The 144179-nt window shown below is 42.3% G+C and overlaps 1 protein-coding gene across 1 annotated transcript; it reads left to right on the forward strand.

The window, feature by feature from the left end:
- Positions 1–31345: 31345 nt before the first annotated feature.
- LOC147693294 (vomeronasal type-2 receptor 26-like) lies at positions 31346–82622 on the forward strand. The gene is made up of 2 exons (XM_086935903.1): positions 31346–31355; positions 81703–82622. Exons 1-2 carry the CDS (start codon positions 31346–31348, stop codon positions 82620–82622), a joined length of 930 nt encoding a protein of 309 aa, XP_086792029.1.
- Positions 82623–144179: the final 61557 nt, after the last annotated feature.

Below are 144179 nucleotides of genomic sequence, written 5' to 3' on the forward strand. Positions count from 1 at the left end.
CGGTGTTCCAATCATTGTGGGAACTGCTGGGAAAAATGCTATGGTGGTGTTTCTGATGCATACGAGAAAATAAAAATAAAAATAATATTGAGAAATACAATGAAAAAACGATCATAGGGGCCACAAACTTGTGGGGTCCTAATACCAGGGTCGACACAGTGAGCGGTTGTGCTATAGGTGGAGGCTAGGGAGAGTGGTGGAAAGTGAGGTATGTGTGTACATATGTCAGGTATTATGGAACCTACAACAGTATACACAAGCAACAGTCTGCAGAGCAAATATTTTAAAGGTAACACGAAAATTCAATTCTTTCATTGAGACCCATTGGTTTTTGGGTAAACAATTTGTAAATCCAGTAATTCTCTCTTCTGAGTAAAAATTTTGTATTGTCTCTTCCCTCAATCTTCTGGATAGTCTCAAGAATGATGTACTTAATTTGGGAAGCATTGTGTTGCGCTTCTACAAAATGTGATGATAGAGCTGATTTGGTGTTCTTCAGACGGATGTTAGATTTGTGTTCAATTAAGCGTGTCTTAATGCGACGCTCTGTTTTGCCCACGTACATTTTCCCACATGGGCATCTGATTCCGTATATCAGGTTGGACGATTCACAGGTGCCATTTACCTTTAATTTGATGGGATAACCTTGTGTGGGATGACATATTTCGTTGCCTCTAATGATATTGTTGCAACTGCCACAATTCAAACAAGGTTTGGTGCCTGAGTATGTGGTGATGTCAGGAAGTTTGTTCCGGAGGATTTCCCCCAAATTCTTAGCTCTGGTGAATGCAAAGATAGGTGTAGAGTTGAAAGATTGTTTAAAATCCGGTTCCATATTCAAAATTGACCAGTGTTTCAGGATGGATTGTTTGTATTTTTTACTTGCAGTGGAGTATTTGGATACAGCTACAATCCGTGTTTGCTCAGTTTTTTCTTTTGGAGTTAAGAGTTTGGATCTGTCCGTGTTGTCGATTCTGATTCTGCTTTCTTCCACTAGGGTTGGTGGATAACCTCTCAAGGTGAATTTCTTGGTCATTTGTTTGAGTCTGATTTTCAATGTTTTTTCATCCGAACTGATTCGCTTAACTCTAGCCATTTGCGAAAATGGTAAGTTCTTGATGAGGTTTGGTTCATGGAAACTTGTGAATAGAAGCATATTATTTCTGTCGGTTGGCTTTGTATATAGATCCGTTTTGAATCCTTCAGGGGAAATTGTTATCTTGACATCTAGAAAATTGACCTCAGTGTCCGATATGTCCCATGTTAATTGGATCCTTTGGTCAATGTCATTGAATTTCTTCAATTGTGTGTCTAGGGCTTCCTTAGTGTTAGTCCAAATTAAGAAAAGGTCGTCAATATACCTCACTATCATCTTGAGATTATCTGTCCATTCGGGTTTAGAGAAGATGTGTTGTTGTTCATACCATTGCATGAATATATTGGCATATACGGGTGCCGCCGAATTGCCCATTGCCATGCCCGTGAGTTGTTGGTACCAAGATTGTTCAACTTTAAAGTAGCTGTGGTAAAGAATAAACTGCATTAGTTCCATGAGAAATGTTTGGAAATCTATATCAAGATCAGAGTTCAAAAGGGCATTCTCCAAGGCTTCTATGCCCATGTCATCGGGTATGCTCATATATAGGCTACGAACATCAGCTGTGCATAAGATTAGTTTGTCCGTTTGGTTGACTGTTATCTTTTGTAATTTCTGTAGAAATTGCGTAGTATCCTTGATATAAGTTTGCATTGATTGTACTGGTTTTTGCAAATACTTATCAATGAGTTGGCCGATAGGTTCATGGAGGCTACCTATAGTGGATACTATCGGTCGCATCGGAGGGTCATAGGTGTTTTTATGAATTTTGGGAACCATCCTTAGTGTTGGACTTTTAGGGTTCAACGTTGTTAAGAACTGTTTTGTTCTGTCCGTGATGGTGCCTTTTTTATGGGCTTCGTCAATGATGATTTTGAGTGTTTTTGAATATTCCAGCGTCGGGTTTTGATTCAAAATTGTATAAGTTTGGGTATCTGAAATATGTTCCATCACTTTTGAATTGTACATCTCTGTGTTCATGATAACGATGGCTCCCCCTTTGTCGGCTTTGGTGAAGATGATACTGTCGTCGTTGGCCATTCTGTGTAATGTATCAAGGTCTTTTTGCGTTATGTTTCTTTGTTTGGGTTTGGTATGTTTCAACTTCTGTAGATCTTGTCGTACTAGATTTTCAAATAAGTCTAATGTTTTATGGCTCGTTGGAGCTTGGAAAGAACTTTGGGGTCGTAAGCCCAATAGTTGGTCTTGTTCAGTTTGTGGTCGCTCGGGTACCATGTTATCGAAGAAGTGTCTTAGTCTGAGTTTCCTCATGAATTTAAATAAGCTCACCTCTAATTCCAAGTTGTCTGTGCTGGTAGTAGGAACAAAGGACATCCCCCTTTGTAATATTTGTAATTCGTGTGAGTTGAAATTTTTGTCACTGATGTTAATCACTAGTTGTTCTGGGGTTGGTTCTTTTTCTTCATTTTCTCTTTCTCCTTGATGTTGGCCGATGTGCTTCGTGTGGTCGGTGGATCTCTTTCTTTGTCCTTTTCTGATGCTTCGCCTGGGTCTCCTTTTTGGGCTTGACCCTGTTCTAAAAAAGGATTCGGTTCCATAGGTTTACTTGTGGTGGGTTCTTCCATAGTTGTTTTTTCTTGGGTGGTTCAACTTGGTGGAGGTCTACGTGATTTTTGGGTGGTGTCACTATCCGTGGACGATGTGTCTGTATTCGAATTGTACTGCTTATTTCTTCGTTTCTGCGCATAGATGTCTGCCCATGTGTAGACTTCCCCTAAACGGTAATCCAAAGTGTCCCTCTTAAATTTGCGAATTTTTCTTTCGTTGATCTCTTTTGTGTGACGGTCTATTTGGTTTTTAATATCCTCTAAGGTCGTCTTTAATTCATCTTCCGACATAATTTTAGAAAGTTCTGATGAAGTTTCTTCTATCTCTATGCTCAGTTCCTCCAAAATTGTAGACAATTCTTGTATGATCAGAAGGATCAGGTCTAGGGAGCATTTGTTTAAAATTTCATACCAGCGCTCCTGGAATTTTTTGGAATGTTTGCATAAGGATGGTTTCAAAGCGATTCTTAGGCCTCGTGGTATATGTGAATTTCGATGGTATTTTATGAGAGTACTGGCGTGTAGTTGTTGATTCGTTTTCCTTTTGGAAAGGTACAGCAATTGTTTGATATTTTGCTCTTTAGATCGGCTCGTGGTTTCCTGTGTGAGTTCATCCCTGATTAATGAGTAGATTTGATCAGCATCTTTGGTTTCAAATGCGAAGGTGGAGGCACGGGCCTCTGTACTTTTAGAGATATCCTCGTAGTTGCTCATTCTTGTATTATAGTTATGTTTATGTGTGCGTGCAATCCTTCCTGTGGACACTCACTGGTTAAATTACAATTTAGAAATGGATGGATGCACAGCTGGTTATATGTAACAAAAAGTTCCTTTTGAATTGAAGGGTTGTTAGTAAGTTTTTGTAGGTGCTCCACAAGGTGGCGCCAGGGGTCCAATGGCGTCGAGTAAGTAAATGCTAGAATGATTTCCATTCTTTTGGTTTGTTGTTCATCAGAGTAAATTTATGGATTGTTGACGTATTTTATTAGTTTCCCATGATTTTTCTACTTCAACAATCAATAAATTTACTCTGATGAACAACAAACCAAAAGAATGGAAATCTTTTCTTCTTAGAAAGATAATGGCAAAGTGTGCCCAACAAGGGATGACCCTAGAGATTCTCTAGGTTCACATTCTAGCATTTACTTACTCGACGCCATTGGAATCAGTTCGGATGAACAAACATTGAAAATCAGACTCAAACAAATGACCAAGAAATTCACCTTGAGAGGTTATCCACCAACCCTAGTGGAAGAAAGCAGAATCAGAATCGACAACACGGACAGATCCAAACTCTTAACTCCAAAAGAAAAAACTGAGCAAACACGGATTGTAGCTGTATCCAAATACTCCACTGCAAGTAAAAAATACAAACAATCCATCCTGAAACACTGGTCAATTTTGAATATGGAACCGGATTTTAAACAATCTTTCAACTCTACACCTATCTTTGCATTCACCAGAGCTAAGAATTTGGGGGAAATCCTCCGGAACAAACTTCCTGACATCACCACATACTCAGGCACCAAACCTTGTTTGAATTGTGGCAGTTGCAACAATATCATTAGAGGCAACGAAATATGTCATCCCACACAAGGTTATCCCATCAAATTAAAGGTAAATGGCACCTGTGAATCGTCCAACCTGATATACGGAATCAGATGCCCATGTGGGAAAATGTACGTGGGCAAAACAGAGCGTTGCATTAAGACACACTTAATTGAACACAAATCTAACATCCGTCTGAAGAACACCAAATCAGCTCTATCATCACATTTTGTAGAAGCGCAACACAATGCTTCCCAAATTAAGTACATCATTCTTGAGACTATCCAGAAGATTGAGGGAAGAGACAATACGAAATTTTTACTCAGAAGAGAGAATTACTGGATTTACAAATTGTTTACCCAAAAACCAATGGGTCTCAATGAAAGAATTGAATTTTCGTGTTACCTTTAAAATATTTGCTCTGCAGACTGTTGCTTGTGTATACTGTTGTAGGTTCCATAATACCTGACATATGTACACACATACCTCACTTTCCACCACTCTCCCTAGCCTCCACCTATAGCACAACCGCTCACTGTGTCGACCCTGGTATTAGGACCCCACAAGTTCGTGGCCCCTATGATCGTTTTTTCATTGTATTTCTCAATATTATTTTTATTTTAATTTTCTCGTATGCATCAGAAACACCACCATAGCATTTTTCCCAGCAGTTCCCACAATGATTGGAACACCGATTAATATAATCGTCTGACAAGAGCGCCATAACGCTGTAGTCTTTTTTCATTAACCAGTATCACGTGATACCCCACATGACCGCTATTTTTTCAAAATAAGGAAAGCGCGGACTGACCCTTTGGCAGCCGCTGCTACGTTGAACCGCTACGGCGCAAAGAACAACAAACATCAAACCGGACTTGTTTTCCACCAGGTTAGTTTCGATGAGATACACACGCGGTCTTTTTGACACGCGCACAAATCCCTCGTTTTTCCACGTTTGCGTTAATCTCCGCGATACAGTCTAACAGTATCCTCCCCATTCCTTTCAGATTTGAAACTTACATGGAGAAAGGCATGTAAGTAACTGCGTTCCCGTACCCTTGCACGTATATCCTTGCCTGTATACCACTCCCACACGATCACATTGCACGTTTGACTTGTATGCACCATTTTAACTGTGAGGCACTATTTTTACTGTGATGCAATTTATTTATGTTTTTTTGAGATTAGTAAATGTTACCCCATTTTCGTTTTTACAGTGTCTATTTCCCTGATGAAGGGCTTGACCTCATAATGCCCGAAATGCATTGGATATGATTAGATAGAATGACATTGCCTGTACTTTAAACGTGTCAAGAAGTAGAAAAATCATGGAAAACTAATAAAATACGTCAACAATCAATAAATTTACTCTGATGAACAACAAACCAAAAGAATGGAAATCTTTTCTTCTTAGAAAGATAATGGCAAAGTGTGCCCAACAAGGGATGACCCTAGAGATTCTCTAGGTTCCCATTCTAGCATTTACTCAGGATTTAAAACATACCACCAAGGTTAGGTTTGGCTTTACTAATAAGAATGTATTTCTGCACACATGCAATAAATAGTAATCTGTTATACAGCTCTGGGGATGGAATGCTAGCCTGAAATTCTTAATAAGCTTTAGAACATAACTGAAGCATGCATTTTATTTTAAGACTTGTATAAGGGGGTGAAACATGATTTTATAAATAAATGCTGCAGGCAATAACATGCAGACTATGGGTCAGATGTAACAAGAAATGCATTTTCAATTCTTATTTATCAAATTTTACAGATTCGCTATTTAAGAAAAGCAAAATACAATGCATGTATGATTTGCAAAAATAATTGAGAATCTTACAGATTCCTTAATAGAGAATCGCAAATTGTGATTCGCTATTAAGGAATACCTTCCCATTCATTCCTATGGGCCTCGAGGCCCAAAGGAATCAATAGGATTGCATGCGCAATTTGCGAGTACCAAATAGGTACTCGCAAATTGCACATGCAATTACAAGGATGTAAGGGTGCCAAAAAATCACCCTGTTGCATCCCTGAAATATGCATGTGTGCACATGTGGCACACATACATGCCCTATGGGCATGTATGTGGACCACATGCCACTTAGAAAAATGCCAAAAATGCATTTTTAAAGGAATTTGCAGATTAAAACCTTGGGGTTATTTGTGATTCCTTATAGTCAGGTCGCAATTTTGAATTGCTTCCGGCATTGCATTTAAGGAATCGCAAATTGCGACTCCCTAAATGCATTTGCAATTTAGGTCGCCACCAAAAATTTGCAATTAACTATATTGAGAAAGCAACACGTTATATACATAGCAAAAGGCCCATTTGAGAACGCAATAAGGCTTGATACATCTGGCCTACATGCTCAAAAAAATTGGGATCCTTTTAAACATATTTATAGGCAAGCGGATGGGAGTGAGAATCCTCTGGCACTACCAAGGGGGACTTCCCAAGGTGAGATGACTGACCAAAGGATACATTCTTGCATCCTGAGGTTCGGGGTTTCACAGTACTAATTCCTCTCACCGGGCCTCGTTGGGTGCTGATGCTGGATGTAATGGTACAGGTGGCAAGTGCCATCTCGGACCCTCAGATGCAGCTCCAGGCTTGTCCTACAGTGCCCCATAAAGCCTCCATCAAAGCGCCTGACTCACCTCTGGTTCACAACCTGGCCATCCCTCTGATTTTACTTTCTTTCAATGCCGTCAGCTCCTTTCCAGTGATTGTGCACATTGTTTTAAGGTGCACGAGTATGCAGACTTTCACGACAGAATAGGGCGCTCACACTTCCACTTCACTGTGGCTGCTGGTTTTCAGAAGGAGGACCCCTTACTGCTTTTCTGGTAGCATTGTTCTCTCACGTGAAAGACTTAGACAGGGAAGCTTATATATACGTTGAAGTGCAACAGCATAGGCAGTATGGCTACCATTTCCATCAAGTGGGCGCCCAAAAGACGGTCTCACAGACAGGCCTAGCGCGCACAGGTGGGCAAGGGGATCAAATGTGTGAAACTGCAATGCCTACTGCCACATTAAAATGTGTTGGTTGAACGCCAGTTGCGTGCTAATTGGAAGGGCTGGGTCAGGTCTACAGAATGAGAAAGCACTCCAGCCTCTTAGGCTTCTGTCCCTCAAATATGTTGTCTATGTTTAGGCCGAATTTTTACAGATCTGTTTAATAATTTGACATCATTTCTTCTAAAGTAGCATGGCTAATAGATTGTTTTGGGGGCATACTTATGTTATTAATTTTAATTTCAGTTCATTTTCAGTTTCCATCTCAAATTGAAAGGTCACCTGAAGGTTGTTCACGTCTTTGAGAACTATGACCTATCTTGATCAATGGCACTATCGCAATGGCGTTTTCCGTTGGCTGCAATGACATTCGCAAAGGCGGTGTCACACCACGGGGGACAGGCGGTATCTACCGCAATTGTGTCTAATGCCTGTGACCGCACTGGCAGAGCACGCCTACCACGATGTGCAATTCTGAAAGGCGCTACCATGATGGCAGTTCCCAGTGACATTTTTATAGGCAGTGTCACACCGTGGGGGCCAGGTGGTGTCTACTGCAATGTGGCACGTTTCAATTGTGGCCAATGCCTGTGACCGCACTGACGGAGCATGCCTACCATGCCTAAAAACACATTATACTATAGCATTATCGTTTTGCAAATTGCATCACTGATCACTATGCTTTTACACAAATTCTTGCACCTGGTTGTAAAGTGTAATGAGAGTGTGACATTTAACTGAAGTATGCCCACACATGTCATGTCAATACACATGATTAAATGCATTGGTATGTGCTTACTCACATGTCGAATTTCATCCATGTGGGCAGGTATACAGATTTCAGGTAGAATTACTTGTCATTTTTGTGAACATGCCAATGTGGGAAATGGCCACTCATCCCACAGTCATGATGGAATGACCACATCATGTGCATGTATCACTGCATACAGTGCTGAATTTATATTTATAGTTGTCCAGCATACACTCACTATGCTCATTTTATAATGATGTTGTGCTTAGTGAGACGGCAAGAAGGTTGTGCAGTGACAGCAGCTACGTACAACTCAGCATTGATGCTGTTTGCCACATGTGCTGCATCAGCTACACACAGGGCTGGTGTACCATATACATAGTTCACTAGTCTGATTCTGATTTGACAGTAGTTAGTATGTACATCCTGGCTACATGAATGACTAAAGGAGACCAAGGTGTCCGTGCATGTGACTTGTGCAGTAAGCTGTTTTCAAAGTCCTGCCATTGTTGGAGTTGTGTTAGTCATTATGTAAGATATTTGCCACATCTCATCTTTGACTCATATTTACTTGTGTCCTCTGCCCGAATATGTTAGAGACGAACACCTGTGTATCAGCGTTTTCCAGAGCTGGAGAACATGGAGGTTGAGGACATCATAAACCAATTCCGTCTCAATCGCCTTACTATTCAAGAGCTATGTGCTGAGTTGAGCCCCATTTGAGGCCTCACAGAACATATCCAACAGCTTTGACACCAACAGTTAAGGGGATGGCTGCCCTGCATGTCTTTGCCACTTGTTTGTTTCAGTACACGGTGGCCATCGCAGGTGGGATGTCTCAACCTATGTTCAGCATGGTTGGTGACCTACAAGGACCGCTACATCCATGAGTTGGCAGATGTGGAGGGTGAATTCTATGACCTTGGTCACAAACGTTGGCCTAGCTCCACCACAGGCATGTGAGCACATCTACCGTAACAGGAAGCATTACCATTCAATTAATGTGCACGTGGTATGACAAGCGGATATGATTATATCTCCCATGTATGTGCCAAATATCGGGGTTCTGTCCATGACTCTGACATACTGCTTAACAGCATCATCCTGCAATTGATGGAAAACCTGCAAACGGAGCGTGCGAGCTTGTTGGTGAGTAAGCTGTGTCAAGTAGTCTGCTGTATGTGTGACATGCTGTTCTCCTCGACAATTTCTATTACCAACTTGTTCTGTGTTTCTCACAACTAGGTGACTCTGCATATCCCAACCATACTTTTTTGCTGAGCCCACTGAGATATCCAAGGACCCCAGGACAAATCCACTTCAATGATGCCCATGGGAGGACACGTTGTGTAGTGGAGCTTGCTTTTGGAGTTCTGAAGGCTAGATTTCAGTGTCTGGACAAGAGGGGTGGTGCACTACTCTACTCTCCCCAAAATGTGTGTCAGATCATAGTTGCATGCTGCATGCTCCTCAACATGGCCTTGTGCAAAGAGAACCCCCTATTTGTGGATTATGATGAGCAGCAGATCCCCCCAGCTGCAAATCCACACATGCCCTAGTGACGATGATAGTGGAGAAGAGGAAGGTTTTGACCTGCGTCAACAGCTCATCGACATCTACTTCCCTTGAGTGTAAGTAACATTGTACAATAGTGCCATTGTCTGTTGGTGGTGAAGCATAGATGATGTGTTTGGATGCTGGCTGTTGTTGGCTCACTGCTAAGGGCTGATGTGTGTGGCATAGTGAATTATTTTCCACTTAACTCATGTCTATGTTGATGGTGTTGGTCATTGTTATGTGTGATGAATCTTGTACCGTGTTGACTAGTGGTGTTTTTTAATGCTGACAAGTCAATGTCATTCTCTTTTGTCTTTTTAGGTTCCTCCGCCCCTTCACTGTTTCTTCACAATCAGAGCTTGTGGTACATTGGAATCAGAGTTGACATTGTACGTACTGTGATAAACATGGAACTGACACAAAGGCTTAGGTATCTAAATAGTGTTTATTTTCTATTAGATTGTGCAATTTTTAAAGTGAATGTAAGGTAATTTGTGCATAGTGAGTGTATGAGTTGTCAGTTATGGTAAAGGAGACAAATAGAGTAGTCCCATCATTAATAGAATTACACAGTCCAACAAACTCCTGCCATCACCATGGCCATTTAGGATTGGGTAACCAACAAAGTCACTGTTCAGTGCAACACATGTGCCATCATGGCTGGCTCAGCGGCATGGCTTTGGTTGCTGCTTTGCCACCTGATCCTCCTGTGGTGTTTCTCTGACAGCCCTTATTGCATTTGGCAGGGGGGCCTTTGCTGCTGGCTCAGAAGTGTCTGAGGGATCATTGTCTTGCAGCTCACCCATCTCTGCGGCCGCAGCTGAGGTTGTGGGAGTTTCAGCAGGCTGGCCACTGGAGGGGGGTTGAGCCGCAATTTGAGCGGCATGTATGTCCCTCAGAACACCCACAAGCTGGCCCATGAAATCCACAAGTTGTCCCATGTGTGTGTGTCCATGAACCTCTGCAGCAGGCAGAGCTCATGCAGTTCTTCTACAACCTGGCCCATCTGTCCCTGGTTTTGTTGGTATGCACCAAGGACTTGCATAGGTGGCCATGGCTTCTGCCTCAGTGTCCCCATGTGATTGTCCTCCAGTTGCCCTCCCACCTGCCCTGCTGACACGGACCTGTAGCATTGGCTGTCAACACACCCGCACACTATACCTGCATCCTCAGATTGTTTGGGGGTGATGGTAACCACTGAGCCAGGACAGGGTTGCAGGCAGCAGTGGTGATGTTGGAGGTGGCTGCAGCACAGATTGTTGTAGCAGGGGTCAGCATAGTGGTTGTCGCTAGTGTGTTGATAGTTGTGGTAGTGGTGGGAACAACAATGCCGTGAGACAGACTGCGGCCTGGCAGTCCTGAGGGGCCAGGTTGTTGCTCCTCATCCGAGAAACATAGATAATCAGCATCAGAGAGCTCACGTTCCGGGGGGTGGGGTGACTGGCTCTGCTGGTTGTTGGTGTATTCACCAGCTTTTGCTTGCAAATCTCCTGTTGGACAGAGCTTAGATTGTCAGGTAAGTACACTCCACAACCTTGGTGACACAGCTTTGGATGTTGCAGTTAATAGGCAAAACATTTTACCACGTAATCACCTGGTATTGGTAGAAGATTTTCAGCATCATGACATGATGTCAGGGAACATATATGACTTGTTATTATTGTGACATGTAAATAACAACCATTTGACATGTATAGATAGTGTATTTACAAGGACAAGTGTATTTACAAAGACATGTCACAATCTACCAACTTTGTGCACATCCACTTTTTTTATGCTTGGATATTGTAGACTTTTCAGGAAATCTGTTTCATCTAAGCCAAATCTTAATGATTTCATTATTTAATATTGGTTTCAAATCATGTGGTTTACTTTTTTTGACAGATTGACCATGCATGTGTTCGGTTCATAATAGCCTTCATGCTCCTAAACAATGAGAATTACACATTGCATTATGTGCTTTGCATGATTGGGCCCTGATTGTATTTCTCACATGACTTTGTGATTCAAAGCGTAATTGCTGTGACATTTACATGTACTTAGCTGTGTGTGCCCTGGATGTGACATTTTGATCTGCACAGAGTTGGCTAACAGGTGAGGGATGTGGTGGTCATATGTCTCCATGCATTTTGAGAAGGATGACAAGGTGCAGGCAATGACTACATACCTGTTAAGTGGCACAGTGGAGGGAGATGGATGCCACAAGGCTCTTGGATGGGGTGAGTAGTCCATCCTGCTCGGCCTGGAGTTGTAGTGCTGGCTGTATACATACCTTCCTCCCTGTTGAGAAGACTACCTAACAGTAAGGTGGAGTAGAACGATACGATGACTGCCACATGGCTCTTGTAAATGTAAATGTACATGTAAATGTAATGTAAATGTAAATTGATACTTGTATAGCGCAGCACTCACCCGCAAGGGTCTAAAGGTGCATGTACGAATACCGCTGTGGAACCCATCCTTGCTTTCCCTGTGAGGCGTCTACTCCTGGGCACCCCCAATGTGGAAGCCAGGCATCCTTAGCGTTGTGGGGGCTGTTGTGGAGATTAAGCAAGCTATTGCCCAGAGTTGCAGAGTGGAACTCCATGATTGGAATAGGCACCGAGGCGAGAATTATCAGGTCTGTGGAAATTTTGAGCCCAAGACCCGCCGAGGCGGGGAATTGAACCCTGGTCCCGTGCTAGACCTCTGCATCAGGGTCTGCCGCTCTAACCTTTGAGACACACTTCTCCACCTTGGGTGGGGTAAGTGTTCCATCCCGCTCAGCTGTGAATCAAGGGTTTTCTGGTGGGAGTTGTAGTGTTGTCTGCCTGCGCACATACCCCCTCCCTGTTGAGAAGGCTACCTCCCTGTAAAGTGGAGCAGAGGAAGGGAGTAGGTTACACATTGCTCTTGGGTGGGGGGAGTGTTCCATCCTGCTCAGCTGTGGGGCAGGGGTGCATTGTGGGAGTTGTAGTGTTGGCTGCCTGTACACACACCCCCTCCCTGTGGAGAAGGCTGCCTACCTGTGAAGTGGAGCAGAGGAAGGGGATAGGTTACACATGGCTCTTGGGTGGGGGGATTCTATCTTACTCAGCTGTGGGACAATGGTGCTTGGTGGGAGTTGTAGTGCTGACTGCCTGTACACACACCCCCTCCCTGTTGAGAGGGCTACCTCCCTGTGAAGTGGAGCAGAGGAAGGGAATAGGTTACACGTGACACTGGGTGGGGGAGTGTCCCATCCTGCTCAGCTATGGGGCAAGGTTACCTGGTGGGAGTTGTAGTGCTGGTTGCCTGTACACATACCCACATGGAAATATTGCTACCTACATTTGAAGTGAATCTGAGCCAAGAAATTATAGATATGTTAAGCATGTGTTGGGAATGGAGTGCTGTACATAAGTGCTTTTTGGTCGAGAAAGTGTGGCTTTCTAGTTGTGCAAGACAGTGCATGGCTGTGTAATGAGATACATTTGTCTATGAGACTCTCTAGGTGCAGTAAGGCGAACATCTTCTCTTCCAATTCAGTGAATGTTAGCGGTAGAATGGGAGGGCCACCGCCAGTCCTTAGAGCCACCTCATGGTTCCTGTTGTAACTGTATTTCACCCTGGTCTTTAGGCCATGCCACCTCTTCTTGATGTCACGCAGTGGGCGCAGCGTGGCCCCTACTGCATTGACTATGTTGACTATCCTTTCCCATATTTATTTCTGACCAGTGGTGTCTTTTGGACCATGCTTCCTAACAAATATGGTTCTACTCTAATTATCTCGTCTACCATCACTGACAACTCATTGTCTGTGAATTGGGGCATTTATTTTTGTGCCATGGTGTGTGATGTGCAAAAAGGTGACAAGTGCAGGTGGGAAGGGGGTGGTAGAGATGTGTGAGGTGTGTGTTGGTAGTGTTGCTGTGGGTGGTTGTGTGATGTGTGATGATTTGCCTCTCCTTTCAACTTTGGTGTGTGGACCTTTACTGCTGGAATTGGGCAAAGGATGCTGGTCAGGGAAGGGGTTGGTTTTATACTCAGCTATGTGGGTGTGTCAAAATTAGGTTTTCCTGTCAGGTGTGTTCTCCATGTTGACCTGGGATTTGTTTGTTTTTCAATACGATGGGGGTGTATTATTGGGGTGTGTCAAATGTGTTTGAGGGCGCACTTGGAGGCCTTATTGTGTGGTTTCATTCGACTGCCATTCTTCTTTCTGCGTGACCACAGCGGTCGGAATGCACTGATCGTTTCTATTGTCAGCATCTATTTTTCTCACTTTTAATTAAATAAATGTTGCAGTTTCCTGAAAGCAATGTCTAACATCAAGATATTTCAGATATGTGGGCTCAGATAAACTTCTAGTAATCAATCAATTGTGTGCTTTTGTAGAGGCGGGACATTGCCTCAAGGCATTTGTAATTTAGGTAAGTTAACTAGAATCAGAATGATGAAATCTAAAGAACTGTTTCTTGTCTTTAGGTACCAAATCTGCTGCAGTGCAGTTGGATCCCAGCTGTATGAATGCGCATAGTGACAATATTTGGTGTCTGTCTTTTGTTCTCTGTTTCAATTCCCCTTTCCCTGGGTCACTATCGATTTGCACAAATATCGAGGTAAACATATTGTGGGTCAAAAATATCGACAGGAAAAATATTGTGTGAAGAATATTGATTTTAGGTAAGTAATATCGATCTGAAAAATATCAAAATATTAAATATTGTTTGTAAAAATGTAATTGTTAAAAATATCGATTGAGTATTATTGTTATATATTTTAGTATATATTTTATATGTCTGTGAAGTTTTTTTTGTATGAGAATTATTTGTATTTTTATTATATGTGTTAACATTTTAGTAGATAATAATGAATTTTTAATTGAATTTTGCGTTTTTAGTTCCGTAGCAGGCTGTGATTTTATAGGGGAATAGGGTGGAAAGTAATTTAATTATATTTATGTTATTGATTATTTATAGTTGTTATTATTTTTCTTTAAAATGCATTATCGTTTTTAGTTCCGGAGCGGGTTGTGGGCTTATAGGGGAATAGGCTGGGAAGTAATTTAATTATATACAGTTTATTTAGTAATTTGTATTTATTAATATTTGCATAATTGAGATGTTACAGTGTTAAATGTGTCAATTAATGTATTAATAATTGTTTGATATTTAGTTGTTAAGTAATTTAAATTAATTAATTAGTAATTACTTATGGTAATTGTGTAATTAATTTTAGGATGTAAATGGTGGGAAGGGTGGGAAATAATTACATTTCTTTGATGAATTATTAACTAGTTGTCAATTAATTTAAGTTAATTGATTAGTAATTATTGATGGTAATTGTGTAGTTAATTTTAGGTGTGTGTTGTGGTGTTTATAGGTGTAAATGGTGGGAATGTTGGGAAGTATTTGACATTTTCTTGCTGAATTATCATTTAGTTGTTAATTATTTTGAATACGTTATTAAGTAATTATTCATGGTAACTGGGTAAATATTTTTAGGTGTGTGTTGTAGTGTTTCTAGGTATTAATGGTGGGAAGAGTGGGTAGTCATTTATTTGTTATTGATGAATCATTAAATATCTGTTAATTAATTTAAATTATTAATTCACAATTATGAACAGTAATTGTGTAAATAACTGTAGGTGGATATTATAGTGTTAAAGAATGTGTAATCAATGAATGTATATTATCTTTTTAAAATAATAATATATTTAAAATGTATTATTAATTATGTTAAATATTGAAAAACATTTTAATAAAAATGTGATTTCTTTTTTATTGGTGTAGTGTTAATGGGTAAGACATCAAATATATACATGTATGTTTTAATTATTTGGTTGTTTGTAAATATGTATTTATTTTAAATAAATATTGGTTTAAATGTATTTATTATTATTTTGTTTCATATTTTTAGGTTTTTATTATATGTAATTTACATTATAATATGCGTTATTTTTATATGTTTAATACGTTTAATGGTATATTTTTAAAATAGTGTTAATTTAGGTGGAACCTCAGCACATAGGGTTTTTGAATAGCATTTCTCAGGATGTTAGAAGTGCTTTTGAAGCTCTACAAACATACTATAAGAATCAATTTGTAAATTGTCCTCTTAGTCTGCAACTTCACATATCTTGCTTCTCTGCCTTTTCCCTCTTCCCCCATCTGCGTATACTTGCCACGCTGTAATATCGGCGTAGGCTGGTATAGGCGGAACGGGGCATGGGGGATCCACATCGCGCCCGCAGCACTGCTTGGTATGCTGGTATATGGTCTAAGTTCTGCTGCTAAGATGGTCACCCTCAATAAAGGTGTCACAGAAGACTTCGGGCCACTTCACAGTACTTCTAATCGGATTTCAATTAAATACATTGTGTGATAACATCTGCAATAAAGAGAATATTGACAGGTTGAAATGTTTGTCTTTATTTTACTCTTTAATAATTAACATCTTGATAGAGAATATTTGGGATCCACTTAAGATGTATTTCCTGGAACATCCTATTGAGGCCGACCACAATCCACGTTCTCCCCACACAATGCATTCCACTGCTTGATCCCTGGTTGCTAGCATGTTATGCACATATATTTGACTGCATAGAAGTGTTATGTTCCATGATACCACTGATGAATAAAGTCCCTTGCCGATCTAATCGAATGGACGCTGTACTATATTGCCTTGATTTTTCGATATTGAAGTCGCACATGTATCTATCCGAATCAAGTCAAGTCAAAACAACTTTATTCAGTGAGAATATATCATCATAAACGCATGCTAATCAGAGGGGAGGAAATACAAGCTGCAGGTAATTATCAAATTTAGACAATAAAATGCAATAAAACATATTTTATGAGCATCAATATAAACCAACATAGTACACTTTTATATAGTGAATAAAACAAAATAACTAATGGTTATCTAAAATGCTAAAAGCTAATAAATCAGATAAATGTTTAAGTGCAAAGTGCGGAATCCTGACAGGAAGAAAATAAAATAACCAGTTTCATACAGATAGAGAAAGTGCATGGTGCTATTGTACATAAAAAAACAGGGTATATATCAAGCTACATTTTATCATCGCGGTTTTCATATTGCAGAGCATCCAGGAGTGCATAGGCCTTTCTTTCCCTTTTTACCAATTGTATAAACAGGATAACAACATTCATAACTTTTTCATTGCCCAAGCTACATATAAAGGTAAAAGCATGTTTGTAGTAGAAAAACATGTTAGATAAAAACTGAGGTTTTAAAATAGATTTTCGTATGTCTGTATAAAAATAACGATAAAGAATAAAATGCATCGTGGATTGGGGTGTTTTACCATCACATGGGCAATTTGGGAGTTTATGGCACCACTTTCCCCTTTTTGGGGAAGGCTGTTAAGTATTGGAGCGTGCCTAATCTAAGTCATGTTAGATAGAATCTGTGTTGTATATTTCTGACCTGTATTAAGTACATTAGTGGACCCCTTGCAGGTATAGTTTCACAGTAAGAAATAACACTATGCATTTGACTGACTTCAACGCATTACGCATTCCATAGTATTCATGTATCTTAACTTTAGATCTCTTTTACTAAAATCCTGGATAGCTACAGGGTTCTTTCTATCGTATCTATCTTGCAAAATTTCAAAAGGGTATAAATATGCTCCAACCATTGAAGTTGTTTGCTGTAGTCAAGAGCTATACAGTCCATGATTAAATCCTCGGTGAATTTGGTCTCATCTTTGCACCAAATTACTTGCCAAAAGGTAAGAGCTTGCCTATTCATTAGGTCGCAACGGAAAGGAACAGATAATTCTCTATGAGCGATGTAATTCGCAGTAGAGCTCGGCACTGCCAACAGTCTTTTCAGAAATGTATTTTCTTTTATTTGAAGGGAGGTGATGTTTGCTCTCCCCCATACTGCAGCCCCATAGCAAACGCATGTAACACACTTACTTTAATATAAAGCTAGGATTTCCCGTATAGGTTTATTACCTATTTTCGGAGCAAATCTAAAAATCTCCTCAATAGTTCTTAAAAATTTCAAGTTACACAATTCTATATGAGAGTTCCAGGTACCATTCCTATTAAAAAGCAAACCCAGGTAAGATAAGGTTGCAACTCTGTTTATAACTACCCCTCCCATTTAATGTTGTTTGTTATTAGACCTAATACTCCCGCAAGTCATAATAAAAGTTTTTTTTAAAGTCTATCTGTAGGTCTTTTTCAGACATATGGGGGCCCATTAGGATGTCGGGCGGATCGCCACCACCATGTGGGCGGTGGTGCTCCACCTGACATCCTTGTCCACCCGCCACCCGCCCGCCACCAATTTCCCCGCCATAGTAATATGGTGGGGGGACCAACGCGGACATAAAGACCGTCCGCCACTTTTCAGCCCTGATCGCCTTGCCAGCCTTAATAGTATGGGCTTTGGGGAATGCCTTTCCGTGGCAGCAATGCCGCCATGGAAAGGAAGGCGATCTTCACTTTGGGGGCCCAGGGGGCCCCATGGTGAAGGTGAGGTGGGGGTGCACATGGGGGGTACCTGTGGTACCCCCATGCATTTGCATGCACAATGTGGCAGGCGCCGCACGGTGCCTGCCGCTTTGTGTATGCACATGCATCACATGCATTTTTAGCATTGTGGCGGGCGGTGCTGAGAGCACCGCCTGCCACAATGTTAAAAATGCAGTATGCGCCTGCCACTGTGGCAGGTGCATCCTAATACCCCCACGGAACCCCCGCCCTTATGGTGGGCGGTCCCATAATCCGATAGGATGGCGGTCAGACTAAGTCCGGCCGTCATCCTAATGACCCCCATACAGTGTAAAATGATCAATTAGTTTTTGCAGACCATTTGCTGTCGATGATATCAGGACAGGATTGTCTGCATATAGGAGTATAGGGGTCAGACGCACCCCAACTTTCGGTGCGTCTGAAATGTGATTTTGTAAAAAGGCATCTACGTTATTAATGTGGCGCCAATACGCATCCTTGCTGGATACTTCGTGTTACTTTAAAATCTGGGGTGCATCCCCTAGATGGGCCAAATCGAACTCTGGAGGTTAAAAGAGTGTACATCTGGGATAAATAAACAATTATGTCATTGGGAGCCCCTAGCACCCTCAAAGTCTGCCATAGTTTGGCATGATTAACAAGATCAAAGGCGCTAGGGAGATCAACAAAACATAGGTGTAAAAGCACTTCATTCGCAAAGGTATATTTGTCTATCAATAGCTCCAGGTTAACACATTATTCCACTGTCCCAATACCCCTTCTAAATATGTACTGGACATCAGTTAAGATGTTATTTTCGTTGGCCCATTTTTCTAACCTCCCCAGCATCATTCTCCCCATTAGTTTGGAAGCAGAATCCATAAGGGATATGGGGCGGTAGCAATTGACCTTTCCTCTATCTCCTTTTTTAAATTGGTACAATAATGCTTTCTACCCAGGATGTAGGCAATACTCCCCCTAATGTAGCAGTAAAAACTTTTAATAAAATAGGGATCCAAAAATCCATATATTGTTAAACAACTTCAATTGGGACCCCATCCGGGCCAGCAGCTTTTCCATTAGCACTACTTTGTATGGCGGATGTGATTTCCTCTGGAGCTATAGGCGGCCATTCTACGGGTTCCACTAAAATATTACTGCCATTATTATGCCTATTTACTTTCACAGCATCAGGGTTAAAAATGCTCTCAAAATGGAATATCCAGTCCTCCGGAGGGACTATGGTATCGATTTTGTATGCAGCATTCTCATAAAAAAATGGATAGTTAATTGTTTGCCAGAAGAGGACCGCATCATGTGTTTCAGTGGCCTGAGTTAGTTTCTTCCAAGCCTCCTCGCGGATCTCCATTTTCCTTTCTTTCAAGGCATTTTTATAGGATTTCCGCAAGAAGGTAATCTTTCCGCTATTCCTAGGTCTTACTTTCAAAGGCTTTTTTAGGTCTGTATTTGGCTTTGAGCAGACTTGATTGAACCATCTATGGTTGAAATCAGAATTTTTTTTTCTCTTCTTAGTAGTTAAATCACCTGCTATTTCTGTAGTTATATTACAAAATGCCGTAATAATGGCTGAATTTGTAGAGGAACTTTCTGAACATATATCTAATCTCTCTGACATTTTCTTCCTAACATGTTCCATAAAAGAGGTGGGGTCAACCCCTGACCACCTTATGGAAACTCCATTGTTACCCTGAGTCCCAATATTTGTAGTCTCTACCTTCCCTCTTACTTTAGGTTTCAGACTAAGTCTCAAGGACATAATTAACGGGTGATGATCACTATGAAGACTTGCGCGAATTAAACATTTTTCCACCAGATCTCTACAGTTTGCCAAGACTATAAAATGATCGATATTTGAAGATGACCTAGCCCCCTCATACGTGTGTAAAGTTGTTACCCCAACTGGTGTAGCTCCACAAGTACTATATTGTATTTATGAACCTCGTAATTGATTGCTTTCCTGTAAGAGTCATGAGCAAAGTGGTGGATACGTTCACCAAAATGGTCACAATAACACATGACTCTCCTGCTTCGATAAAACATTTATTGCAATTAAAATCGCCGACCCAAAACAATACATAGTCCTCCCCTAAACCCTCAAAAAAGGGATCCAGGTCCTCTTCTAATGACTTGATGACCCTGCCTCTTGTACTTTAAAAAATGTGATTGTAAAAATTAACTACAATAATAGGCAATTTCCTCTCTAAAGTGACCTATTCTGGAGGGACTAGCATTAGTGCAGACAATTTGAAAAACATTTATATAAAAATAATCGGTAAACCAGGTTTCCTGTATTAAGATTAGAGCACATCCCTCTATTGTTTTTATCCAATCCTCATATTAATTTTGTTTATAATCCCTGCCACGTTCTATGACATATTGCGGAGGGAGTTGTTAGGTTCTGTACAAAGATCGATTACTGATTGATTACCGGCCTCTGACTGCACACCAGGAGACCTCATGAGTTGGGGATTCGAAGTCTCCCCTTGAACTTCATTGCTACTTGTAACAATATTTAAGACATCCTACTGAGGCTGACCACAATCCCTGTTCTCCACACACGATGCATTCCACAACTTGATCCCTGCTTCTTAGCATGTTATGCACATATATTTGACTGCATAGAACTGTTATGTTCCATGATACCACTGATGTATGTCCCTTGCCGATCTTATTGAATGGACTCTGTACTATATTGCCTTTATTTTTCAATATTGATGTCGTACATTTATCTATCCATAGATTGAACTATTCTACTGGCTGCCTGTGTTGCTGTATCCTAGAAACTCAATATACAAATACAAAAAAAACATCTTGCTAGAGACAATCAAAATTATTTGTAACTGTCTATAATACCATCCTCAGAGACAATGTGTTTTTATGTTTGAGCACTCTTCAGACAGCCCTTTCATCAAAAGAAAACCAGTTTATTACCCCTCATCCTGTCCACAAATAGCATAGTCCCTTTTCTGCTTCATTTATAACTCACAATCGGAATTATAATTAGGCTTTCCTGTTTTCAGTTTCTATTTTTGGTAAATTCTGGTGGGGTTTTTTCAGTTTTTTGAATATCTTAAAAAACAGTTGTTCTCAGTGGTTACACATTTTCACGCCACTAAAAACAACAGAAAAAGTGTTTTTCCAGTGTTTATGGAACGTTTTGCTTTTATTATTGCTTGCTTTCTGCACTGAAAGAACATGGTATATAGACAGTGTACTTATAGTTTATATGAGGTCCAAATAGATTTTTGCAAATTAATCTTATTGTAGTACACCATACAATACTTCTTCAGTGAGCCTTTGGGTCATGTGCGCTCGCTCTTTCCTTCTCATGTAAACTTCTGTGAAAAGGCCCTCTCAGCATTCATAGCCCCTTGTGCTGAGAACCTTCAGCTAAGGGACACAGTTGGTATGACTCTTTCTTTGATGCCACATAAAGCACAAAATGATAAATATTTGTGTTTAAGTTCCTGTGCATAAGAAAACAGTGCACCAGAATGGACTAAAAAGGCAATAGCAACCCTCATTAACTCTGAAGATTGTAAAGATGCTTTCAGCATACCATCTAACAAGTGGCAAGGATCTCCTACAGAGAATCACTTCACGTAGCTGAATCACTGCAAGTACAAACAATATCACTCCAATCTTTGTTGAACTTGGAAAGAACCTTTTTTTGCAGAGCATTACAAGTGACACTGCGTTCCATGTTTTCCAAAAGTCTGGTGTCATGTTTTCACCACTATCCCAGATGCTTGGTGATATATATATATACCTGTCACTATACCTTGCATTGAATATTTAAAGTCTGAGGTGTTGGCAATTCACCTACTATCAATACTGACCCACTAGAAACTATGGTCTGGTGTATTAAGGGTTTTTACCAATTCTCAGTGTGTAAATGTGATGACACATATTAGGAAAGATTTTTGTGAAACCAGCCATTTTACCTATCAGTGAAAGAATCAAATGCAGCCAAAATATCAAACATGAGTTTGATATGTCCTGATTCTCTTTAGTTTATAAAATAATTAAACTAGACCTAAAACATGAAACTAAACCCTGCATCTTTAGACCAAAGGCCACAAAACTGAAAAAAGTGAAAGGAAGAAGAAACAATATTTTAGTGGCATCCCTAAAGAACAAAACTCAAGCAGAATAATGTTAGCCAGTCTTTCTTACTGCTAGCTTGTATAACAAAGTTACATGAATGGCATTTAGTTTGTGGTTGTCCAGGTGTTTTTTCAGTGTTTATATGTTTTAACCGGTGAGGGCTATTTTTCTTCCAGTGGGGTTTTATCAGTTATTATAGGTTTAAACCTAAAACCCCACAGCCTAATTATAATTGATTTGATGGTGTAGAGACTAAAAGTTCTAAAAAGGACATTTTTACGATTTGTGGGAGAAATGATACTTGAGCAAACCAGTCTATTATTTGCATGTCATGTTCCAGTCCTTAAATTAAAAGGCTGTTTTTTGCATTCCTGTAAACTGTAGGTTTTGTTGAAGACTAATATTAATTCGAACTGTCTACAGGGCAAACTCTTGAAACAAGAAGAGTTAATTGTAGCAGACATATGCACGACTGCACTCAACAGTGTTAGAGTACCCAACACTGTCCAAAAGCATCTCAGTCAAAAAAACATTAGTAGGTAGTACCAAGTTAAACATATGTGTATATTCAGGGGTGTGACCAATCAATCAATCAATTAATTAATATGGGGTTTATAAAGCGTGCTACTCATCTGTGAGCGTCTCAGGGCGCTGGGGGGAAAGCAGCTCCGGATCAGTCAAAGAGCCAGGTCTTGAGGTCCTTCCTGAATGTGTGCAGCGTCGGGTAGCGTCTGATGTTCAGAGCTTGTTCCAGGTCTTGGCTGCAATGTAGGAGAAGGCTCACCCACAAGTTCTGTCTTTGTGGATGTGGGTACCTCTGCCAGGGCAAGGTCGGTGGAGCGGAGGTTCCTCTTGGGTACCTGGAAGGAGATTTTCTCATTGAGGTATTTGGGTCTGATGTTGTTGAGGGATTTGTTGGCGTGGGTGAGAATTTTGAAGGTGACCCTCGTCTCAACGGGGAGCCAGTGGAGGTCTTGTAGGTGTTGGGTCATGTGTCTATGATGCAGTGTCCCAAGGACGAGTCTGGCTGAAGCATAGTGGATAGTTTGGAGTTTTTGTAGAAGAGTTCTGTTGATTCCAGCGTATAGAGCGTTGTCGTAGTCCAGTCTGCTGATTATTAGTGCATGGGTGACGGTCCTTCTGCAGTCGGGGGAATCCAATTGAAGGTCTTGCGGAGGATGCCCAGGCAGTTCAAACTGGTGGAGGCGACAGCGTTGATCTGGTTCATGGATAGGAGGTAGTCGAGGATGATGCTGAGGTTTTGTGCGTGGTCTGCGTGGTCTGTCAGGGTAGGTGGACTCCCAATGGCAGAGGGCCACCAGGTGTTGTCCCAGGCGGAGGTGCAGGGGCCGAGGATGAGGACCTTCGTTTTCTCTGAGTTCAGCTCCAAACAGCTGTCTTTCATTCAAGCTGCGATGTTCTTCATTTCTTCCTGGAAGCAGAGTCTAGTGTCTTTGGGGTTCTTTGTGAGTGAGAAGATGAGCTGGGTGTCATCGGCATAGGATACAGTCCTGAGCCTATGCTGTCTGACAATGGCGGCGAGGGGGGCCATGTAGATATTAAAGAGCGTGGGGATGAGCGATAATCCGTGGGGAACTCCGCAGTTCCTATCAGTGGGTTCGGAGAAGAAGGGAGGGAGTCTGATCCTCTGGGTTCTACCGGAGAGAAAGTATTGGATACAGTTGAGTTCGGCTCCTTGTATCCCTGTGTCATGAAGCCTGGCTGTGAGCATGCGATGTGAAATGGTGTTGAAGGCTGCAGAGAGGTCTAGAAGGATGAGGGCCGCAGTGTGTCCCTGGTCGAGTAGCATGTGGATGTCGTCAGTGGCGGCAAGGAGGGCAGTCTTGGTGCTGTGGTTGCTGCGGAATCCCGACTGGGAGGCATCCTGGATGAAGTTCTCTTCGATGAAGGCGGTCAGCTGGGCATTTACTAGTCTCTCAGTGACTTTCTCCGCAAAGGGGAGGAGAGAGATGGGCCGGTAGTTTCTCAGGTCCTTTGGAATGGCTGATTGATTCTTGAGGAGGGGTTTAGCCTCGGCCAGCTTCCAATCATCTGGGAAGATGCAGGATCTGAAGGAGGCAGTGATGGTCCATCCTACTTCGTGTGCGATGGCGGCGGTGGCCCTGTGGAATATGTGGAGTGGGCAGGGGTCCATTGGGGCTCCTGAGTGGGTTTTCCTCATGGTCGCGGTGTTGTGTTCAACAGTAGCTGGATTCTAGGTCATGATGGTAGGCTTATCAGCGGTGGTGGGGAGGGCGGTGGTGTCCAGCATCTGTTTGCTGAAGTTGTCATAGAGGGTCTTGATCTTCAGATGGAATTAGGAGATAAGCTTGTCACGATGCTCCTGGGAAAGTGTGACGTTTGTGGCTTTGCTGGGGGGTTTGTCGAACTGCTGTATGACTTTGAACAGTTCCTTGGCGTTGGTCGTGTTGGTCTGGACTTTGTCTCTTATGAAGATTGGTTTGGTGTCTCTTATGTGCTGGTGGTATTCCTTCAGGGCGCTCCTGTGGTTGTTCCATGCTTCTGAGGTTTTCTGGTTTCGCCAGGTTTTCTCTGGACATCTGCAGGAGTACCTGGCTTCTTGTAGTTCTGTGGTGAACCAGGCAGCCTTCAGAGGGCGTTATTTGGCGTGGTGGCGGAGGAGTGCAAGCTTCTCGGCACAGCAGGAGATAAAGCAGTGAAGTTCTTTGACTGCAGAGTTGGTGTTGGTCGTCGCGCTTGGGGAGTCTAGGGGAAGGGTGTTGTTGAGGTGTTCCTCTCTGACCTTGTTCCAGTTCCTTCGTGACGGGCACGGCGGGGGTTTGGGTGAGGTGGTGGTATTGAAGGTGAAATGGGCGCAGTGGTGGCCTGTCCAGAGGGGCTGGGTGGTGTGGCTGAAATGGATGTTTGTTCCTCCTGCGAAGATGGGGTCAAGGGTCTGTCCAGAACTGCAAGATGGCAAATGCATCTTAGGTGAGCTCCGAGCCAGTGATGCACATCCTTCAAAATCCTGTCCCTAATCCGATGCTTGATGGCCAACAGATCGATGAAGGTGCGACTTGTAGTAGCTCTGACAATGTAGCCATGACTCTGCATATCGATGGAGCTGGGATTAGCTCTGCAAAACAAGTGTTAGAGGTAGGTGGCTGAGAAAAAAGGCATGCAACCTGGGCAGAGCTACACCAGCTACAGAGAGAAGCAGCTCCTTGAAAGCATCTGAACTCTGTGGCAAAAATTCAGCTGCAGGAAGCAGTGCACTGAACTTCAGAAGGAGGCAGAGCTGACTCTAAGGCCGGCCTTGGTGGTTGGGGCCAGGATCGGCCTTCCTGCGTAATTTGCCCTCACTGGACAGAGACTTCTCTTTGCCTTGGCCTTACACCACCTGAGTTGTGGCAGACCCCTAATTCACCAGGGAACCAACAGCATAGAGGGATGGATCAGCATCCGATAGAGAAGCTGTCAAAGAGTGTGGAATGAATTTGTGGGTGGGCGGCAGAGATTGGGGTCGTTTGAGGACTCTTTGTGCAACTCACAAGTACTGACTATCAGATTCCCCAAGAGCAGTCGGAGAGGTAATGGAACCTGTGTTTCAGAAACTGCAGCCTGCTCCTCAAACACCAGGTAAGGCAAGGAACCCAGCCTTTATAGCATAAGACCTGTGGGTAGACTCACTGGGGGTATTGAGGAGGCTCTTCCTGTGATTTATCAGGGCTCCTTGAGTGTGACCTCAATATATAAGCCCTTGGACTTTTACCGGGTAAGACTTACCTACCTTTGAGCTGGAATGGAGTTGGGTACGGCTATATTGATGACTAACCCAAATGTGGAAGGCCCCCTCCCTTTGTGACTTAGGCCCATCATAGCATCCTGGAGCCGCCACCATCAAAATCATAGAGGTGGAAGCTGGAGCTGTACATGCCGTCTGCATGTAAGGGCTGGGTGGCCTTGTGACCGGAATGGGGCCATTGTACAGATTTGAATGTGATATTCCTCTGTAACAGGGTTGCAGAGTGAATATGAGGCACTACTCCTATATTTGCTCATATATTGTTTTCATCTTTAATTTTGTTTTCTCCTTTCTGTTTGTCTTATGAGATAGTTAGACAGTTGCTTCCAGGTGGGAAGAGTACTGGGGAGGGGAGTTAGGGGGTAGAAATATTTTCATTGTTGTGTCATTCTTGTTATGTTCTTATTTATTTTGATATACATGAGCTACACTATGCTACCTATTACTAGACATCAGCAATTCCTATCCTCTACATTAATAAACTCCCTTCTATGGGCCTAAAATTTAAAGTGCTGGCCTGGAAAATTAATGACCTTTTGAATAAAATTAAGAGGGATGCAGTTGTTTGATCAGTTAATTGTCTGACCTCCACAATCCATCTCCAAAAGCCAATTTCTTGCACCAGAGTATTTTATGCATGGTTCACAAGAAGGATCAGGTGTGTGGCAATCTTATAACATCATACATGCCCATTAGTAGTTCAAACAACCCACTTAGACACACAACGGGGTGCATATTCCTAGAAGGCACCCTGGGGGTTGACCATGAACCGTTGCCAGTATATACGTGCCCCCCAGCCCTGATTACTACTACAATTGCTGACTTATCTGCAATACTGCTTCAGCCCAGCCATGTATATTGGCACTGTGAGGAGAATTTAATACAATTATGCATATGAATATCTATGAACACCAATTTCATGGCCCCCACCCCATGTACTTTAGCTCTCAGTAGATGGGTGACCTACTTGGGACTGATTGATGTGTGGCAGAGGTGGCATCCTAGCGACAATGCCTTCATACATTCTTCACTGTCACATAAAACACACTTCAGACTGAACTATTTTTTCATGTCAACAGATTTACTATCCCTGGTCTGTGACTCTTGCATTCTCCCTCGGGGCTCTCAGACCATGGGCTATTGGGAATACAGTGGGAGAACTACACACTAAAGGCCAGATGTAGGTGGCTAAATACCGGTTGGTAATGCCGAAATACGTTAAATTTCAGCGTTACCGACCAGTATTTACCCTTGTGCGATGTAGGTTACCGAACGCCATCGCTAATAAGGAATCAGTAAAAATAAGGGGATACCACTTGTCGATTCCTTACTTAGCGATTGGCAGACACCAAATCACTAAAATACCAAATCGGTAAATAATGGCAAATGCGATGTACCAAAAATCGGTAATACCGAATTTGCCAAAAATGGGTATTTAAGAATCGGTAATTACCACTAACTTCAAGCCGGTGGTAATCAGTTGCACTGTATATAAACAGCCACAAAATGCAACAATGTGAACACAATGGCGGCCCTCTACGTTATAGCAAGGCGCTACATTTGCGAGCAGCAGGACTGAGGGTCTGGAGATGGGAGGAGCGTTTGTACAGACTGCATGTCACACTGTTCCAAATGACTGAGGCTGAAATACATGGGAGGTACAGGCTACACCCACAAACTATCCTAGAACTAATACGGGACCTGCACCCATTCCTAGAGCATCAGCCAAAAAGGGCGCACGCCATACCAACACATGTGCAGGTGCTCTGTAACCTGCACCTACTTGCATCAGGAAGTTACCAGGGTGTGATATCTGTGGCAGGGGGTTTGTCACAGAGTTTCCTGTCCTGTTTCTTCAAATCCTTCTTGGATGCCATGATGCAGAGAATGCATCACTACATACGCTTCCCCAGTACACAGAAGACAAAGCTGGATTTCTACCAAAAGGCACAGTTTCCACATGTAATAGGGTGCATTGATAGGACCCCCATATCAATCTGCCCACCTGCTGCAACAGAATACATATACAGCAACCGCAAATCCACGCATTCCATCAATGTGCTGGTGATATGTGATGCAGAAAACATCATCGCTGACATCGTGGCCAAATTTCCAGGGAGTACCCATGACTCCTACATATTCAGGAACAGTGGGATCTACACACATGTGGCTCGTGGTGAATTTGGAGAAGGATACCTACTAGGTAAATAAATGTGACACACCATGATGTATACCATGCATGAATGTATTGTTGACTCCAATTGATGGCACTTCCTTTCCCATTTAGGTGACAGCGCAAATGCCGTGCGCTCATTTCTCCTAACTTTATACCTCAACCCTTCCACCCCAAGTGAGGGATACAATGTGGCATATAAAAGCATGCATAATGTTGTGGAGAGCACCTTTTGACTACTAAAAAGCATGTTCCGTTGCTTCCACAAAAGTGGAGGTGCACGTCAGTACCACCCCATCATCTGCTGAAAAATAATAGCAACATGTGCAATGCTGCATAACCTTGACACAAAGAAAGGAACAGCAGTCAAACTAGCTGACTCTGAGGACGAGGGTGAGGACTGTCCACAGCCAGAGCACAGCGCAGCAGGTGAGATAGCAGCACCGGATGGGAGACACAGACGGGCTGAGATAACACACAACTATGTCTGAGTAAGTAACGAGACATAGCCAGTTACTGTATGTGAGTGATGGTGTTTATTGGCCATAGCACACCACCAAAACTTGAAGTGCATCACATGTTAGGCCGAAATCAAATTCAGTGTCCATACAAAAAATGGGTTGCATCACCCAGTTGAGGAAAATTATGTTATGGCTAGCTCTACTCCCTGCGCCCACGCGCTGCACTGCTGCATTCCTTGGCCCCACTGTCCTCACTGTCCAGTCTGCCCTGTGGCAGCACTGTGGCATGCTCTGTGCCTCCTGGACTCTGTGGGAGGGTGCATGATGCTACTGCGGCTAGTAGCCTCTTCACTTTCAACCAAATCACCAGTAGTGGTTACCTTGTCAGTTTGTAGTACTTGTAGTGCACTGGTCACTTTTACAAGGCCCCTGGCCACCTCACGGCTGCAGTGGGCCATCTCCTCCTGCATGGCCATGGAGCGCCTGCTGAGCAGAGAGGTGGCAGTGGAGAGGCAGTTCACAGCCTTGGTGTAATTGTCAAGTTTCTGCCTCTCCCTGCGCCTTGACAAACGGTCCTCATCTAATTTGCTGTACAGCAGCCTCACTGCCTCGGACACATCCCTCATGCCCTCAGCCACAGTTGTGTTCATGGAACAGATGCCCTTCTCAATATGCTGCATGTGGCCATTCATCTATTTCATCTGCCGCTGCACTGACCTAATGGCTTTTCCTTGCAGGCGTGGACCTTCAACATGTTCCCCTCAGGGTCAGCGAACACACTCTCATCTTCGCCCTGAGAAGGAGGACTGGCTGCCCTAGCCCTACAGTGTCTGGAACGTGTGTGGGCGTGCTCTGTGGGGGACTGAGAGCTTGCCCCGTTGGCATCCTCAGCCACCGTGGACTGTTATCCTCCTGTGCTGTCCTCAACGGACCCATCTGCTGGAGGGTGGCCACTGCATGCCTCCTGCCTCTCGGTGCTGGTGGCGTTAATGGTGGCGGTGGTGATGGGGATGGTGGTGGTGGTGATGATGGTTGTGGTGCTGGGGGCGGGGTGGTGTGCCCTGCTGGTGACTGGACCTCCTCCTATTGGGTCCTCTCTGTCCTGGGTGCCTTTCCTTTGCTTCCCTCTGTTGCCCTGCGAGATGGCTCACCTGTGGAGACAGAATGTACATTTTCTCTCTTATCTGGCAGTATTTTCATTGTAATACATTTCATGCCTGCCAATCAAACTGACTGTCCTCTGCTTGCTAATTGCTAATTGGTGTCACATGCATTTGGGTTCAGTGGACTGACTATTCTGACATGTGTTACTTCTGACTACATCTCCCATAATGCATTGCAGGTTTTCAGTAATACATGTACTGGAGTGGGAGTCCCTATGCCTCTTTGGGGATTGGGGTTAGGGAGTGGTGGGCACAGCATGCTGTGAATGCATCTTACCTTGTTTTTTTGGCAGCACTGGCTGACTTGTCTGCATACCCATTTCCACTCACACTCTCCGGCTGGAGGGTGGACGCGACCGGGGGATCCAGGGCAGTTGGTGCAGGTGCTGTGTTCCTCCCTCCTACTTTACGGTTGGCTTGCTTCTGCTTCTTTGCCAGCCTTGACTTAGCAGCCTTCCTCAAATCATACCATCTTTTTTTTAGGTCCTCTATGGAGCGCTGGGTGACTTCTTGGCATTTATTTTGTCTTAAATCGCAAGCCACAGCTGCCTTTTCTGTGACTCAGGCACGTGCAAGGACGGCTTGCCAAATAATTTGTCGTGGTCCTTGGTCACATCCTCAATAAGGACCCTCAGCTCTTTCACCTGCCTCCGTCTCCCTCTCCTGCTTGTCCATTTTGCGCAGTTTTGTTAGCAAAATTCAGTTGGGTTGCTCCTAGCATCTCTGCTCTGCTCCCTGCCTCACAATCAGCTCCAGGTACAGGGCAGCTGCAGGGGTGTGGCCACTTCCTGTTTGGGAGGTGATGAGGATGGACAGGATAGGCTGATTCAACAATTACCGAATTTTTTAATTACCTAATTGCTAATTACCATATCGGTATTAAGGATTTGGGGATAACGATTCAGTAATGGAGAGTCGGTATTTATTTTTACTGATTTCGAATCGCAATTTTTTTTGCGATTATTACCGAATCTATAAATTTTACCGATTTATTACGTACATCTGGAATACTGAGTTCTTAATACCTAATCGGTAAAATTCGCTATTAAGGACTCGGTATTTCAGGTTTACCTACATCTGGCCCTATGATTTGTAAATGTCTAGATACTTGGCACATGGTGGCCGAGGGAAGCCTGTTTGGTTGATCTCCTTTGAGTAGTCATCAGATAATATTTTGAGATGAGCCAATAGGCAGTAGATTCCCCAGTTACCCTACAGAAGGCATTCAAGATCCTGGTCTGAGGGAGGCCATTTGCAGCAGTGTATGTCAATTAAATAGAAAAAGAAGTCTCACTTATTGAAACTCAGATTTTCACTTTGAAATGCTCAGTAGACACAGCAGACCCAACAGATCTGTTGCAGCTCCTTGATCAGTTGAGGGATAGTCTGCAGCATAAGTTATTAGATTTTGCCCATATTGCAGCATCACTCACCCAATACCCCCTAAATGAAAAAGACAATAAAGCTTGGAAAACATATATACATATATAAATATGTTACCCTGGCACACACATCTGACCTTTGTCGAGACAATGGTCTTTTGCTGCTAGAAATAAAAAAGACTTTTAACCTGGTGCATTGGCCAGGCTTGCATCATGTCTGTTGTCAAATTCACATTGGCCCTGACTTTTGACAGATTGCCAAGACACTATACACCACACCATGGGCACAGGTACGAGTCGATGGATAAAGTCAATGGAACTTTTTCTGACCAATTACCGATTATTAGTGGTACGCACCAAGGGTGCCAGTTCTGTCACTTGTTGTTCACTTAAGGGTATTATTATTGTCATTTGAAATAATACAATAAATTTGGACAAATCATATGGATCAGTGTTTCCCAAACTGTAACTTGCCACCCAAAGGTGGGTTGCAAGCCGATTTTTGGTTGGTCACCACAAAGTTCAAACAATAAATAATGATGCCTTTAAATTCTGTATATATCATTTCACATTTGCTGATCATCAAAGGCAGAGCTCATAAGTCAGGGCATGTCTTCTGCTGCTTATTTTTATCATGGGATTGGTGTTTAAAACTACTCTCACTTTACAGTCAGACAAATAAAAGAAACATGAATTATATGACAATCCTGCTGGAGTACATGATTGTATAGGTGTTAGACTGAAAAATTGTTCACTTTGTGGTAGAACACTGAAAGTTGGTACTGATATTCGTCTTTGTAATAGTACTCGTATAGAAGCAAGACTCCAAGTGGATCTTGCCTATTACGTCATATAGTCTAATCAAAATCCAAGATTACTGACACATATCAGGTTTTTTTTTTTAAATCTTTCAATTTGCGTCAAATTTGCCTCAAAAGTTTATGTGTACACATCAGTGCATGTCATGTTCATACCCATATTGATCTAGACTGTGATGCCCTAAATATAAAATCAAAATGCACACTAATAAGGATGCCAGGAATAAGTAACACACTGTAGCAAAAGTAAACTTATAATTTGCATCATTTGTCTCTTGACAACACATACTATAAACATTTGGATAATATTTCCATTGTAAATAAAATATAAAAGACAATATAACATCCTTATAATATGATGATTCAAGTTTGTATACTGTATTAAGCTTGATAACAGTTTCCACTGCAAAATCAAAGGTTGGTGCATGGGAGGCTCGCCTTTGAGCATTTTCATTGATTTTGGCCCCACAACAAATACGTTCTATGCATGCCTCAGATGCTTCCGGAAAGGTTGTCAAATGTAGTCTCATTACTCCATATATCTGTTTCCAGCCCCAATCATTGAAATTTGGCAATTCTTGCTTTGGTACAAAATTCTGATCCAAAACATCACCCCCTTGGCAGGCAGATCATTTAACATGTTGAAGAAGAGCATCTTGTGAAGGTGGAATGTTTTCAATAGTTGTGTTGCCACATGAAAACATGAATTGGTGAGTATTGTTTATTTCATGCAATGGACAAGTGCAGCTAAACATTATAACAATGAATCTCACGACATTCTTGAAGTGAACAGGACCAAGATAACTTGGTCAATCTGACAGAAATGTGAATGCCCACATGTCTACTCAGTAAACAAGGAACAACAACAGAAGAGTGACATAAGGTGCAAAAACCACAAGAAAATTAAGGAAATAATTACCCTTAACAAAGCCAAAGTCACAAAAGGTGTGAAAGAAAAATCCTCACTCACCACCTGGTGAGGGATGCTTCATCATCGGGTTCCCACTGGAGAGACCGAATGTCCCCCCAGTGTGCTACAACGCCTGTATTTACAGCGGAGCTGATCTTTTGTATTTTATGTGAAAAAGTGGTGATTGGTGATAGTGTAAGTGATTTAAAAAGAAATTAAAAAAGAAACAGTCTGTACCCAATACCAGTTTAATAAGGGGCCAAACTGCTTCAGTTAAAAACAAAGATAACAGACAATGGAGAGTTCTTAATTTTGAAACTCATTGTCCTGTGAAAAGGTCGACATGTTTCTCCTCTCAAGAGTGTTATTCACTCAGCATTCTTCAGGCCCAAACATTTTTTTGTAGTAACCCTTCGGTGGTATGCGCGCACTAAGGCGCACCCTCCCGTGAGGATATATGTGTTAAAAACTATTATAACTCACGGACCATCCATGGGGGCTCACCCAGACTTCACCAGGGCCCACGACTGTAGCAGGTGGATTTTAACGCTCCATGAGCTGATGCGGCAGGGGTATTCTTCACGTCACGCACGATTTGTGAGGCGACAACTCGCCGCATGGAACTTATTAGGTATCACTTCCGCGGCCCGCAAAACCCAGTAAACAAAACAACCCTATCTTCCTTTCATCTCGTCTAAGGAAACTATGCTGGTCTTTAGGTACGGGAGTGTTAGGTTCAACTTGCTTGTGAAGACCCTCAACTCTCTTTTTTCTAACATTTGGCTAGATGCTTCCAGTAATTTCGTTTAAAAAAAAAATATATATATATATATATATTACCTACTGGCGGTCGCCAGTAGGTATATATAGTTAGGATTTTTTCCTATGGGACTTTTGAAAATTCTATGTCTAATAACTTTGGCGTTTGTGGACGGAATCGGCTGAAATTTTCAGGAAAATGGCACATTTTGTTTCTGAGCAGCCCTTGAAAATTTGGGGGGGTTTCGTCAAGGGGGGGCTGAGAAAAAAGGGGGGTCCCAAAACGCATTTTTCCCATGTTAATTTCCATCGGGCGTTTGGCCTCACTTTTAGCTCGAACGGCTGAATGGATTTGCACAAAACTTGGCAAAATTGTAGGGACTGTTAGCCCGATGTGCCTTTGCTGGCTCTCAATATATGTGCTCCAGTGGATTTTGAGAAATTAACGTTTTAAAAAATTTATATATCTGTGACAGCGTCCTGGATAGCGCACCAGTTCGCGTACTTTTCGCGTAACGGAGCTTTGCGAAGCGAAGCTGATTGGCTCTCCGGTGTCTGTCAACATTCTAAACAGTCCGTAGCGGCCGCCATTTTGTCTCTCGGTAGGATCGAGAGACAAGAGGAGGCCAAAACGAAGGGGGAAATAAAGGAAAGGGGGCAGGGTAGACCCCTTCTGACCGCCTAGGATTGATGAGGGGGATATTAAAGTGCCCCGCGGGGCAAAAAAATAATTTTTTTTTTAAATTGGGATTTTTCGCCGTAGAGGCGCGTCCCGGTACGCGAAGCGGGCAGCTAACTGGGCAGCTAACCGGCAGCGTAACGGGAGTCTGAGGAGAAGCTGATTGGCTGTCAACATTGTAAACAGTCCGGAGCGGCCGCCATCTTGTCTCTCGGTAGGATCGAGAGACAAGAGGTGGTGAAAAACGAAGGGGGAAATGAAGGAAAGGGGGCAAGGTAGACCCCTCCTGACCCCCTAGGATTGATGAGGGGGATATTAAAGTGCCCCGCGGGGCAAAAGAAAAAAAAATTGCAATTTTTCACGGTAGAGGCGCTTCCCGGTACGCCAACCGGGCAGCTAACCGGCAGCGTAACGGGAGTCCGACATCTTGTGTTTTTGGAGCGTCCGGTTTGCGTACCGGGTAGCGTTCCGGTAAGCGTAACAAGGGGAAAACCAAGAGAAACAGTAAAATAAAATTTAAAGGAATAGATTTCCACCAAACTTGGCAAAATTGTAGGGACTGTTTGTTTGATGTGCCTTTGCAAGGCCTCAAGATATGTGCACGTGTGGATTTTGTCTAATTAAGGTTAAAAAAAATATATATATCTGTAAGCGTGCTCTGGCGCGCTTATGTTACGGGTTTTGTTTGCGCTGCAGAGACGATACGTCACGTTTATGCAACGTGTCATGAGGCGTCTCACGTGGCTACGTGATACGTCACGTAATAAAGAATATATTTTACAGCTATAGATATTAGCTTTTAAAAAACCAATGAAATTCACTGAAAAAACCATAGGTTATAGACCATATATAGTTAGGAATTAGCATTTACAAAACCTTGAAAATTCACTGAAAAAACCATAGGTTATAGACCATATATAGTTAGGGATTAGCATTTACAAAACCTTATTTTACTCGCATAAAACCATTGAAATTCGCATATATAGTTAGTTGCGCTAACTATATATCGCGCACCCGCAATCCACTGCTGATGATGTCACATATTACATCATTCATGACATGGTCAGTGACATCACTGATGACATCACTGATGACATCTCAAATGACATCACTTATGACATCACTGATGACATCTCAAATGCCCCTTTGTTAAAAAAAAATATATATATTACCTACTGGCGGTCGCCAGTAGGTATATATAGTTAGGATTTTTTCTCTATGGGATTTTTGAAAATTCTATGTCTAATAACTTTGGCGTTTGTGGACGGAATTGGCTGAAATTTTCAGGAAAATGGAACATTTTGTTTCTGAGCAGCCCCTGACAATTTGGGGGGGTTTCATCAAGGGGGGGCCGAGAAAAAAGGGGGGTCCCAAAACGCGTTTTTCCCATGTTAATTTCCATAGGGCGGTTGGCCTCACTTTTAGCTCGAACGGCTGAATGGATTTGCACGAAACTTGGCAAAATTGTAGGGACTGTTAGCCCGATGTGCCTTTGCTAGGTCTCAATATATGTGCTCCAGTGGATTTTGAGTAATTTAGGTTCAAAAAAAGATATATATCTGGGCGGAGCCTAACCACACATCTGATCTGATTGGCTGTCAGCACTTCATCCAAGAAGTGTTGGCAGCCATCCTGGGACCAATATACATGATAGCACCTCATTAAAAAGCATTGTAGTTAATAGAGGGTTTTAGGACTTTAGTTATATTATAAATCATTTGTTGATGGTACCATACTCGTTTTAGGAATTGTGGTGGGTTCTAAGGTGATTTTACCATGTGAAAAAACCTTCTGCTGTGATATCATGAATATTGTTTGAAAGAAAACTAATATCTCATGATTTTCCCACAGTGGTTTGGAAGGGGATCTATAAGCTAAACTGAAAGCATATTTTCTGTAAATTCACATTATCTTTCTCAGTCATGTGAAAATGAAGTCTGACATTCTCAGTAAAACATGTACATCCAACAAGGACAGAGACTGTCAGTTGATTCCTTTGTGTTCTACTGCAGCCTCCTAGAGTGTTCTAAAGAACAACTAGAGCGCTAACAGTCCTACTTATTACAAAGGTATGGCACACCTGAAGCCATCTTGATTGGAATAAAGTGGTAACTCTTAAAAGATTTAATTTAAAAAGAAACAACATGAGGGGGTATATTTTGCCATAGAAAGTATGATTAGTGCTGCAGAATGAAAAATTAGGGCACATTTTGAGTGACTTCTCAAATCCTTTTCTATTTCATTAAAACATTCTGACATGCAGTCTCCCAAAATGGCCACCAGAGACAAAAGAGCCCAAATGTAGCCCAAATATCACCCAGATGTAGCCCAAGTATAGCCCAATGACAGAATGTCCCAGAGTGTTCTAAAGAACAACTAGAGCGCTAACAGTCCTACTTATTACAAAGGTATGGCACACCTGAAGCCATCTTGATTGGAATAAAGTGGTAACTCTTAAAACATTTAATTTAAAAAGAAACAACATGAGGGGGTATATTTTGCCATAGAAAGTATGATTAGTGCTGCAGAATGAAAAATTAGGGCACATTTTGAGTGACTTCTCAAATCCTTTTCTATTTCATTAAAACATTCTGACATGCAGTCTCCCAAAATGGCCACCAGAGACAAAAGAGCCCAAATGTAGCCCAAATATCACCCAGATGCAGCCCAAGTATAGCCCAATGACAGAATGTCCCAGAGTGTTCTAAAGAACAACTAGAGCGCTAACAGTCCTACTTATTACAAAGGTATAGCACACCTGGAGCCATCGTGATGGGAATAAAGTGGTAACTCTTAAAACATTTAATTTGAAAAGGAACAAAATGAGGGGGTATATTATGCAATAGAAGGTATTATTAGTGCTGCAGAAAGAAAAATTAGGGCACATTTTGAGTGACTTCTCAAACCCTCTTCAATTTCATTAAAACATTCTGACATACAGTCTCCCAAGATGGCCACCAGAGACAAAAGAGCCTAAATGTAGCCCAAATATCACCCAGATGTACCCCAAGTATAGCCCAATGACAGAATGTCCCAGAGTGTTCTAAAGAACAACTAGAGCGCTAACAGTCTTACTTATGACAAAAGTATGGCACACCAGAAGCCATCTTGATTGGAATGAAGTGGTAAGTCTGAAAACACTCAATTTAAAAAGGAACAACATGAGGGGGTTAATTTTGCCATAGAAAGTATGATTAGTGCTTCAGAAAGAAAAATTAGGGATCATTTTGAGTGACTTCTCAAATCCTCTTCTATTTCATGAAAAAAATTCTGACATGCAGACTGAAACATGCACTTTGAATACCAGCAGCAGACGTCCCTGGTGAGCAGTAGCTTTACTACAGTGATCTAATGTGCAACTAGAGTGCTAACATTCAGAATTTATGGCAAATGTGTGACACATCTGAATGCCTTCTTGATGGAACCAAAGTAAACAAGCATTGAAAATGCAATAGATCTCGCCCTCGTTTAAGTTAAAGCCATTCTGTTTGTAATGAGGTGGCTTTTTAGCTTTGCTTCTATTAGTGTTTTTTCAACTTTCATGTAAATAACATGCATCTGTATGCATATAAGTATATGTATGCATGCATTTATGTTTGTATTTATATAGATATACAGATGATATATGTTTATATATGTATGTATATATATATATTCACTGAAAAAACCATAGGTTATAGACCATATATAGTTAGGAATTAGCATTTACAAAACCTTGAAAATTCACTGAAAAAACCATAGGTTATAGACCATATATAGTTAGGAATTAGCATTTACAAAACCTTGAAAATTCACTGAAAAAACCATAGGTTATAGACCATATATAGTTAGGAATTCGCATTTACAAAACCTTATTTTACTCACACAAAACCATTGAAATTCCATATATAGTTAGTTGCACTAACTATATATCGCGCACCCGCAATCCACTGCTGATGATGTCACATATTACATCATTCATGACATGGTCAGTGACATCACTGATGACATCACTGATGACATCTCAAATGACATCACTGATGACAACATCCAGTGACTGTATGTTTCTGTAAAGTTAAAATATGTCTTACATATTGAAGAATGAGTGGATGTATAAGTGTCTGGATGAAGGATTTAGTAGGTGTATGACTGACTGTATGAGTGAGTGATTAAATGTGTCTCACTGAGTGCATGGGTTAGTGACTAAACTGTCTTAATTTGTGCATCATTATGTCTGTTGTTCTGTAAACTGCTGCATGTGTTGATAAGTAGCTATATGAGTAACTATATGGGTTATTGATTGGTTGCCCAAGTATTTGTATGGGAGACTGAGTGTGTGTGTGGGTGGCTGGGAGGTGTATGACTCTGTGCATAGATGTGTGAGCAGTTGATTCACTAGATGTATGGTTTCAAAAGTGCATGTGGAAACAGCTGTATGGGCGGTTGACTGTGTGCATGAGTGTATTGGTGAGTGAATGGATATCTCAGTGCTACATGTCAAAGTAAGTACATATGTAAAACACAGTACATGTGAGAGTTGACATATATAAATAACTGTGCATAAGAGCCAGTGAATGTGTGAGTGGCTGTATGGATCATTGTGAACTTGTATCAGGGATTGTATAAGAGAGTAAATATGTGTTAGTATATGTTTGAATAAGTAAAGTTTGTATAACTGTATAGTTGAGGAAATGGAGGTGTGATTGATTCTTTGCATGACTGACTAGGTGTGTGAGTAACTCCATGGATGAGTGACAGTCTGTGAGTGTCTGTTTACACTGATTGTATCTAAGGTTATATTAGAGTCTGAAGAGGTTCATCGTATTATCACATGAATGATATCATCAGTGATGTGATCAGTAATGTCAAATGAGATGTCATCAGTGATGTCATCAGTGATGTCATTTGAGATGTCATCAGTGATGTCATTTGAGATGTCATCAGTGATGTCATCAGTGATGTCACTGACCATGTCATGAATGATGTAATATGTGACATCATCAGCAGTGGATTGCGGGTGCGCGATATATAGTTAGTGCAACTAACTATATATGGAATTTCAATGGTTTTGTGTGAGTAAAATAAGGTTTTGTAAATGCGAATTCCTAACTATATATGGTCTATAACCTATGGTTTTTTCAGTGAATATATATATATATATATATATATATATATATGACCGTGACCGTGAAAAAAGCAGTGAGGCTGAAACGCGTTGGTGGAGTGTTTGTGTGTGAATAAAGCTTCATAAAGTATCCAGTTGTGCCGCCCCCTTTGTTCAAAAATTAATTTTGGGGCTTCGATCCAGCTCTCGGGTTGAGCACACACTGTTGAGCGCTCTCAGGCTTGGAAAGGATCGCCTTGGATTCATATATATATATATATATATATATATATATATATATATATATATATATATATATATATATAAATATATATAAATATATATATATATTCAATGAAAAAAACATTGGTTATAGAACATATATAGTTAGGAATTTGCATTTACAAAACCTTATTTTACTCGCATAAAACCATTGAAATTCCATATATAGTTAGATGTGCTAACTATATATCGCGCACCCGCAATCCACTGCTGATGATGTCACATATTACATCATTCATGACATGGTTAGTGACATCACTGATGACATCACTGATGACATCTCAAATGACATCACTGATGGCATCACTGATGACAAAATCCAGTGACTGTATGTTTCTGTAAAGTTAAAATATGTCTTACATATTGAAGAATGAGTGGATGTATAAGTGTCTGGATGAAGGATTTAGTAGGTGCATGACTGACTGTATGAGTGAGTGATTAAATGTGTCTCACTGAGTGCATGGGTTAGTGACTAGACTGTCTTAATTTGTGCATCATTATGTCTGTTGTTCTGTAAACTGTTGCATGTGTTGATAAGTAGCTATATGAGTAACTATATGGGTTATTGATTGGTTGCCCAAGTATTTGTATGGGAGACTGAGTGTGTGTGTGGGTGGCTGGGAGGTGTATGACTCTGTGCATAGATGTGTGAGCAGTTGATTCACTAGATGTATGGTTTCAAAAGTGCATGTGGAAACAGCTGTATGGGCGGTTGACTGTGTGCATGAGTGTATTGGTGAGTGAATGGATATCTCAGTGCTACATGTCAAAGTAAGTACATATGTAAAACACAATACATGTGAGAGTTGACATATATAAATAACTGTGCATAAGAGCCAGTGAATGTGTGAGTGGCTGTATGGATCATTGTGAACATGTATCAGGGATTGTATAAGAGAGTAAAGTAAATATGTGTTAGTATATGTTTGAATAAGTAAGGTGTGTATAACTGTATAGTTGAGAAAATGGAGGTGTGATTGATTTTTGGCATAACTGACTAGGTGTGTGAGTAACTCCATGGATGAGTGACAGTCTGTGACTGTCTGTTTACACTGATTGTATCTAAGGTTGTATTAGAGTCTGAAGAGGTTCATGGTATTATCACATGAATGATATCATCAGTGATGTGATCAGTCATGTCAAATGAGATGTTATCAGTGATTTTATCAGTGATGTCATTTGAGATGTCATCAGTGATGTCATCAGTGATGTCACTAACCATGTCATGAATGATGTAATATGTGACATCATCAGCAGTGGATTGCGGGTGCGCGATATATAGTTAGCACATCTAACTATATATGGAATTTCAATGGTTTTATGCGAGTAAAATAAGGTTTTGTAAATGCAAATTCCTAACTATATATGTTCTATAACCAATGGTTTTTTCATTGAATTTTCAAGGTTTTGTAAATGCAAATTCCTAACTATATATGGTCTATAACCTATGGTTTTTTCTGTGAATTTCATTGGTTTTTTAAAAGCTAACATCTGTAGCTGTAAAATGTATTCTTCTTTAAAACCCAAAATATATTTTAGATGTTTATTGATAATTTTTTAAAAAATATTTTTTTTCTTCGTTTTCGGTAAGCGAACCGGGAAGCTTTCCGTTAGCTCATCTTGATGCCGCGATCTAGTACGCAAACCGGTAAACGTTTCGTTAGCGGAACTGTGACGCGTCGCGGAAGCGCGACGTATCACGTTGACGCGTAATGCGTCTTATGATGCGCCGCGTTAGCGCTCCAGAAAGTGCTCCGGACCGCGAACCGGAAACGATGCGGGACGCGGCGCGCACCGCATAACGTAAGCGGAACAGGTCATGTGACTTGTTTATGAAACTTTTTATTGGTTCATTTCACTTTTGGTTTCCAAATGATGTATGACTAGGTCATGTGACCTAAAAATAACACTTTTCATTGGTTCAGAACTTTTGCTTTTTCCAAATGATGAAAACCCCTCCTTCTTTCCTCACTCTGACTTTCATCTTGGTGAGAGAAAGACCAATTAACTATAATTGAGCAATGGCTTCTGTACTTGCTTCAGCTGGTGCACCCCCACCACCACCTTCACCTCCTCATGAGAAGAGAGGACCATCATCTCGGTTCATTGCCAACACAGAGGAGGAGGAAGAGGATGAACTTGAAGAAGAGGAGAGAGAAGAACAAGAGTTCATACAGGAGTTGCCCTGTGTTTCCCGTCGGAAAACTAGTTTTATCTGGCAGTTTTTTTCAATCCCTCGAGGGGAGAAGAAAGTCAACGCAAAATATGCCACCTGTCTTATCTGTAAAAAAAGGCTATCAAGAGGCACTGAAAAAAAATATAGCATGGGAAACTATACCATGCATCGCCATATGACCAGGTGGCATCCTCTCAACTACAGCCGTGCAGAGTTGCGTGACCTGCAGGATAATCCCTCAACAACTCCTGTGGCCAGGTCAACCTTGCATATCTCTCTGACTGGAGGAGAGGCACAGGAAGCCGTGCCAAATATTCAAAAGAACTTCAAACACATGAAGCTAACCTGCTTGTATTGTGGGGCATTGCTTTCATGTGGGAACATGAGCGTAAACTTAATGAACATTGCTTACGAGAATCACAATTGCCCTAACCCACCCAAACAGTAATTTTTTTTTTGCTCCTGTTGGGCTTTTTTCAATGCCTGTTTTTTGTTGTTTCCCCTCCATCAAAAACAAAAAAATATATAAAACTGTGCAAAAATACAAAAAAAACAAAAAATGTTCAGAAAAACAAAAAAAAAATAAAACAACAAAAACATAAAAAAAGTTCTTTTCAGAACTACCTCCCCTTTCAAATAAAATTGCTAGAATGTTTAGCACTCTGGCAAGCTCTATTTCTTTTGGTTCGCTTTCCAGTTTGCTGCCCGGTTCGCGAACTTGAAGCGAACCAAAAAAATATTTTTTTAAAAAAAGAAGAGTTAGTATAAGGGAAGTAAACAGAGAGTAATATAAAAAGAAAGACAGCTATAGGGAGTAAACCAGAGATACTGTTTAATAGATCTATTTATTAATTCAGGATGACGATAAGGTGTGATGTCTCCTGAGGTTTGTTTAAGGTGAGACCTACTCAGGGTTACAGATCAATTTTACACTTGTTGAAGAATACAGAGCAGATAAAGCATGTGAAGGCCTACCAATGAAGTAAGTCATGTCCTCTTATTACATCATTCATGACATGGTCAGTGACATCATCAGCAGTGCATTGCGGGTAAAAAGAGTAGAAAACATTTACCTTATAATTCTTGTTACCTTTTTTAAATATTTTTTCATACTTTCAATCTGTAAAAGAGAGAACAAACATTTCCAAAAATATTACAACATGTATTTAAAAATTAGAAAAGAAAAGGGAAAAGGTTCAAGAAGAAACAGTTTTGCAACAACTTTGACATTTACAGAACCCTCTGCTTCTCTACGTCCCCTACACAATCCTAAAGATATATATTTTAAACAAACAGTATCTTCATGCTGATGAACTGAGACCTATTTTTGAACATGGTACTACTTTTGCACTGCTGATGTTTCACAATAGTGATGCAATAGCAGCGCAAAAAAGATGTAAAGCCATCATAAAATTGTGTCTAATATTTTAAATGAGTGTTTCAGGATGCAAATAAGATGTGTGCTTTCAAGAGCTTTCTTTGAGGTGAGGCCTATTCCTTTTTTTAAAAAAAACAGTACCCAGAAGTACAGCACTGTTAGCATTAAAATTGACACTTACAGAAGACTCAGTTTTTCCATATCTACCTCATATTTCTAAATGTATATCATAAGTACAAAAAGCAGAACATTAATTATACATGTTAAATGGTTTATTTTTGCTGTTCTCAGAATGTATCAAATTTCACTTAAATCAGTGACTTCAAGGTATTCATCATGTAACAGCGGGGAAAAAAAAACACAATCAAAATGATTGTGTTTAAAAAACCCATACAACCTAAGAAATCTGAATTCAAAACTCCTTAAAATTAACTTACTTTCAATGACGTCGAAGGATCTCCTATGAACAGCGTCCACTCTGTTGTGCTATAAATATTTTCAGCCCGCCACTTTCTGAAAGAAAACCTCCATTGATTCGAAAAATATGTTACATACAAGAAAAGACTTCTCTCATTCTATCACATGTTTCCACTAGGCCAAATCATGTTGCCGCGATTCGCAACTCTTGTAATTCTTCCAATCAAATCCCGACATTTTCTATTTTCGCAACTTTCAAAAAGAATACATTTAAGATTATTTTCACAATCCTGGACTACTAATATCTTACCCTTCTTTGTCACTCATGTTCTCCTTTTCCTATGACACTGATACTGCTTACTATGAAGCAGACTTACTTGCATTTATTTATTTATTTATTTATGTAGTTTGTAGAGCGCACAGCTACCCCCGAGGGGGTGTCCCGGCGCTAGAACCTGAACCTCAAGGTGACAAGAAAGGGGCAGGGAGGGAAACAGCAGGATAAAAATCAGAGTCCAGAAAAGAGCCAAGTTTTGAGTCTGGCCCGGAAGATGGATTCAGAAGGACAGAATCTAAGATCAATTGGCAGAGCGTTCCACAATTTTGCCGCGATAACACTGAACCCTCTGCCACCCATTCTAGTGAGTCTAAAACGGGGAGAGATCAGAAGGCGGAGGTAATTGGATCTCAGGGATCTGATGGAACGGGATATTGAGACACGTTTTTTCAAGTAGTTGGGTCCGAGGTCGTTGATGGCTCGGTAGGCGAGGGTAAGGATCTTGAACTGGATCCGGCTGGCCACCGGTAGCCAGTAAAGTTCCTTACGATAAGCGGAGACTGATTGACGGTAGGGGATATTCCCAATCAATCTGGCCGCCGCATTCTGGACAATCTGAAGCCGGTCTATCAGATATTGGGGGGCACCAGCATAAAGGCTGTTGGCATAGTCCAGGTGAGACGTGATGAGGGCATGGGTAACTGTACGGCGGGAGTCCAGAGGGAGATAGGGAAGTATCTTTTTGATCATGCGCAACTTCAGGAAGCAGGCAGAGGTCACTTTATTGACCTGAGTTTTGCATGAGAGGGAGTCGTCAAACTGAAATCCCAGGTTACGAGCAGAGTGAACGGGAGAGGGAGCAGGATCAAGTGCCGTGGGCCACCACCAAGAGGAAGGGATGGGATTTTTCTGGTTAAAAAACAGCACCTCTGTCTTGTCTGCATTGAGTCTAAGGTGGTTATCAGTCATCCAGACACTGATGTTGTTGAGGCACTGGCGGAAGTTGGTGAACGCGGAGTCCGAGTGGTCTCTGAAGGAAAACATCAGCTGAGGATCGTCAGCATAAGAGACCACCCTGACTCCGTAGGACTCCACAACGTCGGCCAGTGGGGCAAGATAGATGTTAAAAAATAGAGGGCTGAGGGCAGAGCCCTGTGGCACACCGCATGACAAGGGTTTATCCTCCGATTTGAAAGGCCGCAACAACACCCTCTGACTTCTTCCTGAAAGGAAGGACTCGATCCAGCTAAAGGCAGTGCCGCCAATGCCTATCTGTTTGAGTCGGTCAAGGAGGATGGGGTGGGAGACCGTATCAAATGCAGCGGACAGGTCGAGGAGGACCAGCATAGCCTCCTCGCCCCTGTCCACGCATTCCCGGATCGTTTCCGATACTTCCAGCAATGCCGTCTCTGTGCTGAATCCCGCCCGGAATCCGGATTGTGAGTCGTGCAGTAGAGAGTTGCTTTCCAAATACTCCGTGAGTTGCAGCTGCACGGCTTTCTCCAGGACCTTTGCGGGTTTGGGGAGAAGGGAAATGGGGCGGTAGTTGGCGAAGATAGTGGGATCAGCATCAGCCTTTTTTAGGATGGGAATCACCAAAGCCTCCTTCCAAGTGGTAGGGAAAAAGCCATGGTGGAGGGAGGCGTTCCAGATGGAGAGGAAGGAGCAGGCTAACGAGGGAGCCAACTCTCCCATAAGTTTAGCAGGGACAGGGTCCGAGGGGGCGCCAGATTTGCAGTGGGTGAGTAACCTAATAGCATCGTCCAGGGTGAGTTTATTGAAGGAGAGGAAGGACGGAGAAGCTGGGGGACTTGTGGAGGGAGGCAGGGAGGCTAGCCCTTTAGGGAAGGAGATACAGAGTTTGTTTATTTTTTCAAGGAAGTAGTCAGAGAGTCCCTCGCATAGGGCCTGACTCGCAGAGTTCTGAGTGGCCCTAGCCGGAGGATTAATGAAGTCTTTGACAATGGTGAAGAGGGTTTTTGACGAGTTTTTGGCATTAGCAATTTGAAGAGAGAAATGATCTTTCATAGTGATTTTTTTTTTGTTTGAGGAATTTTTTCAAAGCAGACTTGTAGGTAAGTTTAGCTTCAGGGTCATAGTTTAGTCTCCACTTACGTTCGAGTGCTTTGCATCTGCTTTTTTCCTCACGGAGGGAGGTGGAGAACCAGGGGGCAGAGGGGCGAGATCTAGTGGAGGCAATGATTTTCTGGGGAGCAATGGTGTCAATAGCTTTGATAAGGGCAGTATTTAGCCTAGAGACATTTCCGTCAATATCAGTGGAGAGGTATTCCGTCTGGAAGTGGAATACCGGGTCCAAGGTGGCACATGTGACCTTATGCCACTTTCTTCCCAACTCCTTCCTGGGGGCCAGGGGGACAGATTTCCGGCCTAGGGCAAGAGAGAAGGGGATAAGATAGTGGTCGGACCAAGTAAGGGGGAGGGGGGGGAAGACTGTGATAGTCGAAAAGTTGGCGAAAATAAGGTCCAAGGTGTGACCAGCAACATGAGTGGGACCGGTGACTAATTGTGTGAGGTTCAGACTATCCATGGTTTCCAACAGATTGTTCGCCTTCACGCAGAGAGGGTTGTCTATGTGGAGGTTAAAGTCACCTAGGACTAGAAAATATTGGTGTTTAAGGGATAGGTCAGCCAGCTGGTGGGTAAGTGCAGTAAGAGAAGGGGAGGCGGCAGTTGGGGGGTTGTAGACTGAGGTGCCAGCCAGTATAACTGCCGCGGAGTCAGATACAGAGAAGTACATGGCTTCAATTATACCGATGTTGGTAAGTTTGGTAGTGGTCAGCTGAAGATGGGATTTGAGGATGACGGCTAGTCCGCCTCCAGATTTTCCTCCAGCCCGGTTGATGCATTTTATGTCGTAGCCTGGGGGGATGGCCAGATAGATATCCGGAGAGGAGGAATCAGTGATCCAGGACTCAGTGAGAAATAAAATATCCCACTCGTCAGAGGAAATTGACATCCAGATATCGTTGGCATGGCGGGGGAGTGACCGGCAGTTAACCAGGCCTGCTTTCAGCGTCCGGTGGTGAGACGAAGAGAGCTGCGATGTGGGATAAGAAGGCAAACGAGGTAGGTAGGACGGGAGAGTAAAGTTACATTGGGGGCAACGGAAAGGAACATTTTCCAAATGGTCAGGGTTGCAGAGAATAGTGGCCGAGCAGGGGGAGGAATTTAATAGATGTAGTTGGGTGTTGGTCCAGCACGTGCGGGTAGAATCAGCGGGACTGGCAGGGGGTCTGGCCCTGGGCACGGTCCAGGCGCGGACGGGCGCAGACGGGCTTGCCCTAGGCGCGCCTTTGGCGCGCAAACGGCGCGCCCGCTGCGCCCGTCCGCTGCGCGTACGGAAGTGACACATGATTTATGTAGGAGTGGGGTGGGGCGTGGCCACCAAGGGGGCGTTGTTGCATCAGGTTTATATAGTTGGATTTTTAAAATGACATTATAATTAAAAGTTTTGGACCAATAATCTAGACAGCATTGCAGACTTACATTCCCTCTACTTTATGAACCTTTTGCAATTCTTCACAGGAAATCCCGAGATTCTTTCATTAAAATTTTGGTTTTAAAAACACCAGGTAAGAATTTTTAAGGTCAAACGGCAATTTATTTTTGAAAGTTACAACGGAATCATTGCAGAATGACCAGCCGTTTCGAGACTTTAAATAAGCTGTATAATGTCCTGATGTTGTTGAAGGACCATCGTGATAGATAATTGCTACAGTTACAAAAGTCCTTCCTGATATTGAAAGCTGAGAAGCCACAAAATTTTTTATTAAAGTTGACAATTTTGATCCATCAGGCCTACATCGTTGGATCATTAAAATGACATACTGTCCATATCTACGTATAAGTAATGTTGACATCATTTCAGATTTACATTGGCTACACTCCATGTTGTGATACGCTGCATTTACTAGCTTATTAAAGGAGACTGATTTACTGTCTGGCAAAGTTAAATATATAAATCTTTCTGAGTCTACACTAGTAGTACTTGATACACTACAATTCTCGCAGTCATGCTGCCATTGATAAGAAAGCCCAAACAAGTGATCTACATCTACACCCTCATCTTGCAATACATCAAGCATATACATTAAAAACTCCTGACAATCTTGCTGATTATTTTCAGAGAAGTCTGTTTGACCTGAACATTCATCTAACAGATAACGAACTTCAGACACACTTTCTACTTTTGTTCGATCAGTGCTACATTTCTCGAAAACAGAATTCAACAAACAGCATAAAATTTGTTCTGAATTCAACAGAATCTGTTCTTTTAAACTCTCTAGTGAAAAGAGAACATTAACCACTACATTTGCATAGCAGTTGACACCAGAACTGTTTTCAAATTGAAAACCGACAACATCTTCAACAGAATCCACTTTCTTTCTGCTAACAATTTTCGGTTCATTGACTTTTAGTCTTTTTGCAACAACCTCCCTACTATTACTGATATTTCTACGTTTCCGGCCTACCACACGTTTCTCAAACAAAGGATATTGAGGCAAATGTGGCGCATACTCTCTTCTTAACCTATTGTATTCCTTAACACAATCTAGATCCGCACAAATGTTTGTGACATCACAGTCAATCAAGTACAATCCTGATAAAGTTCTAACTCGTGACAATGCCACATATGCCATACCCTCCTTGAACACAGAACTGCCAATATTCACCAATTCACTATCTACACTTAAACCTTGCGATTTATGGATTGTTACTGCATATGCCAAGCAAACAGGAAACTGTTTACGGCGAACATATAAGTCTTTAACAAGCAAAAACCTAGCAGAACAACGACCAATTAGCTGTACTTCCTCAATGCCATCAAATTTAATTTTTAAAAATTCTATTCCATCTCTATTTCTGTACTTCTCAAAATCAACAACATTACCCATTGATCCATTTACCAGACCTCTTTCAACATGTAAATTCCTTCTCAAAATGATTCGGCAATTTAAACACACATTCAAAGTCTTTTCAAAACCCGCTGTTTTAGATATAGTCTTCTCTAATGAATCCAATTTTGATTTCAAATTCTCAGACAAAATAATTGTTGATCCCATATGCTCTATTTTGTCAATAGCTTCAAGTTTCACAATCTCTTGCTTTTCTAAATTCAACATTTTGTTGTTGAAGATGGCACATTCTGCAAGAGTTGGCATCAAACATATTCCGGATTTCTTCTCAGTAATTTTCTGAAAAATATTCTCAGCCACAATCTCTTGTTCGGGATATAAATTTGAAAGTAATCGTGCATTTAAAGCTTCTTTTCCATGCTCGGTCACTTTTCCAATTCTAATATCTTGTAGAATATTCTTGTAATCTTCATCTTTTGCCTGACGCATATTTTCATGCAGTTCAGCATAATTGAAGTTTAACCATATATTGACGTTGCCAATGCTCCCTAGGCACTTCCTGGTATCTTCATGCGTGAGTATTTTGAACACAGGTTGTCCTTTTACTGGTGTCAGCTGCAGAAGATCTCCGAAAACAATTATGTGTTTGCCACCAAATAACACATCATATTCAGTTTTAAGTACTTCTTGCATTCTCAAATGCACAAAGGCAAGCATGACATTGGAAACCATGCTTACTTCGTCAATGATAAGTAGTTTCATTTTCCTCAAGACTCTTGAAACTTCACAGCAAGCATCCCCAGATAACTTGTGGTATTGTAATTTGTTGTCATGCTCCACCGGCAGCATCAGTAGACGATGCAAAGTAATACCTTTAATGTTATGTGCTGCAAGTCCAGTAGGAGCGGTGACAACACAAAACAGCGATGACTCAGTCCTTTCCTGCAGATAGCATGAAATTGCTTTAATGAGGAAACTTTTTCCAGTTCCCGCTTCTCCACTCACATACAGTCGGACAGGCTTCAACGATGTACATGAGCACTCTTTCTTCTCATGACTTAATCCATGCTCAATTTGCTTGGTAACTTCATCATATATTTTCCTCTGCTCAACGTTGAGTTGTTTTTCCAAGTCTTCTAAGTTAACTGAATCCTCATGAGCATGTGCCATGGCTCTTTCCACTTCATTCATAGCAGTGGCAGCTTCATTTTCGATAATAGGTCCTCCAAGTGGATCTTGACTCAATGAAACAGAACTCTGACTGTCCTGAGAACTGTCTCTGGCAATCTCGGCTGCAATCGTTGCTTCCTGCTCAATTTCCAAAGTTAGCATTTCTTGATATTTGGGAAAAGCAGGACATTCTATGGTCTCCTTAGCAGCAGTGAAAGAGTCTTCGTAACAGAGGAAATCTCCAAGCAGTTCCTCTTCTGCACGCCAAGGCTTGAAAAGTTGCAAAAGTGCTAAATAGAAAAACTCCTTTTTTTCTGGAGATTCGCCACTCAATTTTCGATGGTTTACTAATTGGCATTTTCTTTGCTTGACCAGGCATCCCTCACTTCCAATTACAGCATACACTCCTTTCTCAATATCTTCTTTGATGTTCCTCTTGAATATATAATTTTGTAAAACCTCATATAGACAAACATTCTCAAGGTGACTGCTTCGATTTGGATAATATGTATCCAACATGTTGGTCTTCAAAATGTCGGTACTGTTTGGTTCCTTTTCTGCCAAATATTCAATTTCCCGGACAGGTTTTAGAACCCGATTTCGCGTTGCAGCAAGACCAAGACTCGCCCAAACAATACTCCTGGATTTGGCATAGAGACTTGCTGAAGACAATCGATCTGAACATTCGTAAGCTCCGATTTCTCGATGCGACAACATCTTCAGACTGAAACTGTACAACTTCTTGCTGAGGCTCTTTTCATGGGAAATATCCTCCCACATATCCTTCAGTTCTGTCTTTTCTTTTTTGGTGATGTAAGATGTCACATACCGAGCCACAGCCATACAGTTGTCACCCACAAACTGTATATCCATGTTAGCATTCCACATGGACAAAATCACTGGGTTGTAGTCGTTGATGTACTTGGACTCTTCGTTCCTTTTCAAATTGTATGTATTTTTGGGTGATTTCCTTGTCACATTATGTCGCAGTGAAGACATCAAACTGTTCACTTTTCCTTTAGAAATCACCGGTCGTGGAAAGTTGAAACGACATTTGGTGTAGAACTTGTCCTTGTTTCTGAATTTCCGACGACAGTACTTTCCACAACGATGGCTTTGGAAACGTAGAACTTGTTCTCTTAGGCTTTTCTTCTCCGCTGCGTTTGGAACAGCACACGTAGAATACTGTTCTATGAAATTCATCACTAAGTCATCCGGATCTGTTCCAAATTTAGGTGCATCCTTGATCCACAACAACATATGTATATGAGGAGCACCTCTTGCTTGGTACTCCTTTCTCCAGAAGAAATCCAACACCTCTCCAAGAGGTGGATTCTTCTTATTTGTGATGAAAGACATCATAGCTTCAAATCTATGATTGAAGTACCTGCATACATTCACAGGATCCAAAGAACACAGTTCTCCAGGTGTCTTGAATTCACTGTTTTCAATATTTCCATTTGCCTCTCGTAGAAATTCAAGTAAGTCTTCCCAGCCATACTCGGCACAGCTCAGAGTGAGGAACCATGTCGGAGTTCCTAAGTTCCTCAGCATACATTTTAAATCACCATGACGACGGTACCAGTACTCATTAGTACCACGCTGACACGCCATGAGATTAATTAAGTGAGAATCCAAAATACTGTCTTGGACATTGACTTTATGCATAAAGTCCCTTGCCGAGATATTTCGCATCTGTATACCACTTTTTAAGATGTGGTTCACTGCATATGACAGTCCAGACAGATCGCTTTCAAACAGGAGATTAAACAAATAGGGAATGCATTGTCGAAACCTAGCATCTTCTGCATACAATCGTAAAGTCCGGTATTCTGAAGCAGGAATTTGAACAGGTCGCTCATCATATCGTCCTCCACGACCTGTAGGAAATAGCTGTGGGAAACACCGAGCTTCCAAACTTTCCTCCCAAACACTAATGGGACTCCCTTTGGCTTGTTTCATCTGAAACACCTCAATAGCATTCCCCATGACTTCCTTGGAATGCAAAGGATGAACACTATAATGTTCATATATTTCTTCACTTTTAGAGGCCTCTACTTTCTCAATTTGGCCAGCACACAAATCGCTGTCCTCTTCTTCACTTACTTCCTCTTCTGCAACATATACATTCTTATAGTACTTATTATTTTTCTTCAAATACACTGTTGCCTTTTTGACTTTCCTAACATCCACTAAATCTTGCCATATTTTCTTATTCTTTGTCGGAACACCATTAACCAAGATAACCAGAGGTTCCTCTTCCACTTTTTCTACTCCAATTGTGTTAATGTTTTTGTTCAAATCTAGAGGCAAATAAACAACTCTTCCCTTTAATCCTCTCTGTAAATCTGCTGGAGGCAACTTCCCTGTCTTTGGCTCCATTCTTACAATAGCCTGAAAGGGATGGATACTTTGAATCAAAATAGATTCATAAGTATTTAAATCCTTCAATTCAGAAGGAATCTCAACCAATTCCAGATTATTATGAACTGCCCTAGCAGGCATCTGGTTTTGGTTTAATTTATTACAACAATAAGTACACACACGTTGATCCGATCCCAAATCAAAATAATTTTCTACCATCAAGTATGTGGCAAAATCCTTCCATTCACTATTATTTTCCCTTTCACTTTTTGCATATAAATCCACTACCTTAGTCTGATTCTTATAATAAGTGCGTCGACAACATACACAAGTGAAATTAGGCCTCTCACTTGATTTGATCTGAAACGTGGCAATTTCCTTCTGAAAATTATCTGTACTGGAAACCTGTACATTATCTTCAACATTACCCTCTACTTCAGGGTCAATTTGAACATTCTCATCTTTACTACTAAAGTAACAAAACTCAATTTCTTCACAAATATTCTTCACATCTATTTCAGAACCATGCAAAAGAGCAGCACATAATTGTTTAAGCATAATTGCTGGACTCTTAGCAAAATACAACATCCTCACTAATTTTCTCACTTTATTATGATGCACTGCTAGCATCCTGAAATGATGAAAAACACTCTGGCATACTCTCCTGGAAAGACAAGCCAGTGAATGACCACGCAAACCTGTCATTTGTCTCACTCTGCAAGGATCTAAATCTTGCAACAACTTCATTTTCTGCTTCAAACTTTTCTTATTAAATGTCCGTATAAAATCACAAAGCAAATTGATGGAAACCTGTCGCACACTGCAAATAGAACTACACTTCCAAATGTACACAGGACCCTTAGGACGTCTTCCTAAAACCTCATCACTTACCGCCTCTTCTGTCTCTGTTGTCACAAGTTTTTCTTTTTCAACTGGACAACCATCCTTCACTTCATAAGCTCGACCACTTGTGTCAACTGCAAACACCAAATCATTATCCTGAAAATAACTCTCCTCATTAAAAAATGCCTCACAACTTGAACTATGCATCCATTCTCCGGAAAAAACTTCACAAAAGTTACTACGATTTACTACTCTCTTCCATCTACTGTTTGTTTTGAAATCAGAAATGACCTTGCTTAGTTTCCTAATTCTATTGATTACCAAAATAAACAACTTTCGCTTAATTTCAAAAGCATGATCAATAATTTTCTCTACATTTTTCTTCTTCTTATAAAATGCCACTTTCTGTTTGCATTTCTTAATATTTTTTAATAAATTAACTATTATCCTGTTATGGAACATTCGTTTTCGAATGTCCCTAAACTGTTCTTTCCTTCTACTATCATGCACAGAGTAATCTCTTCCTCTACCAGTAACATTTTTGATGGGTCTTTCCTTTCCATTTAAATTACTCTTCTTTTTCTGAACTGAAACATTTTTGCGATAAATACTTTTTTTACTAAAAATATTTTTTAAGAATGATTTTGTGCTCTTACCCGGAGCTTTCTTGGTGTTTTGAAAAGTATTTGGGGAAGAGGACTGCTGCAATGAAAAATCATCCTGCTGTCTTTGACGTTTTCTAGCCTTTCTAATTCTATTTTTCGTAGGCATTTTTCAAAATAGGAAAAAATCTGCAGTTGAATCTGTGGAAAAATATAATAAAAAATGTTAATAACCACTATTACCAAACAGTAAATGAATAACAGTCATCAAAAACTTAATGCCCTACTTATTATTTAACATAGCAAATCTTTTGCACCAGCATTGCATCACAAAAATGACACACAGTGCTACAAAACATGCATAAAACAATCATAAATCTCTCCCTAATATTTTAAATGATAAATTCAGGATGACGATAAGGTGTGGCCTATCTAAAGGTTTGTTTAGGCCCAGATCTTTGGACTGGGGTGAATGTGTCATTGATCCTCATTCAGTCCATCACCTGTTTTGTTTATTTAAGGTGAGGCCAACACATGGTTGCAGATAAGATTTTCACTTAACAAAACAAAGGAGATAATACATGTGAAGGCCTACCAATGAAGTAAGTCATTATTTGAAATCAATTACATTTCTGGATATGTACTGCTAAAGCTTCTTAGGTTGTTTTGGGTCATATTTATAAGGCATATGAGTGTGTATGATGTTATTTTTCCTTTTTAAATGGAAAGCGTTCTTCATGGTGCAAGTTTCTTGTAAATACGCTCCCACCTGCGAAACGGAACTTTGCGATGCGAAGCTGATTGGCTCCCCGGTGTCTGTCAACATTGTAAACAGTCCGGAGCGGCCGCCATCTTATCTCTCGGTATGATCGAGAGAGAAGAAGAGGTGAAAAACGAAGGGGGAATTTAATGAAAGGGGGCAAGGTATACCCCTGTTGACCCCCTAGGAATGTTGTTGGGGTTTTTAAAGGGTCCCGTGGGGAAAATAAAAAAAATATATTTTTCACGGTAGAAGCGCTTCCCAAACACCGAACTGGGCCGCAAACTGCTGGCGAAACGGGAATTCGCCATTTTGTGCTTCGTTTTAATTAAATTACTAGGTATAAGCGGGTGCGGGAGACGTATCCTAATCCCTTATATTTTCTGAGGGTGGCTGAGGAGGCTCATATATTTTGATACATGTGTTCCAGCGGCTGTGCGTGAGCTTTTTTTTTTTTTTGCTGCGTGACGTCTGTTAACGTTCGATTCGAAGGAAATCAGGAAGTGTTGACCACCAATTTGTCAGTGCGATAAAATATTTTGTTATAAATGAATCCTTATTGATAAACATTGTCTGCGCCATCTTGCCTTTTTTACAATGCCACAATTTTGTTGTGCACGGCAGCCATTTTACATGCCAGGCCGGTCCCAGGCTATCACCTAGCCCTGCGGATGTAGTTTATGGCCCCAGCTGTAGAGAATCCAGACATGCCAACCCACCCGATTCAGGCGTGAGACTACTGATTTCAGTGCTACTCTCCCGCCTCCCGATTCCTGCAAACAAAAACCCGGGGGCATATTACCAACAACTAGCGATAACTTGTTTAGAGACAAAAATTATCGCCGCACATCGGCGATTTTTATCGCAGATAAACCTTGCTATTAGCAAGGTTTATCGCAAATGCGATAAAAAACGGCCGCAATGCATGAATATCGCTGAAAAGTCAGCGATATTCATGCATTATCCAGCAAATGCTCTTAGCCATGTTATCCACCTCCCATTGGATAACATGGCTAAGAACTGCTCAGGGCCCCATGAGGAACGCTTTCCATTTAAAAAGGAAAAAATAACATCATAGAAAAGAATCGTTTTTAAACACAACATATAAATCAATTGTATACCTGCATTCAAGAGGAAATGACTGAAAATGTCCTTGAGACACATGAAAGCGTTTTCTGGAATGCCCTAGCACCATTTTTTGGACATTATTAACATGGCTATGTAACTCCCATAATCAAAATCTAAATTTGCCAAGCGCAGGTGGGAGCGTATTTACAAGACACTTGCCCCATGAGGAACGCTTTCCATTTAAAAAGGAAAAAATAACATCAAAGACACTCAAATGCCTTATAAATATGACCCAAAACAACCTATGAAGCTCTACCAGTACATATCCAGAAATGTAATTGATTTCAAAAATGGTTTTTAAAAACAACATATCTGTTTCAGCTTACATAAGAGACCATGGAATGGGCTTCATATACAACAATAACTTGTGTTACTGCATGCCAGAATGCTACACCGAATATGCAATTACAATTTTTCAAAGTAACAAAATCTATTTCTATATCACTACAGACGAAGCCACAGTTTAAAAACACAGCTTTCTTCATCATTTTCTCCTTAGCAAGGTTTATCGCAAATGCCATAAAAAACGGCCGCAATGCATGAATATCATATCGCTGAAAAGTCAGCGATATTCATGCATTATCCAGCAAATGCTCTTAGCCATATTATCCACCTCCCATTGGATAACATGGCTAAGAACTGCTCGCAAATGCGAAAAAAAACGGCCGCAATGCATGAATATCGCTGAAAAGTCAGCGATATTCATGCATTATCCTGCAAATGCTCTTAGCCATGTTATCCACCTCCCATTAAATAACATGACTAAGAAGTGCTCAGGGCCCCATGAGGAACGCTTTCCATTTAAAAAGGAAAAAAGAACATCATAGAAAAGAATCGTTTTTAAACACAGCATATAAATCAATTGTATACCTGCATTCAAGAGGAAATGACTGAAAATGTCCTTGAGACACATGAAAGCGTTTTCTGGAATGCCCTAGCACCATTTTTTCGACATTATTAACATGGCTATGTAACTCCCATAATCAAAATCTAAATTTGCCAAGCGCAGGTGGGAGCGTATTTACAAGACACTTGCCCCATGAGGAATGCTTTCCATTTAAAAAGGAAAAAATAACATCAAAGACACTCAAATGCCTTATAAATATGACCCAAAACAACCTATGAAGCTCTAGCAGTACATATCCAGAAATGTAATTGATTTCAAAAATAGTTTTTAAAAACAACATATCTATTTCAGCTTACATAAAAGACCATGGAAGGGCTTCATATACAACAATAACTTGTATTACTGTATTCCAGAATGCTACACCGAATATGCAATTACAATTTCTCAAAGTAACAAAATCTATTTCTATATCACTACAGACAAAGCCACAGTTTAAAAACACAGCTTTCTTCATCATTTTCTCCTTAATTCATACTATTCTCTATCTAAAATAAATAAATCTTTTCTCACCTTAGCAAATACTTTTTGAGTTTTGAAAACAGTCTCAGAAATACACCAAATTGTCTTCAGCAGAAGAAAAAGGATGCACTCCAGAGGCTGCAGCTATTGAAAGCACAGAAATACAGATATTCATTTCACATATCTCTCATATTAGCCAATCATAACTCTTCCCTCACTTTTTTCAAATCAAAACCCTTCCCCCCTCTGCCCTCTCTGCCTTTTTTCCATAGCAACCACCTCCTGGAAGACCTCTCATGTTTGCAAGTTCACACAACAATGTTTCAATTGAACTCTGAACTCTCAGTGCACCTGCGTATCCAGTGCAATCTTTCATTAAAAGTTTCTTCCTTGACCATTCAAATTACATCTTTCGAAGAACACATCCATGCACCCTAACTTTCTGTTTTCAGAAATGGAAATGCACCAATCACTGCTAATGAATCATTAGCATTGGAAATCCACAGTTTTTTTTCTTTACAAACTCCTACTGTTTCAACTGCCCTTTCATTACCACACTTCATCTGACTGCAGCCCAACCTTCTCCCACCATGTTTAACGTCTGGATTGTTGGACATAGTTACATCCACTGGGCTCAAAGGTATGCTGAGAACAGAAATTTACACAACCTCAATTTACAAGATGTGGAAATTAAGTGGTTGGGCCAAAGAGGATTAAAATGTCACCAATTGATACCATTGGTGAAAACCTTTATGCATTTGCCAAAACCTGACCTGTTAATAGTGCACTGTGGAGGTAATGATTTGGGCACTTTGACAGGGGTAGGTCTGGAAATGCTTTTAAAGGACACCTTTGAGCAATTAATGGCACTTTTTCCTCAAACTGCCTTGGTATATTCCAATATATGCCAAAGACAGAAATGGAGGTGGTCCAACCAATTTTCTCCACAAATTGAGAAAGCGAGGAAGCATGTAAACAAATCTGTTTCAGCTTTCATGAGAGACCATGGAATGGGCTCCCTGTACAACAATAACTTGCGTTACTACATGCAAGATATCTACAGAGGAGATGGAGTTCACTTCTCAGATGAGGGCAACAGAATTTTCATTCTGAATTTAAGACTGTGCATTGGTACCTACTTATAAGTACCTAAATGTACCATAAACCCAAAAGCTCTTCTCAGAGCTACCCTTCATCTGATCACTCACAATTATTATTTTTTTCTAACTTTTTTCACTAATTTTCCACAAAATACGCTCCCCGGGGCGCTACCCGGTTCGCTAACCGAAAGCTAACCTCGCGGAATTTTTTTAAAAAATGTTTTTTTTCCGCACATATAAGCCTCCTCAGCCACCCTCGGAAAACCTAGGGGGTCAAGATAAGTCTACCATGACCCCTTCTACCCATTCTAAACATTATTTGCCCTCCATCTTGTATCTTAAACCGACCGAAACACAAAATGGTGGACTCCCGTGACGCTTAAGGTTCGCTAACCAGGCCGCTTTGCAGAAAGCGGTCCTAAAAAAAGGTGGGAAAGTAATTTACAGAAAAACGACTAGAGACACTCTCACCAAATATAGATTAGCTCATACTACATAACAATCCCTTTCATTCTTACAAATTTGATTGAAATTTCATTTAGCCATTTAGCCTGTAGACCTATCTAAATACCCTGAGGTAAATTACTTCACAAAACACATCTAAAGTATTGGAATTGACAACCAATGAAAATTTTACTTTCATTTTCAATTTTTATTACCTGACATTTGATTGGTTATATACCTGAATATATATAAAGGAAGAGAAGGAAACACAGCCATTTTCACTGCTACTTCCTGAACTACATTTCAAGAGCCTTTTCACCTCCCTGTAAAGTAAATTGATAATTTGTAAGTGGCACTTTAAATTAATTTGTAAAAACGTTTTTTGATAATTATTTACTGTCCCCCTGCTATAGTTATAGATACAGATAAGCTCCTCTGTTATGTTTATTGATTGACTTACACTTCTCTGCTATAATTATGAATTTACTTACTTTAACTTCACTGTTAAAAAAACAGAACTACATGTCTGAACTTAAACCCAACAGTGCCCTAACTCTTCTAATATAATTATTTTTTTTATGCAATTTACAGCAAAAAAATGGAAGGGGAGCACGAAAAAATAAATGTTTCCTTCGACATTACAACAGAAGAGATTTTACCTGAAGAAAATATGGATGAAGATTTTATGGATGAATCTTTTGATGAACAATTTATTGAAAGCTTACAAGACATAGAAACATGCATGTTTGAGGAGATTCCAGATGATGTAATGCTGGAAGTTTTAATGAACTATGAAAATTCTGACCCATAAATTTTTTTATAATCAAAAAAAATAAATAAATAAAAAAAAACGAACAAAAACAACATATAATTAACATACAGTATTGGAAAAGTCTATCATTCTTTTATCCTTATAGTACACTGCCCAGAACGCTTTCCGGTTCGCGAACTTGGCGCTTATCACGCAAAAAAAAAAAAAAAAAATTATTTTGACCCTCCTGGGCCCTTTTAAAACCTCCACATAAAACCTAGAGGGTCAACGAGGATCTACTATGCCCCCTTATGGTAATTACCCCCTTTGTTTTGGCCTCCTCTTGTCTCTCGATCCTACCGAGAGACAAGATGGCGGCCGCTCCGGACTGTTTAGAATGTTGACAGACACCGGAGGGCCAATCAGCTTCGCATCGCAAAGTTCCGATACGCGAAAAGTTCGCTAACCGGATCGCTGCCCGGAGCGCTGTTACAGATATATATCTTGATTTAAACGTTAATTTCTCAAAATCCACTAAAGTACATATATTGAGACCTAGCAAAGGCACATCGGGCTAACAGTCCCTACAATTTTGCCAAGTTTCGTGGAAATCCATTCAGCCGTTCGAGCTAAAAGTGAGGCCAACCGCCCTATGGAAATTAACATGGGAAAAACGCGTTTTGGGACCCCCCTTTTTTCTCGGCCCCCCCTCTTTGTGCCTATATTGCTTTTTTTTTTTTCATTTGGCCCGTGTTTGTGGCTTCCTTCCTTGTTGTCCGCCTACCTCGCCGCCCTCCGCCCTCCCTTCCCGCCACCGCCGCTTGTCCCCGCCCCTTTTTTCTCTTCTGTAACCCTCCCCGCTCCCGCCTCCCAGCTGCTCCGTCCACCCGCGCACTTGGCCTTAAATGGCGACCGTGCGAACGCGCAGCGGTCACGCGCAGCGGGCGCGCCGATTGTGCGCCGAAGGCGCGCCAAAGGTAAGCCCGTCTGCGCCCGTCCGCGACCGGACCGCGACCAGCGCCATGACCCCTGGTCCTCGAAGACCCCGACCGACCCGCAGGACGTACTCAGCCGCCACCCTCAGCGCACTCAACACCGGCCGACGCCCAGAGTGCCACCAAGCCACACCACGTCGCACCCACGGACCCTTCAGCTGCCACGCCTGCAAGTTCTCCTGCATCCGGACCTGCCTCGCACCAACACCCGCCAAGTCTAACACCAGCAGCACCCACCTCAAGTGCATCCTGCTCAACACCCGCTCCATCCACAGACACGCCATCGAACTCTGGAACCTCCTCGACACCACAGCCCCTGACGTTGCCTTCCTCACAGAGACCTGGATGAACGCCTCTTCAGCTCCCGACATCGCCATCGCGATCCCAGAGGGCTACAAGATCGTCCGGAGGGACCGAAACGCCAACCAGATGGGAGGAGGCATCGCCATCGTCCACAGGAGCACCATCCGTCTCACGACCAGCACCGACAACACCCTGACCAGCGCCGAACACCTGCATTTCCATATCCACACCAACCCGAACACCACCCTCAGAGGCACCCTGATCTACCGACCCCCTGGACCACGCACACAATTCAGCGAGGACATCGCCGACTTCGTCAGCCCGCATGCCCTCCCCTCCGCTGACTACATCCTCCTGGGAGACCTCAACTTCCATCTGGAGAACAACAACGACCGCAACACCAGCGCCCTGCTCGACAACCTCGCCAATCTTGGACTCAAGCAACTGGTATCCACCCCCACCCACCTCGCCGGACACACACTCGACGCAGTCTTCTCTTCCAGCACAGACATCGACTTCAGCCACGCCACAGAGCTTCAATGGACGGACCACAGCTGCGTCCACTTCACCTTCAAGAGAACGACGACCCACCACCACCAGCAACAGGCCGCCCGCAGAAGCTGGAACAAGATCACAGCAGACCAGCTCGCCACCTCCCTGAGCCAGCACCCTCCTGCCAGCTCAGCGAACCCCAGCCAGGCCGCCGACAACCTCACGAAGTGGATCAGCAACTGCGCGGACGAACTCGCCCCACTGAGGACCCCGCCTAGCAGACCCGGCAGCAGGAAGGCCCCATGGTTCACCGACGAACTCAAGAGCTCCAAGAAGAACTGCCGAGCCCTCGAGAAAGTCTGGAGAAGGGAACCGACACCGGACAACAGGACCTCCTTCAAACTTGCCACCCGGAAACACCACCAGCTGATCCGCGCCACCAAGAAAACAGCATTCAAGGACCGGTTGGACAACAACGCACACAACTGCAAGGAACTCTTCAACATCGTGAAAGAGCTCTCCAACCCCAGCGCAGGAAACAACGACATCACCCCATCGCAAGACCTCTGCAACTCCCTCGCTTCATACTTCCACAACAAGATCGCGGACATACACAGCAGCTTCAACAACCAACCAACGCACACCATGACCGAACAACCGCCCCCCACCACCACCCTCCACGCCTGGACCCCGATCAGCACCGAAGACACCATCCGCACGATGAACTCCATCCACTCCGGATCACCGACCGACCCCTGCCCTCACCACGTCTTCAACAAGGCCGACGCTATCATCGCACCCCACCTGCGAGACATCATCAACACATCCTTCGACACCGCCACCTTCCCTGAGAGCTGGAAGCACGCCGAACTCAGCGCTCTACTCAAGAAACCCACAGCGGACCCCACCGAACTCAAGAACTACCGCCCCATCTCGCTCCTCCCGTTTCCAGCCAAAGTCATCGAGAAGACCGTCAACAAGCAGATGGCCGCCTTCCTCGAGACGAACGGATCCCTCGACCCCTCACAGTCCGGCTTCCGAGCCAACCACAGCACCGAGACCGCCCTCATCGCCGCCACCGATGACATCCGAGCCCTGATGGACAAGGGAGAAACAGCGGCCCTCATCCTCCTAGACCTCTCCGCGGCATTCGACACGGTCTGATACCGCACCCTAGTACGGCGCCTCAGCAACATCGGCATCCAGGACAAGGCGCTGGAATGGATCATCTCCTTCCTCGACGGAAGAACACAGAGAGTCCGCCTACCACCGTACAAGTCAGAGGCCTCCGAAGTCATCTGCGGCGTCCCCCAAGGATCATCTCTGAGCCCCACCCTCTTCAACGTCTACATGAGCCCCCTCGCGGCCATCGTACGCAAACACAACCTCAGCATAATATCCTACGCCGACGACACCCAGCTGATCCTCTCCCTGACCAACGACCCCGCCGCCGCCAGAGCCAACCTGCACGAAGGGATGAAAGAGGTAGCCGAGTGGATGACGACCAGCCGCCTGAAACTGAACTCGGACAAGACGGAGGTCCTCATCCTGGGCTCCTCACCCTCCGCCTGGGACGACTCCTGGTGGCCTCCCGCCCTGGGCACCGCACCCAAACCGACAGTCCATGCACGAAACCTGGGCTTCATCCTGGACTCCTCCCTCTCCATGACCAGGCAAGTCAACAACGTCTCCTCGGCGTGCTTCAACATCCTACGCATGCTACGGAAGATCTTCTGGTGGATCCCCACCGAGACCAGGAAGACCGTCACCCAGGCCCTCGTCACCAGCCGACTGGACTACGGCAACGCCCTCTACGCCGGTACCACCGCCAAGCTCCAGAAGAGACTCCAGCGGATCCAGAACGCCTCAGCCAGACTGATCCTCGACATCCCACGAACCAGCCACATCTCCGGACATCTGAGAGACCTTCACTGGCTCCCCGTCAACAAAAGAATCACCTTCCGCCTCCTCACCCACGCACACAAGGCCCTACACGATCAAGGCCCGAGCTACCTCAACAGCCGAGTCAACTTCTACGCTCCCAAACGCCACCTCCGATCAGCCAACCACGCCCTCGCCGCCGTCCCCCGCATCCGAAGAGCGACTACAGGAGGAAGGTCCTTCTCCTACCTGGCCGCCAAGACCTGGAACTCCCTCCCGACCGACCTGCGCCTGACCCAAGACCACCTCTCCTTCAGGAAGAAGCTGAAGACCTGGCTGTTCGAGCAGTAGCGGCACCCCAAACCCCCAGCGCCTTGAGACCCTACGGGTATGTAGCGCGCTTTACAAGTGACACTGATTGATTGATTGATTGACGACCCCCCCCAAATTTCCAGGAGCTGCTCAGAAACAAGATGTGCCATTTTCCTGAAAATTTCAGCCGATTCCGTCAACAAACGCCAAAGTTATTAGACATAGAATTTTCAGAAATCCCATAGGGAAAAAATCCTAACTATATATACCTACTGGCTATCGCCAGTAGGTAATATATATATATATATATATATATATATATATATATATATATATATATATATATATATATATATATATATATATATATATATATATATATATATTACCTACTGGCGGTCGCCAGTAGGTATATATAGTTAGGATTTTTTCTCTATGGGATTTTTGAAAATTCTATGTCTAATAACTTTGGCGTTTGTGGACGGAATTGGCTGAAAATTTCAGGAAAATGGAACATTTTGTTTCTGAGCAGCCCCTGACAATTTGGGGGGGTTTCATCAAGGGGGGACCGAGAAAAAAGGGGGGTCCCAAAACACGTTTTTCCCATGTTAATTTCCATAGGGCGGTTGGCCTCACTTTTAGCTCGAACGGCTGAATGGATTTGCACGAAACTTGGCAAAATTGTAGGGACTGTTAGCCCGATGTGCCTTTGCTAGATCTCAATATATGTGCTCCAGTGGATTTTGAGTAATTTAGGTTCAAAAAAAGATATATATCTGGGCGGAGCCTAACCACACATCTGATCTGATTGGCTGTCAGCACTTCATCCAAGAAGTGTTGACAGCCATCTTGGGACCAATATACATGATAGCACCTCATTAAAAAGCATTGTAGTTAATAGAGGGTTTTAGGACTTTAGTTACATTATAAATCATTTGTTGATGGTACCATACTCGTTTTAGGAATTGTGGTGGGTTCTAAGGTGATTTTACCATGTGAAAAAACCTTCTGCTGTGATATCATGAATATTGTTTGAAAGAAAACTAATATCTCATGATTTTCCCACAGTGGTTTGGAAGGGGATCTATAAGCTAAACTGAAAGCATATTTTCTGTAAATTCACATTATCTTTCTCAGTCATGTGAAAATGAAGTCTGACATTCTCAGTAAAACATGTACATCCAACAAGGACAGAGACTGTCAGTTGATTCCTTTGTGTTCTACTGCAGCCTCCTAGAGTGTTCTAAAGAACAACTAGAGCGCTAACAGTCCTACTTATTACAAAGGTAGGGCACACCTGAAGCCATCTTGATTGGAATAAAGTGGTAACTCTTAAAACATTTAATTTAAAAAGAAACAACATGAGGGGGTATATTTTGCCATAGAAAGTATGATTAGTGCTGCAGAATGAAAAATTAGGGCACATTTTGAGTGACTTCTCAAATCCTTTTCTATTTCATTAAAACATTCTGACATGCTGTCTCCCAAAATGGCCACCAGAGACAAAAGAGCCCAAATGTAGCCCAAATATCACCCAGATGTAGCCCAAGTATAGCCCAATGACAGAATGTCCCAGAGTGTTCTAAAGAACAACTAGAGCGCTAACAGTCCTACTTATTACAAAGGTATGGCACACCTGAAGCCATCTTGATTGGAATAAAGTGGTAACTCTTAAAACATTTAATTTAAAAAGAAACAACATGAGGGGGTATATTTTGCCATAGAAAGTATGATTAGTGCTGCAGAATGAAAAATTAGGGCACATTTTGAGTGACTTCTCAAATCCTTTTCTATTTCATTAAAACATTCTGACATGCAGTCTCCCAAAATGGCCACCAGAGACAAAAGAGCCCAAATGTAGCCCAAATATCACCCAGATGTAGCCCAAGTATAGCCCAATGACAGAATGTCCCAGAGTGTTCTAAAGAACAACTAGAGCGCTAACAGTCCTACTTATTACAAAGGTATAGCACACCTGGAGCCATCGTGATGGGAATAAAGTGGTAACTCTTAAAACATTTAATTTAAAAAGGAACAAAATGAGGGGGTATATTATGCAATAGAAGGTATTATTAGTGCTGCAGAAAGAAAAATTAGGGCACATTTTGAGTGACTTTTCAAATCCTCTTCTATTTCATTAAAAAATTCTGACATGCAGTCTCCCAAAATGGCCACCAGAGACAAAAGAGCCCAAATGTAGCCCAAATATCACCCAGATGTAGCCCAAGTATAGCCCAATGACAGAATGTCCCAGAGTGTTCTAAAGAACAACTAGAGCGCTAACAGTCCTACTTATTACAAAGGTATGGCACACCTGAAGCCATCTTGATTGGAATAAAGTGGTAACTCTTAAAACATTTAATTTAAAAAGGAACAAAATGAGGGGGTATATTTTGCCATATGAATTATGATTAGTGCTGCAGAAAGAAAAATTAGGGCACATTTTGAGTGACTTCTCAAACCCTCTTCAATTTCATAAAAAAATTCTGACATACAGTCTCCCAAGATGGCCACCAGAGACAAAAGAGCCTAAATGTAGCCCAAATATCACCCAGATGTACCCCAAGTATAGCCCAATGACAGAATGTCCCAGAGTGTTCTAAAGAACAACTAGAGCGCTAACAGTCTTACTTATGACAAAAGTATGGCACACCAGAAGCCATCTTGATTGGAATGAAGTGGTAAGTCTGAAAACACTCAATTTAAAAAGGAACAACATGAGGGGGTTAATTTTGCCATAGAAAGTATGATTAGTGCTTCAGAAAGAAAAATTAGGGATCATTTTGAGTGACTTCTCAAATCCTCTTCTATTTCATTAAAAAAATTCTGACATGCAGACTGAAACATGCACTTTGAATACCAGCAGCAGACGTCCCTGGTGAGCAGTAGCTTTACTACAGTGATCTAATGTGCAACTAGAGTGCTAACATTCAGAATTCATGGCAAATGTGTGACACATCTGAATGCCTTCTTGATGGAACCAAAGTAAACAAGCATTGAAAATGCAATAGATCTCGCCCTCGTTTAAGTTAAAGCCATTCTGTTTGTAATGAGGTGGCTTTTTAGCTTTGCTTTTATTAGTGTTTTTTCAACTTTCATGTAAATAACATGCATCTGTATGCATATAAGTATATGTATGCATGCATTTATGTTTGTATTTATATAGATATACAGATGATATATGTTTATATATGTATGTATATATATATATTCACTGAAAAAACCATAGGTTATAGACCATATATAGTTAGGAATTAGCATTTACAAAACCTTGAAAATTCACTGAAAAAACCATAGGTTATAGACCATATATAGTTAGGAATTAGCATTTACAAAACCTTGAAAATTCACTGAAAAAACCATAGGTTATAGACCATATATAGTTAGGAATTCGCATTTACAAAACCTTATTTTACTCACACAAAACCATTGAAATTCCATATATAGTTAGTTGCACTAACTATATATCGCGCACCCGCAATCCACTGCTGATGATGTCACATATTACATCATTCATGACATGGTCAGTGACATCACTGATGACATCACTGATGACATCTCAAATGACATCACTGATGACATCACTGATGACAACATCCAGTGACTGTATGTTTCTGTAAAGTTAAAATATGTCTTACATATTGAAGAATGAGTGGATGTATAAGTGTCTGGATGAAGGATTTAGTAGGTGCATGACTGACTGTATGAGTGAGTGATTAAATGTGTCTCACTGAGTGCATGGGTTAGTGACTAAACTGTCTTAATTTGTGCATCATTATGTCTGTTGTTCTGTAAACTGTTGCATGTGTTGATAAGTAGCTATATGAGTAACTATATGGGTTATTGATTGGTTGCCCAAGTATTTGTATGGGAGACTGAGTGTGTGTGTGGGTGGCTGGGAGGTGTATGACTCTGTGCATAGATGTGTGAGCAGTTGATTCACTAGATGTATGGTTTCAAAAGTGCATGTGGAAACAGCTGTATGGGCGGTTGACTGTGTGCATGAGTGTATTGGTGAGTGAATGGATATCTCAGTGCTACATGTCAAAGTAAGTACATATGTAAAACACAGTACATGTGAGAGTTGACATATATAAATAACTGTGCATAAGAGCCAGTGAATGTGTGAGTGGCTGTATGGATCATTGTGAACTTGTATCAGGGATTGTATAAGAGAGTAAATATGTGTTAGTATATGTTTGAATAAGTAAAGTTTGTATAACTGTATAGTTGAGGAAATGGAGGTGTGATTGATTCTTTGCATGACTGACTAGGTGTGTGAGTAACTCCATGGATGAGTGACAGTCTGTGAGTGTCTGTTTACACTGATTGTATCTAAGGTTATATTAGAGTCTGAAGAGGTTCATCGTATTATCACATGAATGATATCATCAGTGATGTGATCAGTAATGTCAAATGAGATGTCATCAGTGATGTCATCAGTGATGTCATTTGAGATGTCATCAGTGATGTCATTTGAGATGTCATCAGTGATGTCCTCAGTGATGTCACTGACCATGTCATGAATGATGTAATATGTGACATCATCAGCAGTGGATTGCGGGTGCGCGATATATAGTTAGTGCAACTAACTATATATGGAATTTCAATGGTTTTGTGTGAGTAAAATAAGGTTTTGTAAATGCGAATTCCTAACTATATATGGTCTATAACCTATGGTTTTTTCAGTGAATATATATATATATATATATATATATATATATATATATATATATATATTACCTACTGGCGGTCGCCTGTAGGTAGTTATAGTTAGGATCTATTTGGAATAACTTTTGCGCCGGTTGACGAATCTGCCTGAAAATGTCCTCAAAATGGCCTTGTCAAGCTCTGGTCCTTCTCTGTAAGTTTGGGGGGGATGCGTCAAGCGGGGGCCGAGATAAAAGGGGGGTCCCAAAACGCGTTTTCCCCATGTTAATTTCCATAGGGCTGTCAAACTCACTTTTAGCCCGAACGGCTGAATGGATTTCCGCCAAACTTGGCAAAATTGTAGGGACTGGTAGCCCGATGTGCCTTTGCCTTTGGCGTCATTTGAAATGTCATCAGTGATGTCATTTGAGATGTCATCAGTGATGTCATCAGTGATGTCACTGACCATGTCATGAATGATGTAATATGTGACATCATCAGCAGTGGATTGCGGGTGCGCGATATATAGTTATTGCAACTAACTATATATGCGAATTTCTATGGTTTTGTGCAAGTAAATTAAGGTTTTGAAAATGCTAATCCCTAACTATATATGGTCTATAACCAATGGTTTTTTCAGTGAATTTTCAAGGTTTTGTAAATGCAAATTCCTAACTATATATGGTCTATAACCTATGGTTTTTTCAGTGAATTTCATTGGTTTTTTAAAAGCTAATATCTATAGCTGTAAAATATATTCTTTATTACGTGACGTATCAGGTAGCCACGTGAGACGCCTCAGGACGCGTCACATAAACGTGACGTATCGTCTCTGCAGCGCAAACAAAACCCGTAACGTAAGCGCGCCAGAGCACGCTTACAGATATATATATATTTTTTTTAACCTTAATTAGACAAAATCCACACGTGCACATATCTTAAGGCCTTGCAAAGGCACATCAAACAAACAGTCCCTACAATTTTGCCAAGTTTGGTGGAAATCTATTCCTTTAAATTTTATTTTACTGTTTCTCTTGGTTTTCCCCTTGTTACGCTTACCGGAACGCTACCCGGTACGCAAACCGGACGCTACAAAAACACAAGATGTCGGACTCCCGTTACGCTACAGTTTAGCTGCCCGGTTGGTGTACTGGGAAGCGCCTCTACCGCGAAAAATCGCAATTTTTTTTTTCTTTTTTCCTTTTGCCCTGCGGGGCACTTTAATATCCCCCTCATCAATCCTAGGGGGTCAGGAGGGGTCTACCTTGCCCCCTTTCCTTCATTTCCCCCTTTGTTTTTCACCACCTCTTGTCTCTCGATCCTACCGAGAGACAAGATGGCGGCCGCCCCGGACTGTTTACAATGTTGACAGCCAATCAGCTTCTCCTCAGACTCCCGTTACGCTGCCGGTTAGCTGCCGGGTTAGCTGCCCGGTTCACGTACCGATTTGCGCCTCTACGACAAAAAATCGCAATTTTTTTTTTTGTTGGGCCCCGCGGGGCACTTTAATATCCCCCTCATCAATCCTAGGGGGTCAGAAGGGGTCTACCTTGCCCCCTTTCCTTCATTTCCCCCTTCGTTTTGGCCTCCTCTTGTCTCTCGATCCTACCGAGAGACAAGATGGCGGCCGCTCCGGACTATTTAGAATGTGGCAAACACCGGAGAGCCAATCAGCTTCGCTTCGCAAAGCTCCGTTACGCGAAAAGTACGCAAACCGGTGCGCTATCCGGGACGCTGTCACAGATATATCTGTTTTTTAAAACGTTAATTTCTCAAAATTCACTGGAGCACATATATTGAGACCCAGCAAAGGCACATCGGGCTAATAGTCCCTACAATTTTGCCAAGTTTTGTGCAAATCCATTCAGCCGTTCGAGCTAAAAGTGAGGCCAAACGCCCTATGGAAAAATGAATGGGAAAAACGCGTTTTGGGACCCCCCTTTTTTCTCGGCCCCCCCTTGACGGAACCCCCCCAAATTTGCAGGGGCTGCTCAGGAACAAAATGTGCCATTTTCCTGAAAATTTCAGCCGATTCTGTCCACAAACGCCAAAGTTATTAGACATAGAATTTTCAAAAGTTCCATAGAGAAAAAATCCTAACTATATATACCTACTGGCGACCGCCAGTAGGTAATATATATATATATATATGTAAGACCCAATCATTTTATGTTTCTTGCTTTAGTGTATATGTATGTTATAAAAACTGTAGAAGCATAATCATCAAATGTATTCTGAGACTTGGGACGTAGCATATGTACTATAGCTGCACCATTTAATATATTTACATCCACCTCTGGAGCAGTGTTGTGTATGGTGGTACTTTCAGCAACTTTGTCCAATAGCTGTGACTTCTGTGCTTGTCTCAGTTTTTCATTTACAAATGTAGACGAAAGAAAAGACCAATTCTTGTGCTTTAAAATCTTTGCAATTTACCATTTCTTGCCTGACATCCAGTATATAATCTAGCAAACAGTATGCCAATACTTTTTAACAATAATATTTAAACTTTGAGCTTAGACTTTTTATGCAGGCTGGTACTGAGTATTTGAAGATTGTTCCTTGATATTGTGTCTGTTATGCGCTTTGAACACGTTTGCCACACCTCATGAAAATAGGAGCTATATTGCGATCTACCTAATTCATGTGGTATTTTCACTGTTGTACTAACTGCAGCAGGCATAACTTCATTGCTGTCCAGATTGAATAGATCACCGCTCTCCTGTATACATAGATTATCAAATTCCTTAATTTTGTACAGTGGAGATTTGACATCTTTTGTGAAAGAAATTTGTACACAAGGATTTTTTTTCATGGTGGCAACATTTCAAATCTCTGGTCCAGATATCCATCTTCTTACAGCTCCTGGATATTCTGTCAGACCTACGGCACCTCTATTCTCCTTGATGATAGCATTTTCCTGCTCTAGAGCAATTCATTCCAATGTGCAGTTGCTTTTATTGACAACAAGCTTTCCTTTACGAAGTTCTGAGTGAATGTGTGAGTGGTGTTATACTAGTGTCGCCATGTCGCAAATGTGGACAGAGAGTCATCGAGAATAATGACCATGATTTGTGGCAAACATCCATTGAACCCTCTGAGTAAGTACTTGTCCATACCCTCTCTAATTGACTGAAGAAATTCTAGTGAAAGTATCTGCAGATGCATAGCAATTGGACAACATCGGAAGTGTGGGGGCTCATTCGATTCCCACTCATTCCGGTTAGAAAACTCCCTTATGTCCTCAACGGACTGTTTAGAATCAGGATAACTTTGCTGTAATATGTACAGAACAGCAACATTCATACTTTGAAGAGATGACATGTAGAGGTTAAGTAGGAAACCTTCAACATATAGTGTCAGTTTTTCCTTTGGTAGTGATGTCAGCTTGCACTAACATACTTGTCCATACACTTATCAATAGCCAGTCTTCAAGTACTTTAAATAAAGTCATCTTGATATGATGTCCCCCCATGTAATGTAATGTAATGTATAGGCATTTATATAGCGCACTACTTACCCGGAGGGTCCCAAGGCGCTTCGACCGCTGCGAAACCCTTCCTGGCTTCCCTGAGAGATGGTCCCTTAATGGGTATCTCCAGGGTGAGACCAGGCATCCCCGGCGGTCTGGTGGGGCTGTTAGTGAAGATGAGGCAAGCTAATGCCCAGAGATGCCGAGTGTGATCGCTGATCAGAGTGGGCACCGAGGCGAGAGAATTATCGAGTCCGCTGACCCTGGTCCAGTAACCTGCCGCGCCGGGATTCGAACCCTGGTCCCGGGCCGTCCTCTGCTCTCGGGTCTGCCGCCTCTAACCAGTGAGCCACAGTGAGCCACCATCAACACAACATATTTATCTCCAACATATAGATGTGGCATATCCCATTCAATTTGTTTTGCTGGGGCAAAGAGAGGTTGGTCCATTGCAATATTAGGTGTTTGTCCTGGAGTGACATAATGAACTGACTCTTTAATGACTTTCAAGCAATGTAAGCCCATTTACTTGGAATAAGCACTTTCTGTGAACGGAGGCAACAATGCAGTAGTCGACAGTGGTCTATTGATAGGTAGCAGCAACAATGCATGATATGATGCCCAAGAAATGTTTTCATCAGAAGAAATATTTCCACTCTCACTCTTTCAGTAATGGAACATGATAATCTGTATTGTTCATTAAAGCTGGTTCGATATTTTTATACAGTACTGGAAGAGTTGAAATCTGTTTTCACTTTGCAATATTAGTATTAATCACCACAAAATCATGATCAATTCCTTCTAGTTCTCATTGTGAATGTTGTGTCAGAGTTGTTGCTTCCATGGAAGGAGTATTTAGCTGTCATGGAACTTGAATTGTTATCTATTTTATCAATATTTCCACTGGTGAGTACTTTCAACTTCAGCTTTAGTGGACATACAACTTGTTCACTCTCATTCTTTATGCAAATGCTATTTCAACAGATTTTTGCAAAGCCCTATTGTATGAAATACAAATACCTACTTTACCGAGCTTGTCTACAAGTTCTCAATTTCTCATTTGACTGAGGATAGAAGGAACAATGCATATGGAAGGTACAGTTTCTCTGCTGCTGTTATGTCTGGGAACTGGGAATTGTGTTCTTGAATTCTCTATAGTGTTAAACATTATTAATTCAGAAATATACAATTCTATGTTGTTAGTGACTGCTTTACAGGAATACTCCTATCAGATCCATCACGTATCATTTTAACAAGGGCAAGAAATTATTCCAGAACTGATTGGTTTCCACAATCAAAATCAAGTCAAATCAAATCAAAAATTATGTTATTCAGCTCTAGAATTAAAGCCATAAAAGTTGCACAGTTCCATGTAACGGTTAGAACATACAATGAATAACAATAACAACAAAGGGAATTAATCCTATAGAAAGAATTGCAGTATATACATCTAGTGCAATTAGCCTACTGAGGGATTGATAGTGAACTATGGGGCAGGTGAAGATAGATTGAAAGTGAGACACCCATTCATCCTCAGTTATGTTGGTGCCTACATCTCAAGCCCATGCCCTTTCAAATAGAGGTCGATTAATAATACCCCAGAACCTTGCACCGTTCCCCAGGGTACTAGCCTCCAGTAGGTCTCTCCACTTTTCCTCCTTCAATTCACTCTTGCGGGTGACCTGTGCCCATTTATACTCGAGACATCGGGCACAAGTCATGGGTTGGTTTCTAGGGGTAACTTTTAGGGCATCTTTTTGTTGTCTCGCTGCCTTGGAGCAAAGTGGGTTGAACCATCTAGGATCAGATGACAGCGTCCTGTGTGAAGAAACACATAGGAGTGCCCCAACCTCGGTAATAAAAACATCAAAGACCTTAAGAACATCCCCCGAATGGGGATCAGATGACACACAAAAAGTTATTTCTGTTGCACAAGACTCTTAAACTTTGCCATAAAAAGAGTATGGCATTATCTGCGACCATTTTAAACGGTGACTTCCCTCCACAGGTCTAATCATGCCTGGGGCTATTGCCTTGGCTAGTATGGATTACAGCCTACCATCCAAGAGCATACAGATGGGGGTAATGATCGCTAAAAACACTATTCATAATTGTAATCCTGTGGAAACTAGACTGGAGACCAGAGGAGATCAGAATGTGGTTTATAAAGAAGCCATTGCTGCATCCTTTAAAAGAAGGGACAGACTGTGTGCTGAGGGAGGCAGATAAAGACATTGAAGATAACAAATCAAATTATCAAGCAAATGATTCAATACATCCCCCTGGGCAGTATGCACAAAATGGAAACCCTGCATCCTGGCGCAATCAAAGCTCAGCCATACTTCTGATTTTAGGATCTCTATAGGGATGGATATTAAAGTCACCCGCCACATAAGCTTATGTGCAACAGAGGCACAGGACTGTCTTATAAGACCACCCAATTAGGCAATCTTGCACTCTCCCTGTGTGCTAGTTGCAATATAAAAGTTAATAATGCCAATGCTATTGTTTCCTCTCCTTAGGATGACCGCTGAGCCTGTAACCAGGCGAGGTTGCCCCCACACACCCCTGCTACTGCCTCACTTGCCTTTGTTTTGTTTTGCTGACGCTTGCCCTCGTTTTCCCTTTGCTGCCTTTGTTTTCTTTTCATTTTTCCACAGGGCGACCCAGCCGCCGCTGAGCCACCCCCTGCCCTCCTTTCCCGCCGCTGCCTCCCAGCGGCCACGCCCCCCTCCTGCCCATTCGCCGCCCCACTCCCGCCACCCAGCTGCTCCTCCCTCCCGGCTCCTTCTTAAGGAGACAGCACAGAGGCGCAGGGAGCGACCGCTGAGCCTGTAACCAGGCGAGGTCGCCCCCACACACCCCTGCTACTGCCTCACTTGCCTTTGTTTTGTTTTGCTGAAGCTTGCCCTCGTTTTCCCTTTGCTGCCTTCGTTTTCTTTTCATTTTTCCACAGGGCGACCCAGTCGCCGCTGAGCCGCCCCCTGCCCTCCTTTCCCGCAGCTGCCTCCCAGCGGCCACACCCCCTCCTGCCCATTTGCCGCCCGCTCCCGCCACCCAGCTGCTCCTCCCTCCCGGCTCCTTCTTAAGGAGACAGCACAGAGGCGCAGAGAGCGACCGCTGAGCCTGTAACCAGGCGAGGTCGCCCCCACACACCCCTGCTACTGCCTCACTTGCCTTTGTTTTGTTTTGCTGAAGCTTGCCTTCGTTTTCCCTTTGCTGCCTTTGTTTTCTTTTCATTTTTCCACAGGGCGACCCAGCGGCCGCTGAGCCGCCCCCTGCCCTCCTTTCCCGCCGCTGCCTCCCGGCGGCCACGCCCCCCTCCTGCCCATTCGCCGCCGCGCTCCCGCCACCCAGCTGCTCCTCCCTCCCGGCTCCTTCTTATGTCGCCCATGCATACGCGCAGCGGTCATGCCCAGCGGGCGCGCCGATTGTGCGCCCAAGGCGCGCCAAAGGCAAGCCCGTCTGCGTCTGCCCGCGCCTGGACAACGCCCAGCACCAGAACCCCTGGCCCCCGCCGCCGATGCAAGACTACCCGACAGACCTACGCCGCCGCCACTCTCAACGCTCTCAATGCTGGCCAGAACCCTGCCTGCTACCGAGCTACCCCGAGACGCACCCACGGACCCTTTTCCTGCCAAGCCTGCCGATTCACCTGCTACCGGACCTGCACCACCCCCGCCAAGTCGAGCACCAGCAGCAACCACCTGAAGTGCATCCTGCTCAATACCCGCTCCGTCCACAGGCACGCCATGGAACTCTGGGACCTGCTCGATGCGACAGCACCGGACGTCGCCTTCCTCACCGAAACCTGGATGAACGCCTCCTCAGCGCCCGACATCGCCATAGCCATCCCGGACGGATACAAGATCATCCGGAGAGATCGCGTCAACCAGATGGGAGGTGGCATCGCCATCGTACACGTGAACACCATCCGCATCTCGACTATCACCGATGAAACCTTCACCGCCACCGAACACCTGCACTTCCAGATACACACTGACCCCAAGACCACCCTTCGAGGCACCCTCATCTACAGACCACCGGGACCACGCTTCAGAAGATATACGACCCTCCACCACCCGCAACAGGTTCCCTGCTAAAGCTGGAGCAAGATCACCACCGAGCAGCTCACCGCCTCCCTCAGCCAGAACACTCCCACCAGCACAACGGACCCCAACAAAGCAGCCAGCAACCTCACCAAGTGGCTGACCGCCTGCGGCGATGACCTCGCACCACTAAAGAACCCTCCCAGCAGACCCGGCAGCAAGAAAACCCCCTGGTTCACCGACGAACTCAAGGAATCCAAGAAGAACTGCCGCACCCTCGAGAAAGCCTGGCGGCTCGACCTGACCACAGACAACTGGACCGCCCTCAAGCACGCCACCTGCAAACACCATCAGCTGATCTGCGCCACCAAGAAGACGGCGCTCAAAGAACAACTGAACAACAATGCCCACGACAGCAAGGAACTCTTCAGCATCGTCAAAGAGTTCACCAACCCCAGCGCCGGAAACAACAACATCAATCACTCGCAAGACCTCTGCAACTCACTCGCCACGTTCTTCCACCGCAAGATCGCTGACATACACAACAGCTTTGACGCACAGACCACACACCCTACCACCGAACCAATGCCTGCCCCCACCACCCTCTGCAACTGGACCCCGATCAGCACCTAAGACACCACCCACACGATGAACTCCGTCCACTCCGGATCACCAACCGACCCCTGCCCACACCACGTCTTCAACAAAGCAGACACCATCATCCCACCCCATCTCCGAGATATCATCAACTCCTCCTTCCACACCGCCACTTTCCCGGAGAGCTGGAAGCACGCCGAGCTGACCGCCCTCCTGAAGAAACCAACGGCGGACCCCACCGACCTCAAGAACTACCGCCCCATCTCGCTCCTTCCTTTTCCGGCCAAAGTCATCGAGAAGACCGTCAACAGACAGCTTGCCGCCTTCCTCGAGACGAACGGATCCCAAACCCCTCGCAGTCCGGGTTTCGGGCCAACCACAGCACCGAGACCGCCCTAATCGCAGCCACCGACGACATCAGAACCCTGATCGACAATGGGGAAACAGCGGCCCTCATCCTCCTGGACCTCTCTGCAGCGTTCGACACTGTCTGCCACCGCACCCTAGTGAAGCGCCTCAGCAACATCGGAATCCAAGAGAAAGCACTGGAGTGGATCATCTCATTCCTCGCTGGAAGAACCCAGAGAGTACGCCTCCCCCCGTTCAGATCTAAGGCCACCGAAGTCATCTGTGGCGTACCACAAGGATCTTCACTCAGTCCAACCCTCTTCAATGTTTACATGAGCCCCCTCGCAGCCATCGCACGCCAACACAACCTCAACATCATCTCCTATGCCGACGACACCCAGCTAATCCTCTCCCTCACCAACGACCCCACCACCGCCAGAGCCAACCTACACGAAGGGATGAAAGACGTTGCCGACTGGATGAGGAACAGCCGCCTTAAACTGAACTCAGACAAGACGGAAGTCCTCATCCTGGGATCATCACCCTCCGCCTGGGACGACTCCTGGTGGCCCCTGGCCCTGGGCACCGCTCCCAAACCAACGGCCCACGCACGGAACCTGGGCTTCATCCTGGACTCCTCCCTGTTGATGACCAGACAAGTCAACGCCGTCTCATCTACGTGCTTCAACACCCTGCGCATGCTCCGCAAGATCTTCAGATGGATCCCCACTGAAACCAGGAAGACCGTCACCCAGGCACTTGTCAACAGCCGACTGGACTACGGGAACACCCTCTATGCCAGAACCACAGCTAAACTTCAAAAAAGACTCCAACGCATCCAGAACGCCTCCGCACGCCTGATCCTGGACATCCCCCGACACAGCAATATCACCAGACACCTGAGAGACCTGCACTGGCTCCCCGTCAACAAGGGAATCACGTTCAGACTCCTCACCCACACGCACAAGGCTCTCCACGACCTGGGCCCCAAGTACCTCAACGACCGCATGACCTTCTACACGCCCACCCGCCAGCTACGATCGACCAGCCACGCACTCGCCACCGTACCACGCATCCGCAGAGCCACCGCCGGAGGGAGATCCTTCTCTTACCTGGAAGCCAAGACTTGGAACTCCCTCCCCACCCACCTTCGGCGAACCCAAGACCATCTCTCCTTCAGGAAGCGGCTCAAGACCTGGCTGTTCGAGCAGTAACGCACCCCTCTCCCCCAGCGCCTTGAGACCCTCCCGGGTGAGTAGCTCGCTTTACAAATGCCGTGATTGATTGATTGATTGATTGATTGATTGAAAATCCTTGTTATCAGTAGGAAGTTGCTGTTTCCTACAGGGCACAGCCAAAGATATGTAGATTACCACCCCACCCCTAGCTCTGCCACATGTAGACGGGGCGCTGGAACAAAGAAGACTTTATAACCCTCCAAGAACACATTACAATTCACTAGCCAGGTCTCCTCGAGGGAAATAACAGGGTATTGTCTAATGAAATGCATCTATATAGAGTCCTGAAATTTTCCCATCCGACCTACAATGTTCCATGACAGAAGGTTGTAGGAGTCTACACTTGCAGTCATCCCTTGGTGTGCAACCGGTAAAGGCACCTGCTGCAGGGTGCTGGACTTTTCCAATCCCTCCGTGGGCACAGCATTTCCCATAGAGACACGTGGGGACCCCTGTTGATATAATATCTCCTCAAAGGGCTTTGTGACGCATTGCTGGAGTGTGTCACAAAAGTGACGCAACTCCAGCAATGTGTCCTTTCACATGGGCAAGCCCCATGTGAAAGGGCCTGCGTCAGTCTTATGCTTGCTGTGAGGCAGGCGCAAGATTTTGACGCAACAGCGTCCTAGAAGTGACACAGTGAAATCTCATAGATTTCACTGCGTCACTTCTACGACCCTTCCTTGCATCAATACGCCCCCCCTGGATACATTATACCTTGGGGAGTTGAAAACATTCTAGGTTTTAGTACTCCATAGTCGTTGACAGATGTGTACCGGCAAACAACATGCAAGAAATAACAGTGCTGGGGATTTACTAGGCGGATTAATGCACATTGGAGAGCAAGCTGCACCACTGACCTGGCCGGTCTGCTTCCACTCACCACCGGCTCTCCTCTCAGGAGGAGCTTCATGCTCTCCCCAACCCCTGACTGGGAGATTCTCATTGAGGGGGGGCTTGAATGGAGCTGCACACCCCCAGCACCTTTCCCTACCTCCATGCACCACAGGCTCTAGGTAGGCTTCCCTTCTTGATGGACTACCAACAGCAGGCGAAGATAGCCTCTGATACCTTCAACTATCCTGGACTTGCAGATGGAAGTAATAGGATGGCGAAAGACAATGCTGATGCGATTTCCGACCACAAACAGACCAAGAAGAAAGGAAAAATTGTTGTGGGCGTCTTTAGCCCTTAGACCATTGTGCCCACTTTCAGCAGGTGACAGTTATTGGGCAGCACAAGGTGGCATGATACCAGAGGCTGTGGGGCAATTGGCTTACCTAGATGGGGGGCAACTTTCAGTGGATCAGCCACCATGACCATAGTGTTACAAGTAGTTGTTGCAGGCCACAGGCTACGAGCCGTAGAGCACTGGCCGGTACCAGTGGGGAGGTGGAATCAGAGCAGCAGTGTAAGATGGTATCAACCTCACACAAAAATGCACATCAATTGATCTTCAAAACTGAGATGTCTTCAGCCAATGCAATCCAGTATCATATCTCATCCTGTGCTCTCCTGTCATGTGTTTTCTCCTGTCCTCTGGATGATGCTCATTGTACCTCTCACATAACCTACATATTCCCATTTTGTACCATTGTGGCCTTCTCAGTTCCATGCTTTACTTCCTTCCTTCTGTGTTATACAGTACTGTCCTAGTGAGAGCTCTGTGCCCAGTTTCATGTTCCCTTTTCCTGTATCCAGATGCACTCACACCGTGCATTGTAACTTGTAGTGAACTTTTCTTTTCTCCTACGTTGTGGTTTTTTTTTTACAAATATTACCATCCTTTATAGTGGCATGTAGTTCTTGTTGTTAGGTGGACCTCCTATGTCCAAGGAGCCATTCTACCATTACTTCTTGTTCCCTTCTCCAATTTAGCAAGATTGTTGACTTTGCCAATGCTTGATCCTAAATATTCTGTTGAAGTCAGGATGTTCCAGCAGGGCTGATAGCTTGCACCAAACTCGGAGGGGGCTTGTATAGGCCAATTAGAGATGAGCTAGAAGAAGAAATCACTCTAGAGAACGTTCATTTAGCACTTTTAGGAATGGCATCGGGGAAGGCCGCTTGCCTTGACAGGATTCCGCTGGAGGTCTATAAAATCCTAGGAACAGTTATAACACCTCTTCTTCTTTACTTGTTTATTGGTATGCAGCATAATGGAACTCCCCCTGAGTCCTGGAAAGAGACAGACATCATAATATTTCTTAAAAAAGGAAAACCGGTAGATAATCCATTTTCATACCGGCCGATCTCCTTGATCAACTCTGACACCAAAATATATTCTAAAATCCTGGTAAATCATCTAGGGAGGGTCATAGAATGTCTGGTCTCCCCCTAGCAACACGGTTTTATTCTGGGCAAAGGAACAACTGATCATACCCGCAGAGTTATCTCTCTGTTTGACATCATAACCGGGACGGGGACAGATAGCTATGATCCTCCTCGACGTTGAAAAAGCCTTCCACCAGGTGTCTTGGGAGTTTTTATGGGGGATACTGGAGCTAAATGGTTTTGGGTCGCAGTTTATAAAGGCAATTGAGAGGAAGGTATCTAATAATATTAGCATATCAAGAGGGACCAGGCAGAGATGACCTTGCTACCCAATTTTATTTGCTTTATATATCAATCCTTTAGTGGTTAAGCTCTTACAGAGTCTGAAGATTATCACTGGTGGGTATGAGACAACAGTATGCATTGAAATACGCATTGAACAAGGGAAAAATGATTGTGCTATGCACAGATACTATAGATTTTAACAACCCTAGGAAAGCATATACAGCGGTTTGTCTTGGGATCTAAATAAATGCTAAGGTGGATGAAATTAGTAAATGTAATTTGTAACCTCTGATTAAAACCTTAGGGAATGACTTAAGGAGAGTTAACGGACTACATCTGTCTATGCACAATACAAAATAAAAAAATAAGTCAGGATGTTCCAAATTGCACATATCCCATGATAGATATGTATGTCCTTGATAACATTTGCTATCTCCATGATCTTCGAAGTATTAATAGACTGATTTGAAAATCACTTGGAACAAGTCAGCCCAAAAACCCCATTGCATCATCTATGAAACTCCTGATGATTCTGAAGCTGAAATGTCTCTTAAGAAGGGTACTTTCAATAATTCCAAATGGGATTAAACACAGCAGCATCAGTATCCCATCTCATCTTCTCATCAAATGCATATTGCCTTAGCATCATTCTATCAGGAGTACTACATAAAGGGTATCACTATTGGAGTACATGGTGGCCCGTGGCAAAGAGGTATTTGTCATACTGCATGTAATTATTGTTAATTGTATAATTATTATTGTTATATAATTATTAATTATTGTTATATTATACTGTTCAGGCCTCATAGGAACAAAATACATATTATTATTTAAAGAAGCATGGGCTGAATATTTTAGAAGTACATGCCACTAACACTTCCAAGGGTCCCAGATCTTACTCCTCCAGGCAGGAATCGTTCCCTATTGCCAGTCATTGTCCTACGTTTTCCACCCAGTGGACAGGCTAACAAAAGGATGTGGGAACGAAATATGACTACACACTGATAGACAAAATGAATACAAATGTTGTCGTGAATAAAAGAGCAATGTATGCTATTACCTGTGTCTTTGTATTGTGATGTACACAAATCTAAGTTTGTTTTTAAAAACTCAGTATTCTGAACACACTGCATTTGTTCTATATACCCACCCACTTCCACCTGACTAGCCACTCTCCCTCACCACTTCTCTAGCAATACAAGCGTGTGGGTGCCATTGTTACTTGATCCCACCCTGATGAAGCCAGTCACTGTCAAAGATAGTACACCTACATCCAACATATTCCATTTGGGGAGACCTCAAAAGAAACAAATATCAGATCCCAAGTGTCTAAATTTGGAAAATAAATAACTCAATTATTCCAAAGGATGGGCACATCAACATGAGTTTGTCTAATGATATACTTAATATCAACTATGTGAGAGGAAAAAAGTCAAAGAGCTTCCTATATAGAAAGTATTTCTGAAATAAATAAACATGACTAAATCAATTACAAAATGAAAAATGTTTACCTCATTTTTTAAAGGAATCATAACTTTTTAATTTTTTTTTCTTCAGCTACAGATGAATGTATGAAATGTCCAGATGACCAATTGCCAAGTAGTAAACATGACCAGTGCATCCCAAAGGTGATAGAATTCCTTTCTTTTGATGAGCGCCTTGGACTTACACTCTGCTTCGCTGCTGCCTTCTTGGCTTTCATAGCTGCTTGTGTGCTAGGAATCTTTCTTAAATATGGTTCCACTCCTATCGTCAAAGCCAACAACCGCTGGCTCAGTTACCTGCTTCTCATCTTCCTAAAGCTCTGTTTCCTCTGTTCCTTCATATTCATTGGTCGACCCACAAAACTATCCTGCATGCTACGTCAAATTATCTTTGGTATTGTTTTTTCCATCAGTGTCTCCATAATCCTCGCAAAGACTATACTTACTGTTATTGCCTTTAAAGCCAAACTTCCCAACAGTCCAGCAAGAAAGTTGTTGGGAGTAAAAACTCCAAGTTGTATAGTCTCTCTTTGCTCTCTGATACAAGTTGTTATTTGCTCTCTTTGGTTGGCGAAGTCTCCTCCATTTCCAGAGCCTGACCTCTTGTCGTATAATGAAAAGATAATTGCTGAATGTAATGAAGGTAAACATTTCTTCTACTTCATGCTGGGATACATGGGCCTCCTAGCCACAGTCAGCTTTGTAGTTGCCTTTCTCTCAAGGAACCTGCCTGGAAGCTTCAACGAGGCCAAGCTGATCACCTTCAGTATGGTGGTGTTTGTCAGTGTGTGGATCTCCTTCATCCCAGCATACCTGAGTACCCAGGGGAAATACATGGTGGCTGTGGAGGTGTTTGCGATCTTGTGCTCCAGTGCTGGACTGCTGGGGTGTATATTCTTTCCTAAGTGTTATATCATTCTGTTCAGGCCTGAAATGAACAACAGACATAATATCATTGGAAGAACACATTTCGGTACTATCCGAAAACATTAAGATCACAAAGGAAGGAGTTAGCTGGTGAAGGCATTAACAGAATAAGCAAAATCTATGTGTTAATAATGTTGCTGCATAAGGGATTGTGACTACAGATAAATTAATCTATCCATATACAAGAATCCATCAATGCTGGACCAGTGGACCTTTCACAATCTAATTGAAGTCAAAAGGAGGATACTGATGAGTATGCCTAACAACATGTCACACAAATGTACCTTAGCACATTTAGTTTTTGTGACTGTTTTCAATACACACAGGGCCTCCAGCAATTACTTCAGCATTAAAGAGTGTGCAATGCTATGATGCTGTACAACTAGTGGATTCCCAAATGTTTGAACTTTGCACTTTGCAAAGATTGTGAATTTAAAAAAACTTGGGAAATTGTAGGCTCTTCCCGGCAGTGGAAAATTGTCCCCACTACTAAGAGGATCCACCTGGGCCAATGGTGAGCCGCCTCTTTCCAGGATGTAATGTCACAGAAGCTACTTTTCAATGCTGTTCCCCTTTTGCAAGACTTTCCGATCTGGCCTGAGGAGTGGTCTGTCCAATCCATGAACTCAACCGTAGGTTTCAATCCAGCACTGACTGCACCCATAGATCAAATTGCCCCCTTCCCCTGCCATGCCTTAGACAGGCTCAATTGTCAACTGCACCTCAGGAAATCGGCTGGGAGAAAGCACAGGACAGAACTGGGCAAACTGTGGAGGCACTTTGACATGACTTTAGGAATGGTATGCAAGTCACACAGTGCATAATATCTCAATAGAGACAAAGCCACAAATAACCTAGTTTACAATGTAATTGCTTATGTCTACTTAACCCCAGAACCAGCATTCTCCTTAAAGATTCTGGGAAGGGAAATTATTATTCAGGATTGATGCTGCTGAGAGTAATAGTCCTTTAGATGTCTTTGGGCTTTAGTTAATTTGAAGGTCAGGATACTCCAACACAGACAAGACAGTTGCCATATTACAAGTGCATTATAGGCTGTGGCACATGAAATATGGCAGATAGGATACTTGTCACATTTTGGTATCCCGTTCACCAACTCTAATTAAGATCATGTATCATGTATCATTTATCTGTGCCCAAGGTTAGATGCAATATTTATGATTGTTGAATTTAGAGATTTACAACACTGCCGCTCAGGAGCATGTTGTAAAACCATCTTCCAATGTTCACTTGACCCTGCATACGGCAGCATTACAAGCTGGTGTTAACACATGTTGTGAAGTATTAGCAGGCAGCACCTGGAGACTAGTTTAACCATAAAACCATCTGGCTGATGGTAACTCAGGTGTAGCAGTCAAACATTAAGCCCTTGCTGTCTGGATTTTTTGATAGAGCTGGAAGCCTTTGAAGATATCTTTTTGTAAGCAGCTCAATTGTAGTTGAACAATTGTTGGAAGGGTTGGCATAGATAGTTTACATGGGGAAACGCCTTTTCACACACACCTTTACCTAAGTCAATAAATGGACATTGACACCACCACCGCCTACATGCACAACATTTGCCCTGATTGGTAGATGCCATACCTTATGGATCACTTCTTCCCACTGATCCCTCCTCTGCCTCATCATTAGTCCTTTTTATTCACTCTTCTCCTTTCCCTACATACCGCTGACTTGCTATCGAGCAGGTCTAATTTTAAGGTCACAGACTTTACAGAGGCCTTTTACAGTTAACGGTATTTTGGGACTTTGTTTCATTATTTTGCTATACTCAAGAAAATACATAGACATCTTCTGGAATTAAATAAATGTATGTAAAAATGTTCCCATGAACAAATCAATGTGTATCTTCAAATGTAACACTCAGAGAAGGGCCCAACAGTCACAGCTCAGTATTTGACAACAATTAGACACTTTGGACTGATTTTGCATCGGGACTGCATCACTTTTGTGACGCAGACTAATGGAAATTCATTTTTGGCATTCACTAGACTACACATATCCACTTTGCATAGCAGTGCGTGATTTAGTAAATACAAAGTAGCACACTGTAGTGTATAGTGCTTCCTTCCATTACTTTGTGTCAGTTAGGCATTGCATGGGTGAGGCAAGTCAATTACCATTCATTCATCTATATATTTTAATGCAAGCCCAGATTTAAAAAGACTTGAAAACCTGTGTTTTCCTGTTTGATAGGATACTGTGGTTGTACCTAAGGTGTAGACTGAATGGGAATAACATGGTAAGGAGAATCCTTATCGCAACCCGTATGGTTACTATAAAGTGCAGGAGCAAATGCAAGGGCCTATGCAGTAGCATAAGCTTGTTTGACTCTGTCAGGAACATGGGGTGAGAAGAAAGGGAGAATGATGTCCTTACCCTGAGGGTATGCAAGAACAAAAGGAGGGGGCCAATTGACCTTCCCCAAGAGAATGTCATAAGAAGTTTTTAAATCATTCCAGAAGATTCCTTAAATAGTGCATTTAAGGTCACCTTGAATTTGAATATCCAAGATATATAGTCTGTTTAGAGGGGTAACCTGGGTACCCGCAGTTTCAACTGGAAAAAACGTGTCATTTGGGGGAGATTCTGGGGAAATATGGTGGCCTCTGCTGCGTAGTCGAGGAGAGTCACTGCTCAACTCTTGTTTAGGGGGAGGAATCTCGCAGTCTGTGGCATTTTTTAACTGTTAAAGCTGCAACGTTCTACTTATGAAAAGAGGCTTCAGATGAGCATTGTGTCTCCCTTTTCTGTTGCATGTACTCTGGTGGTGTGCGATAAGATCGCCCTCCTCTATCATACTGATGTTTAGATGATTCCTGAAAGGAGCAGGGAGAATGGGTGTCAAGGAGTTGATACCTGTCAGGAGTTTTAATTTTGGTGCAATCACAAAAATCATATCGCCTCTCAGAACATTTAGGGGCAGACTGCCTCTGCGCTGTTTAAGTTTTTGTTGTTTAGTTTCATCCCATTGTTTCTCAGGTACTTCACGGGTTGGCCTGGTGTCCTTATCTGGTCCCGAGACTATTGCGTCCAAAATGTATATACATCCGCAAAAATGAGCGGCAACACTCATTCGCAGTCTGCAACAGCCACCCTGACAAGCTGCTGAAGTATGGCCAAGGATTCTGCTTTAACTTTAACATTAGAAAGAATCGCAGAAATGGAACTGCATATTAAAATTCATGAGTGAGGGCAGCCTCAGATTCACACAAATTGGGGAATTTCCATAGACAACTCATACTCCTTTAATCTCCATACCTTGATCACTCCCATGGGAAGATATTTGCTGAAATGTAGAAGTGTGTTTGCAGTGAGCTCTCAATGTGTATGATGTTTGATGAGCTTGTTTAAAAAAAAGATTGTTAAAAAAATAATTATTTTGGAAACAACAAGAGCATTTCCAACAAGTTTTGTCCTCAAATCGAGGGCAGGACATTCCCCATGCACATTCTATATCTGTTTGAGGGCGTTCAATAGTAGGGCCATTGAGAGAGTGCCATGACAAAGGGTGAAAGCTATGGCAAAAACAGTCCGCCTGTCCGGACCAGCTAACAAAGTACATGAAATAAAGTGAGTAAGACGTCGAGATAGGCAGACTAAAACATTTTATGAAACATGTCTGAGTGAAACTAAGTGCATTCAAATCTGGATATTGGTTATAACTAGCTAATGTCAGCCATGTGGCCCCATCAATAATTAAGAGGCCCATACTAACGTGTCTAAGAATATGGGGAAGGGTGCCATTAAACCGGGTTTGGTGTTCCCAAACTGTAGGAGGAATTTCAAGGGAAAGTGCATACGGAAGAAATGCAACCGGTATCTGTGGTACGGTATAATCAGGAAACGTATTGTCATTAGCATCCATAGCCAGGAAGGTGACCTAGGAGTAAAAAAGTTCAAAGTGGAATGCGGCATCTGCCTCAACTACAAAAATTACCAGTGCTCCCCAATTACGGACTCCATATTGAAGCAAATGTTGAGTAACAGCCGGGCAGCATTTGACATTGATAGCCTTGGGCTGAGCCATATCTAAATAGACGCTATTCAAATGGTATCACAATGTAGGTATGAACCTTTTAAAATCCAAGTTTGAAAATCCAAAAGAACTAGGGGGTACCTAATAGCTGTGGAGAAGAACCCCCAAGACCACAGACATCTCCGATAAAAAGGATTTAGGGTATTTTGGACAAGCAGAAGCACTGCTCTGGGTTCCTGCAAGTAAGTACCAGACCAAACGTTGGTGGCGCCATGTTGCAGGGATACCACTCTAGAACACCATTATGCTTTGGACCACACAACATTATCATGTAGCGACTGAGTCAACCTACATCGTCAGTATCCATGAGTATATGTCTGACTACCTATTGTGCCCCACCTACCCTCCTAAGCAGACCAGAGAAACAAGTTGGCACCCCCAGAATACAATACTCTCGACCCCCTCCAGGATCATGGTAAGGGGAAAAACCTTTTCACTCTTTTACTCATACCTGTCCACAGTTAGATAACTAAGAGACACAAGAGAAGTTAAGAATATTTACTCAAACTATTGTGCTCTGATATGCAGTATACGTGCCACAGTAAGAAATCAAATGTATAATAAAAATACTGTTAGCATGGTTAATAATCCATAGACTATGAAACGTGTTGTCATCTTTGAGATTGGAAAGGTATGGTGAAGTGGTCAGGGCGGGTGACCCCAGAGCATGGGACTCACAGGTCAATTACCGGTGCTGGCAGCAGCTCAGCTCATCACCATGTGACTTGGGCAATAGCTTGCTTAATCTCCCTAATGGCCCCCTGGGCCTTGTGACCCTTAAGGGTGATCAATTTGCACTTTACAAATACTAGGTTGTTATCTTAACTGACAGAGTAATCTAACCCCCTGCATCTGTGGGTAAAGCTAAATGATTATATAAAAGATCTCTGGGATTATCTGCAGACCTGCACCTTAACATATACAGATGAACGCTCTACATTTCAGTGCTCGTCTCTCGAAAAGTCTTGCTCCAGTGTGTGTCTGTGCTCATTTACCCATCAATATAAAAAAAAACAGCTGAATTATTGTTTTATGTCTGGGTGCTAGTGCATTCTTGACTTCATCATCGATGGGTAGAGGTGCAGCTGGGTACTCTTCTTTGATGATTCCGGATCCCGCCCTGCCAGGCTCTGTATATTCCTGCGTATATTGGCTTTCTCCCTGGTTGGGATTGAGCCCAACATCTTGCTGAAGAGAGACACTGGCTTTGGGCAGCTACAGGGGCCAGGCATACTCTGCCTGCCACTTTAATGCAGTTTTGCTCCCATGCATAGTGCCTCTTCTTTGATATACTTCACACTCCAACCTATGTACTAGCCAGGTCTCTCCCTCTCATCTTCGTCCTGATCTGCTTTGAAACCAGAGGCCAATTGTAAGCCAGTACACTCTCAAAAAGTGGTGCACTGCCTGTTTTGGTGATCACAATACCAGCTGAGCCTGGGGTGATAGTGCGTGTGATGGAGGCCTGCTTTCCAGGGTAGAATTGCTGGGTTGGGAGATGTGGGTGATTGGCCATGCCCTACACTCTCTGTGAAGGTGCCTATTTCTGACTCTCCATTTAAGGGACTCCTGCTGCCCTTCACTACACGTAGGCCTGCTTTAACCCCTTTCATGCGCTGCAAATGTTGGCGCTTTGCAGGCGTTTTTATAAGTGGGTGGGATTCAGACGGCCCTCAGCTGTCCTACGCACATGCCTACTGTGACGTATGACGGCCGGGGCCGTCATGAGCATGCAAGGGGTCAAAATGGTGAATATCCCCTTCACGGGAATCTAAGGACTGCACCACATTTCTCTTCATTTACTGTGCTTATGTGGCAGCCATCTTGTTAAGGCTTTGGTGAATACCTTTTTCTACTCCAGCTACAGAGTTTCACACACTTTAAGGCATCAGGAATCACTAAGCTTTCTTTTCAACAAGGTCACTGTTATCATATGTTCCAATAGGTCTGTCATCGTTTAGAACTGCCCTGGCTTGCTCACCTACCTTATATTACTTCAACATTGTACCCCTGTTGGACTAAGTCACATCCTTGTCTTACTAAGCTAGGTTCTGTTAATACTATGTTCTGGAGTTCTTCACTGGGTTCCAAACCAACTTCAGAGTGTCCGCTCACCCTTTCAGATAATTGTTGGTGAGAGCAGGACAGCTGATCCCCACGTTCTCCTCACCTCTCCGAGAGTCATTTCTACCTTCACCCCTCCACCGTCATATTTAAGCATGGCCACTTGTTCTCAGAGGATACTGAACACCAAGCTCGAGCAGGTGGGTTCAAAAAATGCATCGACATCCATCAAACACAGACTTCTTAAATCATTTCCAGAAACCTTAATCTCCAACCCATACTTCTGTATGAAAAAAAGGAACTACAATAAGCAATCTGATCCTCTACACTAAAAGAAGAGCGCAGTGGAGCAAAGCACTCTATTCACTACTCTGGACCTCATCCTCTATGATATCCCCACATGGCCTAAGGCTCTTGGTTGCCCCTCCCCCCACATTTAGAGCGGCTGCAACTATAGCCATATATAACAACAGGATTATCCTTATACACGCCTCACACCATAATCTAGGGGCTTTTAATGAAAGTTTCCAATTCATCAAGAATTCCTTTACCAACAATCACTCTCACAAGTCAACTAGGAATTCCAACCCTCCACCCATTTCACAGGACCCCCAAGAAGTCTCCTTACATAGCCTCAATCACTTAAGCTTTACATCCACTGACATGAGTAGCACACATATTCCCATTGCGCAAGCTCTTCTAGGAGGGTCTGATTCTCCCACCGTGACCCAACAATCCAGACAGCACCAGTACCATTCCTTGAAAGCAGTGGGCACAGACATACAAAGAAAATGATCCTTATCTACCATTCTAACTCTACCCATATCCTCCGTGAGAACAGGCTTTTTCGCAGCTAACATGCCTATCATACTTCCTCATAATCACTAATTGCCCAAGTTGAAGCCTGAAACCTCATTCCCTTATAACAGCAATTGTCCGCTATCACCTGTACTCCCTCAGTTTAAGAGCCTAATTACCCCTCCAACTCAACCTTTCCTCCTCTGGTCCCATCAGGCCAGCAGTACCTGAGCACCACTATCAGGCCCATCTCCATCTTTTCCCCAGACTTATTCCACGACTACTTATCACCACCCCTGTCCCACTTTCAGACTTGAGGAGATCACCAGGGACCTTCAAAAACTCAAGGGTGTCTCACAAAAGCTCAGAGCTGGCTAATGACTTGTTGTCTAATAGGTCATAAGGGATGATCAGTCTTACTCAAGCGCCTAACTACCACTCTACGTTGCTAGCCCTTCCTTCAGTGAAGAGGAACGGCTCTAATTGGGCATCACCCTTTCAGAGTTGGAGAACTGCTCCCTACCTGAACGTTTCCTTCAGACCCATGAGATTTCAGAACTATCTAACTGACGCTCACATTCACTCCCTCCTACTATCACATTGTTATATTCCATATAGGTACCATAATATAGGACCAGGTTACCCTTCACCTATATTCTTCCCTACATTACACTTATAACGGTTTACAAGGACTGACTTTTTACATATATACAACACTGCATTCAGAACACAGGTTTTCCCTAGTTCAAAATCTCATACATTATGCATGAGGATTCTTGGAAGGCCAGCAGGACTACCATCTGAAGTATAATATCTATGTATAAAGTTCATGCCTAATGTCCTCCTCAGGCCAAAACAGTAACATAGTGAGCTAGGACCAATGGGTATACCTATGGGTATATACATTACATCTTGCTAATATAGACAGAGGTGATCAGGACTTCCTGGCCAACCCACAGACCAGAGACGCTGAGGTTCCTGCATGCAAACAATCCAGCTTGCAGTTGTCTAAAACATCCCTTGCGGGGTGTCCAACTCGAGACCAGGACGGGATCCCACAGTCTCTCACTTCAGCTAATGGGGTTGACTTTATCCTAGAGGGATTCTTGGCTTAACACCAACATGCATGCTAGGTACACTTAGGCACATCTAGTGAGGGAGGCATCGTAGGAGTATGCTCTCTCTATTATCTTGTATTTTATATACTTGTATGTATTCATGATTACTGCAAGATGATAGAATGGTACATCTTTTATTGTCTAACGATTGTTGCAGCTCATCTATTGTATACTAGTATAACAACTGTTCAATAAATACTTATTGAAAAACGCCCAACTGTGTATTCTGTGTATCTGGCTAAGACAGACTAACTAAGCACGAGTGACTGAGCAAAAAGTAGTATATTGTTTCCACAGTCATGAGGGATCAGGGTTGTCCTACTTGATGATTGCCAAGAACTATTCTCTCGTTGGTAAGGGGAGATTCTAGTGGCACTGTGTGCTATCAGATACAAAAGGCCACACACGTTTTATGGAAGGTTCCCCTGGTAACTTTCACAGGGAGGGGGGTAGACAGTACAGAAAATCAGACCCTGTGATCTTATCAGAAATGATTCAGACTGCTGACTTTAAGGAAATGTGTGGGGGAAGGGACCTAAAGAGGGTCCCCAGAAATAAGCTAGTCTATCTAGACAGGATAATATTGTGGAGTTGTGTCACTATATATCAAACATTAAGTAGTAGGCATATACAACAAAAAATTAAAAAAATATATTTCAAAATGTATTAGATCCCTCCCTTCAGGGTTACACTCTAAAATTTATAAAAATCATTATTATATGATGTACATAGTCAATATTAAAAACAGTAAAAAAAACAGTCAACGCGGCGTTTCGGTGTAATTAAATGGTGTCACCTTCATCAGGACATTGACATTATTGACTTGCAATCTTTGACAGAAGATTTATTTCAGCTGACTTATGATTCAATTTTTAAGATACCGCTCAGGTTTCACTACTGAATTTCATCTTGTGATATGACGAGCCTTAATAGGGATATCGGTGCTTTTCAATTGGCACGGAGGAGCCACCGTAATATATTGTCAGGTGCCTTCTTATGAAAATAGCAAATTCCTTCTTCAATTCGGAATCACAATTTTAAAAAAAAGCTTGTTTGTACTTGAATGATGATTGTAGATATTGTACATCCAATCCAAAAGGGGTAATTCTGCTCCTTTTGTCGTGAGCCTGTTTCGATAGATTCAGCCTCCCTCTACGAGGATACGGGCATGGTGGAGCAGGGAGGCCGAATCTATCGAAACAGGCTCACTGATGTGTTATGATGTAAGCTTTCATCTACTGACAGATGTCGCATTTCAAGACATAGGGGCATATTATCAAGGGCAGTATCGCCACTTTAGCTGCACTTTTAGCCGCTAAAGCAGCAATATTCTTATCGCCCTATTAACAAGGCGGCGCTAACATGCATTAGCGCATGTTAGCAGCCGAATTCCTAACGCTACGCATTTTAGTGATATACATCGCTTATCAGATGCAAAGTAGGCATTCATTACAATACCTCCATCGAATAACGTCACAAACACAGCTTGGCTGTATTATCAACGCTGCCTCCAACCCACAAAGCAAAGAGAAAAGGCGGGCCAAGCCCACATTATCGCATTATCCTAACACCTGAATAAAACCTGACTTCGCATTAATGCCTATGGGAGGTGGATTGTATGTTAAGTCACACTCCCCTATTACTAAGCTTTTTATTAGTGATGTGAAATCATTGCTGGATTGCACACGCTAATGAGCATTATTGCAGTCTATCGCTGGATTTCTTATCGCCTTTGAGATAAGCATTGATAATAACACGCTAACTCGACGATGAAATCCAGCGATAGCCGGCAATAGAAAAAAACGTGCTAAGCGCGCTCTGCGTTATTTATCGCAGTTTGTTGATAATATGCTCCCCGTCTTTAGTCAGCTTTGTTAATGCAGGCCACCAATGGCATTTTTTCAATAAATAAACCATTGCTGTAACTCCTACATGTGCAGAACCTATCTTTTCGTGTTCTGCTAAAATTAAACCTAACCTACGATTCATGTTTGGAATGACTCTATCCTCCACTCCAGGAATCTTAACAAATAGAATGTTATTGGCGGATCACTGACAGAATTTCGACCTCAAAAATATCGACCTACAGAAATATCGAGTCAACAATATCGAAGGCAAGAATATCGACATCCTATCTACAACATGGTAAGTACAAAAATATCGAAAAAATAATATAGATGTAAAAAATATCGATGTCAAAAATATCGATTTTTTTTCTTTTAATATATAAATGTAAAATAAAGTATATAACACTAATACATTAAATCTACATATTTAAAAGTATCTAATAATGTTTTAAATAAATAAATAATACATATATATTAATAATACATTAATGAAATATATACAGTAAATATATAATATATATGTACTGAACAATAAGTATTAATAATTATTTTACTAATTTATAAAATAATTAAATATATTCTAAATTACTAATACATTTACAAACAAAAAAAATAACATAAATAAAATGTAACTAATATACAAAATAAAATAAACGTTTTATTTTTTTACAAATAATTATATAAAACGTTGGATAGCGTAAGGGTAAAAATTACTATTCCCACTCCAGAGAGTACAACAGTAGGGAAAGCGTTGGATAGCGTACGGGTAAAAATTACTATTCTCACTCCAGAGAGTGCAACAATAGGGAAAGCATTGGATAGCGTAGGAGTAAAAATTACTATTCCCACTCCAGAGAGTGCAACAGTAGGGAAAGCGTTGGATAGCGTAGGGGTAAAAATTTACTATTCCCACTCCAGAGAGTGCAATAGTAGGGAAAGCGTTGGATAGCGTACGGGTAAAAATAACTATTCCCACTCCAGAGAGTGCAACAGTAGGGAAAGCATTGGATAGCGTAGGGGTAAAAATTACTATTCCCACTCCAGAGAGTGCAACAGTAGGGAAAGCGTTGGATAGCGTAGGAGTAAAAATTACTATTCCCACTGCAGAGAGTGCAACAGTAGGGAAAGCGTTGGATAGCGTACGGGTAAAAATTACTATTCCCACTCCAGAGAGTGCAACAGTAGGGAAAGCGTTGGATAGCGTAGGGGTAAAAATTACTATTCCCACTCCAGAGAGTTCAACAGTAGGGAAAGCGTTGGATAGCGTACGGGTAAAAATTACTATTCCCACTCCAGAGAGTGCAACAGTAGGGAAAGCATTGGATAGCGTAGGGGTAAAAATTACTATTCCCACTCCAGAGAGTGCAACAGTAGGGAAAGCATTGGATAGCGTAGGGGTAAAAATTACTATTCCCACTCCAGAGAGTGCAACAGTAGGGAAAGCGTTGGATAGCGTACGGGTAAAAATTACTATTCCCACTCCAGAGAGTGCAACAGTAGGGAAAGCATTGGATAGCGTAGGGGTAAAAATTACTATTCCCACTCCAGAGAGTGCAACAGTAGGGAAAGCGTTGGATAGCGTAGGAGTAAAAATTACTATTCCCACTCCAGAGAGTGCAACAGTAGGGAAAGCGTTGGATAGCGTACGGGTAAAAATGACTATTCCCACTCCAGAGAGTGCAACAGTAGGGAAAGCGTTGGATAGCGTACGGGTAAAAATTACTATTCCCACTCCAGAGAGTGCAACAGTAGGGAAAGCGTTGGATAGCGTAGGGGTAAAAATGTACTATTCCCACTCCAGAGAGTGCAATAGTAGGGAAAGCGTTGGATAGCGTACGGGTAAAAATAACTATTCCCACTCCAGAGAGTGCAACAGTAGGGAAAGCATTGGATAGCGTAGGGGTAAAAATTACTATTCCCACTCCAGAGAGTGCAACAGTAGGGAAAGCGTTGGATAGCGTAGGAGTAAAAATTACTATTCCCACTGCAGAGAGTGCAACAGTAGGGAAAGCGTTGGATAGCGTACGGGTAAAAATTACTATTCCCACTCCAGAGAGTGCAACAGTAGGGAAAGCGTTGGATAGCGTAGGGGTAAAAATTACTATTCCCACTCCAGAGAGTTCAACAGTAGGGAAAGCGTTGGATAGCGTACGGGTAAAAATTACTATTCCCACTCCAGAGAGTGCAACAGTAGGGAAAGCATTGGATAGCGTAGGGGTAAAAATTACTATTCCCACTCCAGAGAGTGCAACAGTAGGGAAAGCGTTGGATAGCGTAGGGGTAAAAATTACTATTCCCACTCCAGAGAGTGCAACAGTAGGGAAAGCGTTGGATAGCGTACGGGTAAAAATTACTATTCCCACTCCAGAGAGTGCAACAGTAGGGAAAGCATTGGATAGCGTAGGGGTAAAAATTACTATTCCCACTCCAGAGAGTGCAACAGTAGGGAAAGCGTTGGATAGCGTAGGAGTAAAAATTACTATTCCCACTCCAGAGAGTGCAACAGTAGGGAAAGCGTTGGATAGCGTACGGGTAAAAATTACTATTCCCACTCCAGAGAGTGCAACAGTAGGGAAAGCGTTGGATAGCGTAGGGGTAAAAATTACTATTCCCACTCCAGAGAGTTCAACAGTAGGGAAAGCGTTGGATAGCGTAGGGGTAAAAATTACTATTCCCACTCCAGAGAGTGCAACAGTAGGGAAAGCGTTGGATAGCGTAGGGGTAAAAATTACTATTCCCACTCCAGAGAGTTCAACAGTAGGGAAAGCGTTGGATAGCGTAGGGGTAAAAATTACTATTCCCACTCCAGAGAGTGCAACAATAGGGAAAGCGTTGGATAGCGTAGGGGTAAAAAATACTATTCCAACTCCAGAGAGTGCTACAGTAGGGAAAGTGTTGGATAGTATAAGGGTTAAAATAACATACTTATAAATAAACGATTTTTCGAATTATAAAAAAATAAACAAATAAATAAATATAAACTATATACAATACCTATACATAAATATAAAATACATGCTTAGCTAAATATATTTAACCTACAAAAATTTAAAATTAATACCATTTAATAATATTTAATTGCCAATTAATAATTAATTAACAATTATATTATTAACAATACAATTAGTTTTAATACATTATTAATTATTTAAATTTACATTACTTCCCACCATATTTCCCTATAAAACCACTACCCACAACATAACACATTTATCCATTTATGAATTAAAGAAAAATAATTAGCAAATTATTAAAATTAATTAACTATTAATTAAAATTAATTACCAAGCAATTAAATTTATTTTATAATTCCTACTAATTATTAACTAATTAACCATAATTAAATTACTTCCCACCCTATTCCCTTATAAACACACATCCCGCTACAGAACATATATATCAATTATTCAATTAATTTAATTTTTTTCAAATTAAATAATAATAATTAGCAATTAATTATAATTAATTAATTAATCCTACTATTTATTAATCTACTTACCATAATTAAATTACTTCCCACCCTATTCCCCTATAAACCCACAACCCCCTACAGAACATATATATCAATTATTAATTATTAAAATTATTTTCCAATTATTTACAATTAATTACCAATTAATTATAATTTATTAATAATTCCTACTAATTAATAATCAATTTACCATAATTAAATTACTTCCCACCCTATTCCCCTATAAACCCACAACCCACTCCGGTACTAAAATATACAATTTTTTATTAAATTAATTTATTATTATATAGATTTAATACACATATAATAGTAATTATTTCAAATACTTAAGTTAAACATATAACACATACATAATAAAAAACTATAAAATAATACAAATATCGATATTAGTGTCATCGAAATTAGTAACATCGATATATATGCTATCGATATTACTAACTTCGATATTACTTACATCGATATTAAGAATTTCGATATTACTTACCTTAGGGTCGATATTTTGTCCAACGATATTCTTGCCTTCGATATTATGCTCCTTCGATATTTCAGACTCGATATTATGGTAGGTCGATATTTCCAACTTGATATTTTGTCTGTGTACCGTTATTGGCATCTAACTTGTAGGAGTACTTGAGTGGAAATCTTTTTGGTACTGCTTTGCTGTTTTAGCATGAAGCAGTAACAGCCACCACAATCTCACCATCTATTCTCATTTTAGAACAAGTGATTACAGCTACAGAAGTGGTCCATGCAGCCCCCTTTGCGGCTTCATCAACCAATGAATTCCCTTACACGAGAACCCATCACGCTGATTACTCAGTGCATGTATCACGTGAGCTCCCAGTAGTTCAGTTTTCAACTCCACTACCTGTTCCCATAGCATTTTATGTCTAATTGTGCCACCTTTTGCATCTTTGAACCAGTTTTGAATCCAGTGTTGCAAATATTCAATATTTGACTGTACACAGTAGAATGAATCACACATAATTAGTGTGGGGATTTCTTGATCCGTATTTACCAGTGCCAGTATCAAGGCTTTTAACTCTGCCAGCTGTACCGTTCCGTCTTCTAGAGATTGCGTTATTGTTCAACTTGGATGGAACTTTCTATCCTGCATGTGACCTGTAATGAATGAACATGCCACAATATTTTGTTGCTTATTTACTATGGCCGGTTGAGCAGATCCGTCAGTGTAAATTATATATTCATACTCATCTAGAGGCATTATTTTGTTTGGTAGAGGATATTCTTGTTCGTATTGCAGGAATGCTTGTGTCTTTAAATTTGGGTTGTACTTGTATTCTACATCTGTTGCAGTGAGAGAATTAGCCCATTGTAACCATCTCAAATGTAAGGCTTTAGCGTTAGGAACGCTTACTTTTGTCGCAGCCTCTAAATCTGGAACCGGAGTCCCTACTGTTATTCGTTTCCCCTGAGCCAAAGCTCCTTCTCTCACTACAGCAGACTGTACTGCTGTCAGAATCTTTTCTGTAGATGCAAAACGCATTTCTGCATTTGTGTATAAATGTGATTTGTATGCAATTGGTACTGTTTCACCTTCGTTATATGTCAGATAGTTGTATCCAGATTGACCCACAATTATACGGATCACCAGATTGCATACGTTTACGTGTGTCTGTAAGTGTTTGGAAGGTATCATGTCCACTTGTAAGGAACAAAGTATAGCTGTGTGTTCCCGTGTCCATTGTCTTAATAAAAAATCAGGTTTTATTATGTCGTAGAAAGGATTTACTCTTTCTACCTAATCCAAAATGAATGTTCTACCAAAGTTTAGGAATCCCAGGATTGATTGTACATTTTTTAATGATTTTGGAGGTTGAAGCAGCGCACATTTGTCTTATAAAATTGTCTGTCAGGCTTTTCCCTTCCCTTGAAAGTTCATATCCTAAAAACAGGACACTCAGGTGGGCAATTTTTGATTTTTTAAAGTTGAATTTGTAGCCCTCAGATGCAAACCCCAAAATGATGGTATTCACCCTATTCAAGTGCTCCTCTAGGTCATTGTCCGTCAGATAAATACCATCCACATAGGACAGCGCCTTTTCATCCAAATTTTGAAGTAACTAAGTTACTCTAGCTGAAAACAACCCCGGGCTGTTCTTATACCCTTGGGGGAGTCGACAAAATTGTCCTGTAACCCTAGCGCTAACAATGATGTTAGATACCTGCTTTCAGGAGCTATATTTTGGCAGAAAAATCAATTTGAGATATCACATGTTGTTTTATATTTTTTAAGCACAATGTTATTCAATAATGCAACACTGTGTGCATTTTGGACTGCAAATGTCTTAGTGCAAGTGTTTAAACGTTTATAATCTAAAACCAAACAATATGAATTATCAGGTTTCATGACCAGAAATAAAGGATTATTAATTGATGAGGTGCACTTTTCGATATTCCCTTGGTATTCAAGTTGATCTAAGATCTCCATGACCTGTTTTTTAGCTTCTTGCTTTATTGGATACTGCCTCTGTGGTGGGTTGAATTCTCATCCCATCCAAAATGGTTTTTGTATGATGCTGGAGCCTGAGCTACCACCCATTCCTGCGCATATGTGTGTTTTGGGTGCCTGGGAATATGGTCCGAGAATGCCGGTAGAATTACTGTTTCCCCTTTAGGGCAATCTGTGACAAATGCTGGTGGCCAATCTCATTCAGCTAACAAAATGTCTAAGCAAAATATCAATTCTCCTCCCAAAAGAGACCACTCACTTTTCTAAATTGGTCACCCTCCATCTGGAACATTATTTTATATACTTTATGTGGGACACTTACCCTACTATCGGGTGTTTCTATTGTGATATAATCATTCAAGTCGGCTATCACCAGAAATTCCATCAGGTTCTGGCGAGATATTGTTACTTCTGATGCACTGTGTAGCATCATCAGAGCCCATTCGCCATTCAGTAGTTGAGTCCTCAGAATTCTGGACTTGTCTGATCTTTAGACCTGCACCTTCTTCTTTTTGAAGTGTGGCTTTTGTTTTGGTTTATATTCTTTGTTAGAAGTGTAATCTTGAGGGTGCTGCTTGTCTCAGGACTTTGCATATTCTTCTTGTCTGTCTGACCGTCCCTCCCTCACTGAGTTTTTCGATGAACCCTGAAAGGAACGAGAGGAAGGTGTACCAATATCCTGATACCTGTCAGGTTTCCTAATAATATCCCTATTACTAAGGTTATACCTCTTTTTGGAGGGCTCCTGTGGAGGAGATCTACCTCTGGATTGAGATTGGTTTCCTTTAAAGTTTTGTTGTTTTTTATTGTCCCACTTCATTTTAGATGAGACAGATCTCTTCTTGGTAGTTTCCTTTTCAGGACTGCCCATTAGTTGTGGTTTTAAAGCTTGCCCATCAAAACTATCTCTGCCTTATTCTGCATATGCAGTTTCAATTATTTTTGGTAGTTTGTGTTCCTGTTCTGAAGGACTGAACTCCCATAAGCATTGGCGGATAGCCACTGAAGCTGCTTCCCCTTTTATGGCTGATATCTGGGCATAGTTGCCTAGTAACTTCATCTCTAAGTTCCGAGCAGGCTCTGCTCTGTACTCGTTCTGTGATTATCTCAATACATCTGGTATCACTGCTAATGACGGGATACCATGAGTTCTGGTATAAATGGCAGCAAAGACTGTACCACAAGTGGTGCAATCTTTTACTTTTGGTGTTATCGCCATGGGAAAGCAGATAATTAGCATTCTGTGTTTTTCATACAAATTTGTATTCAGGAATACTGCCTCAAGCTGTGTTATTTTCTGAGAAACCCAGAATGACATTTGTTCACGTTTTGTGGCTATTTTGCCCATCGTAGAGTGTAATGTTTGTGGTGTGATTTTAGTTGCTGTACCCTGAGCATCAGTTCCATTTGTTGCAACTATTTTAATCACATCTTTGTGTTGTGTGAGTAAGTCACCTACTGGCATTGTTTCAATGTTAGGATGTGGTGTGTAGGCCACTAATATTGGCTATGTTGCCCCTTCTCTTCCGAGCTGGCCGAGTCTCACTCTTCTTCTTATGTGGGGGTAGGGCACCTTTAATCCAGTATAAGTGTTCCCGGTATGTGTGCAGAACCTCAATGTCCTCAAATGGACAGTATTCCGCTGGTGCATCTCCTTCTGTTTTGGAGTGAAATGTTTGTGTTCTGGCACTTGCTGCTGGGAAGGCAACCCACGATTAAAATACCTCTGTTCTGTATGATTTGTGTGCCTCAATCACAAAAGCTACTACACCACCCCTAGTTGTTAAGCCATGGTCTAGTCTAGTCTAGTTTCAGGGTGACTGTGTTTCTGAGTTTTTCTGCAATTTGTATTGTGTCTGCATCTTCTTCTATGGCTGAGAGGTTTAGATTTTCTACTACTACGTTATCTTTGGTCTCCGCAATTTTTGTAAAGAAGAGCTGTTCAAGTCAACTAAGATAAGGTGTTTATGCACAAATTAGGAACAATGGGCCTGATTTACAAAAGTAATCTGAAACAAAAGGTATGCAACGGTTACCACGCATATTTTACAACGCGGTACCGTTACAACAATACTTTTACCACGCAGGCCGTTACAACGAAATGCGCTGGGGGGCGCTCCAGGATAGTAAATACTTTAATTTACTATCCAACTCCTTTCCCTAGAGTCCACGGGGACTGGAGTTGGAATAGTAAATTAAATAATTTACTATCCAGCGCCCCTCCATGCAAGTCGTTGTAACGACTTGCGTGGTAAAAGTAGCGTTGTAACGGTACGCGTTGTACAAGTACGCGTGGTACCGTCATACATCCGAAACAAAATCCTAACTTTACAACTTTCAGTATTCACAAAAGGCATTTAGGAGTAGTAAAGTTCGGATTTAGTCTCAAGTTTGTCTTAAGTTTTGGTCGTAAGACAAAATCCAGAACTTAAGTTTAACTTAAGTTAGGATTTTGTCTAAATGCCTATTGTGAATACCGACGCATTTCTTGTGAGAAAAGCACACGCGCATGCAAAGTTTTCACCAGAATTACCCATACGGCGAGGAAGATGAGGACTGCAACCCTGGGATGCCGCAGTACGTGGGGGAGTGATGTTTAATGTATTTTTACTTAATGTTTACTTACTTGTAAGAGTAGGGGTGGAGGCGGGGGCTGGCCAACTCTGCTCCGCCGACAGAGTGGGCGGAGATTTGCCTTTTCCGCGGAATGCAGAGAAGGCAAATTTCCACACACTCCGCCAGTGGGGTAAAACAAGCTGTGGGTGAGAACTCTGGTTGACAGTGTAACAGAGGTCACAATAGTTCACCAGACTCTTCAAAAGTTTCTGGTGGCCAGATCGCCTAATGATTAATTCAAGGAGAAACTCCAGACCAGCTGCTCATCCCTCCTTATTGGCTCTATGATTTGGACATAGAAATTGAGGGCGACATGTTCTATTAAGATAATATTCTAGGGGAATTCAACTAACAAATACAACTTTCTCTTGGCTAAGACTGATTGGCAAGCAGAGATTTTTATATGAGTCCCCCAAGGGAAGGATGTAATTATACCTTCCTTTTCTGGCATTGAACCCAAGGATGTTGAAGCATATGATTCAGAATGGGCTCTTGCTTAAGCCTGAGCATTATATTTAGGCTGTGGGGTTTTAGGTTTAAACCTATAACTAGCAGCCCATCCCGACGTTGTCCGGGTATGAATTGCTGCCGGCCAGTAGTATATTGTTTTGTAGGATTTCGTTTAGATAGCATTTCTTATCTGTGAAAGGCCTGTGAAATGCTCCGATTCACAGTGCACTGCTGATGCACTTAATAGTGCGCGTTCAGTAGTGTGTGAACTCGAGTTTCCCTACTTTATTTTTCCTTGCAATATTATATAACGCGAACTCGACAACATGGCATGAGCACAATTTACATTACAGAAGAACACATTCTTTTGTGGTAGGCACGGGGAGATAAAGCGATTTGCCTGGAATCACAGGATGTTGAGCTGATGCCGAGATTCGAACGTAGCTCCCCAGCTCTAAAGTTCGCAATTCTAGAACTTGTGGCGGGAGGTGTGTCTAAAAGCGTATGTCGGTCCTGGCCATCAATGAGAGAGACCTGTGCATTTTTCAAATGGGTGGTGAAAAAATCTGAGTATGTTGCTGAAGAGGTGTGGGCCGCCGTGCCACCAATGTACTTACCAGGGGAGGGTAAACACCCATTATACCGCAACTTTCTTTCCGCATACCATGACTCCGCATACTTTCATTCCAAAAGTACCATGACTCCGCAATGCCATTATAACACATGGCATTACATTTTATATGCTTTTACCACGCATACATTTACAACGAAATTCGTTGTAAATGCATGAATGGTAAAAGCATGTTTTTTAAAAATGTTTGAATAAGGCAAGTATGGGTATAGGGGTATATGTGTTGGGGTACTGAGGTATATGTTTTGGGGTGTTTGGGTATTTTAATGGTTCAGATATAGTTTTGGGTTATGGGGTACAGGGGTATTTTTAGGGTTCAGAGCTAGGTTTGGGTTTTGGGGTATAGGGGTATTTTTAGGGTTCAGGGGTAGGTTTGGGGTTTGGGGTACAGGGGTATTTTAAGGGTTCAGGGCTAGGTTTGAGTTTTGGGGTACAGGGGTATTTTTAGGGTTCAGGGCTAGGTTTGGGTTTTGGGATACAGGGGTATTTTAAGGTTCTGGGCTAGGTTTGGGTTTTGGGGTACAGGGGTATTTTTAGGGTTATGGGATAGGTTTGAGTTTTGGGGTACAGAGGTATTTTAAGGGTTATGGGCTAGGTTTGGGTTTTGGGGTACAGGGGTATTTTAGGGTTCAGGGCTAGGTTTGGGTTTTGGGGTACAGGGGTATTTTTAGAGTTCAGGGGTATGTTTGGGTTTTGAGGTACAGGGGTATTTATAGGGTTCAGGGCTAGGTTTTGGTTTTGGGGTACAGGGGTATTTTTAGGGTTTAGGGATAGGTTTGGGTTTTGGGGTACAGGGTATATTTATAGGGTTAAGATGGGTTAGTGTTTAAGGGTGTTGGGGTATTTTATAGAGTAAGGGTGGGTTATGATTATGGGGTGCAGGGGTATTTAAAGTAGGGGTGGGCGGAATTGGCGCGAACTTGGTAAATAAATCCGCAATATTTCGTTCCATCAGATTTCAATTCTTAAAACAGAAACCTCATATATTCAAGGTAAAATAACAAGTATTTCTACATGCTAAAATGCATATAGTCATTTCACAAAAGTGAAATTAGCTTCCAGCAAGCAGTGAGAGAGGTGATGATTTTGAGATCAAGCACCTGCAAACCATTATGGGACGAGGTAGCAGTGGGAAGTGAATATTATAGTATCCAAATAATTCTACAAAGAGCTGCAGTTCACCTCGTTCTCCATAGTTGTCCCCAAGAGCAAATGCAATAGCATTTAAAATATTATACATCAAGCTGCAGTTCACCTCATGGTCCCTAGATGTCCCTGATGAGGCAAATGCAATAGCATTTAAAATATTACACATCAAGCTGCAGTTCACCTCATGTCCCTAGATGTCCCTGATGATGCAAATGCAATAGCATTTAAAATATTATATATCAAGCTGCAGTTCACCTCGCCGTCCCTAGATGTCCCTGATGAGGCAAATGCAATCGCATTTAAAATATTATACATCAAGCTGCAGTTCACCTCGTCGTCCCAAGATGTCCCTGATGAGTAAAATTCAAAAACATTGAAACCCTTTCATGAATACTAAAAATTATGCTAAGCTTATCCCATAATGCTTTGCAGGGCCTTTTAGTTGTATTTTTGCCCATAACTGTGCTTGGGGTGGTTCTAAGAGAATGGGACCACCACTGAATTACTATTTAAAGGGAGCAGGAATGTGTAGAACCTGGGAAGAAAAAACAACAATCGTGACGGAATGCCCCCAGCCATTGTCACGCCCCCAGCACACACCCACAGCACAATGTAGACACGCCCACAAGGGACTACTTTGCTGGCACGGTTCTTTTACATTTTAAATGTATATGGTGGGCGTCTGCATAGCCTATGTCCTTCTGCTGCAACTGCCCTTTCCAACGCTGTATTGGGTGTTGTGATTGGTGCTGTGGTTCCCGAGTTTACCTGGCCAAAAGGTGCAAGTTCTCTCTTTATAATAGTAGTATAGATAACTGATAAAACCCCACTGAAAAAAAAATAGCCCTCACCGTTTAAAACATATAAACACTGAAAAAACACCTGCACAACCACAAACTAAATGCCATTCAAAGAAAGGGAAAAGAAAGTGAAAGAGTCATTTTGTTCTTACTGAAGGGGTCAATAAAATGTAACTTTGTTATACAAGCTAGCAGTAAGCAGTAAGAAAGACTGGCTAACATTATTCTGCTTGAGTTTTGTTCTTTAGGGATGCCACTAAAACATTGTTTCTTCTTCCTTTTACTTTTTTCAGTTTTATGGCATTTGGTCTAAAGATGCAGGGTTTAGTTTCACGTTTTAGGTTTAGTTTAATTATTTTATAAACTGTAGAGAATCAGGACATATAAAACTCACATTTGATATTTTGGCTGCATTTGATTCTTTCACTGATAGGTAAAATGGCTGGTTTCATAAAAATCTTTCCTAATATGTGTCATCACATTTACCCACAGAGAATGGGTAAAAACCCTTAATACATCAGACCATAGTTTCTAGTGGGTCAGTATTGATAGTAGGTGAATTCCCAACAACTCAGGCTTTAAACATTGAAGGCAAGGTCTAGTGACAAGTATATATATTACCAAGCATCTGGGATAGTGGTGAAAACGTGACACTAGACTTTTGGAAAGCATGGAACACAGTGTCACTTGTTATGCTCTGCAAAAAAGGTTCTTTCCAAGTTCAACAAAGATTGGAGTGATATTGTTTGTATTTGTAGTGATTCAGCTACGTATATAAAAAATGTGTGTGATTACCTGTCAAAATTGATACTCAAGCTGAAGTGATTCCCTGTAGGAGATCCTTTCCACTTGTTAGATGGTATGCTGAAAGCATCTTTACAATCTTCAGAGTTAATGAGGGATGCTATTGACTTTTTAGTCCATTCTGGTGCACTGTTTTCTTATGCCCAGGAACTAAAACACAAATATTTAGCATTTCGTGCTTTATGTGGCATCAAAGATAGAGTCATCCCAACTGTGTCCCTTAGCTGACGGTTCTCAGCCCAAGGGGCTATGAATGCTGAGAGGGCCTTTTCACAGAAGTTTACATTGGAAGGAAAGCACGAGCGCACATGACCAAAGACTCACTGAAGAAGTATTGTATGGTTTACTGCAATAAGATTAATTAGCAAAAATCTCTTTGGACGTCATATACACTATACCTACACTGGCTATATACCCTGTTCTTTCAGTGCAGAAAGCAAGCAATGATAAAAGCAAAACATTCCATAAACACCGGAAAAACACTTTTTCTGTTGTTTTTAGTGGCGTGAAAGTGTGTAACCACTGATAACAACTGTTTTTTAAGTTATTGAAAACACTGAAAAAACCCCACCAGAATTTACCAAAAATAGAAAATGAAAACAGGACAGCCTAATTATATTGCACTCAATCTGGTTGGGATAAAGACTCACCTTATTATCACCTTATTATGTTATACCTATAGGGCCCAGCCCATAGGTGCAAGCACAATACCCTATTAAACTTGAGGCTAAACACCCTGTTAGGGAGATTGTATCACAATTTGAACATCAAGAAGGGATTGAGCCTTGTTCTCCCTTACGAATAATCCATTGTTTTATGTGCATAAACCAGATATTTCATAATTTATGGACTATAGACAATTAAAGAATCACACACATACACTTTCATATAGCACAGTCTTATCAAACAACATTGTTTGTAAAAAAATACAAAATTACACTGGACTTTTGCATTAGTTTTTTTCAAAATATAGCACCTGAAAGCCGCAATTTGACCACATTCATAGAACTAGGGACCCAGGGATGGTCAATCCAGTTCTTTTTGCTTTCTGAGTAACATCAATTTTACAAGAAATTGATTTAGAAGTGTTGTCATATGTTGATGACATTTACATGATAGATGATGATTTTAACACATATTTGGCCCAAGTGTATTGTACTATTCTGGGATTCATTGGCTGTGGCTAGGAATTTAATTCTCCAAAATGAAAAATCTCCTTTCTCAGTGTCCTGTTCTTCGGTATGAGTTACCAAATGAAGGTACACCATGGGCCATATTATTAAGAAACTGCAAAAAATATCGCAGAGCGCGTTTAGAGCGAACATTTTCATTGCCAACTATCACTGGAATATATCACCACGCTAACGCAGTATTAGGAACGATTAGCGCGATGGTGATATATATTCCAGCGATAGCGGAATGGAAGGGCCAACATTGCAACAAAATCAGTGATGTAGCATGGGGAAGGGAGAAAACCTTGCTGATACGACCCTGTGGTCGTATCAGCATAATCCACGCACCCATGGTAGGTATGATGAAGTCAGGAAAATAGCAGGTGTTAAAAAAACAGCGATGACTGCGGTTAATGTACTTTTTACGACGCTAACCTGGGCCAGGGCCTCCTTGCTAGTAGGCGATAGGCCTGCTAGCGCTGTTTACTAGGTCTGTTGGTCGGGAACGCCTACTTTGCATGTCATTAGCGATGATTATCACTGACATGCAAGCGCCACCCAAACTGGCCACTATCGCCAGAAAGCTGTCGCTAACGCCTGTTAGCAACAGCTTGCTGATAGGGCGATAAAATTGTTTTCGCTTTAGCGGCAAATAGTGCAGCTAAAGCGGTGATAAGGCCCTTGGTAATATGCCCCCAAGTACATTGTAAAAGCTTCAATCACTTTTAGGATTTCTAAACTTTGGTAAAACATACATATCAGACTATGAACAATGAGTTAAACTATTGTATGATGTGATTTGTCCAGACGTTTCTAATACACACAAGACTACTGAACACACTACTATTCTCAGAAATGTATAGACAGACATGCGCAAATCTAAACATTTGCACACTTGTGTTTAACCACCAACTTAGTAATCCACATAATTGCAGGTTCCAATGGTTACACATATGTGTTATTCAATGAAGGAGAAAAAGTGCTGATTGCCTATAAATCACATTTATATTCCAGTGCAGAAATGCGTTTTACATCAACAGACATTTGTGGGACTGCAGCCCCAACATAGTCCATTGGCTCAGGGGGAACATATTATTGTAGTTTCTCCTATTCCAGCCTTAGAGGCTGTGACCAAGGCCAGTGCTTCTAATGCAAAAGCCTTACATCCAAGATGGATCCAGTGGGCTACTGCCTTGACACCCACTTTACAAACACATGAATACCTCTACTATGAACAAGAATATCGGGTGTCTAGCAAAATTGTGCCTCTAGATGATTACAGTTTCATAATATATACTGATTGTTCTGCATAACACACAGTTGGTACTAAGTACAAGCAATTGGTTGCATGTGATGAAGTGAAATGTGTAATGAAAATGGCATATTGCAGACATAAAAAACATATACAGAAACTTTATGTGACTGTGCCGCTGAGCTATAATTGAAAGCTTTGGTTCTGACTTTGCAGAATGTGGATTCAAAATTCCCCACACTTTTGGTGAGTGATTCCTATTACTGTGTCCCAACCTTTAATGATAATTTACCCTATTGAAGGTTGCTAAAGTGGCGATAATGGGCTTGATAATATGTCCTTGTGAATTCCCATAGTAGCCCAGGTTCTGGTGTTAACCTGGGCTGCTATGGGAATTAACAAGGGCATATTATCAAGCCCTTATCGTTCTTGGTAATATGCCCCCTTGTGTTACTTTGCGCTCTGGTTTAAAAGTGCTCTCTGCTGGCCTTGTTTAGTGTAGCGTGACAGGCAATGTCGGAGTTCACAAAAAGGTATAACGTGCTTCTCAGCGATCGCTTTGGGCATCTGATGAAAGCCGGCACGGTAAAGCTGTCTAATATGTCACTAGAGTGACAAAATGACAGAATACTAACACGCCGGGGATAAATAATGAAATAAATATAGTTTTGCAGAAAAATACCCCCGAGTATCATTTGAATATTCCATAAAGATGTTTGCAATCAATGAATGAGACCAGTAGAAATATATTGCAGGAAAGTCAGTATAGGACCATGTTGTGGCACATAGACGTATAAAAAAAGGTGATCCTAATTGTAATATGGTACTTATGTTCATGGGTTGACAGTATGGGGGTAGAACTTATTTATCCATAGGCAAGACGGATGCACCGCCCTACTTAAAACCGGCTTGAGAGTTGTGATCCCTGAATGAGAAAAATATTACGCTGAAGGACTATCGACAACAGTAGGTAACTTAAAGTCTGAAAATGTTATATTGTCCTTAAAATGTGGAAGAATAACTCCCATTTAAGAGGTCACTTGCAGGAGGATTATCTCTTTAAAAGCAACAAGATAGAGAGTGATAAGAACCCTTTTCAACCACTGTAATAGTTCAGTGTTCTAGGAGTAGGGGTAAGCTGTCAGATTTAGGGCCCTAACTGAATCCCGTGAACCAACTAAACTAGGACGATATTACTTTGTCTTCCTTACAGAATCCAAATCTACCTGAAGCCCTTTTCCACTTGAAATTGTTGCCAACGTTGTCCTGATATCTCACACTTGGTTGAATAGGACGGACATACAGGTAATAAGACTAAGAGAGAAAGAAGTGATAGGGATTAGCTGATCTAGTTGCACTTTGAGAACTAGGCTCTGTCCTTACCTATAGGATCATGTGTGTACAATAGAAAAAAAGTTCTGGTTTGTGCTATGAATTGGGTGAATGTGGTTGATACCTAAACAAAAGGTTTTCTTTATAAACTGGCCTAATATTAAAGAATGTGTGTGTTGGGATAAAATGTACTCCACGGTCCATTTGACTAAGGCTATCAAGATGCCTTTAAAGATTCCACTGGATAGGGAATCTCTCCTAGGGAGTGTCTCTAGAGGGTTTGACATGGCACGGCAACCACTGGCCAAATGTAGAAGCGTTGCTCTAAATTTTATTAGTTGATTAAAAACCAATCTCTCAGATTTAATTGATTTACTTATGGTTAAAAATATGGAACCACATGATTTACTGTATATTAAAATGTAAAAAATTCTTTTTTAAAAAAAAAAAAAAAAAAATAACTGTGTAGATATAAGTGAAATGAAATCTGTACAAGTGAATTGAAATCTGTTTTCGCTCTCTATTTTTCAGATTGTGTCCACTTTCTTGTGCCCCCCGCCCCAGTATACTGCCCCTTGCCCTGACGAAGGTGTGGCCCCTTTGGCCGTCCACCGAAACGCGCGTCGGCTTATGTTCTCAGGAAAATGACTATTGTCCTCTTTACATCAGGACTTGTAGTCAAAACCATCCCCCTGGACTGAAACACTCCGACCCATACAACACGTGAAACCATCTTTATGTTGTATTCGCCAGGATTAGATAAATAGATGAATGGATGAAGTTTGAATAGGAATGAGTGGGTAAAGATTGAAGTGAATGAGTTAGAATGTGTGTAGTGTGGCTGATACTGGGCAGGATAGAATCCTCTTAATTATATTGTTTGCTTATTTATGTCTATTTTATTGGTGATTTATTCTGTACATGTGGCAAAAGAAACTTTATATTTATATTGTTGATATCCTTAAAAATAATAAAAAAAGATATATATTTTCAAATATGAATTGTTCTGTTTATCCTTGATTTGTCCATGTGATTGTATAGTGTTGTGTCAACCCCTAGGCTAATCACCCCTCTACTTAAATTTGTTGGACCCTTTTGTGAGGGCCTCTGTAACCCAAGGCAGGGTTCTCGTCTTTTCTTTTTGCATTGGTTATTCCCCCCGTTACCTGCCTATATCCTAAAGTTACCCTTGGGGAACCCCCTTCTGTGTCTACTTTATTCCCAGCCTTGAGCTGTGGGGGTTGTTTTGGGTTCTTCTAGCCAAATGGACCAGGAGAAAGCGTAAGGAGAGTGTGAATGTTTTTCGAGAGTGCTTGAATGGTATGATAGGCTGTCTCTGAGAGCAATACACACATGACCTATACCTAAACTTGTCTGTAAACAACTGAATAAAAAATCAGTTGGCATCCTTATTTAATATCTACAAAATCCAGACGAAAAAAGACCCAGAATGGATGCTATAAAAACATTTGGCTTCACGGACGATGATTTTGCCAAAATGCTTGGCCTCCCAGTGGATGGCAATCAAGACTTTACTGTACCAAAAGGCCTAAACGGAGATTGGAACAAATTACTAAATCTCCGAAAGAAGTCAAAAAGAACGGAACTACATGCAAAATTCATGTTAGATTACTTACGAGCTGGTACAATTCCCATTGGGCTTAGAGTCCGTAATATTCCTGGAATGTTTATCGAAATCAGACAGTTCCTGGAGCGGTGGGCCCTTATTTCCAACCGCTGCTCCAGGGATTGGATGATGCTGATCGTGGAAACAGCACGAACAGTGATGGAGATCCTCGAGAAAGAAATCCGTGAATTAGAGGACAAACTTAAGGATGGGGACCCAGTTGAGGAGGGGAAAAGGAAGCTAGAAGAAATCCAATTCGAACTGGAATCCTTCTCCGATTACCTACTTAAGAGAAAGACAGAAAAACTGAGGAAAGATGTCCGCATGTTCTCACAGGAGAGGGCATACCCCTATTTAGGGACCAACTTCTATACCACCCAAGAAGAAGGTGCACCTCGCGGGCAAACATCGAGGTGGGGACAAGGAAGGAAAGTTACCACTTTCTCTGAAACAACAGATTCCGAGGGAGAAACCCCTGAGGAATATGACCCCAGTTACGAACAAGGACACAACTCTAATCAAGGACACAACTCGAATAGGGGAAATAGGAATGGAGGTTATGACCGCAATTACCAACCAAATCGTTTTTTAGGGAACCGCCGGGGCAACACCCGTCCCCCACCAAGAACGCCTCAACCGAGGAATTACCATCAGGGTCGCGGACAGCCACAAATGTATGTCCAGACTCGCAACCAGCAATATTGGCGAACATAAGGGGGCTCCCTGTGTTCAATCTATCAAATGAAACAGCAAATCCTGAGGCCATCCAACTTTTATCTAGGGGCTTATCATTCGTACCCTCCGCCAATTTCAACAAATTTGAACTAAACAGAGATTTACAACTGTTCTTTCGAAAGGTACGACTTCAAAAGTTTTTTCAAGACGCCCCTCCAACCGAGAATGAAACTAACAGATCTGGTTGTAAACCACCCTCCTCCTTCACACCGTCTTTGGAAATGGTGGGACCAGAAGTCGACATATTTGAAAAAACCGTCATGCAAAAAGTCAACAAACTGACTAAATATGTGCCTATACCTAAAGCCAACCTATCCATCCAAGAAAGTAATGCCCTGAAAGAACTTGAAGCCAACAAGAACATCACAATTAAACCTTGTGATAAAGGCGGAGGCATTACAATTCTTGATACCACGGATTACAAAAAGAGGATGAACGAATTGTTGTCGACCTCAGGCCATTATATTCAGGTCACAAAAAACCCCGAAAATTCCCTTAAAAAACGAATCTTGAAAATGGTCCAAAAAGCGGTTAATGAGGATTATATTTGTGAAGCTGAGGCTGAATACTTGACTCCCTTAAATACCAAAATGCCCATTATATATGGCTTACCAAAAACACATAAAAACAGTGTTGACCCCCCTATGCGACCAATAGTCTCGACCATTGGTTCTGCAACCGAGCCGTTATCGAAATACATCGATAAGTTTCTCAACCGAATGGTCACGGAATTGGAGTCATATGTACGAGACACCGGACACTTTATCCAGCAAGTGGAAGGTACCCCGTTCAATGAAAACTCTGAAATTTTGGTCACACTTGACGTGGAGGCCCTATACTCGAATATTCCACAGAAAGGAGCATATGATGCCATCGAGACTGTCCTCTCCCGAAATGCCAACATTACTAACTCAACCTTTATCCTCGAATGCCTCAAGGTAGTTCTATTCGAGAACTACTTTGAATTTGACCAAACACTATATAGACAGGCTTCTGGTGTAAGTATGGGAGCGAGCTGTGCACCCAGTATTGCCTGTCTGTATATGGGCGAATTCGAAAGAATGAACATCTATAATGAGATGGCCCCATTTTTTGAAAACGTCGTGAACTGGAAGCGGTTCATCGATGATATTTTCTTTATTTGGAGGGGAGCAGAGGACCAACTAACTGAATACATTGAATGGTTGAATATGGCGGACAAAAATCTGAGATTTACTAGCCACACCAGTAGGTCTAGAATTGAATTCCTGGACATATGGATCGAACATCAGAACAACATCATCAAAGTATCTCTGTATACGAAACCAACAGCGCGAAATACTTTGCTTCAGTACGCGAGTTTCCACCCGCGCAGCCAGAGGGATAGTATCCCCTATAGTCAGTTCCTTCGCATTAGAAGGAACTGTACTAATCTACAAGACTTCCTAACCCAGGCGGACATACTTCAGGAGAAACTACGTTTCCGGGGATACCCCCCAAGGCTGATCAAAGAGTCCTTTAAACGTGCCAGATACACGAACAGGGAAGCCATGTTTACAGAGAAAGAGTCGGAAAAAGTGAACCAACTGGTGTGTGTAACTCGGCACTCCGAAATGAACCATAAGATCAGGCAAGCAATAAACTCCAGCTGGCACATCTTGAACCTGGAAAGTGACAGAACACACCTAAAACGACCTATCTTCGCCTTCAAAAAAAACCAGAACTTAAAAAACCATCTGGTAAGAGGAAAAATACTGGAACCACCGATCAGCAAGCAAACTACCATAACAGGGATGGATCCTATTTTTGGCAATCACAAATGTGGAACGTGCCATATATGCCCTCAAGCCATTGTAGGCGATACTGTGAGTACTAACACCCGCACAGTTTCTGTCAGTCGAAATGCCACTATGACCAACTGCCGTACCAGCAACATCGTATACCTAATAATGTGCCCGTGCAATCTCCCATACATTGGAGAAACTGGTAGAGAATGCCGGGTACGCATAGGGGAACACAAGTCCAATATAAGAAATAAGAAGATGGCAGCCCCTATTGTGGCTCACTGGCTGGAAAAGGATCACAATGAAACAGAAATACGTTGGTTCATCCTCGAGAAGATAAAAGCGAGTCCTGGGACTGACCCTACATGCCTCCGAAAAAAACGGGAAGTATTTTGGATCTTTTTTCTAGATACTGTCCAAAAGGGATTGAACGAAGAATGTCCATGGCACCAGGCCCTTTTATAATTCTTCCCATGTCTTCAAAAGAGGAATATGAAACTGAAAACAACAAAATGGGGAAACTATTATTAGGATAGATGCCATAAATCGAAGTGTCTTTTAAAATCCAATACTTCATTAGTTCCTAGCTTCTCAAGGGTAATTCTAGATGATAACGATTACTATGATGATATCGAGATTAGAACGAGTACCATAGGAAAGCGTGTCTGTTACACTATAATGTTAGTCCCTACCCCTTTTCACAATATGGTCCACGATTCTTTATCAAAAGAGCTACTTGTAATCTGCCTCCTACTTTACGATAATTGCCCATAGGACCATTATTATAGTAATAAACAAAGGACATGTGAGCATGAATACAACTAAGTAAATAATAAGAAATCTCCGTGTTACAACCGAAAGAAATTATCTATAATAACACCTGAAAATTGATTCATAAAAACACCAGTTTTATACTACTGAATTGGGAACTAGAATCCCTTTAAAATACTCATCATGCACTCCTAGTGCCTTATTTTTTAGGATACCTCGAATGTGACCGCGTAAAGTCAACAATAAATATATCTATGTAAACATATAACAAATTACGGGTTTTCTCAAAATGGCCACTGCGATGCTTCGCATTACACTTAGAGAACGGCATAGTTTGCCTTTCTCAGGTAAACATAAGATGGCGGGTACAAGCAACAACGTAAGTAGATAGTCCGTCGGCTATGTCTACCAGTGACGCTCGGCGGAGACACAGCTGGCATCATTTCAACAAGGGCGCGAACAGGACGCTATAAAAACGGAGGACTAAAAAACAGGAGGGAGAATCACTTGGCCGGAACACTCGGACGGCGGAACCCCTGCTACATCGAGACAGCCTTTCTGAATCAAGGTAAGCCCTCGAAACCAAGGACACTTGAATGGAAATCTAGCATGGGACTATAAGTAACTGATGAGACTATCTTGTCTCTCTCTCTACCCCTTGGCTCTAGCTTAGCCAGTCCCCCATGGGTCATCTACCGCCGAGGGAGGACGGCACTCAGACTTGGACCCCGCGGAGGAAAATCCCTGCCTATGCCTAAAGACCTGTACAACAGAACCCCTATCTAGGAACAGCCTTTACCTATACAGAAGGTAAAAAAGTCTTCTTTTTAAAAAAAACAAACAAACTTTTAAGTGTACCTAAACCTGAGTGGCTTTACATTTATTAAGTACCACACTCGTTTTTTAGGCAACCAAATCCACATAAGGCTTGGAACAACAGGACATCTACAGATAGACAATGCAGTCCATATGATTCAGTGCTGGTATGTTTTAAAGACCTCTAGTTACATCTAAATGTGATCTTGACATCCCAGATAGTATAGAATGTGCCTCCTATCAAACGGTGCCAAGAACCCAATTGTGCTAAGAATCCCACATGTTTGATATAAGCAGTCGGGTGATCCATACCACTTATTTATCCATAGGCAAGACGGATGCACCGCCCTACTTAAAACCGGCTTGAGAGTTGTGATCCCTGAATGAGAAAAATATTACGCTGAAGGACTATCGACAACAGTAGGTAACTTAAAGTCTGAAAATGTTATATTGTCCTTAAAATGTGGAAGAATAACTCCCATTTAAGAGGTCACTTGCAGGAGGATTATCTCTTTAAAAGCAACAAGATAGAGAGTGATAAGAACCCTTTTCAACCACTGTAATAGTTCAGTGTTCTAGGAGTAGGGGTAAGCTGTCAGATTTAGGGCCCTAACTGAATCCCGTGAACCAACTAAACTAGGACGATATTACTTTGTCTTCCTTACAGAATCCAAATCTACCTGAAGCCCTTTTCCACTTGAAATTGTTGCCAACGTTGTCCTGATATCTCACACTTGGTTGAATAGGACGGACATACAGGTAATAAGACTAAGAGAGAAAGAAGTGATAGGGATTAGCTGATCTAGTTGCACTTTGAGAACTAGGCTCTGTCCTTACCTATAGGATCATGTGTGTACAATAGAAAAAAAGTTCTGGTTTGTGCTATGAATTGGGTGAATGTGGTTGATACCTAAACAAAAGGTTTTCTTTATAAACTGGCCTAATATTAAAGAATGTGTGTGTTGGGATAAAATGTACTCCACGGTCCATTTGACTAAGGCTATCAAGATGCCTTTAAAGATTCCACTGGATAGGGAATCTCTCCTAGGGAGTGTCTCTAGAGGGTTTGACATGGCACGGCAACCACTGGCCAAATGTAGAAGCGTTGCTCTAAATTTTATTAGTTGATTAAAAACCAATCTCTCAGATTTAATTGATTTACTTATGGTTAAAAATATGGAACCACATGATTTACTGTATATTGAAATGTAAAAAATTCTTTTTTAAAAAAAAAAAAAAAAAAAAAAAAAATAACTGTGTAGATATAAGTGAAATGAAATCTGTACAAGTGAATTGAAATCTGTTTTCGCTCTCTATTTTTCAGATTGTGTCCACTTTCTTGTGCCCCCCGCCCCAGTATACTGCCCCTTGCCCTGACGAAGGTGTGGCCCCTTTGGCCGTCCACCGAAACGCGCGTCGGCTTATGTTCTCAGGAAAATGACTATTGTCCTCTTTACATCAGGACTTGTAGTCAAAACCATCCCCCTGGACTGAAACACTCCGACCCATACAGCACGTGAAACCATCTTTATGTTGTATTCGCCAGGATTAGATAAATAGATGAATGGATGAAGTTTGAATAGGAATGAGTGGGTAAAGATTGAAGTGAATGAGTTAGAATGTGTGTAGTGTGGCTGATACTGGGCAGGATAGAATCCTCTTAATTATATTGTTTGCTTATTTATGTCTATTTTATTGGTGATTTATTCTGTACATGTGGCAAAAGAAACTTTATATTTATATTGTTGATATCCTTAAAAATAATAAAAAAAGATATATATTTTCAAATATGAATTGTTCTGTTTATCCTTGATTTGTCCATGTGATTGTATAGTGTTGTGTCAACCCCTAGGCTAATCACCCCTCTACTTAAATTTGTTGGACCCTTTTGTGAGGGCCTCTGTAACCCAAGGCAGGGTTCTCGTCTTTTCTTTTTGCATTGGTTATTCCCCCCGTTACCTGCCTATATCCTAAAGTTACCCTTGGGGAACCCCCTTCTGTGTCTACTTTATTCCCAGCCTTGAGCTGTGGGGGTTGTTTTGGGTTCTTCTAGCCAAATGGACCAGGAGAAAGCGTAAGGAGAGTGTGAATGTTTTTCGAGAGTGCTTGAATGGTATGATAGGCTGTCTCTGAGAGCAATACACACATGACCTATACCTAAACTTGTCTGTAAACAACTGAATAAAAAATCAGTTGGCATCCTTATTTAATATCTACAAAATCCAGACGAAAAAAGACCCAGAATGGATGCTATAAAAACATTTGGCTTCACGGACGATGATTTTGCCAAAATGCTTGGCCTCCCAGTGGATGGCAATCAAGACTTTACTGTACCAAAAGGCCTAAACGGAGATTGGAACAAATTACTAAATCTCCGAAAGAAGTCAAAAAGAACGGAACTACATGCAAAATTCATGTTAGATTACTTACGAGCTGGTACAATTCCCATTGGGCTTAGAGTCCGTAATATTCCTGGAATGTTTATCGAAATCAGACAGTTCCTGGAGCGGTGGGCCCTTATTTCCAACCGCTGCTCCAGGGATTGGATGATGCTGATCGTGGAAACAGCACGAACAGTGATGGAGATCCTCGAGAAAGAAATCCGTGAATTAGAGGACAAACTTAAGGATGGGGACCCAGTTGAGGAGGGGAAAAGGAAGCTAGAAGAAATCCAATTCGAACTGGAATCCTTCTCCGATTACCTACTTAAGAGAAAGACAGAAAAACTGAGGAAAGATGTCCGCATGTTCTCACAGGAGAGGGCATACCCCTATTTAGGGACCAACTTCTATACCACCCAAGAAGAAGGTGCACCTCGCGGGCAAACATCGAGGTGGGGACAAGGAAGGAAAGTTACCACTTTCTCTGAAACAACAGATTCCGAGGGAGAAACCCCTGAGGAATATGACCCCAGTTACGAACAAGGACACAACTCTAATCAAGGACACAACTCGAATAGGGGAAATAGGAATGGAGGTTATGACCGCAATTACCAACCAAATCGTTTTTTAGGGAACCGCCGGGGCAACACCCGTCCCCCACCAAGAACGCCTCAACCGAGGAATTACCATCAGGGTCGCGGACAGCCACAAATGTATGTCCAGACTCGCAACCAGCAATATTGGCGAACATAAGGGGGCTCCCTGTGTTCAATCTATCAAATGAAACAGCAAATCCTGAGGCCATCCAACTTTTATCTAGGGGCTTATCATTCGTACCCTCCGCCAATTTCAACAAATTTGAACTAAACAGAGATTTACAACTGTTCTTTCGAAAGGTACGACTTCAAAAGTTTTTTCAAGACGCCCCTCCAACCGAGAATGAAACTAACAGATCTGGTTGTAAACCACCCTCCTCCTTCACACCGTCTTTGGAAATGGTGGGACCAGAAGTCGACATATTTGAAAAAACCGTCATGCAAAAAGTCAACAAACTGACTAAATATGTGCCTATACCTAAAGCCAACCTATCCATCCAAGAAAGTAATGCCCTGAAAGAACTTGAAGCCAACAAGAACATCACAATTAAACCTTGTGATAAAGGCGGAGGCATTACAATTCTTGATACCACGGATTACAAAAAGAGGATGAACGAATTGTTGTCGACCTCAGGCCATTATATTCAGGTCACAAAAAACCCCGAAAATTCCCTTAAAAAACGAATCTTGAAAATGGTCTAAAAAGCGGTTAATGAGGATTATATTTGTGAAGCTGAGGCTGAATACTTGACTCCCTTAAATACCAAAATGCCCATTATATATGGCTTACCAAAAACACATAAAAACAGTGTTGACCCCCCTATGCGACCAATAGTCTCGACCATTGGTTCTGCAACCGAGCCGTTATCGAAATACATCGATAAGTTTCTCAACCCAATGGTCACGGAATTGGAGTCATATGTACGAGACACCGGACACTTTATCCAGCAAGTGGAAGGTACCCCGTTCAATGAAAACTCTGAAATTTTGGTCACACTTGACGTGGAGGCCCTATACTCGAATATTCCACAGAAAGGAGCATATGATGCCATCGAGACTGTCCTCTCCCGAAATGCCAACATTACTAACTCAACCTTTATCCTCGAATGCCTCAAGGTAGTTCTATTCGAGAACTACTTTGAATTTGACCAAACACTATATAGACAGGCTTCTGGTGTAAGTATGGGAGCGAGCTGTGCACCCAGTATTGCCTGTCTGTATATGGGCGAATTCGAAAGAATGAACATCTATAATGAGATGGCCCCATTTTTTGAAAACGTCGTGAACTGGAAGCGGTTCATCGATGATATTTTCTTTATTTGGAGGGGAGCAGAGGACCAACTAACTGAATACATTGAATGGTTGAATATGGCGGACAAAAATCTGAGATTTACTAGCCACACCAGTAGGTCTAGAATTGAATTCCTGGACATATGGATCGAACATCAGAACAACATCATCAAAGTATCTCTGTATACGAAACCAACAGCGCGAAATACTTTGCTTCAGTACGCGAGTTTCCACCCGCGCAGCCAGAGGGATAGTATCCCCTATAGTCAGTTCCTTCGCATTAGAAGGAACTGTACTAATCTACAAGACTTCCTAACCCAGGCGGACATACTTCAGGAGAAACTACGTTTCCGGGGATACCCCCCAAGGCTGATCAAAGAGTCCTTTAAACGTGCCAGATACACGAACAGGGAAGCCATGTTTACAGAGAAAGAGTCGGAAAAAGTGAACCAACTGGTGTGTGTAACTCGGCACTCCGAAATGAACCATAAGATCAGGCAAGCAATAAACTCCAGCTGGCACATCTTGAACCTGGAAAGTGACAGAACACACCTAAAACGACCTATCTTCGCCTTCAAAAAAAACCAGAACTTAAAAAACCATCTGGTAAGAGGAAAAATACTGGAACCACCGATCAGCAAGCAAACTACCATAACAGGGATGGATCCTATTTTTGGCAATCACAAATGTGGAACGTGCCATATATGCCCTCAAGCCATTGTAGGCGATACTGTGAGTACTAACACCCGCACAGTTTCTGTCAGTCGAAATGCCACTATGACCAACTGCCGTACCAGCAACATCGTATACCTAATAATGTGCCCGTGCAATCTCCCATACATTGGAGAAACTGGTAGAGAATGCCGGGTACGCATAGGGGAACACAAGTCCAATATAAGAAATAAGAAGATGGCAGCCCCTATTGTGGCTCACTGGCTGGAAAAGGATCACAATGAAACAGAAATACGTTGGTTCATCCTCGAGAAGATAAAAGCGAGTCCTGGGACTGACCCTACATGCCTCCGAAAAAAACGGGAAGTATTTTGGATCTTTTTTCTAGATACTGTCCAAAAGGGATTGAACGAAGAATGTCCATGGCACCAGGCCCTTTTATAATTCTTCCCATGTCTTCAAAAGAGGAATATGAAACTGAAAACAACAAAATGGGGAAACTATTATTAGGATAGATGCCATAAATCGAAGTGTCTTTTAAAATCCAATACTTCATTAGTTCCTAGCTTCTCAAGGGTAATTCTAGATGATAACGATTACTATGATGATATCGAGATTAGAACGAGTACCATAGGAAAGCGTGTCTGTTACACTATAATGTTAGTCCCTACCCCTTTTCACAATATGGTCCACGATTCTTTATCAAAAGAGCTACTTGTAATCTGCCTCCTACTTTACGATAATTGCCCATAGGACCATTATTATAGTAATAAACAAAGGACATGTGAGCATGAATACAACTAAGTAAATAATAAGAAATCTCCGTGTTACAACCGAAAGAAATTATCTATAATAACACCTGAAAATTGATTCATAAAAACACCAGTTTTATACTACTGAATTGGGAACTAGAATCCCTTTAAAATACTCATCATGCACTCCTAGTGCCTTATTTTTTAGGATACCTCGAATGTGACCGCGTAAAGTCAACAATAAATATATCTATGTAAACATATAACAAATTACGGGTTTTCTCAAAATGGCCACTGCGATGCTTCGCATTACACTTAGAGAACGGCATAGTTTGCCTTTCTCAGGTAAACATAAGATGGCGGGTACAAGCAACAACGTAAGTAGATAGTCCGTCGGCTATGTCTACCAGTGACGCTCGGCGGAGACACAGCTGGCATCATTTCAACAAGGGCGCGAACAGGACGCTATAAAAACGGAGGACTAAAAAACAGGAGGGAGAATCACTTGGCCGGAACACTCGGACGGCGGAACCCCTGCTACATCGAGACAGCCTTTCTGAATCAAGGTAAGCCCTCGAAACCAAGGACACTTGAATGGAAATCTAGCATGGGACTATAAGTAACTGATGAGACTATCTTGTCTCTCTCTCTACCCCTTGGCTCTAGCTTAGCCAGTCCCCCATGGGTCATCTACCGCCGAGGGAGGACGGCACTCAGACTTGGACCCCGCGGAGGAAAATCCCTGCCTATGCCTAAAGACCTGTACAACAGAACCCCTATCTAGGAACAGCCTTTACCTATACAGAAGGTAAAAAAGTCTTCTTTTTAAAAAAAAAAAACAAACTTTTAAGTGTACCTAAACCTGAGTGGCTTTACATTTATTAAGTACCACACTCGTTTTTTAGGCAACCAAATCCACATAAGGCTTGGAACAACAGGACATCTACAGATAGACAATGCAGTCCATATGATTCAGTGCTGGTATGTTTTAAAGACCTCTAGTTACATCTAAATGTGATCTTGACATCCCAGATAGTATAGAATGTGCCTCCTATCAAACGGTGCCAAGAACCCAATTGTGCTAAGAATCCCACATGTTTGATATAAGCAGTCGGGTGATCCATACCACTTATTTATCCATAGGCAAGACGGATGCACCGCCCTACTTAAAACCGGCTTGAGAGTTGTGATCCCTGAATGAGAAAAATATTACGCTGAAGGACTATCGACAACAGTAGGTAACTTAAAGTCTGAAAATGTTATATTGTCCTTAAAATGTGGAAGAATAACTCCCATTTAAGAGGTCACTTGCAGGAGGATTATCTCTTTAAAAGCAACAAGATAGAGAGTGATAAGAACCCTTTTCAACCACTGTAATAGTTCAGTGTTCTAGGAGTAGGGGTAAGCTGTCAGATTTAGGGCCCTAACTGAATCCCGTGAACCAACTAAACTAGGACGATATTACTTTGTCTTCCTTACAGAATCCAAATCTACCTGAAGCCCTTTTCCACTTGAAATTGTTGCCAACGTTGTCCTGATATCTCACACTTGGTTGAATAGGACGGACATACAGGTAATAAGACTAAGAGAGAAAGAAGTGATAGGGATTAGCTGATCTAGTTGCACTTTGAGAACTAGGCTCTGTCCTTACCTATAGGATCATGTGTGTACAATAGAAAAAAAGTTCTGGTTTGTGCTATGAATTGGGTGAATGTGGTTGATACCTAAACAAAAGGTGTTCTTTATAAACTGGCCTAATATTAAAGAATGTGTGTGTTGGGATAAAATGTACTCCACGGTCCATTTGACTAAGGCTATCAAGATGCCTTTAAAGATTCCACTGGATAGGGAATCTCTCCTAGGGAGTGTCTCTAGAGGGTTTGACATGGCACGGCAACCACTGGCCAAATGTAGAAGCGTTGCTCTAAATTTTATTAGTTGATTAAAAACCAATCTCTCAGATTTAATTGATTTACTTATGGTTAAAAATATGGAACCACATGATTTACTGTATATTAAAATGTAAAAAATTCTTTTTAAAAAAAAAAAAAAAAAAAAAATAACTGTGTAGATATAAGTGAAATGAAATCTGTACAAGTGAATTGAAATCTGTTTTCGCTCTCTATTTTTCAGATTGTGTCCACTTTCTTGTGCCCCCCGCCCCAGTATACTGCCCCTTGCCCTGACGAAGGTGTGGCCCCTTTGGCCGTCCACCGAAACGCGCGTCGGCTTATGTTCTCAGGAAAATGACTATTGTCCTCTTTACATCAGGACTTGTAGTCAAAACCATCCCCCTGGACTGAAACACTCCGACCCATACAACACGTGAAACCATCTTTATGTTGTATTCGCCAGGATTAGATAAATAGATGAATGGATGAAGTTTGAATAGGAATGAGTGGGTAAAGATTGAAGTGAATGAGTTAGAATGTGTGTAGTGTGGCTGATACTGGGCAGGATAGAATCCTCTTAATTATATTGTTTGCTTATTTATGTCTATTTTATTGGTGATTTATTCTGTACATGTGGCAAAAGAAACTTTATATTTATATTGTTGATATCCTTAAAAATAATAAAAAAAGATATATATTTTCAAATATGAATTGTTCTGTTTATCCTTGATTTGTCCATGTGATTGTATAGTGTTGTGTCAACCCCTAGGCTAATCACCCCTCTACTTAAATTTGTTGGACCCTTTTGTGAGGGCCTCTGTAACCCAAGGCAGGGTTCTCGTCTTTTCTTTTTGCATTGGTAGAACAGTTTATGTTGCTACATGATATAGCAAAGCAGAAGTAGGGTGACCAGATAAAAACGGTGATCCTAATTGTAAGCCTTTTTAAGGCACATGACCCTGTTTTTCCCTGACTTGGCTCCCGACACACTACAGGAGGTAGAGACAGCTTTGCGGGAGGACAGGCACATCCCTATTCAGGTGTCAGTCACAACTCCTCCCACTACTCTAGCTCAGGAATGTTCATCAGCCTGGTGATGGCCTATAAGGATATGCAAGGCACACCTCAACTTCCTCTATGTGTGACTGTCTAGAGTGAATGCATAAACAGCCCAACTGTCACCCTCCCTCAGACCTGGATTCCACAGACAAGCAGAGGAACAGAATGCCAGAGAATGAAAATGTCCATTGTATTTTCAAATTTGCTATTTAAAAAACAACTTCACCAAAAGATGTATTTTTAAATTCAGGGATCCCCAACTCCAATTATCCATCTGTTCCCATTTGTAAGCTACACTTGTAATAGTTTACACGGCAGCTCCAATGACAACCTATGGAAGAGATAGGCCTTCCCATAGTGACATTTTCATTTGCAGTATTTCACTATTAGGACATGTAAAACACATCAGTACATATCCTACCTTTTAAATACACCGTACCCTGTCCATGGGACTACCTTGGGCCTACCTTAGGGGTACCTTATATGTGGTAAACAGGAAGGTTTGGGCCTGGCAATTTGTTGCACACACAGACTCTGCAGTGGCAGGCCTGAGACATGATTGCAGGGCTGCTACTGTGGGTGGCACAATCAGTACTGCAGGCCCACTAGTAGCATTTGAATCACAAGCCCTGAGCACGCAGAGTGCACTTTACTAGGGACTCTCCAGATAATCAAACATGCCAATAAAGAATAACCAATTACAGATACAATTTTGACGGGGAGCACTTGTACGTTAGCACTGTCCAGCAGTGTTAAAGTGCCTAGAGTCCTAAAACCAGCAAAACCGGAATCAGATAAATACAGGAGGACGGCAAAAGGTTTGGGGATAACCCAGCAAAAAGGGCCAGGTCCAACAGCGTAGGACATGGGCTGGGATCCGAAGTAGAGAGTGTTTCCTTAATCAAGTATACTTGTAATACGAGCCTAGGTGACCGCCTATCTGGTATTCAGTGGGATCGACGTAAAATCCTTTGTAGCATTTGCAAGATGTGGAAACTTTAATTTCTCTGCTCATGGAGAAGTTGGAGTCTAGCGTTTAACTGAGGTTCTTGGCATGATCCGCAAGGGTGAGTGTGAGGCCAAGGTTGGAGCACCACCAAGAGGCGTCCCAAGTGTAGTGGTTTTTACCAAAGATCAGGACTTCTTTTTTTATGTATTGGGCTGGAGGCAGTTGTTTTTCATCAAAGCAGTGTTGTTTCTAATGCAGTCGGTGAAGTTTGCTTTGGCAGTGCTGGTTGAGTTGGTAAGGAGAGGGTGAGTTGTGTGTTGTCTGAGTAGAATGCTATGTTAATGCCATGGGCTTGGTCGATTTTCCAGGCGGGATGTCATGTAGACGAAGTGTTGGGCCGAGCGACTATCCTAGAAGAACTCCTCAGATGAGCTTTCTGGGATCCTGAGGTGAATGGAAAAAGTTGATCTCACTAAGTATTGTACGCGATGAAGGAGGATATCCACTTGAGGACTAGTCCACATATACCCAAGTGATAATGCTTACTGATGAGTGACTTGTGGGAAACCGTATTGAAAACTGTTGAAAGGTCAAGGAGGATGAGGGCGGCCTTTTCTCCTCAGTCTAGGATGCTTCTCGTGTCATCGGAGGCTGCAAAGATGGCTGTCTCTGAGCTGGGCTTGGTGCAAATACCTGACTGTTTTGAGAGCTGCCTAGGAGTTGATGGAAGTATTGGTGTTTTGTGAGTTTGGTATTGAGGACTTTCTCAATAACTTTAGCAGGAAAAGGCAAGAGACAAGGTGGGTCTGTAGCTGCTGAGGGTGTTGGTGTCACTGTTGGTTTCTCCAATAGGGCATTGACTTCTGCATTTTCCAGGAAGACAGGAAGGTGGCGGTGGTAATGGAGGTCTTGCTGATAGTGGTGATCACAGGGAGATCATGATTCATTCAATATTGTATATGAAGTGGAGTCATGGGTCTGAGGGGGCTCAGCATCGGGATATGAGCACTTTTACACTAGAAACGTGGTTGAACAAATCATTTCAATCCAGGAAGGTGAGGAATTAGGCGTGCAACACTGATCCATATTGGTTGATTGCTTTGGCAAGCTTTCACCTGACAGCGTGAGAGCTTCTGGAATTTGCATTGTGGATACATTTCATTAGAGCGAAATACTAGGGGCGGGTGGTAAACTCTGTAGAGTTTTGCCCATCCCAAGTTCCACTTGGATAGCGGAGATTTTAAAAAAACTCCACCAGCCGCCTCTTGGAGGAGTTTTTTCCCACGTGCGGCTTGTCAACATTAAGATGGCGAGTGAAAAAAGTCAAGTGCTAGACCGCCTCCTGGGGAGATTTCTTAATACAGGTGATCGCAGCAGGTCACTACCGCTCATGTTGAGAAAGCTGCTGCTTGCACGGAGGACGGTGCCGCTTGGGTAGGAAATCTACTTGAGCGGCAGAAAGAAGCAACATTGCCCTCTGGCACGCCATGTGGTGCATTTCATGCTGATTTTACAGCATGGGTCAAGCTCCCGGTGCAAACAACCAGAGCGAGCAGCGCGACCCACCGAACTCTGCTGCTCGTGGACCTCTATGGAATCTGGCGGAGTTTTTAGGTGACCCCACAGAGGTCCATGCAGGGAAACTCCGCAGGTTCCGCCCACCCCTACTGAACACTCTGGCACACCTGATACAGATTTGTAACAGAAAGACCCATGACTGCAAATATGGGATCCTGACAACATGGAGCTGAGTAGCATCCCTATAAGAACTGACCCAGGGGGACCCCAGCACAGAGAAATGCAATCCTTGCAGGTCACTGTCACTAAATGCTGGCCTTGGCAATGACTTCTCGTGTTTTACAATAGAGAATAGATTTTTGTAATATTTAATCAGTGGAGCATTGTTTTTGTAAAACACCAATGATTTCTCATGAAAACTTCTTTAATCAAAGACAATGTGCAAACCTTCAGCGCTGCACTAGAGGGCGCGGTGCACCAGGGTAACACAGTAAACAGGGTGCACTCGCCCATTCACACTGTCTGGTGCACACTTGTGCATTGCACCAGTGCTGTCTTCCACTGCTGCTGTCTGAACAACAACAGAAGCCACTGCCTGTGCTCTGGTGCATGCCTGCTACCAGTGCAGGCACCCACCGAACACTCTCCACCCTTTGGTGCAGCCCCATATCACAGCTCACTGGCTCAGGGCCATGTAAACAATACTGAGAATATGGCTCCCTGGTCTGGTCACCGAATAATCATTTCCCCAATGCAGGTTGTTCCCATCCTGAGGTACTATTGGCTGCTGCAAAGTCTGCGATGAGGCCCAAGAAGAACAGTAATGCGATTTTATCTGAAAAATTAAACCAAACTCATCTTTTCTAACAAATGTTTCTCACATAAACCTTTTGTAATGCTCACTTTAAGAACGTGCAATGTGATATCTGATTCTTTGGATGGTAATGTGGTCAAGTTCTTAAAAATAAATGAAAATGGATTTCATGTGCTTCTCCCACAGGTCTATAGAGATGGTTTGTTTCGACATAATAGCTGGATGCACCTGCTTATTATTATAAACAGTACCTTTCCTCATGGTGGTCATGTTATCAAAAAAAGAGTGCAAATGACAGTGTTTGCTGTTTCCCCAGTAGAGATTGAAGTCAGATGATCTAGAAGAGACCTTATAAAAATGTAGCATTTAGACCCAGCAGCCAGGCTTGCCTGACAGCACAGAGGCGCCTTGACGCGCATCACTGCGGTTCACATCAGTGATACTATCCCTGCACTACGATATTTTTCTAATTCCTTCAAGTCTGTCCTGCATAATTTGTGTTCCCAAATTTACAAGGAATCACAGTGTGCCACGTATCCACTGAAGAGGAGAGTGCAGTGAGGTGCCTGCTACTCACATTGCAGATGTGCTCTTTCGTGGACACGGTGGCCATCAGTCCTGCCGATGGCTCTCCTGGTCCATGCAGTGGTCCTGATGCTGGTTGCTGCGAGCAGCGAGGCCCCAGAGGCAGCCTGCAGGCTCCAGGCCTGGCAGCAGGGGGCATACTTCCAGGATGGAATGCTGATTCTAGGGGGCGTGTTCATGGTGCACTCTAAATACACGGCCACAGAGATCTCTTTTAAAGAAGCCCCACAGCCGATATCCTGCCAAGGGTGAGAACTGTGTATTGCGGTGTGTTTGATACAGCGTAGAATGTGAGCATTAACACAAAGTATTACAGGATGTACAGGAGTCACAGCTGACATATTATGAGGGGTAAGAACAGGATATTAATTTCTGCATGTGCAGAGATGCCACAACCGACATTCCGGGAGGGTAAGCACATCATATCACAATGTGTGTGGAAGTGCCTCATCTAATGTTTTAAGAAGGTGAGGACAGTTTATTACACCACGCATAGAACTTCACACCTGATATCCTATAACAATTACAGCAGTTTATTAGAGTATGCATAGAAGGGTCGTACCGGATATCCTGTATCGGTTAGAGCAGTTTATTACAGCATGTGAAGATGTGTTGAAACAGATCTACTGTAATAGGTAGAGCGGTTTATTACATCCTGTGTATAAGGGTCACAAGTGATAGCCTGTAGCAGGTAGAACACTTTATTACAGTACCACAACAGCTGGAATCTAGTGATGGGTAAGAATAGGTTATCACAGGGTGTATAGAAGTGTCGCAACAGATATCCTGTAAGAGTCACTGCAATATCCTGGGAGAGTGCTTGCAGTATGCACAGAAGTGGCTGAGGTCACATTCTGTGAGAATTAAGAACAGTTCACTCCAGTGTGTGTACAAGGGTCAAAGGGTGCAGGGTGCATGATGTCATGTTAGTGATAACAGAAGCTAGCTTGCTCATCGCTGGAGTGAGGTCCAAAATTGCGGGGAAGAGCTGCTTTTAAGGTGTATTTATCTGTTTTACAGAGTTTTACGCAGCGCGAAATTGACCTAAAACGAGTATCAGAGGGCTTTACATATCACTAGTTGCGTTACATGAGGACCATTCATTTTTGTTAGCTACGGGGAGATTTAATGATTTGCCCAGAATCACGGGATGTTCAGCGTCATTGCCGAGACTTGAACTCAGTTCCCTAGATTCGAGGTTGACCGCCCTAACTGTTTGGCCAACTCCTCTCCCCGCGTGATTGCTTGCAGCGGTGCCCTGAGTTCCAGAGTGCTTGGTGTCAGATAGTGCTTTGAAAGTGATCCTGTTTTGGTGAGGAGCCGGTGAAGCCCTTGCAGAGCGGGGTGGTGTGCCCCTTGAGGTATGTCTGGGTGATGGTTTGGACTTCATCTGGGGGGAGTTCAGTCTCTCCTTTTAGTAAATATTCTTCGTGTTTCTCATGGCTGCTTCAACCTGGGGTCCAGGAGGGAGTACCTGGTTGGAAATCAGGATTTTTACTTTATTTCTCAACCAGTATCTGGGGGTGTTTCTCTGGTCTTCGGCAGGTGCAGATTGGAGTCTACGGAAGGGGCAACTGAAAGCATCTCAATTTTGAATGACTTAGGGCTAGTTACTTTAATACCAGTTATATGTATTTATTTAAATTTTGCTTTGGTGTAAATGAAACAAATCGTTGCATAGAACAACATTTAAACTTGCAAAAACGACAAGTGAAAAGCACTCAAAACAGCAACGTTGTCACGTTAAGTAATAGATTTGTGCGTTGTAAGACAGCACGCCCCGGCACCTTACCAGCAGTACTGACAGATGGGGACTGGGGCTGTCTGTCCTAATGCTAGAATACTGACTTTAAATCACAGGAGCACCTCAGGCACTTACCTTCAGCTGCAGCATCCCTGGTCTTGGATTCTATTTGCCCAGACTTGTAAATAATGGTATATGAGTCATTGGAGAAGTGTGGCTCAATGGTTAGAGCGGCAGACCCTGATGCAGGGCTCTGACCCGGGACCAGGGTTCAATTCCCCACCTCGGCGGACCTTGGGGCTCACTTTCCCTGGACCTGATAATTCTTGCCTCGGTGCCTAGTCTAATCATGGGTTCCACTCTGTGACTCTGGGCAATAGCTTGCATAACCTCCACAACGGCCCCAGCACCGCTGGGATGCCTGGCTTCACCTTAGGGTAGCCCAGGTGTGGACATCTCACAGGAAAGCCAGGAAGGGTTCCTCAGCGGTGAGAACTCTGAGTAGAAGGCGCTATATAAATACTTACAAAAAGTACCAGAGGGTCTTGAGAAAAGAGAAGAGTTCATAGGTAACAGACACCCACCCAACAGTCCAAAGCCCTTTAACTGACTAAAAGGCAGCGTAGTGTGCACAAAACATCTCAAATGGATGAGGAAAATACCCATCAGTCACCACTTGGATCCGCCCTTCATCATTTGGGATTGATCCGGACCACCCGTCTGAGAATGTTTGTATTACAGTCAAAGAGAGACCTGGTGGTTGAAAAGTCTCCTTTGCTGAACCGACTACAGTGTGGTCTGCCACTCAATAATAATAAGTGGAAAAATCATGGGACTGGGGTGTGCAGTGCGAATAACTGTGAGTGGAAAACCAAAAAGTGTGCTAAAATTGGTTAAGAGAGCACAGAACAACCTTTATTCGATGGATGCTCGCTGTACCAAGATTAAAATTGTTTTGTCTAAGGCAGTCAGATTAGGTAGAGTGTCTAAGGTAAAGCCAGTTCAACATGTTTCAGCAATATAGGACTGCTACGTCCTTGCTTTCATCAGGACCAAATAAACAAAACCGGTGCTACTGCACAATAGTGAAAAAATGAAGAAGTGACAACAGAAAATGTGGGTAAAACAAGTGCAAAAAGTCACCTGAAAGTTCCAAATACCATTACAGCTAGTGTTGTTCACTGTGGAATTTAGAAAGAAAAAGGAGAAATGAGTGTCGGATAAGGCTGTCTACTCCATTTGAACTCTTATGATAAATAAGTCCATCATATATGGATCTACAGTTATGTCACACCTAACTGGTGTTGACATGCGCTCTATTTATGATAGAAAGTCAGTTGCATTATATTTGGAAATACATATTACAATCCAAACATTAGGAAGATCTTACCTTATTCTGTAAGGTAGAACAACCTCACCCCACCTGGTAGTGGCTCAGGGGAAGAGTGAAGCACCGCTCTAAAAAACAAGTAAAAACATGTTTACATAGTGTGAATACAACTTCCATACACTTTCCCTCTCAAGTTGACCGAAGAAAGGCGAATTTTTTCAAATAGAGAACAACCCCATTTGTTTGCATTTAGAGACTGAATCTAAAGAAGCGAGGATCGTGCTCTGACCCATCGGGAAAAGATTGTAACAGCGGGCAAGGTGAAACAGAAGAAGGATCGTTTCTGACTCGAATTACTGAAGCCCCTCTTACCTGTCCATCGGTACTCCGTAGCCGGCGTCTGAACCGACTGAACGGCCGGAGCACCGAGACCGACTGAACGGCAGGAGCGGGCATCGTTATCTAGCGTCATCCGATAGGCAGGAGGGTCACGTGGTGTTAGCGGTTCAGCGATGCTATTGGTTTCTTGTGCGCTAACCGTCTTACAGCCTTTCCCATTGGGCTTCGTATCCCAAGCGTATTCTGATAGGCAGACAGATCACGTGGTAATTGAAGTTTCAGTGACGCCGTTTGTCTATTGCGCGCTGGCCGTAAAACCGCGCTTCCTATTGGTGTTGTCTAGGCTACAGTAGTTTCTGTGTACAAGTCCTTGTTTTGTTGACAAAAGATATGGGAGCGAGAGCAAGGTGGCAACTCTCGTCCAAACACAAACACGTGAAGAGCAACCCATTCGGAGCAGCGGTGCTCCAGAACACTGCATATACTTAATAGAAAACAGCGGTGCTCCCGAGTGTGCATAAGCCCATGTCCGATGCTTCAAATGATGACAGACTGAGTGCCCGGCAATATCCTGTGCGCATTGTCACTTATCTGCAACTAAAAAGAGATGTGCTTGTCAACTCTTGGGCTAACTTGTCCAGTGAGGCCCTGGCGCTATATAGAGTGACCATTTTAGCAGGACGGGCATTTTACTCAGCCGAGTGATGGAAAAACCTATCTGTTTGAAAAATCTATTTGCCACGCTATCGTTGACAAGGCTCAGCAGCTTAGCATGGATAGTTTTTCTTAATTGGTGGAATAAATACACAGAATCAAAACTACTTAAGGGTAAAGACACTTATAAAGTTGACCAAGGAATGTCATCATTTAGCCCCTCATGATGTGTATTGAGCTTCAGTACCCATTTTTGTTCTTTTACCAATAGGTATTTCGCAATGTCTGCTGTATGTGAAGGAATAAAAGGTTGTTCTAATACAGTCCATTGGAACTCAGTAGACAGATGTTTGGCTTCTAGAAAATGGGTGGTTAATTTGGTAGCCTGTCTCGCACATCGAATAGTGCTTTTATGTTCCGATATCCTTATGCGGACTTTCCGTGTGGTCATTCCCACATACTTGTATCCGCAAGGACACGTAATCAGATAGACCAGACGATCACTGTTGCAATTGGTGAATTTCACTTGCTTCCAAGGTCTCGATGTTGAGCAGTGCTCAGTCTGATATATGGGTCAGGGCGGGTCACAGAGGTGAAGAACTGAAGCACTGAAGTATTTACTCTTAAATAAAAGTCCTTGTGAACTCAATATTGGAGCATGAGAACACAATGATGTTTGTGAATGTTTTTAAATGGGAGAACATTCAAATGAACAGTTACCTTAATGATTAACTCTTCATTTAAAAAGTAGAAGGCCTTTTGTTCCCATGGGCAGAAGATAGGTATCATCTTTATAACAAAACAATAGTCATTTTTTTCAAATGGAATATTTTTAAGTGAAGAATTTATGAAACATTAAGTATTAATGTCTTTATCCACTTTCATTCAATTTAGCCAAATGTTCTTTAATGTCTTATGAAGCATGTTTATTTACTTAAAATTCCTACCATTTAAACAAATGCATGTTATTCTGCTATAAATATGGAATCATGTCTATAGGTCACTGGGAGCAGGATGCTTGGTGTTGTAAATGTAACACATAGAAATGGGAGAAAATGTACATCATTTTGTAAATCTGGGGCACCCATAGCAACACCCACGAAAAAAAAAAAACACCCATGAGCACAGAGCACGGCGTTGCCTCACGCAAGATTTATGAGGTCACTCAAAGTCACACAGGGGGGCTTTTGCGTGGCTTCATAAATTTGATTCAGTGCGCTGCGTCATGCATGTACCACCTTACATGGTGCAAAAGTGACTCAAGGCTCTCATAAACAACCCCCTGTGCGTCTTTGTGACTCTAGTTGAGCTTGGATATTTATCATGTCATCTGTGCACATTAACACATCAACACACATATTACCTACTTTAAGGGGGCATGTGTAGTGTCTAGAGCAGTGGTTCTTAACCTTTTGGCATCTGTGTCGACCCCCCTCTCAATCATTATTGGAATCCGGGGTCCCCCCTGAGTAATTACTGGAAGTTGAGCACCCAAGCCTTAGGCGTTTTCAATTATTTGAATAGCAAAGCAAGACACAAAAATACAGAAAGAAGCAATTATCAAACACATACACAAATCATTAAATATTTTATGTAATTCACAAAAGAATACAAAAAATCTAAATGTTAATGGGTGGGCTGGATCCTCATAATTTACGGAAGCAACTCATTCTCCATGCAGGATTCTGTTTGATGGGCTCGCACTGCTCCCATGAATCAATCTTAAGAACAGCCTCCAATTACTTCACATGTACAGAACATTTTAAAATGTTCAGTTGTACCTCTGCTTCTTTATTTATATTCACTTTACTAATGTTTGCTAATATTATTTAATTTTCTAAGCAATTGCGGACCCCGTGAGGAGTCTTCACAGACCACCTGAGGTCACCAGTCCACAGGTTGAGCATCACTGTTCCACAACATCATCCAAACTGTGCAATTGGCTTTCTTAGCAAACTTAGGGGCATATTATCAAGAACAGCGTTAAAATTATCGCCGCTTTAGCGGCAGGAAACTGCCGCTAAAGCAACGATATTGGGCTTGATAATATTCCCTGGCAAATTCACACCAGAAGCTGGGCTTCCATGGGAATTCACAAGGGCATATTATCAAGCCCATTGTCGCTGCTTTAGCGGCAGTTTCCTGCCGCTAAAGCGGCGATAATTTTACCGCCGTTCTTAGTAATATGTCCCACAATCTATTTGAACCAGTGCTTAATTTGTAAAAAAATGTAAGTGTCACACCCATTGCCCCTGGCAGTGCTTCTAAGGACAGCACCAATGTAACTTCTGACTACCGCACTCCTACAAGTGTGACAATTCATACTATTTAAGGTCCCCGGTGCTATAAGAATTTACTGGGTGGCAGGCATTAGTAATTTTGACTGTATATTGAAGAAAGAAACAGCTGTTGTTGCCCTCATCTCTAAATTAGATATACAGCGCCACCATGTGGCAGACTGAATGCAAAGTTTATTGTGTAGATTACTGAAAACCATGACAATATAAAACATTTAAAAGGCATATTAGACTTCGAAAGAAGGAGAATGTTGGTCCGTGCAGTGACTGGCACTTGGTGACCAAGCATAACATTCAAGGTATGCAGACAGTTTTAATTACATTTAAGGTGTTTGACTATTTGAAAACTGTTATAAGACAGCTAGTTTCTTTTTTTATGCAAGAAATAAGATTAAAAAGAAAAAGATACATTTTGTTTTTAGATCAACCTCAAAGTAAAGTGAAAGCATGACAGATGTTAAAACTCAAGTGCAAGGAGGTCAAACATTACTATACCTAATGTCCAAGGTGCAAGAGCTAAGATGGGTCAATCCACAAGCATTTCTTTGCTTAGTTGTGTGTTTTTAAGAAGGTCCTGCACAGCTTTAAAAAATGTGCCTATTCTTGCCAATTCAAGGGGAACCATGGTACTAAAAATCCAGTTCATTGCATTGTTGCATGTTCTTATACCTTGGGTTAAATAAAGTGGCTTTAATAATGTTCGCTGAGGTTGAGCAACTTCAGACAACTGCAAAGTAGATGTAAAAAGGTTTCGGATTTATAGCCACAAAGTCTGCTCTTGACTATCTTGGAAAGCATTGGCCAGTTGGGGTTGAAGTCTTTAATAGGTAAAGTCAACATCCTTACTGCCAAAATTTGGATTAGGCAAGCTTTTCCAATTGTGCAATTGAGATACGATTGAGCCTGAAGACCGATTTGGCTGTCGTTATTCTATGATAGTTCCAGGGCCCTTATTGGGGGGTGGACGTAATATTTTCTAAGTCTGTAGACTTCGAGAGGAATTTGATCAGTTTTTTCAATATGCTTTTTACAGCAGTATGCGTAAGTAGTTGAGTGATCAAAACGGTCAAGTCGATGAGAAGGGTGGCTGCCGCCATTGTTAGGTAGGTGGACCACGGGTTATTATTGTTTTTGAATATATTTTGCAAAATAAATTTCAGGGTGCCTAGCATCGCCCTGATGCATCTGTAGCAGTACTTTAGAAAAGACCCCATGCTGGACCATGCGATGCCCTCCAGGCCAAATTCAAGTCTCATCAAGTATCCCCTAATGTAATACAGCAATTTGAACAATCTTTTATAGTCTTTTAGGTGTAGTTTTTCAATGGCTTTAATGAATTGGCCTGGGAAGGCCTCGCTGCCATAAGTGAGTGCAGATGGTAATACAGCCCTGAGCACTTTTCTGATTGGGGCTGAGGTGGGATTTTCAAGGGCTGAATGTAATTGACAAGGTCTAGTTGTTATCAATGCTGCCTTATCCGTTAGGTGGCACTTGTGTGCTGTAGATGCACCATTTGCAGAGAACCGTGTACCCAAGTAGTTGTAGGATTTGGCTCCTGAGATTTTTAAGGGACCCGGAGACCAGTTGCTACTTAAATGTTTTTGTATCCTTCCGAAGGATAACACCTTTGTTTTAGAGGTGTTAACTATCATTTTGTTTGCTATGTTGTATTGGTGCAGAGAGTTTAATGCTCTCTGTAGTCCTATTTTTTAATTGTCAACAGAACTATGTCATCCGCGTACTGCAATATTGTGATCTTAGTTTTGCCAATTTTTGGAGGGATTAAGTTAGCATTGTTGAGAGCCCTGGACATGTCCGCTGTGTATAGATTAAACAACATTGGCGCAAGGACGCACCCTTGCTTTAGCCCTTGGTTGGTGGGGATCTTCCTGGTCACCGCAGTATCTGACAGCTTGAATCTCACCCAAGTTGAGGAATATGGTGATACAATGGCGTTAGCAGACTGCTTGGAATTCTCCACACCTGAATTGTTCCCCTTAGTATACCTCTGTCCACCAGGTCAAATGCTGATGAATAATCCTCAAAGCATGCGTAAAGGACTGAGGATTTCCGTCTGATTGGCTGGTGGGCAAGATAAGATAAAGTAATTATGTTGTCCAGTGTGGAGGAGTTGGGTCGAAAGTCTGTTTGGCAGAAAGGAATTATTTCATTTGTTGTTGCCCAAGTCTCCAACTCGTTTAGAAGTGTTGCTGCGTAGACCTTGGCCTCGATATCCAATAGGGATATCAGACGATAGTTAGAAGGATTCTGTCTGTACCCCTTTTTAAATATTATGTGCAGTATTGAACCTCTCCAACTGTCGGGCACTTGATGGAACTTGGCCCTGGTGGTGAACAATCAGGAAAGTATTGCAGGCCATTGAGCTAATTCTTCCTTGAATAGATGAGCCGGTAGACCATTTGGACGAGGTGCACCTGAGGCTCTTATTTTACGTACTGATTTTTGAATGCTGTTGTTTGTATGTATGGAGACACAGTGTTTTGTGTCATCAGTGGAGTCTGGATGTTCAGACGGGAAGATTATCGGATGATCGACTACATCTAGGGGCATATTACCAACAACTAGCGATAATTTTTGTCTCTAACTTGTTTAGAGACAAAAATTATCGCCGCACATCGGCGATTTTTATCGCAGATAAACCTTGCTATTAACAAGGTTTATCGCAAATGCGATAAAAAAAGGCCGAAATGCATGAATATCGCTGAAAAGTCAGCGATATTCATGCATTATCGAGCAAATGCTCTTAGCCATGTTATCCACCTACCATTGGATAACATGGCTAAGAACTGCTCAGGGCAGGTGTTAGCTTTTAGAGATATTCCCGCTTAGCGCGAATATCTCCAAAAGTTGGTAATAGGAGATAGCGATGTTAGCGACTGTTTTCAGTCTCTAACATCTTGGCACGCCCACTTTGCATCTCATTAGTGATAAATATCACTGACATGCAAAGTGGGGCCCAAGATGGTCGCTATCTCCTACTAGCTGTCGCTAACTGGTGTTAGCGACAGCTTGGTAATAGGGAGATAATTTTATCTCCGCTTTCTTGGCTTTTAAAGCCAAAAAAGCGGAGATAAACTCCCTTGATAATATGCCCCCTATTTTTTTTACGTAGTGAGGACCACAGGGCTTTATTGATGGTGTTACTCCTTGTAACTTCCTGTCGTGTTTTGGTTTTAATGTGTAAATCGGCCTGGGTATGCTTGCTCATTATAGAATAGACATATAGCCAATCCTTTTTCCTCTGCTTCTTATTTTTCTGCCATATGAATTGTTTATGTTGTTTTCTTGCAGCTTGAAGTTCCAATAACAATGTGGCAGACTGTTACAAGTCCAGGTGTTGACAATTAAGTGCTGGTGACGAGTACAGGAAACCACCTGCTCAAATTAAGCACTGCTTTGGGTGTCACATTTAATCCATTTTCCTTGTAATGCTCCTTTTAAATAGTGCAGGTTCATCTTTTCACTTTTGTTAGCTTTATGTTCTGCCTTTGGTGGTGCATTTCTGTAATGAAGTTCTCTGATGAAGTGTGACTTGGGTCTGGGGTAGGATCCCTCACTTCTCCCCTTCTTACCAGCAACATCTGGACAGACTGCAAGTTGTTCCTCCTATGCAAAGTTAAACCCAGCATGCAGGGTTAACCCTCTCCTGGCTGATTGGGGTGAATGTCCCCCTCACCAGTGTCCTTGACACATATTCCTCGCAGTGAGTCAGCGCAGAGAGGGCAGTGGAATTGCCCTCATGTTGGTTGCATTAAGGTCATTCACCTGCCTGGGGTCCCTGTCACTGGGGGTGGCGAGCAGAGAATTCATTAAAATGGCCCAGCCAGTGGGCCCCTTGGCTCTAGGAACGAAAACAGGAGTCAAGCTGGCACAGAATTACTGAGTACCCTCTGCCCTTTTCTTTCATTCTCCCCGCTTCTGGCTATGAACCTCATCTTTGCCTTTCCTTCTCTTTCTGGCTCTCTCTCTCTCTTTTTTCCTCTCATCCTCTTTCTCTTTTTCTCTCACTCTCTCCTCCATTTCTCTGTGGCTGTCCTTCTTTTCTCTCTCTGCTCCGTGCTTTCTCCCATCTCCACCTCTCATTGCCGCTATTTCTCTTTTTTTTTCCTTGTCTCTCGCCCTCCTCTGTGCTCCTCGGTTCAGGGGGAATACTTCCAGCCAGCATCCTCTGTCCACACAGGTGTTGAAGTCTTGTCTTTCTCCTCTGCATCCGTCGCATGCACGATCACATGAATCCCGACCCCCCCCCCCCTTCCGACCCCTTCCCCCCCACATCGCTGAGAAGAGCCGGGCTGGAAAGATTCACTGATGTTCTTTGCGTTTTTTTTTGTGGAAATGCAAATTGCAGGAAGCTCTGGTCAGCCCAGGGGACTTGGAGAAAAATAGGGAATAGGGATGCTGCAGGGCATTTCCCCTTTTTAGGTCGAGCGTAGCGATGGACCTCCAGTATACTTTAGTGTACATATATGCTTGAATATGTCGACACCAGACTGGGGCGCGCATTTTCCATCTCGGATTTGGCCTCGTGAGCGCGCGTTTGCTGCTGGCATGAGCTGTGAGCGTGTACGGCGGCGTCAGCAGCGTCTGTTCTCGCGCTCCTGCTTTCAATTTTGAGACGCCACATGAGCCTCTCGCAGGCACCTTCACTGTCGCCGATATCTCCCCCACAGTGCAGTGCTTGTTTAGGTATCGCAGAAGGATGTATTGTTTTACTGCCTTGTCTGCCAAGTGATACAGACCGGACACCCGCAGATTGGCTTCTGTGTACGCGCTCGTGAACAAATGCATGTGCACATGTCACTTTCGTTTTTGTAATGCGCACGCGCGCTCCGTTTCCATCCACTCAACTTCGAAAACCGCTCTGTAATTATGAAATATCAATTTAGAAAAGCTGCATGCGGTGGTTTGCTAAACTAAGGAATATAAAATGCATAAATCAATCCAAGTACAAATGCAAAACAGCATTACCGACAGACGCACCCATGTCGTAGGGAGCACACAACTACGGTCCAATGTTCCTCGTACAGACTACCGCAACGTTAGTCCAATATAGATAAACTTTTATTTAACAGGGCTCCTTTTGGGGCTTGTAAGAATGCCTGGCCCTGAACCCACTGCTTCTCACACATGTGAATGCACTGCTGTGGCTGGGGTCCAGGTCCATGCAGAAAACACACACGCTTCACTGGCCCTCAAGGTGCGGTCCGTTCTGCCAGGAGTTTCACTCACCATTGCCGCCAGTCAGCCCGACGCCCTGTGCGCTCCAACGCCGAGGGCCAGTTCGCACGTCCAGCGCCTCCTTTTGGCTCAGCCGCTCGCTGTAGAGGCCCTGCCCCAAACCTTCCCCCTCGGTGCCGCGCCAGGGTCCACTGCTCTCTTCTCAGCAGGGCCTTCCCGACAGGCGGATTTGAAGCCCCAGGTGCTCCAGTGTGAAGCAGGTTCAGCCAACCCGAATTTCTATCACATGACAGGTGTCATTAAAAAAAAAAAAAGTTAGCGGTATCTCTCCCCCGGGCCCTCGCCCACAAGAAACACAGACAAAATGTCAAACTTGACTCAAATGGCAGAGATCCTGAGAAAGTCACTCCCTCCGCCTCGGTTTCTTTATCTGTGAAACTTAGAAAAGCTTAGAAACAGGTTCAATGTTGTTATTAAGTGATATATAAATAACTGGAAGTTAACCTCTTCTGCAGTAGACAAACAGATAAGCGAGGGGCGTGATATTTCTAAATGTTACATTCCCAAGTTAAAGAACTTGGCACGAGTTTGCAGCACCCAACCTATACCTGTGGATAGCGAGGCACATAGTGCTGTGAGGGTCCCCACCGTACTTGAAAACAGTTACTGCAAAATGCCAAACCATAGCACAGTGTGCAACGTAGCTGGAAACCATCCTGTCCAAATACCTTAGTCAGCCAGAATTCTAGTTTCCTTTCCACTTAAAAAAAAAAAATAGAAAAGAAGCGCTGCATGTTTAAAGAGGATGGGATGGAGCCCCTCTCTGCCAGCACTACTCGGAGTGTGACGGGGTGTCAGGGAGCAAAGCCCGCTGCCGGGCAGTGCCATCTGCAGCCGCACGAGATTGTCTCCGGCAAACAAACACATCTGCCTCTGCGTACCCCTCTGTGCCGCCCATCTGAAGCAGGTAAGCTAGGGGGCGGGACCCCGGTATCAATGGGGGCCAAGGGGAGATGGCATGCTGGGAAATAAGGTAACGCAGCACAATGTCACATCCTGCTGTGCCGAGAAGCAGATTACATTTCCCTTATTAGCTACCGTATTTTTAATGGCTGTCGGTGCCTAAGTAGGCAGACACTTGCAGTCTCACCCTCACCTCTGCCATCTTCTCTTGCAACAGCATGGCCTGCTAATAAGCAACCTACCCACAAGGTTACCACAAACAGATGGTGGTAAAGAGGGCTAGTAGCTATGCCTCCCCCCGACGCCCCCAAAAGAATCATAGCCACAAAGTCCGTAAAAAGGCATGGTGAGCAGACCAGCTACCTAGGAAGCATGCGTGCATTCTGAAGTTCATATGTTTGGTCAGAAGTACAGCAAATGAGTCCTAAAATTGATAACCTTCGGCTAATAGGACTGACTAGGTGTCAGTAATGTGCCAAGAGGCAATTAGTTAGTTGGCAGCATGCGCTATAAAACCACTCAGTGCCACATAATTACACTGCACTCGATGCAACATACACTCCAAATCCCACTCACTGCCACATAATTACACGCCACATAATTACACTGCACTCAATGCAACATACACTCCAAATAGCACTCAGTGCCACATAATTACACGCCACATAATTACACTGCACTCAATAGAACATACATTCCAAATACCTCTCAGTGCCACATAAATACACGCCACAGAATTACACTGCACTCAATGCAACATACACTCCAAATACCAACAGTACCACATAATTACACACCACATAATTACACTGTACTCAATGCAACATACACTCGAAATACCACACAGTGCCACATAATTACATGCCACATAATTACACAGCACTCAATGCAACATACACTCCAAATACCACTCAGTGCCACATAATTACACGCCACATAATTACACTGCACTCAATGGAACATACATTCCAAATACCTCTCAGTGCCACATAAATACACGCAACAGAATTACACTGCACTCAATGCAACATACACTCCAAATCCCACTCAGTGCCACATAATTACACGCCACAGAATTACACAGCACTGAATGCAACATACACTCCAAATACCACTCACTGCCACATAATTACACGCCACATAATTACACTGCACTCAATGGAACATACACTCCAAATACCTCTCAGTGCCACATAAATACATGCCACATAATTACACTGCACTCAATGCAGCACCCACTCCAAATACCAACAGTGCCACATAATTACACACCAGATAATTACACTGCACTCAATGCAACATACACTCGAAATACCACACAGTGCCACATAATTACACGCCACATAATTACACTGCACTCATTGCAACATACACTCCAAATCCCACTCAGTGCCACATAATTACACGCCACATAATTACACAGCACTCAATGCAACATACACTCCAAATCCCACTCAGTGCCACATAATTACACGCCACATAATTACACTGCACTCAATGCAACATACACTCGAAATACCACACAGTGCCACATAATTACATGCCACATAATTACACAGCACTCAAAGCAACATACACTCCAAATACCACTCAGTGCCACATAATTACACGCCACATAATTACACAGCACTGAATGCAACATACACTCCAAATCCCACTCAGTGCCACATAAATACACACCACATAATTACACAGCACTCAATGCAACATGCACTCCAAATATCACTCAGTGCCACATAATTACACGCCACATAATTACACTGCACTCAATGCAACATACACTCGAAATACCGCACAGTGCCACATAATTACATGCCACATAATTACACAGCACTCAAAGCAACATACACTCCAAATACCACTCAGTGCCACATAATTACACGCCACATAATTACACAGCACTGAATGCAACATACACTCCAAATACCACTCAGTGCCACATAATTACACGCCACATAATTACACAGCACTGAATGCAACATACACTCCAAATACCACTCAGTGCCACATAATTACACGCCACATAATTACACTGCACTCAATGGAACATACACTCCAAATACCTCTCAGTGCCACATAAATACATGCCACATAATTACACTGCACTCAAAGCAGCACACACTCCAAATACCAACAGTGCCACATAATTACACACCACATAATTACACTGCACTCAATGCAACATACACTCGAAATACCACACAGTGCCACATAATTACACGCCACATAATTACACTGCACTCATTGCAACATACACTCCAAATCCCACTCAGTGCCACATAATTACACGCCACATAATTACACAGCACTCAATGCAACATACACTCCAAATCCCACTCAGTGCCACATAATTACACGCCACATAATTACACTGCACTCAATGCAACATACACTCGAAATACCACACAGTGCCACATAATTACATGCCACATATTAACACTGCACTCAATGCAACATACACTCCAAATCCCACTCACTGCCACATAATTACACGCCACATAATTACACAGCACTCAATGCAACATACACTCCAAATACCACTCAGTGCCACATAATTACACGCCACATAATTACACTGCACTCAATAGAACATACATTCCAAATACCTCTCAGTGACACATAAATACACGCCACAGAATTACACTGCACTCAATGCAACATACACTCCAAATACCAACAGTACCACATAATTACACGCCACATAATTACACTGCACTCAATGCAACATACACTCGAAATACCACACAGTGCCACATAATTACATGCAACATAATTACACAGCACTCAATGCAACATACACTCCAAATACCTCTCAGTGCCACATAAATACATGCCACATAATTACACTGCACTCAATGCAGCACACACTCCAAATACCAACAGTGCCACATAATTACACACCACATAATTACACTGCACTCAATGCAACATACACTCGAAATACCACACAGTGCCACATAATTACATGCCACATAATAACACTGCACTCAATGCAACATACACTCCAAATCCCACTCACTGCCACATAATTACACGCCACATAATTACACAGCACTCAATGCAACATACACTCCAAATACCACTCAGTGCCACATAATTACACGCCACATAATTACACTGCACTCAATAGAACATACATTCCAAATACCTCTCAGTGACACATAAATACACGCCACAGAATTACACTGCACTCAATGCAACATACACTCCAAATACCAACAGTACCACATAATTACACGCAACATAATTACACTGCACTCAATGCAACATACACTCGAAATACCACACAGTGCCACATAATTACATGCCACATAATTACACAGCACTCAAAGCAACATACACTCCAAATACCACTCAGTGCCACATAATTACACGCCACATAATTACACAGCACTGAATGCAACATACACTCCAAATACCACTCAGTGCCACATAATTACACGCCACATAATTACACTGCACTCAATGGAACATACACTCCAAATACCTCTCAGTGCCACATAAATACATGCCACATAATTACACTGCACTCAAAGCAGCACACACTCCAAATACCAACAGTGCCACATAATTACACACCACATAATTACACTGCACTCAATGCAACATACACTCGAAATACCACACAGTGCCACATAATTACACGCCACTTAATTACACTGCACTCATTGCAACATACACTCCAAATCCCACTCAGTGCCACATAATTACACGCCACATAATTACACTGCACTCAATGGAACATACATTCCAAATACCTCTCAGTGCCACTAAAACACGCCACAGAATTACACTGCACTCAATGCAACATACACTCCAAATCCCACTCAGTGCCACATAATTACACGCCACATAATTACACTGCACTCAATGCAACATACACTCGAAATACCACACAGTGCCACATAATTACATGCCACATAATAACACTGCACTCAATGCAACATACACTCCAAATCCCACTCACTGCCACATAATTACACGCCACATAATTACACAGCACTCAATGCAACATACACTCCAAATACCACTCAGTGCCACATAATTACACGCCACATAATTACACTGCACTCAATAGAACATACATTCCAAATACCTCTCAGTGACACATAAATACACGCCACAGAATTACACTGCACTCAATGCAACATACACTCCAAATACCAACAGTACCACATAATTACACGCCACATAATTACACTGCACTCAATGCAACATACACTCGAAATACCACACAGTGCCACATAATTACATGCCACATAATTACACAGCACTCAATGCAACATACACTCCAAATACCTCTCAGTGCCACATAAATACATGCCACTTAATTACACTGCACTCAATGCAGCACACACTCCAAATACCAACAGTGCCACATAATTACACACCACATAATTACACTGCACTCAATGCAACATACACTCGAAATACCACACAGTGCCACATAATTACACGCCACATAATTACACTGCACTCATTGCAACATACACTCCAAATCCCACTCAGTGCCACATAATTACACGCCACATAATTACACAGCACTCAATGCAACATACACTCCAAATCCCACTCAGTGCCACATAATTACACGCCACATAATTACACTGCACTCAATAGAACATACATTCCAAATACCTCTCAGTGCCACATAATTACACGCCACTTTATTACACTGCACTCAATGCAACATACACTCGAAATACCACACAGTGCCACATAATTACATGCCACATAATAACACTGCACTCAATGCAACATACACTCCAAATCCCACTCAGTGCCACATAATTACACTCCACATAAGTACACAGCACTCAATGCAACATACACTCCAAA

The sequence above is a fragment of the Lissotriton vulgaris genome, chromosome 8 (genome assembly GCF_964263255.1).
Source record: "Lissotriton vulgaris chromosome 8, aLisVul1.2, whole genome shotgun sequence".
In the NCBI taxonomy this organism is placed as follows: Eukaryota; Metazoa; Chordata; class Amphibia; order Caudata; family Salamandridae; genus Lissotriton; species Lissotriton vulgaris.